The sequence below is a fragment of the Ceratotherium simum genome, chromosome 15 (assembly GCF_057802395.1).
Source record: "Ceratotherium simum simum isolate JZ-2026a chromosome 15, ASM5780239v1, whole genome shotgun sequence".
NCBI lineage: Eukaryota > Metazoa > Chordata > Mammalia > Perissodactyla > Rhinocerotidae > Ceratotherium > Ceratotherium simum.
The window spans coordinates 58,413,417-58,557,595 of NC_141914.1; the positions used below are offsets into that span (position 1 = coordinate 58,413,417).

The following is a 144,179-nucleotide window of genomic DNA, read 5'->3' on the forward strand; positions in this document are numbered from 1 at the left end:
GAGATTTCTTTTGGTGATCAATTCATTTGGAAAGGAAGTACACCATAAGGATGACTTTAGAATCTCTCTAACAATGTTGTATTAAGAGGTGGGTCTCTTGAAACCACTGAGATGTTGATAACTTTTCAAGAATTTCCTGGGCTGGCCCCGTGGCTCAGCGGTTAAGTGCGTGCACTCCACTGCTGGCAGCCGGGTTCGGATCCCAGGTGCACACCAACGCACCTCTTCTCCGGCCATGCTGAGGCTGCGTCCCACATACAGCAACTAGAAGGATGTGCAGCTATGACATACAACTATCTACTGGGGCTTTAGGGGAAAAAATAAATAAATAAATAAAATTATAAAAAAAAGAATTTCCTGCCAACATTTATAACAAAACTAAATATATAAACATACCAGATTTACATTTGTTCATCAGTTAACAATTTTTCTTTTCACACCTGCCAAGGGGCAAGCACTTCACTAAGTACTAAAGACAAATGTTAAACAAGACAGACAAGGTCCCTGCCCTCATGAGAATTATATTCCAGTAGGATAGACAGACAGGAAGCAAGAAAAAAAATACATAGATACAATAATTCCAGATTTTGAAAAATGCTGGAAAGGAGATAAACAGAAAATTACAACAGAGGCAAAGGTTTAGTTAGGTCAGGTTGTCAAGGAGATACTTACTGAAAATAAACTATTTAAAACATCATAATGGATGAAAAGGAGCCAGTTCTGCAAAAAGTTGGGTAAAGAGTGTTCCAAGCAGAGCAAAGAGCCCGAGCAAAGACCTTTAGGCAGGAAAGTTCCAGGATCTGACAAAAGGCCTATGTGACTGCAGCCTAGTTTGTGGGAAGAGATTAGTGTAAAATTTAAATTAAAAAACACCACAATTTCCTTTATTCTAAGAATCCTTTGTTTCCATTTATAAAATACTAACAGAGCTTGCTCATAGTAGCAGGTGAAATTTTGATCTTCCCGAAGATTATAGGAAGACTGTGGTTGTACACGCTCATACTCCTTCTTTTGCAATGCCTCTCACCTCTTCCTCCCCTTCTAAAGCCATACAGGAGTTTGCGCCGCCCCTCTGTCCCTTGAGATGTCATCAGGGTTACCAGAAAATTTGTTGTTAGTGACATCTCCCATAGTCCTCTCCAGACTGCTCCTCCAGCATCATAGGGGCAGTCTGCCACTGCCTGCTGTGGCTTTGGGTGGGTTCTCCCTAGCTCTTGTAATTCCTCACCAACCCCCACAAAACACCAACACAATCCCCTCAAAAGGCTACAGCCGTCTCTCCCCTGGAGGCTGGGAAGGGTTGCAGAGACAGGACTCCCTTCCCCTTTACCACTATTCAGTGGCCCAGGACTAGCTCACCAGACAGTGCAGGCACATCCACACACTTTTCAGAAAGAGATCACAAAATAGGGCTAGGGGAGATGTTACCATCCAGCTGGCATAGACATGTCTTCAAGCTTCTTCATTCCAAATATCTTCTTTCCCACAGGAAGAATTCTCATCTCCTGGGTTCTTCTCCTGTCTCCCCTTACAGTGTCCCAAGTCAGGGTTTCACAGTCTTGAGGACCTTCTACCTCAACCAAGAAGATAGTTATGCATCTTACTTCCCAACATCTTAGAAGAGGATGAGTTTCAGTCCTGCAGATAAATGAGCATCCATCTTCTAATTCAAGGTGTCTTTTTAAGTCTCACCAGTGAGAGTTGTGGTCTTGCTGGTTCCTTTCACAGATGACCTGTAAAATAGCCTGCCCACTAACTTTTGGCAAGACTGATGCATGAGGTGCCCCAGGACTTTGCTCATCCCAAATCTAAACAACCTCTCGGCGCAGCTTCACCTCCAGCACCCCGAGACACTCATGTGCCCTTCAGTGAAAAGTGTGGACTCCCAGGGACAAGTTGGAACCATGGTAAAATACCCTTGTTACAATGCTCTAAGAGGCCATAAATGGGGGGAAAAAAAGAAAAGACATGCTTAATAAAACCTTTCTCAAACTTCTCTTGATAGGTACATAATTCATTTGAATTCAAAAGAATAGACAGCATGCCTGGGGGGAAAACCCATGTGGCTTGGTTATCTGACTTCTTAGAAAAATCACTAAAAATTCTATAAAAGTTAATTCCTAAATATACTCCACTCTTTTGTGGAATAAACTTAGGAATAAATGTGATTAATGATGTGATCAACAGAAAACAAAAATAAGATGACAGATTCTTCTTTGGTAACTCCATGGTGCCTTCTCTCCTGTAAAGACTGAAACTCCTCATTGAAAAGATACTGGACATACCTACTTTGGCCCAGAAGGGTACTTTCCAACTAGTTTACTGAAAAGCTGCGTTCATGTTCAAAGCTGCTGGGCACAGCTTTTATCATCAGCAGTAGGAAATTAAGAAATATTTCATAAAGTTAACTTAATCATTTTAGTCCCAGTTGTTATTTTTACTGGAGTACACAATTCAATAATAGTAACCTACTTTAGCAAAGAAAACTGGAATTTAGGCAATGAATGAAGACCACTTAAAAAGAAAAGGATCTTGATCCTGGTTTCTTTGTGTTTTCAGGCACAGTACAGTTTGGTGGTGTTTCTAAAACACAAGCAAATTGATAGCCCAATGGAATGCCTTTGTTGGAACCAGCAAGTTGAACCATTAGAAAACAGATTTCTTCTACTCTATTTCATGTTTCTCTAAAATGGAGCCCAGTTTGTGGTGGTAAATTGTTTTCAAATGATTGGTTCTCTGAGACCAATAATGCATGAATCCTCTTCTTGAAGATTAATATTGTTTTCCACTCCATCTATCTCACTGTGGAAAACGGTGGTGGCAGTGGAAGTTACAGCAGGCTGGGAAGGCTGATGAAACCCGGCCATCTGCGCCTGGACTGGTTTCAGAGCTATTTTAATGCAAGTGTGGACGAACGGAGGAGGTTTGTTTAAAATGCTTTGTCGTGCTGTAAGGCCAATAACTAATCGGGCAGTGCTGAAGATAGGAACAGAGTTACAGGCCCCTGGGCAGCTCATCAGAGAAGTTGTATTAGTAAATTGGAAATCACACACCTGAAAAAAACAGGACAGTAAATGCTATTGTAAAAGTGATTTAAAGAAACTCTCTACTCCCCAAAGAGAAGGCTTTTAATGGCTTCTCATATTTATTCACATGTACTGTTATGTAATAAAGAAATAAAGAAAAAATAATGCTCTGAAGTCATATCTTTGGGGCAAAAAGACTTTACAAATCTCTCAAACTATATGAGAGAAGATTGTGAGTAAATATACCACTGCTTTGGGGTATTAACATATAACAAATTTGCTAGACCTTAATTTACGTAGAAGTGACAAAATTTTAAATGAAGTATCTATGTGTCTTTTTTTACCTCACTAACTACCCACAAAAAAGAGAAAGGCATAAATAGATTACAAAATGAAATTAGAAAGTGTAACAGAAGATGAAAGCAATTGAGATTTCATTTCATATTTAAAATAAATGTTTTGCATTTAAATGAAATTCTACCTTAAAATACAGCATATGTTAAAAAAAGAAAAGCAAGTTTTCTCTTATCTTGTGGAGAGGGGCAGATGTGTCCAGATGGAGAACTATTTATTCTACTCTTCAAAACATTCACTAAGTATTATAATTTATGTATCATTTTCTCATAGTCAAATGTCATATATGGATTCAATTAAATTATAAATGTTAACATTATGGAAGAATTTTGTAGGAAACTGTAGGATTTCAATTTTTTTTTTTTTAAGATTTTATTTATTTATTTTTCCCCCAAAGCCCCAGTAGATAGTTGTATGTCATAGCTGCACATCCTTCTAGTTGCTGTATGTGGGATGCGGCCTCAGCATGGCGGGAGAAGCGGTGCGTCAGTGCGCGCCCGGGATCTGAACCCGGGCTGCCAGCAGCGGAGCACGAGCACTTAACCGCTAAGCCATGGGGCCGGCCCAGTAGGATTTCAATTTGATTGCTACCATAAAAATTTTAGAAATTTCAAGTAAGCCAAAGACTCTGTACAATAAGTGAAAGAAAAAAAAACTAACATTTCTTACCCAGGAAAGTCCACTTGATCTGGAAAAATTGACTTCAGGTTACAAAATCACCAGATGCCACTGAGGCTGTCCTAGAGTAGAACCTTCCTTTCATCCTTAAAATGATGAAAACTAGATTAAAGAATTTCCACCATACTCTTGATTCTCATGAAAATGTCAGTTTTATTAGGGGCACTTCTCCCTGTTACTACAAGCTCAGATTACTACTATCAACCACCCTCCCATACACACACATGTACACACTCACACACACATGAACACACAAACACACTCACACACAATCAATAGCCCTTTGTTGAGGTTCTAGAGACTGGACCACCATTCAACCCATCCCCAATGCCATCTTTGCCACTCCACATTCTATCTAAATAAAGGGTAAATCCTGCCTACTTAAAAAACGATTGGAATAAGCATCTCAAAATTACAGTTGATGGGGGCCAGCCCAGTGACATAGTGGTTAAGTTCACACATTCTGCTTCGGCAGCCCAGGGTTCGTAAGGTCGGATCCCAGGTGTGGACCTATGCACTGTTTATCAAGCCATGCTGTAGCAGGCATCCCACATATCAAGTAGAAGAAGATGGGCATAGATGTTAGCCCAGGGCCAATGTTTCTCAGCAAAAAGAGGAGGATTGGCAACGGATGTTAGCTCAGGGCTAATCTTCCTCACCAAAAAAAAAAATTACAGTTGATGAACTTACAGTCTAGCAATTCTGAATCTGATCATGTCTGTCAAACGTGGGTCTAAATCTTGAACTCATGACTTACTGCTTATGCCACCTTGGGATCATCACTTATTCCTCTGAGGTTCAGTTTCCTTGTCCGTAAAAAAGAATTATATCAACTTTGTGCATGTTAGGAGAATCATAGATTGTCCAAGTAAAGTGCCCAGCACCAGGCTGGCACACATGGTTGCTGCTCACTCAGTTATATCTGTTAAGTGCTTGATGCTTTGGGAACCAGATTCTCTCATTTCTGCTATTTGCACAGAGTCTTCTTTTAGCATTAAAAAAGTTATAAATTTTAAAAAGGAGGGGATGATTTGGCCACTCTAGAGTGGCTTGCCTTTTCTTTTCCAGGTTTATTTTGCTGCTTGATTTCATTTAGTTTGGAAGGTATATTCGTTTACTAGGGCTGCTCCAACAAAGCACCACAAACTAGTGGCTTAAACATAAACTTATCAGAACTTAAACAGAATCTGTTTCATGCCTCTCCCCCAGCTTCTGGTGTTTTGCTGGCAATATTTGGCATTCTTTGACTTGCAGAACCCCAGTCTCTGCCTTTATCTTCACATGGTGTTATTCCCATGTGCACGTCTGTGTCCAAATTTCCCCTTTTTATAAGGACTCTAGTAATTGTAGGGAAGGAAGACAATTCTTCTACCCTCTAGGTCCTTCTGGCTGGCCTAAGAAATAAATTGATATGAGACAGAATAACTGGAGAAAATCAAACAAAGCTTTATAATGTGTATACATGAGAGAGACCCAGAAAAACTGAGTAACTCACCAGAATGGCTGAGGTCACCACCTTAAATACCATCTTCAGCTAAAGCCAAAGGAGGATATTGGGGGTGCAGGGAGTCAGTTATGGGACATTACCAGAAAAAGCACAGCAAACAAGAGTAAGGTTATTATGCAGATTTAAGTCTTTGCTTTCTGCATTGATAAGAGTTTCTAGAGATAAGGGCTTCCCCCTCTTCCTGGTACAGAGGAGATACCTTTACAAATGGAGATTTCCCTTACAAATGTAAATGTCTCTTACAAAGGGCAACTTCTACTTGGTTTTCAGAGCTTCTCCCAATCTGCAAGTTTCTTGAAAGTAACCAGCCCAAAATAATCCTCATGTCAAAGAGACACATCTTGAGGTGGCCAATTCTGCTCCCCTACATAACATTGGATTAGAGTCCACCCTACTCCAGTATGAACCCATCTTAACTAACTATATCTGCAAGGACCCTTTTTATGAATAAGGTCACATCCTGAGGTACTGGAGGGAAGGGCTTAGGACTTCAACCTATGCATGGGGAGAAAGGGTGGCACAATTCAACTCACGATGGAAGGTTATAAGACTGTCCTCATTTCCATGAACTTTCTGGACTACAAACTCCAGAGGAAACAAGCAGGCTCTCTTTGTAACTCTGGTTGTCACCCTTTTTACGTTGCAAGCCATCCGTGCTGTAGGGGAAGAAGACATATCCTCTACCCTCTCTGGGTCCTTCTGGCTGTGGTACAAATTAAATTGACATGAGACAGAATAACAGGAGAAAATCAAACAAAGCTTTATAAATTGTATACATGGGAGGGAGCCAGGAAAAACTGGGTAACTCACCAAAATGGTGAAGGTTCTCATCTTAAATAGCATCTTCAGGTAAAGACAAAGGAGGATGTTGGGGGTGGGAGGAGTCAGTTATGGGAGATTACCAGAAAAGCATAGTAAACAAGAGTAAGGTTACTAGGCAGATTTAAGTCCTTGCCTTTTGCATTGATAAGAGTTTCTAGAGATAAGGTCATCCCCCCTTCTTCCTGGTGCAGAGAGGGAGATACCTTTACAAATGGAGATTTCTCTTACAAATGCAAATGTCTCTTACAAAAGGTAAATTCTACTTTTCAGAGCTTCTCCCATGTCTGCAGTTTTTAAAAGTAACCAGCCCAAATAATCCTCATGCCAAAGAGACACATTTTGTGGTGGCAAATTCTGATCTCCCACAGTGCCTAAGCACAAGTGTATAACATTATGTACAAGAGAGAAAGAATCCAACCTTCTTACAGAACAGCAGATATTTCTAGGATTTTATCTGATTTTTTAAATGTAGAAACTCCACAATTAATGTCTTAAATTTATTGCTTAATTTCATCTGTTGCAATTAATACTCCAGCTAAAAATGACTTCATTGACAAATAGCATTTCAGAAACCCTGCAGTAGGAAATAAAACACACAGCACAGCTTGACCAAAGGCCCAACAATGAGCTTCAACTACATACATGAACATCTTGATGTTGCTCAAAACAAGGAAGCCAAACTCTAAGGCCGGGAAGTACTTTTGTTATAACAAAAGTTTCTTTGGGTAGTTTTGTGTGTGTGTGTGTGAGGAAGATCAGCTCTGAGCTAACATCCATGCCAATCCTCCTCTTTTTGCTGAGGAAGACCAGCCCTGAGCTAATATCTATTGCCAATCCTCCTCCTTTTTTTTCCCCAAAGCCCCAGTAGATGGTTGTATGTCACAGATGCACATCCTTCTGGTTGCTGTACGTGGGACGCGGCCTCAGCATGGTCGGACAAGCGGTGCATCGGTGCGTGCCTGGGATCCAAAGCCAGGCCGCCAGTAGCAGAGTGTGCACACATAACCACTAAGCCACGGGGCCAGCCCCAGAATTTTTTTATTGCGGTTTTCTGTTTCAGTTATTTGAAGAAGTGATCCATATGCAATTAAGGGGGAGAGCAGGATGCACAAAAGATTTGCAGTAAAAATAAAGGAGGCCTTCCCCTGTGATGCCCAGCCACTCAGCTCCCCTCCCTGGAGGCAACCACTTTGCCAGGGTCTTTAGTCTCCACAATTAACACTGACTCACATAAACTCACACCAAAGACAGTGCTGTGGACTGTCTACACAAAATAACCAATAACCATTCTATAGATAAGAGAAATAAGGTGAGTTTTACTTGAGCCAGAGTGAGGATTATAACCCAGGAAGGCCTTAGAAAGCATTCTGGAGAAGCATGATTTTCAGTAAAGTCTTATATCTTTTTAGAACAAAGAATATACATTAAACACACCCAGGACACATTTTCATCAAAGTTTCAAAGAGGTATAGAGTTGCAAATTAGTAGATCAACATGACCCTGATGTTGGAAACGGACTAATCCAGGCATGACCAATAGGGCGTAGGAGGGGAAGTATGCATTCTTTTTTTTCTTTCTAATCTTTTTTATTGTGAAATTTTTGTTGTACGTTATTATTTGTCAGTCACCATATAAATGCATCCCTTCATCCCTTGTGTCCACTCCCCAAGCCCCTGGCCCCGGTAACCACCAAACTGTTTTCTCTGTCTGTGTGTTAGTTTATCTTCCACATATGTATGAATTCATACAGTGCTTGTCTTTCTCTCTCTGGCTTATTTCGCTTAACATAATACCCTCAAGTTTCATCCATGTTGTTGTGAATGGGATGATTTTGTCTTTTTTTATGGCCAAGTAGTATTCCATTGTATATATATACCACATCATCTTTATCCAATCATCAGTCAGTGGACATTTGAGTTGCTTCCACTTCTTGGCTATAGTGAATAATGCTGCAATGAACATGGGGTTCATAAATCTCACCGGATTGTTGATTTCAGGTTGATTTCAGATACCAAGTAGTGGGATAGCTGAATCATAGGGTATTTCTATTTTTAATTTTTTGAGGAATCTCCATACTGTTTTCCATAGAGGCTGCACCAGTTTGCATTCCCACCAGCAGTGAATTAGGGTTCTTGTTTCTCCACAGCCTCTCCAGCATTTATTGCTTTTTGTCTTGTGATTATAGCCATTCTAACTGATATAAGATGATATCTTAGTGTGGTTTTGATTTGCATTTCCCTGATGATTAATGATGTTGAACATCTTTTCATGTGCCTATTGGCCATCTGTATATCTTCTTCGGATAAGTGTCTGTTCATTCTCTTTGCCCATTTTTGGATCGGGTTGTTTGTTTTTTTGTTGTTCAGTTGTGTGAGTTCTTTATATATTATGGAGATTAATCCCTTGTTCAATATATGGTTTGCAAATATTTTTTCCCAGCTGATGGGTTGCATATTCATTTTGATCCTCGTTACATTTGCCTTGTAGAAGCTCTTTAATCTGATGAAGTCCAACTTGTTTATTTTTTCTTTTGTTTCCCTTGTCTGAGTAGACATGGAATTCAAAAAGATCCCTTTATGGCCAATGACGAATATTTTCGTACCTATACTACCTACATTTTCCTCCAGGAGTTTTATAGTTTCAGGTCTCACCTTCAGGTCTTTGATCCATTTGGAGTTAATTTTTGTGTATGGCGAAAGAAGATGGTCTACTTTCATTCTTTTGTATGTGGCTGTCCAGTTTTCCCAGCACCATTTATTGAAGAGACCATCCTTTCTCCATTGTATGTTCTTAGCTCCTTTGTTGAAGATTAGTTGCCCACAGATGTGAGGTTTTATTTCTGGGCTTTCAATTCTGTTCAATTGATCTGTGTGTCTGTTTTTGTACCAGTACCGTGATGTTTTGATTACTATCACTTTGTAGTATGTCTTGAAGTCAGGGATTGTGATGCCTCCAGCTTTGTTCTTTTTTCTCAGGATTGCTTTAGCTATTCAGCGTCTTTTGTTGCCCCATATGAATTTTAGGATCCTTGTTCTATTTCCGTGAAGAATATCATTGGGATTCTGATTGGGATTGCATTGAATCTGTAGATTGCTTTAGGTACTATGGACATTTTAACTATTTTTAGTCTTCCAATCCAGGTGCACAGAATATTTTTCCATTTCTTTATGTCATCATTGATTTCACTCAATAATGTCTTACAGTTTTCATTGTATAGGTCTTTCACTTCCTTGATTAAATTTATTCCTAGATATTTTATTCTTTTTGTTGCAATTATAAATGGGATTGTCTTCTTGAGCTCTCTTTCTGTTAGTTCATTGTTGGTATATAGAAATGCAACTGATTTCTGTAAGTTGATTTTGTACCCTGCAACTTTGCTGTAGTTGTTGATTATTTCTAATAGTTTTCCAATGGATTCTTTAGGATTTTCTTTATATAAGATCATGTCATCAGCAAATAGCGAGAGTTTCACTTCTTCATTGCCTATTTGGATTCCTTTTATTCCTTTTTCTTGCCTAATTGCTCTGGCCAGAACCTCCAATACTGTGTTGAATAAGAGTGGTGAGAGTGGGCACTCTTTCTTGTTCCTATCCTCAGAGGGATGGCTTTCAGTTTTTCCCCATTGAGTATGATGTTGGCTGTGGGTTTGTCATATACAGCCTTTATTATGTGAAGGTACCTTTCTTCTATACCCATTTTGTTGAGAGTTTTTATCATAAATGGATGTTGGATCTTGTCAAATGCCTTCTCTGCATCTATTGAGATGATCATATGGTTTTTATCCCTCGTTTTGTTAATGTGGTGTATCACATTGATTGATTTGCGGATGTTCAACTATCCCTGTGTCCCTGGTATAAATCCCACTTGATCAAGGTGTATGATCTTTTTAATGTATTACTATATTCACTTTGCCAATATTTTGTTGAGGATTTTTGTGTTTGTGTTCATCAGGGATATTGGTCTGTAGTTTTCCTTCTTAGTATTATCTTTGTCTGGCTTTGGTATTAGGGTGATGTCGGCCTCATAGAGTGTGTTGGGAAGTGTTCCATCTTCTTCTATTTTCTGGAATAGTTTGAGAAGGAAAGGTATTAAATCTTCTTTGAATGTTTGGTAAAATTCTCTAGAGAAGCCATCTGGTCCTGGACTTTTATTTTTGGGGAGGTTTTTGATTACTGTTTCAATCTCTTTACTTGTGATTGGTCTATTCAAGTTCTCTATTTCTTCTCGATTCAGTTTTGGGAGGTTGTATGAGTCTAAGAGTTTGTCTATTTCTTCTAGATTGTCCAATTTGTTGGCATATAACTTTTCATTGTATTCTCTTATAATCCTTTGTATTTCTGTGGTATCCATTGTGATTTCTCCTTTTTCATTTCTAGTTTTATTTATTTGAGCCTTCTCTCTTTTTTTCTTGGTGAGTCTGGCTAAGGGTTTGTCAATTTTGTTTATCTTCTCAAAGAACCAGCTCTTTGTTTCTTTGATCCTTTCTACCATTTTTTTTATTTCAATTTCATTTATTTCTGCTCTGATTTCTATTATTTCCCTCCTTATGCTGACTTTGGGCTTTGTTTGTTCTTCTCTTTCTAATTCTGTTAGGGGTAGTTTGATGTTGCTTATTTGGGCTTTTTCTTGTTTCTTAAGGTGGGCCTCTATTGCTATGAGTTTTCCTCTCAGGACCACTTTTGCTGCATCCCATATGAGTTGCTACAGTGTATTTTTGTTTTCATTTGTCTCCAGATATGATTTGGTTTCTCTTTTAATTTCATCAATGATCCACTGGTTGTTCAGCAGCATGTTGTTGAGTCTCCACAACTTTGTCACTTTCCCAGTTTTTTTCTTGTAGTTGATTTCTAGCTTGATGGTATTATGGTTGGGAAAGATGCTTGTTATGATTTCCATCTTAAATTTATATAAGCATGCCTTGTTTCCCAACATATGCTCTATTCTTGAGAATGTTCCATGCGCACTTGAGACGAACTTGTAATTTGCTGTGTTTGAATGGAGAGCTCTATATATATATCTATTAAGTTTATCTCGTCAAGTTTTTCATTTAAATCCATTATTTCCTTATTGACTTTCTGTCTGGATGACCTAACCATTGATGTAAGTGGGATATTAAGATCCCCTACTATTGGGCCGTCCCGTGGCTTAGCGGTTAAATGTGCGTGCTCCACTACTGGAAGCCCGGGTTTGGATCCTGGGCGCACACCGAAGCACCACTTCTCCAGCCATGCTGAGGCTGCGTCCCACATACAGAAGGATGTGCAACTATGACATACAACTATCTGCTGGGGCTTTGGGGGAAAAAAGGAGGAGGATTGGCAATAGATGTTAGCTCAGAGCTGGTCTTCCTCAGCAAAAAGAGGAGGATTAGCATGGATGTTAGCTCAGGACTGATCTTCCTCACAAAAAAAAAAAATCTCCTACTATTATTGTGTTGTTGTTAATAACTCCTTTTAGGTTTGTTAATAGTTGCTTTAGGTACCTTGGTGCTCCTGTGTTGGGTGCATATATATTTAAAAATGATATGTCTTCTTGGTGGAGCATCCCTCTTATCATTATATATTGCCCCTCTTTGTCTCTCATTATCTGTTTTATCTTGAAGTCATCTTTGTCTGATATAAGTATGGCAACACATGCTTTCTTTTGTTTGCCGTTAGCTTGGAGTATTGTCTTCCATCCTTTCACTCTGAGCCTGTGTTTGTCTTTAGAGCTGAGATGTGTTTCCTGGAGGCAGCATATTGTTGAGTCTTGTTTTTCAATCCATCCTACCACTCTGTGTCTTTGATTGGAGAGTTCAGTCCATTTACATTTAGGGTAATTATTGATAGGGGCAGGCCTGGTGGGGTAGTGGTTAAGTTCACACATTCTGCTTTGAAAGCCCAGGGTTCGCATTTTTGGATCCCAGGCATGAACCTACACACTGCTCATCAAGCCATGCTGTGGCAGGGTCCCGCATACAAAATGGAGGAAGACTGGCACAGATGTTAGCTCAGCAACAATCTTCCTCAAGCAAAACAGAGGAAGATGGCAACAGATGTTAGTTCAGGGCCAATCTTCCTCACCAAAAAAAAAAAAAAAAGGTAATTATTGATATAAGAGGGCTCATTGTTGGTATTTTATCACTCATTTTCTGGTTCTTTTGCATTTCTTTGTTTCTCATCCCATGTGTTTTGGACTACCAATTCAGTTTTGTAGTTCTGTATGGGGGTTCTCTTAGTTTTCGCTTTACTTATTGTGTGTGACTGTTCTGATTATTTGGTTAGCGGTTACCATTAGTTTTGTATAAAACATCTTGTGGATGTGATAGTCCATTTTTTGATTGCCTCTTATTCCCTTAACTAAGTTGATTCGAGCCCTTTCCTCTTCTCCTTCTAAATTATTGTTGTCACATCTTATTACTTCTTGTGTTGTGAGTTTGTGTTTAAAGTGATGAGGTTATATTTATTTTTGGTGTTTTCCATCTCTTGATCTTTGGTTTTATACTTAAGTGCTTGCTAATCTATTTCTGATATAGAGTTGCAATTTTTCTGGTTTTGTCAACCTATTTTCCTCCTTATTCAAAACTTTGAATCCTCTTTCTCTTTTTTTTTCTCAGGCATGAGGGCCTTCTTAAACACTTCTTGTAGTGGGGGAGGTCTTATGGCAATGAACTCCCTTAGCTTTTGTTTATCAGGGATAGTTATTATTTCTCCATCATATCTGAAAGATATTTTTGCTGGATAGAGTATTCTTGGCTGAAAGTTTTGTCCTTCAGAATTTTGAATATATCATTCCACTCTCTCCTAGCCTGTAAAGTTTCTGTTGAGAAATCAGCTGAGACCCTGATTGGAATTCCTTTGTACATTTTTTTTTTTCAGTCTAGCTGCCCTTCATATTTTTTCTCTGTCATTGACTTTTGCCAGCTTTACTACTATATGCCTTGGAGAGGGTCTTTTCGTGTTGATATATTTAGGAGATCTATTGATTTAATTCACTGGTATTTCCAGTTCCTTCCCCCAGTTTGGGAAGTTCTCAGCTATTATTTCTTTGAACAAGTTCTCTGCTCCTTTTTCCCTCTCTTCTCCCTCTAGAATACCTATAATCCTTATGTTGGTTTTCCTAATTGAGTCAGATATTTCTCAGAGTTTCTTCATTTCTTTTTAGTCTTAGTTCTCTTTCATCCTCCATCTGGAGCATTTCTGCATTGCTGTCCTCAATATTGCTAATTCTTTCCTCCATATTGTCAGCCCTGATGCTTAAGGCTTCCAGATTTGTCTTTATCTCCTCTATTGTGTTTTTCATCTCTAAGATTTCTGATTGGTTTTTCTTTAGTTTCAATCTCTTTTGTGAAGAAATTCCCGATTTCATTGAATTGTCTATCTGTGTTATCATGTATTTCATTGATCTTTTTTATGATGGCTACTTTGAATTCTCTGTCATTAAGGTTTATATATTTCTGTGCTTTTAGGGTTGACTTCTGGGTACTTGTCATTTTCCTTTTGGTCTGGATATTTAATATATTTTTGCATAGTGCCTGTCAGTGTTGGCTTATTTTTCCTCATAGTGAACATATCTGGCCCGAGTTTCCTCTTGCCACCACTAGTTGGGGATCAAGGGCTGTGTATTCTGTGCCCACCTTGATCCACCAGTGCTCTGGTTGGCCCCTGGCTGAGCTGAGGCGCAGCTGAGCTGAAGAGTGACTGATCTGAAGCATGGCTGAGCAGAGGCTGTTGGGGGTGAAGTGTGGGAACAGCTGGAGCTGGAGCATGAGAACAGCTGGAACTGGAGCATGGCTAGGCGGAAGCAGCTGGGGCTCGGGTGTGGGTGGGTTGAAGCAGCTGCAGCTGAAGTGCAGCTGGGCTGAAGAAGCAGGAGCTGGAGCGCCACTGGGCCAAAGGAGCTGGAACTGGAGTGGGGTAGGCTGAAGTTGCCGGTGCCAAGTCAGCTGGAGCCTGAGTGCAGCCAAGCCTAAGCAGCTGGAGCCAGGGGGGAGGTAGAGCCAAAGGAGCTGGGAGCAGGGCACAGTTGAGCCAATGCAGCTGTGGCCAGGTCACAGTCAAGCCAAAAGAGCTGGGGCTGTGGCACGGTTGAGCCAGAGAAGCTGGGGCCATGGCATGGTCTAGCTGAAGCAGTTGGGGCTATGGCACTGTGGGGCCTGAGCTGCCACCACCTCTGGTGTGGGACTGTGGGCACACCCTGCCACTGGTGGGGCCAGGGTGCTATGGGGTCACTGCTGCTGGGACCTGGGTGTGGGCATGCTGCCACTGCCTCTGGGGCCTGGGCACAGGTGTGCTGCCACTGCCTCTGGGGCCTGCGCACGGGCGTGCTGCCACCACTGGTGGGGCCCGGGCACTGGGCAGTCACCACCACTGGTGCCTGGGCACCAGCGGGCTGCTGCCTCTGGGAACAGGCACAGGCACACTGCTGCCACTGCTGCTGTCCAGGCGCCCGGGGGCTGCTGCCTCTGGGAGCGGGGCATGGGCATGCTGCCACAGCTGGTGGGGCCTGGGCACCTGGGGGCCACTGCCTCTGAGGGCGGGGCACAGGCACACCACCACCGCTGGTAGGGCCAGGATTCTGGGTGGTCACTACTGCTGGTGCCCGGGGAGCTGAGGGGCCACTGCCTCTGGTGGCAGGGCTCGGGCACACCACCACTGCTGGTGGGGCCTGGGCACCTGGGGGCACTGCCTCTGTGGACGGGGCATGGGCAGGCTGCCACCGCTGGTGGGGCCCTTGCGCCTGGGGGCCACTGCCTCTGGGAGCAGGATGCAGTCACGCTGCCACTGCTGGTGGGGCCCCGGCACTGGGAGGTCACCACCACTGGTGCCTGGGTGCCTGTGGGCCACTGCCTCTGGGGCCAGGGCCGTGCTGAAGCACCGCTTCACCAAAGTTGCAGGGCTGCTGTGCTGAAGCGCCAGGCAGGCAGGCAGGTTGGGGAGGGGAGCTTACTTTCACCTCCCCGATCTCAGAGGTTTCTCGCCTCACTGTTGCTCTCTGCCCTCCTGAGGGGCTAGCTTGTCGAAAGTACCCTTGCAACAGTTCCACTCCCTCTGTAGGGGGATTCTCCATGGGCTGTGAGGGGTTTTGGAGAACACCAGTTTTCCCTAGGAGAGCTGCCCCTCTCACCCCTCTGAGAGCCACGTGGTCTGTCTCAGGGTTGCAGTCCTGGGGGAAGGAAGGGAGCTCCTTTTATCTCCTTCCACTTCCTCTGGGGATTCCAGCACCTCAGTCCTCAGATATACAGCTGCATGGGTGCTTCAGATGTCCTGTGTGTTGTATGAATAGCTTCTGTTGCAATATGAATGTCCTTTTTGTTGTGTCTTAGAGGGGGAAAGATCAATGGGGGAAGGTCACTCTGCCATGATGCTGATGTCACTCTGGGAAGTATGCATTCTTGTCTTAAACGGTTAAGCAGCCGTACCATGTATGTTTGATAGGTCATAAGTCAAGCTTTTTAGTTCAAGCTGAATCAGTTTTGAAGCCGAATAGTTAACATATGCCTCAATATGTGAAAATCTCTCATCAGGACTATCCAGCGACTGGGTTTTTTTCTCTTTACCTTGTATCTTGAAGATCCAACTCTATAAGCAGCTGTTTCATTGGTTGTAACGGTGCATTCATTGTGCTCCAGAGCCACAATTCCTCTTTGGTAGACATTTTGTCTATACAATTTGCAATGTTCTCACAATACTATAATGTGCCCCCTGCCTCTCTGCCCCCACTCTGCTGAGAACCAAGAACACGGGTCCATGCCTAAAACACAATGTCAGATGGAAAGATGGACAGACTTAGTCAAGGCTTACAATGGTGCCATTGTACCGTTTGGTGAAAAATTAGAAATCAGTTTCAGAAATTGTTGTTTCCCCACCCAACCTCCCTTACTAGTTCCTTTGCTAATAAAATTTACAAGTGGAAGAATCATTAATTCTGCAGCACAATTGCTAATAGCCACAGTGACTCCATGCTAGGGCTGGAATGAGACTTACCTGGAACTCCCGTCTTGTTGAGCATTTTGGTGGATGGTAATTGTTAAGCCTCAAAACAATGCTGGAATGCACATACCTGCGACCTTTTTTTGCACAAATTGCCAATTTGCACCCCAGAAATGATTTACACATTTCTCCTTAACATTTGGGAGCATAGGCCCCTTTGATAATTTGACAACTTTCACTTCTCCTCAGAAAAAAAGGCAAAGACATAAAAATTTTCATACAATTTCAGGAAACCCCCCCAAAAGACCCCAGGTTAAGGACCTAGTACCAACTTCTGCTCCCACCAACAATGTAAATGCCTCTTTGCTCACACCTTCATTTCTTTTCAAACTTTTTACTGATTTCATACGAAAAAAGTATACCGCTCTTTTCTTCATTGTATTTTTTTTATGTTATTGAGGTCGCATTGGTTTAAAACATTGTGTAATTTGTGGTATACATTCTTATATATCAGTTTCGGTGTAGACTGCATCGTGCTCACCACCAATAGTCTAGTTTTTATCTATCACCATGCATATGTGCCCCTGTACCCCTTTCACCCTCCTCCTCCCTTCCCCTCTGATAACCACTAATCTGTTCTCTTTTTCCGTGTGTGTGTTTATCATCCACATATGAGTGAGATCACACAGTGTTTGTTTTTCTCTGTCTGGCTTATTTTGCGAACATAATACCCTGAAGGTCCATCCATGTTGGGACGATTTTGTCTTTTTTTTTCTTAATTTGTATGTTTTGACTGCTAATGAAATGTGAACACTTTTTCTAAAAAATTAATTGGTCCTTTTTTTTTGTTCATTGCTTATTCAAGTGTTTTATATGATTCAGATTTTAAATACTAAATAAAAATTTTTAACTCAACACTGTAAAAGCAGATAATCTATTGGACACATCCAATCCCTAGACATTATCTGGATAAAAGCATAGACTTCTCCGAGAGCATCCGATTCCCATAGTGCGTTTCTCACATTGGCCACTAGAGGACAATATTAGCTCATCTATTACATTCTCTCACTTCTGCAGTGCTCAGACTGCTCAATTTATGTTCCATAGAAAGTATTTAACTGAAAAATACTTATAAAGAGTAAAGATTATAAATGCTTCATTATGTATGTAACACATTATTATATAAAAATAACATTATTTAAAATTTTGCATTCAATTTGTTTCAACATAAGTACATGTACAAATGGAATTTCAATAAATTACTAGCATAATCAGTGCTTCCAATGAAAACTATGCCTTTATTGGCATTCATTATTATATAGGTTTACTGAAACTATCATTACTTATAGAATGGTGTTCACAATACAATTTGGAATTAAAACTTAATAAACCATTAGCATAAAATGAAGAAAACCAATTGATTCCTGAAAAGTTTCTTGAAAGGCTGCTAGATTAATTCTTGATTCCAAATATTTTATCCCATTGTCTGATCATGTACTACAAGATAAAGCCTGAATTTTTTTCATTTAGTAAATATTTACTGATCCCCTGCACTTGCAGGATGTTCTTTTGGGGCCTGCAAATACAGTGACGAAGAAAACAGAAATCCCTGACCTCAAGAATTTACATGCCAGAGGGGTGGGGCAGGGAAGATATACAGACACGTACATCTTATATACGCATTAGAAGGTTACAGGTGCTGAGAAGAAAATAAAGCTGGGAAACGGGGCTGCAATTTTACACAGAGTGGCCAGGGGAGGCTTCACACACACGACTTGACATCTGAGCAGACAGCTTATGGAGCTCAGAGTCAGGTGGATCTGAAAAAACATCACTCCAGTCTAAGAGGGAACACCAAGCACAGGGTCTGGAGGGGGAGTGGAGCTGACCAGTGACAAACAGTGAGGAAGCCAGTGTGGCTGGAGAGAAGGAGCGGGAGAGGGGGAGGTGTCCCCTGGGTGGAGCCTTGACAACCAACATGAGGACTCGGACTTTTATTCCAAGATGGAGGAAAGTTGGGGTTTTAAGCACAGGCAGGATATGATCTGCATGTATTAAAAGTATCACTCCAACTACTATTTCAAGAATAGACTGTAGAGAGACAAGGGTAGAAACAGGAAGACTAATTAGAAAGCTACCACACTTATTTGAGAAACAATAGTGATGTGGAACAGGGTGACAGCAGCAAAGACGTGGGGACAGATGATGCTTGAGGTGCCCATGAGCTCTTGTCTAGGTAGCTACACAAAGGACACTGGCTTCTGAGGAAGAGGTATAGGCTGGAAATATAAATGTGGGAGATATAAGTGTAGAGATGCCATGAGATCATAAAGGGAACAAGTGTAGAAAGAGAAGAAAAGGTCTGAAAATGAACACTGGGACATCTAATGTTTAGGAGTCAGAGCAATGAGGAGACACCAACAGAGGCTGAGAAAGAGTGTCAAGCAGAGTAGGAGAAAAATCAAGAATGAGGTGTCGGAAGCCAACTGCCTCCAGGAGCAGAAAGTGATCCACCAGAAGCTGAGGGCAAGGACTCCCCCTTGATGTCAGCGCGGTGGATCGTGGGGGCCTTGACAAGAGCAGCGTCCTAGAGTGGTGGAGCTGGAAGCCTGATGAGAGAGGAGTAGAGAGATAAAGTGTGATGTAGAAGACAGCAAATATAGCAGTTATTTTAAGGAATTTTGGTAGAAAGGGGACCCAGAAATGAAGGCATGGCTGGAGAGTGATATGAGACCAAGAGAGGGTTTTCAAATGATGGGAGAAGTGATAGCATGATTTTATGCTATTAGCAGGAGAGAGACAAAACTGGAGGTTGTGATTAGAAGATGAGACTTTCCAAAGCAATGTCCAAAGGGCATGGGATCTAATGCAAAAGGTGAGGGTTAGCCACCTTTAGTACATGGCCAAGAATAGGGGCCCAGCTGTCCGGAGGTAGGAGCATTTTTGATTAAGAATATAAGGTCACTGTGACCCATGGTCCTTTATTCTGTATTTTATTGGGAAATGTGCCATACAGGAGCTGTTTATATGTGAAAGCTAATGCCGTATCTAACCAATAGAGTTAAACTGTATAGCAGCCTGATTACTTGGCTCTCCATCGTTCAAAAAGCAGTACATCCCGCAGCTGCCTGGGCCTAGGTTTCACGGGGGAGGAACCCAATGGGTTGAGGAAGCCTGCTTCAGAGGACACTGCCTCTCATTAGTTTCCTCAGAAAAAACTGCCCACGAGAACAAACAGGGTTTTGCCCACATTCTCCTGTCGCAGCAGAGAAGCCCCGCCAGCCGGTTCGTTTGTGCCCTCCGCTGATGTGATACAGAAAAGGGCAGTGAAAACATAATTGCCAGGGAGGGGCCAAAATAGAGTACCACTAAAAACCAACAATGTTTAGATCTTTCAAAGTTGTGTTAGATTTCGAGATCATCTGCTGTCCCCTCTGACTGGACAGTTTTGTCCCGGATCTCCACATGACTCACATTTTCACATCATCTGTCCTCAAATCAAATGTCCCCATCACAGAGACGTCTTCCCTGCGTGGAGACTTAACCACACAGTCTCCACTCCTTTTTGAGTCCACCCAACAGTCACCCCCATTCCTTTCTTTTGCACTGTTTTTCTTTGATGCCCTCGACATTCCTGATATTCTGTGAGGTCTTTCCTTATTTCCTTATTTCCCTCCTCCATGAGGGCAGCAAACTTGTTGATTTGGTTGACTCTTCTCCTCAGCACCTAGAACACAACACACAGAGAAGTTGCTCAATAAATATGTGGTGAGTGAATGAAGGGATGTGAATCAATTAAGACAGAAGAGAAAGAATGGAATGCTGTTGGAGCTGGCAGGAAGCATGTAATAATTGAGGCATCCTTACGCAAAAAAAAATGTTGTTGTTTATCTGAAATTCAAATTTAACTGGGCATCCTCTATTTCATTGGGCAGTTCTACCTCTAGATGTTTTAATTGTTGGCAAAACACACCAAACCATGATACATCCAACATAGGTGCTTAATCAGTGTAATCAGGAGGCAGCAAGAGACAGTGGGAAAGAGATACAGGGGAATCAGGGGCAGTTAGGCAGCCCTGGAATCACGTGGCTGTTAAATGTTGGTTTTAGGAAACTTACTTTGTATGTTATAAAGAAATAGGATTCAATTACTTGTTCAATAAATAATATGTGCCAAGCACCAGGCTAGCACATAAAATTATTCCACAATGGGACAAACTCTCCCACATCTCACTTTTTCCTTTTACTTTATTGACAACATCTTGCAAACTACCTTCTCAAAAATTTTATCCAGTCATTCTTGCCCAGAACCATGAAAGAAGTCACTTCTTGCTTTTTTACTGAAGGACAAATGATTCTATGGGCAGGAATTACTTATATATGAAATGAGTCTTTCAGTCTGACTGCACCTGAAGGATTTTTCTCCACCCTCTTCATAAGCCCCCTCACCCTATCGTAAGATCACAGGCTCATGAACTGTTTTGTTTCTATGTATCTATTATCTTCATTAGTAACATACGTTGTTATTAAAAATACATAGATTCCCACTGCCGTCAGTTTCCCTGGCAAACATTACTGATTTTCTCTACCTTGTGTTTTCAAAGAGGCGTTTTTCAACATGGCTGCCTTTTCTTTCTTGTCTAGGTTTTTCTGTATCTGTTCAGTTAGCACCATTTAGTTAACACTGGGTTACTGCGAGCTCCACAAACCACCTACCCCACACTGTGTTTCTCTCTTGGGGGAAACGAAAGGGTGTGACATTTGAGGAGCATAAATTCATTAATCTCCCACAAGATTAACACAATTTGAAGTCTCTCAGTGGAGGTCTGTACTTTTGTTCTCATACTTTACAGTGAAGATGATAGATTAGTAAAATTCACTTAAAAGGAGGGAGAAATGGCAGTTCCCTAAAACCTAGGAATGTTGCTCTCCAGTGCAGCATTGAAGAACAAATTGAAATGAACAAACCAAAATTTCTCAGTCAGACCCTGATTATCCTATTGCTTTGACTCTTGGGACGAAATGTACTCTCCTCCCGGGGAATGACTTTGTGCTTTCTCCAGTGGTGGCTGCAGTTATTTGAGTGTTAGAAAGTTCATCTGAGAGGTCCTTATTCTGGGGTCATCAAGCCCAACCTGTCCATCTGGCAGTTCTGACATGGGACAAAGTGTCCATTGAACACAAAAGAAGAGAGGAAGAGTCAGCTTGGAAGTGAAAAGAGGAAGAGAGACAGCAAGAACATTTCAGAACAAGGAGCCAGCACAGCCCTCTCCAGCTCTTCTTCTCAAGGCTCTATGTAGGAAGCACCAAGCCACAGCACTAGCCCTCTCACCACAGGGAGGCGCACGCCCCAAGGTCACAGAGCAGACTTTCTTACAAAAAGCACAAACATTGCAACAGCACAATTATCAGGGTCTTGTCTACCACTCTAAATTTACTGGATAGTTTTACAACTTAGAAATTCTTTTTTTTTTTTTTTTTTTTTTTAAAGATTTTATTTATTTATTTTTCCCCCAAAGCCCCAGTACATAGTTGTCTGTCATAGCTGCACATCCTTCTAGTTGCTGTATGTGGGATGCGGCCTCAGCATGGCTGGAGGAGTGGTGCCTCGGTGCGCACCCGGGATCCGAACCCGGGCCGCCGGCAGCGGAGAGCACGCACTCAACCGCTAAGCCACGGGGCCGGCCCTCAACTTAGAAATTCTTGAAGCTCTAAAAAAAGTTATGTAAATTACATTCATAGGTCCCGGGGTGTGTGGGCCAGACCTGTATGGCAGCCTTGCAAATTTTATCATCCTGCACACAGTTGTGCACAGAAACCCCTTGGCTTATTTATGTTCTATAATTCTTGATATTCCTTGTGGGTCCCTACACTACCAATAGAGGAAAACACAAATATAATCCAGTTGGTAAACTCCATTAAATACATAGCATCTTTGGGTAACTCAGGCTTTTCGAGGAGAAGGCTGAGCATTTTAAACTTCCTCCACTGCCCTGGCTGTTGTCCAAGATAGCAGCTCAATGAATGATGCTGGGGCCCTGGCTACATACACACCATTGCCTACCTTCCCTCTCCTATTCCTGGTCACTGGAGCCACCACCTGGCATCTACTGTTCAAGTCTGGGCCTGAGGAACAGTCAGGTCTTTCTCAGCTGGGTCTGATGAGGTCTGACCTTCAACTTCCATTCTTTCTCCAGCCCAGGTGGGCCACCTACCCTTGCTTAAAGAGTCACTGTGCCCCAATGATGTTAATATCCCTCCCATTAAGTTCACCCAGTAGTACCTTTAGCTATCCAGATAGTTTGCCATAGCATTCATGGAAACTTCTAGAAAGGGGAGAATCTAGGGAATCAGGCCCTCACTCCACCTGCCTCACCCTGCAGTTGCCCATATTGTTATGGGAAGAATCACTCTCTGAGATTTCCTCCTTTCAAGAAAGAAATAGGGCAAAAGCCTCTCTTCCACCTCTGCCCGCGCTCTACCTAAACGGCTCCATGCTCAGCACTTTGGCCTAGACAGGGTCACTCAGACACCTCGTCTCACCATGTGCTCCTCTGCCTCTGGTACGTCCTTCCTCCCAGGAGGATGGGCTCCCCTCTTTCTCTTCTGTTCTGACCCAGACGTACCTGGCAGGATACGGGTGATGCACTCAGTCCAAAGGGTGCCCAGACGAGACCCACTCTCCCCTTCCCTGAAGGATTTGACTTCATGGTTCAAGCTTGAAGGTGAACGAATAGAAGGAAAAAAAGATGATTGTAGGACAAAACAAAAACACATCTCTTCAGTGCTTTCCAAAGTGTGATTCCTTTATATCTGTTTTCTCAGAAGCAGAATTTTTTAATTTGTTTCAAGTTTCTTCACCAGCTTTTAGCTTCCTAAAGTGCCACTGCACCTTCAGCATTCCAAAGAGGCCTTTTCATTATCTCATTAAAAAATGAAACAAAACAAACCCACCTAACCAGTTCTCCAAGCTTTGATGTCAAGTCAACAGCAGTCAGCAGTCAAGGGGGTGGAGGCTGCAGAAAAGCTATGTGTGAGGATGTAAACACAGTGCTCAGTTCAGAGAGAGAATGACTCACACAATTTGGGGCAAATAAAGAATGATTGGAAAATCCAAAGCCAGCATATTAATGAAGTAGTCTTGTTTAAATGGTGGTGAACACACATCTGTAATTACTTTAATGATCTTCCCCACCACATAGTAAGGACACACCTGCCAGTTTCAAAAGGTGAGCGTTGCCTTATGAAACTTATCACATAAAACCAGTTTTATCCAGCTTCTTTTAAAAATTGATCTTCCAATGTGATTGCCTAATTGAATAAAGCTTTAGTAGGACTCAATTTCATTTGGATTTCTTTAGGAATTCAGTCCAAATAGTGAGTAATTTTTGGCACAAATAGTCATTTGAAAGGTCACGGAATATGAGCAAGAAGACTTTCTCATTACTTGTCATTTTCAGATAGTATATGTCCTTTTGAATATTGATTACAAAACTGGCAAAGAGTTAGCCAGTGATGATTAAACAGCTAGTAACTATGGGGGATCAGAATTGGCCCCCACCCTCACTAACTAACCAAAGGAGTTTGGGATGGAAGCTCTGCCCCCAGAACAGGCCGTGATCACCATAGACATCTCCAGTGTCTGGGTGGGTCCGTGCTAAGCCCATTCTTAGTTCTGGTTGCCCTTTATGAGAGACATTTACATTTGTAAAGAAAATCTCTATCTGTAAAGGTATCTTCTTCCCTGTACCAGGAAGAAGGGGGGGATGGCCTTACCTAGAAACTTATCAGAACAGAAGATGAGGACTTAAATCTGCATGATAAACTTACCCATTGTTAACTGTGCTGTTTGGTAATATGCTATCTGACTCCCACTAGGTTCCTATAGATAACATCCTCCTGGAGTCGGGTCACCATGGTAATGGATGTTTGAGCTATTTTTTCAGGAACCGAACCCCTTGTCTTCTTCAGGCAGGATTGAGACCACCAACCCATCAACTGGGCCCTTTTGACAGCAAGAGGCTGAACTCCACCCTCAGGGCATGCTAATGCCGCCATTCTGTGAACATGTGTCCTACAGAGGCATGAAGTCTGGCTACGCTTGCGCAGATCATCAATTACCTCATCTCTCCTCACCTCCAATCATTTCAGACCACCTTGCCCCCTTCTCCATAAATAACCGAGTCCCTATTTTCGGGGAGGTGGATTTGAGACTTATTCTCCCGTTTTCCTCACTTGGCTGCCTTGTGATTAAACCCTCTCTCTCTGCAATCGCATCGTCTCGGTGATTGGCTTTCTGGGCAATGGGCAAAAATGGACCTGGTGTGGTAACAATTAGATCTCAGGGGAAAGTTGGAAATCATTTCTAGAGCCTTATTATTAAAGTCTCAAATAGACGTCAGGTGAGGAAATTTGCATAGTGACTATTATAGGCATTATTTTAAAAAGTCATTCTTAAGCAAGATAAATTTTATTCAATTAAATTGATAAAATACCCATTACATATTGTTTTTAGCAGGTTCTCTTCAATGTTTATGTAATTGTTTCACTGTTTTCAATGTATGACTTAGATCCACAATCAAAAAGAGTAAGACTCTGCTTTGGGACCACCATAGTTTTAAAGAAAAAAAAGAGCACACCATAGAGAAGTGAGGAGACGTGTTGAAAAATATAGCTATGAGGCAGTTCTTAGGAAAACAGGCATAAATAGAAGTGCTAAACTAAGAACGTCAGGTCTACTTAAGCTCCTTATTTAAACTTCCCTGAAATTTAATGTAATTGTTAACCAAGATGTAAAATGTCACTGAGAAAACCACAGCTTTTTAGGAACTAGAGCCTCATCAGTCCTTTTTTTATTAATTTCAAAATTCACTTTTTTTTTTTTTACTTTTTTTGTGTGTGTGTGAGGAAGATCAGCCCTGAGCTAACATCCGTGCTAATCCTCCTCTTTTTGCTGAGGAAGACCAGCTCTGAGCTAACATCTATTGCCAGTCCTCCTCCTTTTTCTCCCCAAAGCCCCAGTAGATAGTTGTATGTCACAGTTGCACATCCTCCTAGTTGCTGTATGTGGGACGCGGCCTCAGCATGGCCAGAGAAGCAGTGCGTCGGTGCACGCCCGGGATCCGAACCCGGGCCGCCAAGAGCGGAGCGTGCACAGTCAACTGCTAAGCCACAGGGCCAGCCCAAAAATTCACTTTTAAATAAGAAAACATGAGCATTTCTCTATAAACTCCTGCAGCTCCTTGTTGGTACATGTATTAATATACTTACCATAAACAAACTTCTGTATGTGCTTATCTACCTCGCCACACAACACACACACACCCACACACACGCACGCGCACACACACATCAGATTATAAACTAGGGCAAAGATTGTATCTTAATCTTTTTTAATCTTCTACAATGTTTATTCCTGGTCTTGTAAACAGTAGGTGCTTAGTAAATGTTTATCAAGTTGAACCAAAGTTTGCTTTAATGGTTTAAAATTTTAGCTCCTATTTTCTGTAGAGCTAATAGATGGTGAACCTGACACAGTCAAAAGCTTAAAAAGAGAGAGAATTTCTAAATAAGATATCTAAAAGACTCCATACTTTTATGGTACACTGGTATGGTATGCAGACTACATTTTATTTTTTTAATCAGTTCTATTATTATACCTAGGTTCAGCATAAATTTTGCTGATAAGTCAATGTGGTAAATTTCCAGGGTTTTAGATTGCCTATTCAACACGTAAAGCTGTGTTGACAAAAGGTATATCAAGGAAACTGATTGCACTGGCTTCTGATTAAATTAGTACTGGATGAGCTTTATTGCTTTCCTTTTTAATATCTCAATACTGAAGGCTCAGTGCAGGAAGGTTGAATTGAATTGTGTTATATCAGGATTCAGAAAGTATGGCTGTCCTTCCAGATTCTATCCACTTTTCCCTATAGGACAATTTCCTTTAATTAAAGAGATAAGTGTCTGCTTTTTTTTTTTTTTTGGGTATCAAAAGTGGCTCAAAATTAAAGACCTAAAAAAGCAATGCACGCACGTGGGATAAAGACAAATGAATACAGCTATGATAAAGCAGAGCAACTAGAAGAGAAAGAAGGAAGGAAGGAAGGAAGGAAGGAAGGAAGGAAGGAAGGAAGGAAGGAAGGAGGGACAGAGGGAGGGAGGGAGGAAAAGGGAGCAAAGAAGTGAAAGACACTTCAATAAAGATGAAAAACAAAAATAGATGGAGAAATGATTTTTTTTGTGAATTTAAGGACACCACCTAGGCAGGGCCAGGACTATGTCTTGATAAATAAATGAAAAGCAATAGGATATATTAGAGTATATGAAGAAGCCATTTGGTTTAAAATTAATTCTGCCTGACCTTGTGTTTCCAAAAGGGCCTGACATGGCCTGTTAAGACAAATAAAAGTTTAATAACATGTATACCTCCTGTATACATAGAAGAGACCCAGGAAAACTGAGTAATTCACCAAAATGGCTGAAGCCACCACCTTAAATACCATGTTCAGCTAAAGATAAAGGAGGATACTGAGAGTGGGGAGTCAGTTATGAGGGGTTACCAGGAAAAGCACAGTAAACAACAGTAAGATTGTTATGCAGATTTAAGTCGTTGCCTTCTTCATTGATAAGAGTTTCTAGAGATAAAGTCATTCCCCCCTTCCTGGTACAGTGAGGGAGACATCCTTATAAATGGAGATTTCCCTTACAAATGTAAATGTCTTTTACAAAATGTCTTCTACTTGGTTTTCAGAGCTTCACCCATGTCTGCAGTTTCTTAAAAATAATCAGCCTAAAATAATCCTTATGCCAAAGAGCTGCTGGAAGATATTCCACAATAGCATATTAATTATTTTGAATTAAAGTTACTTGAGAAGCAGGCAGTGCAAAAAAAAAGGGGGCATTTTGACCCTTTTCTCTCTGTTCCCTCTGAAAGCAGGAAATAAATCTCCCATGTGAAGAGTGTTCTCCCTGTGCCTGGAGGCTGAGAGAGACATCCTTATCACCAGAGCTAGGGAATTCAAGGCTAAGAAGCCTTTACAAACAAACCCTGTTACTTTTTACTAATTTACTACCTCAAGCCTAAACTCTGTTTAAATTCCTCTCTCATTACATAACTCAAACCTAAGTTTATTTGTCCTGTCCTTCCTCACAAATTTATTGTTTCTTTGTGTAAAAGATATATACTGCCTGCTTTGTTCACTCACCAAGCATCCTTTCTCTATGATCTCCAATACGTACATATTAAATTGGGTTTTTCTCCTGTTAATCTGGTCTTGTATCAATTTTATTATTAGTCCAGCCATAAGAACACAAGAAGGGTAGAGGGGGGAATTCCTCCTCCCTGACAGAGATATATTTTGGGGTGAAAAATTCTGCTCCCCTACAGTCCCATCTTTGAAACTTCAAACAAAAAGTTTCACAGTCCAGAAGCTGAGTTGCTAGATTGCTTCATCTCATTGAACCAGTCACTCAGTCTTGAGAATAAGTCAGTTCAGTTAAACAATTGTGTCTCATTTCAGGAGGTGGTTCCCAAAGTTAGGCCTATATTGTGTGAGAAATTGGGTATTTAATAAGAGGTATTTCTATGGAAACAAAAAACAAAACAAAACAAAGGTTAATCATTGGAGCAGACTAAAAACCAGTTTCTGAGCCCAGGGGGCAGCCAATCAAGATTTCTAGATCCAGCCGATTCAGATGGAGTGAGAGCTGGTGGTAGCAATCGGGCAGATTTTCCTAGTTTGCAGTTTGAATGTCTCTGGTGATCTTGCTGAGTGTGGCCCACACAGAAACGGACACAAAGATTATCTAAATGTGAGCTATTGTGGTTATTTTTCTGAAGTTTCTATCAGGTGATCTATCTCCAGTTTGCAAGGCTTCAGGGAAAAGGGCAGCTTTTGTTCTTAGTGCTTCCAAATAAGAAGGATGGGAGAAAACTGGAAACATTAATTTGGAGATTTGTAGCTAAATATTAGAGGAAACTAGAAGAATTCAGGATCCAGTTGAAAACCTCAAAGACAATGAACAGCACTAGAATCTAACATCCATAAGTGTATTACTGAAACATAATTTTCCTCTTTAAGATCACCCTCATTTTTACCAAAGATAACCAATTTAGGATTAATTTATTTGCAAAATGAGTCTAGTTTTAATAAACTTGGACCAATTATTTACATAAGTACAGCAAGAATAGCAATTGATCATATAAGCTCTCATAAATCTGCTTTGCTGGAACTTTTTATAAGGAATCTCAAATTGAACTTTTAAAGGCCTCTTGAGGCCAGGAAAGCTAAGCCAAGGACTTGCCATCAGACTTTGCCTGCAATACCTATAGATTTGGGTGAATTCCTCTCTTCTCAAGGTCCCCAAATTACCTATAAGTTCTTGCACTTGCCAGGAAGTGATCTTTTTTACTCACCTGGTAAGGTTGCCGGGAACCTGTAAGCAAGGTACCAGGCTGTTTTTCCAAGGGGCTTTTATTGGCCCCATAAAATCAATCTTAGTTCCTTAAAGCTGTCTGGTCACATCTGAGTTTATGCATGCCTCCCTTAAATATGACATTCCAGTCAAAGCCTTGGTAATATAACCAGTGTTTCCAGTTGCATCCTGTTATAAGGAGAACAAAATCTTATTGAACTTATGTTAATAAATGTATTGCCATGAAAATAAGAATACTCACTAAGAGTTTCTGAATTTTGGAGGAATCAGGTAGAGAGAAAAATATAAATGTTTCAATTCTCTCATAAATGTAAAATTTTCCAAATTGCTCTTAAGTCATAGCTGAAGAGAAAAAAAGTTTTCTTAAATCTGGAAAAATGAAACATTAAAAAAATAAGTAATGTTGCAAATTTAAAAAGTCATAAGAATTATAATCATCCTCATCAGTTCATTCAGTCCTGTGTAAGTAATTCTTGATTTTGATCTTTAGCAGTTTTACAAAGCCATCAGTTCCTCTGTTAGAATTCTGCAAATTCTTTTTTTTTTTTTTTTTGTGAGGAAGAGCAGCTCTGAGCTAACATCCATGCCAATCCTCCTCTTTTTGCTGAGGAAGATTGACCCTGAGCTAACATCCATGCCCATCTTCCTCTACTTTATATGGGACACCGCCACAGCACGGCCTGACAAGCGGTGCATCAGTGCGTGCTCGGGATCCGAACCTGGGCCACCAGCAGCAGAGTGCGTGCAGTTAACCACTACGCCACAGGGCCAGTCCCCTAGAATTCTGCAAATTCTTACCCAGTTCAATGGTATGTTCTGAAAGTTTATTAGAAACCTGTATTCTACGGTAAGTGTCAGAGTCCTTTCTATGAATCTCTCTGAAGATTAAAGATGTTTCAAAAACATCAAAGTAAAATAATAACTCCCTATAAATGACAGAGACTTAATAATGGCCATACTTAAAGGTCAGATGAGGGTTCATTATAATGCAATAAGAAAATTTAGTTATCTCTGTGACACACAACAGTTAAGATAACTAGAGTTATGACCAAAACGTTATGTCAGGACATATGAGAATTTTTAGAAATTTTGTACAATTTCTAGAACATTTATATTAATAACTTTCACCCATGCAATAAAACCTTAGAAAGTTTATCATTACTTATTTGACAATACTTCCCATGTAATTTTAACACATCAAATAAGCTTAATTAATTTAATATATCCTTTTTTATAGGAGAAAAAATCCTTTGAAATGTTCCAGGGCCCCTCCAGAAAACTTTGAAGTTAGTTTTATGGTCAAAAGATTTCATTTTTGGACTTTGATTTTTGGAGGTTCATCAAAAAATTTTTTAAAAAATGATTTTAAAACACTTATCTAAGTAGGATCACAGATCATTATGAAATTTAATACTTAATTATCTATTTAACCAAAGTGATAATAAAATATTTCAAAGGCAAATACAGAAATTATTTTCATAAAACACAGAATCTTTGTTTTCTAGGTAGATTTACTTTAAAAGAAAACCTCTTACAGTCTCTTATCAGGAGCAAACCAATAGTCTAAGAAAACTTCATCCTTTTAACAGATAAAAAAAATTAAGGTTTAGTTTTCTATAAGTACACTATTGATATTAAAGCCTATTTCCAAACCCCTTATATCAACAATCCAATTTTTAACCAACTTGACTATGCAAGGTAAAATTCTTTCTTTCTCCTTTCTATTTAATTTTTTCTTCATAACAAAAGTTCTAGTTTAGACAAAATTACTTCTCATTTCCCATTTTAAAAAATTGCATCTCCATACCTCGTATCTTTTCTTAACCAAAAACATATTCTACTTTTCTTGCATATAGAATTGTTTCCCTTATTATTTCTAGTAGTTTTAATAATACATATTAGAATTTTTACCCCTTAGAAATCTTAATTTCAAGTGAAAACTAAGAAGTAAGCAATTGTGAACCATCTTTAACATTCCATAGCTTGGCAACTTTTATAAATATCTTTTATTATCTTTAGACACATGCTTTTCAGTGCAGCAGAAAACATGTTTACTAACAGACCCAAATATCTTTAGTTTCTTGGTAATAAAAAGCCAAGAGTAGGTAGCCCTATGTTCAGTAATTAATGTTTCATTAATTTATCTTATTTGAAAATGATCTAGATATTCAATAAATTTCCATCATTTAACTTAACTTGCAAAACTCTAAGGTTTCAAGTTACCAAAAAGATTTTGGAAACTATTTTTAAGTACACAAAATATAATTGTTACTAAAAAGTTTATCTATAAACTCTTATTTCATTTACATCTATTTAATTCATTTGCTACCAACATTTATGCTTAGATTACCTGCAAAAACTTTATAAGACATTAGGCAAAATCGGCCATTGTTGTAAGTTATTTTTTCTGCTCACAAATTTTGCAACAGAAAATATGAATTTGATTAGTACCCAGGTGGAATAAAAGCTGTTTATCTGCATTATATTCAGTGTTGATAACTCTAAAAACATGTTTGTATTAATTAAATCAACAACCTTAAACTAGCTTGTATTTACTAAGTGTTAATACTAGATCACATGAACTTGAAAAACATTTGGGTTAGTTTCTGTCATATTTCCAAGAACATTAAAATCCCTAATCCTTAGAAGTGCTTGACATTTAACCCAATTAAATAGAGCTCTTTTACAAATTAGCATTGGCAATACCATTCAGAGGTAGAAAAATATCTCACATTTACAGCATATTATTTATATATATATATATATATATATATATAGACACACACAAACACACAGACAGATGCAAACAGAGATCATATAGCTTTTGTCTTAAAAAATTTTAGTAATGAGATGAGCACAATAGTACAAAATTCACCAGTTTATAAAAGAACAGTTGAATCCAAATTTTGTTTTGGCAGTTGGAAAAAATTAAGTTTTATCCATTCAGATGGCTAAAGTTTTTTATTAATATTTATGGAGAAGACACTTAAGATTTTTTGTTTGCCCAATTTCCAAATACCTCCCCTCTTTTTTTTTTCTGATAAGAAACTTCTCTCTAAAATTTGAATTTTGAAGAATAGCTCCTAGTCCTAGAGAAGATGGGGGTAGAAAATTTACATCCCAAATGCACAGAGAAAATTCCTCCAAGAAGGGCTATGGCTTTCTAAGGCCAGAATTTTTCCCATATAAGCTTTTTGAGATAAATAGGGGAAGTTTGAAGATTTTTTAATTGTTTCTGAAGCCATACCTCTGGTCCTGTAAAGACTCAACTTATAAGACAAGGACAGTTATTTCTAATTCCTCAAAGAATTGAGTCGCAGTCTGAATATCAAAGGGCTGACCCACCCACCCAACTAAATTATCTTCAATTTGCCTCTTTATATCAGGGAGAAGACTTCAATTCCAACTAAGATGGAAATCAAAAGATTTCTATGTTCTAGAACTTCAGAGTTCAATGTAGCACATCTTCAAAAAGTCTGCACAAAGCATTCAACAATGGCCCTCTTTCCAGTGCACAATTCAACCCCAGGCCAATTCACTCCGGGGGGAAAAGCTTCCACTATCATTCCTGTCAGCCCCCAAATATCAACCTCTAGCTTCTATCTCACACCGTGTGGGCTCAGGCAACCCCATCGGCCCCCCTTTAGCATGTTTAATTAACATCACCTGAAGTATGGATTCACACGCCCTATTTTACAATACCAGGCAGGGAAAACATTCCCCAGTGAGACACAATGTTCATCTCCACAATACAATCAGGCAAAAGAGACGCAACCACATTACATGAAGTTTGTCCAAATACAGCAAGTCTCCTACAAGCTTTCACCTTAATTCCATCAACTTTTATACCTCTAACCATAGCCTCCACCAGGACCCCATCAACAAGTCTCAGTCTTATAATGTTGGGTGGGGGAAGCATTCCCAGCCAGACATAACATCCATTCCCATAAAACACTCAGGCAAAGCTGACATAACCTCTTCACATAACCCCTGCTCAAACATTCCAAACTTTATAATCCTGTTAACCCTTATACTTTTTCATTTTCTCAATCTAATTGTAGCACAAGTTAGTGTCACACCAGTGGTTTTGGTATCACAGCTTATGGGGTTCCCACATCAAGGAGCCCCAGAAACTTCTCCTCTTTACTCCCCAGCCATTTTATACACTCCTGTGCAAAAGGCCTTGGGTCTCCACTGAGAGGTTGAGCCAAGGGACCCTGGCTATTTTGTCAATCTTTAACTTGATTAATCAGCCTAACTGTTGCCCCAGGTGATTGCTGGTCATTGTAATTCTTTCCTTCAGGCTTTTTAAATTTCTCCAAATTGGGGTAAATAAAGCAAACTTTTTCGGGCCCTTCAATGTTGAGGGACCAGCAGGGAGAGTCCCTTTGGCCTGTCCAACCTTAGGTAGTGCTATATTAAAGCCTTTGTTCTAACCCCTGAATGAATGTTTTTTTCATCCCATTTCTTAATAATCATCTAAAGATTTCCACCCTGCTGGGATGAGTCCCGGGACTCTTCCCTTTCTGATTCCTCTTTGTCCACCTCTTTCATTGTTTGCTTTATCCACCCTATTTCTTAATAACCCTTTAAAAATCTCCACCTTGTTGGGAAGCGTCCTTTGACTCTCCCCTCAGCCTCTTCCCTTTCTCTTGTTAAGTAACCTAATGTTTTTATTAGCATCTCTAAGACCCAGGAGGGGAAGCTGAGAATGCAAATTGGATGAGGCTTCCCAAACCATTTTGTTTTGTTTTGTTTTTTATTAAGGGAGTTTTTAAGGCTAGCCGTTATACTTCTTTGTATCCACCTTTTAATTTGGTCTTTCCATAGGTACCAATAAAACAACTGTTTATGATGAGAGCTCTCTAAACAATTTCCAATTTAGAAGTTTGTGTTTTTTGTTGGGGGGGATCATGAGGAAGATTGGCCCGAGTTAACATCTGTTGCCAATCCTCCTCTTTTTGCTTGAGGAAGATTGTTGCTGAGCTAACACCTGTGCCCATCTTCCTCTATTTTATATGTGGGATGCTGCAGCAGCATGGCTTCATGAGCAGTATGTAGGTCTGCACCCAGGATCCGAACCTGCAAACACTGGGCCACCAAAACGGAGCATGCAAACTTAACCACTACGTCACCAGGCTGGCCGCATAGAAGTTTATTCAATTTAAAAGATCCATCATCTGTCCATTGACAAGTAGGATCTATTAATCTCAATAGTGATTCAAATCAATAAGCCTTTTATGGCTTAACCAAAGACACAAGAGGCATCCCACGAGAGAGTACAAAGGATCACAAGATCCAGAAAATTCACTTCCCAAAATAGTTTAAGAGAGAAAAGGCCTTTTTTGCACAAGTAGTAAGATGGTGTAGTGAAAACAGTGTGTCTGGTCTCCCATAAAAATATGAGACACCTCCAGTCACAAAGCTGCTAATTTGTGACACCAGGCAGGTGCTACTGGAATGGGCTTTTCCAGGACTAACAAAGCAACAAAGGTTGAGATGACAAAGGCCCCTCATGGACTGGGGTCTCCTATGACAAATTCCCCTGAGAGCTGGCACAGCCAGATAAAGACATATCAGTTGCAAGTCCAGGTTGTTACCTGTGCTTCTGACCAACTGGCTTGAAATCTCAGTCTATTCAACTGGTTGCCAAACGCATGCTAGTATGTGCATCCTCCAGTTGGCAGAGACCAGAGAGAATATTCTCAATGGTTGTAAAGCGAAGCTCTCAAGACATAGAACAAGGCAAATGACACAACAGACAGAGACAAAGTAAAAAACAGTGACCATCTCTAGAAGGAAATGGATCAATAAAGCCAAGAGTACTCCAACAAATTTACCAGAATTGCTAAGCCCAAGAAAATAGCTCCACAAATATTGTCTCCTGCTAATCTAAATTTAGAAAGGAAAAACACTCACCACTCTTGCTTCCATTGGACCCTGCCGGCAGAGATCTAGGAGACTAATGAGGTAAGAACTCTTACCTTCTGCCAGCTCTTATCAGAGGTCCGAGATCTCTCAGCTGCAGCAGTCTCGGAGGGAGCAGCATCCTGCCAGTGAAGTCTCCTGGCTGGTCGCCAACTGTTGGGGAGGAAAACTTTCTCCTCTACCCTTACAAGTTCTTCTGGCTGATCTAATAATCTAATTGACATGAGACAAATTAACAGGAGAAAATCAAACAAAATTTTAATAACATGTATACATCCTATATATAGGAGGGACCCAGGAAAACTGAGTAATTCGCCAAAATGGTTGAAGCCACCACCTTAAATACCATCTTCAGCTAAAGACAAAAGACGTTGGGGTGGGGGCAATCAGTTATGAGAGGTTACCAGGAAAAGCACAGTAAATAATGGTAAGGTTGCTATGCATATTTAAGTCCTTGCCTTCTGCACTGATAAGAGTTTCTAGAGATAAGGTCATCCCCCTCTTCCTGGTACAGTGAGGGAGACACTCTTACAAATGGAGATTTCCCTACAAATGTAAGTGCTTTTTACAAAGAGTAACTTCCCCTTGGTTTTTAGAGCTTCTCCCATGTCTGCTGTTTCTTAAAAATAACCAGATTAACATAATCCTTATGGCAAAAAGCCATATTTTGGGGTGACAGATTCTGTTCCCCTACACTGTCCTCTAGACACTAAATGCCAGTAGCAAATCCTCCAGTTATGACAATCAAAAATGTCTCCAGATACTTCTGACTGGAGAAGTATACTCTCCAGTATACTCCAGATACCTCTGGGAGGCAAAACTCACCCCAGCTGAGAACCACTGAAATAGAAGACATGTTGGAGCTGTTATAGGGGAACGCTACTAGATAAAATGCATACATCTTTGTAAAAGCAGCCCGATGCCTTTTAGTTCCATGCCAGCCCTGACCCTTACCCAATCTTGGCCTTCCTTTGGAAATAACAGGGGAGGAAGTGGTGGAAGCCTTCACACCAACACCTCAGATGAAAACATCACAACTTGCCAACTGCAGCCTAGCTTCCCTCCAGGAAAACTGCCATCCAAGAACCACCACCTCCATTTGCTGCAGAGTTGGCACGATCTGCGACTAGTCCTAGCATCGAGAAGGAATAAAATTCTTTGTACTTATTCTTAGGATTTACATAAATGTTAAACTAGTAGAAATTTTTACTATTTCAGATACACACACACAAAAAAAATACAGTTTTAGGGGCCAGCCCCATGGTGTAGCGGTTAAGTGCGCGCGCTCCACTGCTGGCGGCCTGGGTTCGGATCCTGGGCGCGCACTGACGCACTGCTTGTCAGGCCATGCTGTGGCAGCGTCCCACATAAAGTGTAGGAAGATGGGCACAGATGTTAGCTCAGGGCCAGTCCTGCTCAGCAAAAAAAAAAAAAGAGGAGGATTGGCATGGATGTTAGCTCAGGGCTGATCTTCCCCACAAAAAAAAATAGTTTTAATATCTTCTATACTGTGTATCTCAGACATTCATTCTTTCCTTGTATTTAAGGAAGCAAATAGCAAATATTTGTTAGAATATTTCAAAAATATAGTAGAAGTTATCATGGCCTTTAGAGTGAATTTTAGTTTTTTCCTCCTGTCAAAAAGGCCAGTAAAATACTCTCTTTTATTGCAGGATACAAAATCAACATACAAAAATCAGTTGCATTTCTGTACACTAACAACGAAGTAGCAGAAAGAGAAATTAAGAATACCATCCCATTTACAATTGCAACAAAAAGAATTAAATACCTAGGAATAAACTTAACCAAAGAGGTGAAAGATCTGTACACCGAAAACTATAAAACATTTCTGAAACAAATTGAAGAAGACACAAAGAAATGGAAAGATATTCCGTGCTCTTGGATTGGAAGAATTAACATAGTTAAGATGTCCATACTTCCTAAAGCCATCTATAGATTCAATGCAATCCCTATCAAAGTTCCAACAACATTTTTCACAGAAATAGAACAAAGAATTCTAAAATTTATATGGAACAACAAAAGACCCGAATAGCTAAAGGAATCCTGAGAAAAAGAACAAAGCTGGAGGTATCACACTCCTGACTTCAAAATATACTACAAAGCTATAGTAACCAAAACAGCATGGTACTGGCACAAAAACAGACACACAGATCAGTGGAATAGAATCGAAAGCCCAGAAATAAACCCACACATCTATGGACAGCTAATCTTTGACAAAGGAGCCAAGAACATACAATGGGGAAAAGAAAGTCTCTTCAACAAATGGTGTTGGGAAAACTGGATAGCCATATGCAAAAAAATGAAAGTAGATCCTTACCTTACACCATACACAAAAATTAACTCCAAATGGATTAAAGACTTGAATGTAAGACCTGAAACTGTGAAAGTTCTAGAAGAAAACATAGGCAATACGCTCTTCGACATTGGTCTTAGCAACATCTTTTCAAACACCACGTCTGACCGGGCAAGAGAAACAATAGAAAAAATAAACAAATGGGACTACATCAAACTAAAAAGCTTCTGCACAGCAAAGGAAACCATCAACAAAACGAAAAGACAACCTAACAATTGGGAGAAGATATTTGCAAACCATACATCTGATAAGGGCTTAATCTCCAAAATATATAAAGAACTCATGCATCTCAACAACAAAAAACTACCAACCCAATTAAAAAATGGGCAAAAGACCTGAACAGACATTTCTCCAAAGAAGATATACAGATGGCCAACAGACACATGAAAAGATGTTCAAAATCACTAATTATCAGGGAAATTCAAATCAAAACTACAATGAGATATCACCTCACGCCCGTCAGAATGGCTATAATTAACAAGACAGGAAACAACATGTGTTGGAGAGGATGTGGAGAGAAGGGAACTCTCATACACTGCTGGTGGGAGTGCAAACTGGTGCAGCCACTATGGAAAACAGTATGGAGATTCCTCAAAAAATCAGCGATAGAACTACCATATGATCCAGCTATTCCACTGTTGGGTATTTATCCAAAGAACTTGAAAACACCAATTTGCAAAGGTACATGCACCCCTGTGTTCATTGCAGCGTTATTCACAATAGCCAAGACTTGGAAGCAACCTAAGTGCCCATCAAGGGACGAATGGATAAAGAAGCTGTGGTATATATACACAATGGAATACTACTCAGCCATAAGAAACGATTTAAATCCAGCCATTTGTGACAACATGGANGGACATTGAGCGTATAATGCAAAGTGAAATAAGTCAGAGGGAGAAGGTCAAATACCGTATGATTTCCTTCATTAAGTAGTAGATAGTGACAACAATGGACGGATACATAGGGACAGAGATTGGATTGGTGGTTGCCAGAGGGGAGGGGGGAGGGAGGAGGGTGAAAGGGATAATTCGGTGCATGTGTGTGGTGATGGGTTGTAATTAGTATTTTGGTGGTGAACATGATGTGGTCCATGCAGAAATAGAAGTACAATGATGTACACCTGAAATTTTTACAATGTTATAAACCAATGTTACTGCAATAAACAAAAAATTAAAAAAAAAAAAAAAAAATACTCTCTTTTATATTTCAATGTTGTCAATTTCTTTTTCTTCTCCATTTAACTCTCAAATTACTCAGATTTTGTTTCAAAGTATTTTCCTTCACTTTCTTTCTTTATGCTGTGTTATTCAATTATATTGAATAAATTCAATTGAATATTTATTGGGCTCTACTAAATTACAAACTGTGAAGGACAAAAAAATAAGACAGCATCTCTAGCTTCAAAGAAGTTAACCATCTATTTCGTTAAGACTAACACAAATAAAACAACTAGTGAACAATACAAACAGTTCTAAGACTCCCTGACTCGAACTATGACCAGCACATAGAAGACTCCCAACTAATCCTTGTGGACTGAGTGGATAGACCACTAGCGCTCCAGTTTCTGAACGCCATCAAAGTTGACAGATGGAGACCCGTGAGGAGTTATCTTGGTCAGAGAAGGCCTCCTGGTGAGAACTGCAGAACCCCACCCAAACCTCTGCACTAAGTCAACCCCAAACTCTAGCAGACTTTTAGCAGCTTAAGGCTGTGTCCCTAGGAAGACCCCAGCGCCCCCCATAAAAACGTCTGCCTGAGAAAGCTCCCACTGCCAGGAAAATATACTGCTTTTCTGGCCAACACCTGAGGATAGGCCCCAACCTCCTTTTCTCAGAGCACGTACTAAAAAGAGCCTACAATTGTGAATCCTCCCACTATCTCTTTGAGATGTATACATATCTCCTACAACTCAGGAGTGTCTTTCTCAAGGACCTGAGAGCCATTCCTTTGAAATGTGTGGGGGACCAGAATTGGCCACCCCAAAATGTGTCTCTTTACCTTGATTATTTTTAAGAACAAAAGACTCTGAAAGAAATTTTGACCTTCCTCTAACTGCCTAAAAGAATTCAAGATAAAAGTCCTGTCCCCAGGACAGGCCATCATCATAGATAACTTTGGGTATTGGTAGACTGTGAGGGTCCTTGCTAAGCCCATTCTTATCCAAGTTCTGTTTACCAAACTTTTGCTTTTCCTTCTCCATGTGAATTGCCTTCCTCCCCTTGGAAGTCCCAAACCACTACCCCCAGCACCCTCCTTTGTCTTTAGCTGAAGATGATATTTAAGGTGGCAGCGTGGGCCATTCTGGTGAGTTGCTCAGTTTTCCTGGATCTCTCCCATGTATACATGTTATAAAACTTCGTTTGATTTTCTCCTGTTATTCTGTCTTATGTCAACTTAATTCTTAGGCCAGCCTAGAGGGACCTAGAGGGTAGAGGATTTGTCTTCTTCCCCTACAAATGTAACCTTCAGGAAGGATAGGGCCTCTGTGTCCCAGCCTCTGGGAGGATACAATCCCAGCTTGCATAACTGCCAGCTGGCACACACAGCTGGCCTCATCTCATGACAAAGGCCAACCCTGTGTCATTTTCCACTGGAGCGCCTCCACTGCTCTCTCTCCCTCCCTTTACAACACCCAGGCACCGCTAGGCAAATCAGAATGGAGCTCAGCTCTTTCCCCTACTGCGGGTAGTTACTGAATAAAATCTGTTTTCACTGCTTTGACTAATGTCCGGCTGTGTTTATCTTTGACAATGAAGAAGGTGAGACTGGGACGAGGGGCAGAATTTCCTTGTCATCCCGTCAGCGTGCCTTCTTCTAGCCCCTTTCTTAGACATCGATTAGTGCCCCACGTTCTAATCTCCCTGCAACCACTCTCTGCCTACCACCAGCTCCCATTCACCTGAGTCTGTCCCCAACCAGTGATGGCACCTGGGGAGTGTGGTCCTGGGGGCAGACTAGCTGTACACCCAGGAGGGAGTGTAGGATCTGAAGTATCCCTGTTGCATCTAACTCGCTGAAGTACTCAGAAACTGTGGTCCACACCAGGAGCCCCTACCAGCAATTAACTGAAATTCCTGCCCCTCCCAGGTGTGGTGGGGAGGGAAAGCTGGGAGGAGACGACAACACTGCTCTTGGTGCTTACTCCTTCCCCTTTTATCCTGCATCCATTGGATCAGAGATGTAAGACCTTCAGAGGACCTGGGAACTCGTTTAGTACAATCTCCTGATGTAATAACTAGGGAGAGTCAGATCCAGGGGTCACGGCCACAACTGCAACCACCACAACGACTTCTACTATTGCGCGCATACTCTGCACAGGAATTGCTTCAGATGCTTCACAAATGGCACTGTTCTCCCCATTTTACAGAGGAAGACACTGACACTTAAGGAAATTAAGAGTCTTACCTGATGTTATGCAACCAACAAGGGCCAGAGCTGAAATTCAAGGCCATGTTAAAAAAAAAAAAACTTAACCAAATTTCCAAACATTTCACAAATATGAAACTTAAAATAAGCCACTGTCTTACCCCTCAAGTTTAGTAAAACATTGAGACCACTACCCCATTTGGTTAGATACATTAAAAAAAAAAGATGTGTATTAAATGGTTAGTCTTGAGGATATGGGTGAAAGGGCCTGTGACATAACAACATAGAGCTACAAATTTGTACAAAGTAGGCTTACCCATAATCACATTTTCCTTACTTTTGGCAAAATTTCAGTAACAGTTGATTCAATTTATGGATATAATATAATATGTTATCCTGAGAAAAGCTAATGCTTATAAATCTTGTTTTATTTGTCTCAGTTTAATGAAAGACTAATTTGGTAAAGAATTTTGCAAATATGGAAAGATCCATAAGGGGGCAACATGGAGCCATCACATAGGTGAGACATTATTTCCAAAAAACCTGATTCCTCTCTTTAATCTCAAAATTTCCAGAGCCTCAGCTTACTCCAAAAGTAATACTCCAGGAATTGACTTTAAGAATTACTGCCAGGAATTCCAAGCTCTGTGAAACCTTCCCAATGGCACTCTGAGCTCAGTATCATAAGTAAGGGGTATAAGAACTGAGGTCAGACCTCGGGCAAGTCCCTGCCCTCTTCGGGTTTCCATGTTCATATTTGTAAAGTGAAGCTAAAACCGCCTGCACGGCTCACGACAGAGGGCAGGTGCCAGTTGCCAAAGCAACGCTATGTCTGCACATGTAAGATTTGATTAAAAATACAGGTAATTCAAATAGATGTTTGCATCATCTGTTTGGATCCAAGATCCTCAAGACAACACATGCCCAGAAGCATAAAGCAGGAGATAACATCCTACAACCTGGGTCCCCAAAACCCTGATGTGCAGGGAAATCAGGACCTCAGGTAAAACCCTTCCTCAACTGCAGCTTTCCCCTGGCAGGGATTTGGGGTCACAAGGAGAGATTACTCAAAACCAGTGGGCCCTGGGTGGGCAAGCTCCATCTGGGACTCAGGAGTGTCCAGTAGGTCTCAAGAAACTGGTAGCCTGAATACACACCTAGGGCTAATAACTGTAGACGCATCGTAGATTAAAGTTACGCACTTAAAAATGCCTCTTGGTGTAACTGACTTTTTTCAAAGATGATTTTACTGAAATGTTAATGACGTTAATGCTTCAACCATGAGTACTTTGCTTTGCACATCATATTTAAGAACAACTAACTTTATATACTGTCCTACGGTTTATGGTTTTACAGAGGTATACTGCTTTACAGTTTAGTACTTTATGTACATGTTTATCTCCAGAACTAATTCTGAAAGCATTTTGAAATTCCATCATTCAAGGTTCTTTGCTTATATGAGGGCAGTTTTTTCACCAGTCTCAAAATGAGAATACTAAAAATCAAATGAATAAAGCAACTTGGAGATCCCCAACAAATCCCCTAGTGACCTGACATAAGTCATCAGCAAGGGTCACTAAAGAAGTTATGGAGAAAGACCAGGTATTTAGCCTAAACCATAAAATAAATTTTCAAAGGGGGACCCTGAGTAAAAAAAATCTGTTTAGCATTTTCCACAGATGTTATATATTCTGGAGATAGGAGTGGGAAACCATCCATTTCAGAAAATTCATTAGTTGGGGAGGAAGAAAATATACCCTTAGTCAGAATCATAATAGGCCCAACCCTTGAGGAAAAAACAGAGCATGTTCAAACTGGGTTCATCCATCTACTGAGTCAATATTTGCACATTCAAAACTTGCAGGTATCAAATGTACATATTTGCTTTGAAAATAATTTTTAGAGCTGGAAAATATTCTATTCTTGGCAACAACCATTTGACATCTCCTGACTTTTGTTCTACCATATATGAAAATTTCTCAAGAGAAATTTTAATTCTTACCACTTTAAGAGTTCTCACTATTGTGCTGGAAAAAAACATAGCCAGAAACAAAAGAATTTCTCTGCCTCTGGGTCCCACATTCCTCAAGAAAGCTTCACTTTGGATTTGGTTCTGAAGGCTGACCCTCTGGCAAAGTGCCAAAGACAGTGCTCAAGAAGCGCGAGAGAAAGCAAAGTGGAAGAGGGAAAGGAAGAGAAAGCAAAGGGAGAATACTCCATTCGTATTCAAAGAAAATTCCATGACAGTGGTGCTGTAATAGAAAAGACCTAGGTTTTGGGCACTAGAAATAAAAGCATAGAGTGTAATAAATATGAATGCTATCTTGGGAAGAGTTAATAGAATATTTGAAATCAGAACTGTTCTAGACCCAGGTTCTGGCTCTGGAGTTAACAGACCCTTTCACAAGGCTCTTTGCTGTGTGGCTACAGGAAGTCTTAGCATCATTTACAGCCTTCTTCTCTTACGCTCCACCTAAACACACACAGACACACACACACACACATACACGAAAACACACACGTGTGAAACAATGGCGAAATTTCCTCAAACACTGGAGTACTTTAACTTAATGCATACCAAAATTTTCAGATCAGTGTTTGCATACAGACGAGGCCTTAGCCTCTTGCAATTCCTGCCAAGCCAGTCTTTGCCCTAAAAAGGCATCCTAATCCCCAGTCTGGGAAAGCTAGTCATCAGCCCGGTCCGTGCCTCCCAGGTCTCCACCTGTGTGCTGGTTTTCACTGGGGTTTCCACCCAGCTGAGCCCGCTCCTTGACACCAGTTTGAACCCTCCTCAGTGTGTTTCTTTCTCACCACGTGCCAGTCTGTAAGCCTGCTGTTTCACCACCCCACAGAACATCAGGATTGCCACAGTGACCCCCTCTTCAGGAAGTTGAAACAGATAAAAATGTGCTTTCAGCTCAGCTCTCTCAATCTCAGCCATCACTTTCTTTCCCCCCCGCCCCAAGCCCCAGTAGATAGTTGTATGTCATAGTTGCACATCCCTCTAGTTGCTGTATGTGGGATGCAGCCTCAGTATGGCCAGAGAAGCGGTGCGTCGGTGCGCGCCAGGGATCCGAACCCGGGCCGCCAGCAGAGGAGCGTGCACTTAACCGCTAAGCCACGGGGCCGGCCCTCACCCATCACTTTCATTCTTGCACTGGCTCTACCCCATCCCCTGGCCCCATCCCCTCCCCTCACCCCATGCCCCAGCCTCAGGGACAGCCCTCCACGTCCAAGTCCTGCATGCTGTGCTGCTCCTGTCATAGGACCCCTCAGAGAAGCTGAAATTGGCATCTCTGGTAGGCGTCTCCACAGAGGTATGTGCTGTGTTGGAGCACAAATTCAAAGATATAAGACACATCCCCCATCCTCGAGCTGATTTCCATCAAGTGTCAAAGTTAATCTCATAATTTAACAAAATGTTCTCATCCCATTTCCTCATGCTTGAGGAAATGTAAATGTAAAACAACTAGATTGTCAAGAATGTAGGTTTTGTCAGTGGCTTTGTAGATAAGCCCTGGAAGGTAAGTTAGGTGAGAGTGGGAAGGTTTTCAATACCCAGGAAACAAGTTCAACTGGATGTAATGGGTCACAGGCCATTGATAAAGGTTTGGGGCAGGGGTAACACAAATGATGCGTGAGTTAGTAATCCTACCCTATAGACAGCCCACTGGAATATTTGGAGGGGAAGTGTCTGAAAGCAGAAAGACCAGCTGGAAGACTAATATGATTCTTCAGCAGGAAAACCACCGGGGCCTGAATGAGAGAAAGGAGGAGGAAATTAAGAAATATGAAGATCTTGCAAAGCAAGAAGCCACAGGAGCAGGACATAGAAGGGATAAAGGTGGTAATGGTGAGACTTCAACCCCTGGTTCCAGGGAGAGGAGTAGTTCCACAAGCAGAAATCCTCTTCAAGTTAATGTAAACCTGCCCCTAGGGCACTGAGAACCTCTGCTTCCCGCAAACAGAAATCACAGTGGCCTGAGCTGCGACTCCTACTTGCCCCAGTTGTTCATTCAGCAAGCATTTATTTCGTACTTCCCATGTGCTAGACATTAAGAAGTCAGAAGTAATTAAATGAGGTCCAGACACCCTAGGAGTTCATCAACTAGTTCTGTGACTTACAGGTAATTATTTTGGTTTCCTCATCTCTAAAATATAGAACTGCCACTCAGTTTTCGTTCATGATTTCCCCCATAACCAATTATCATGCAACTATCATTATTTAAATGCATGCTCTCTTTGAGCTATCCCTAGCCACTGCTAATGTATGAATAATTATTATGCTCCCCGTTCTAGCTGCATTGTCAAGGAGAACACAGAGCTTAAAGAAATCATTTCAAATGGAATTTCAGATATCACAGAGGATCAGAGGCACTTGGCCTTCACAGCTTTTAGCAAAAAGTATCCGTCTCTTTTATTTCTCAGATGGAATTTTTTGCACCACTAGGAGTGTGGGCAGTACACTACACTGTACTCAGAGCCACGGGAACAAGGCACATTATTCTGGACCGTCTACTTTACTTAAAGATTATGGGTAACTTATTGATTTAAAATATATTAAAACACTACACAAAAACATTATGCAGCTGAATATAAATTTTGCACAAATTTGTCATTTTAAACAGAGGACCAGAAATAAATTTAGTACTGGGCTGTTTGGGAGCATGTGAAAGAGAATGGAGGAGAAAGGAGAGAAGGTAAATATGCTGACTCTTGGATGCATTCCTGGGAAAACCGTGGGAACCCTGACAGATACATGCAGGCCAGCCCAAGGGCTCATATGCCCTAGGATGAAAAACCCAATTCAGGACCACTCAGTGAGACCCAAAACTCAGACTTTCTGGGCATCAGTACATTTTTTTAATTCCCTTCCTTTTTCCCTATATTTACTTTCAGTGGAACTTATATGTGCCTTATAATTCTGACCCTATTGGCTACAAGTTATAAACTTACTCTCTGAAATCAAAGAGTAAGCCATGAACAGAACAACCTCATCAGAACTGACACAGGTATGTACGAGGTTAAAACAATCGTAAAGATGGAAGCTATGAACTGCAGAACGTAGCCAAGCCCCTCACTATCCACGAACCAGTGATGGTTCACTGACATGTCCCAGTCAAATCATCCACAGCTCAAATTCAAGTTTGTGCACATTGTCTGCTTTTGGTCTCCCCCACCTTGCAAGGCCTTAAAGAACTCAGTAGCCCAAATTCTTTGCCCTTCTAGGATGTCTATGTAAATCTTGACACAAAGGTAACCACAGATAAATCTAAATGTAAGAGTGGCTTTGTATCTCTTAAATTAAGATGAAAAAATTTGGTTCAAACTGTATGACTTTTTTTTAATTAACATTGGTTTATAACATTATATAAATTTCAGGTGTATATCATTATATTTCAATTTCTGTGAAGACTACATCACGTTCACCAGCCAAAGACTAATTACTATCCTTCACGGTAGAAATGTGCCCATTACTCCTTTCAGCCTCCCCTTCTCCCCTTCCCCTCTGGTAACAACCAATCTAATCTCTATATTTATGTGTTTGTTTGTTGTTGTTTTTATCTTCCACTTACGAGTGAAATCATACGGTATTTGACTTTCTTCCTCTGACATTTCGCTTAGCATAATACCCTCAAGGTCCATCAATGTTGTCACAAATGGCAAGATTTCATCTTTTTTTATGGTTGAGTAGTATTCCATTGTGTATATATACCCCATCTTCTTTATCCATTCCTCCATTGATGGGCACTTAGGTTGTTTCCAAGTCTTGGCTATTGTGAATAATCCTGCAATGAACACAGTGGTCCATATATCTTTTTGACTTAGTGTTTTCCTGTTCTTTGGATAAATACCCGGAAGTGGAATAGCTATTCCAAACTGTATGACTTTTTGATGCTAAAGATGATGGATTCAAAAGATTAGACATAAAATTATTCATACTTGTCCTCTGTGGCATTTCAGTAAAGTGGGCATATGATTTTCCCCGCGTTTGGCATCTCTTGTGACTGATTTCTGGGACTTGTTGCAGCTGGCCACACTTGAGGGCAACAGCAGTGGTGTCTTCAACAGGCAACAGATAAAGAGGCACATACCTTAGAAAAATCCTCCTAACAAGGTCCAGAGCAGAGCAGGCCTCAGTCGCCCATCTGGAAGCATTCACATGCAGAGTAGGCGCCACTGTAGGATGACTGGGAGGAGCCAGGGAAGAGAGCAACAGCCAGCAGTGCCCACACTGAACAGGAAGAGTGGAGCATTGACAGCAGTGGGGGTCTCAGCAGACTGGTTTCCCCAGACAACTGTGCTCCCTCTCAACCCTCTACTCAGAGGTGTCATTTTGGGAGGTGTTTAAAATGCCTGGAAATCCTGAGTTGGAGAAGTAAGGTGTGGGAAGGGAGACCTGTCCCCTTGGCTCCCTGGGGAGCTTGAACTAGTTGGTCCCCACTGGGAGCAGGTAGATCAAGTTTCAGCCAGGAGTCCCAGGCCCAGTCCCTGACTCCACCCTGCCCTGCCCTAGCAGATCCTGGCAGCCACTCAAGTGCATAGGGGGCAAGGCTGGTCCCCAGGAGCCCGAGGCTCCTTCACCTCCAGGAGGAGAGGGACTGCGGGTGGGAATGGCTGGCTGACTGAGGGCATAGCTCTATCATAACTTTAAACTAGTGAAATATACAGCATATGGCCTGCTTTCATACTACTGAATCTGATCAAGCATTAGAAATCAATGTCCAAGAAACACTAAGTCAGGGAAATATGTTAAACCAAAGCCCAGTGATGGAATCAGCAAAAATCTAGAATTTGGAAACTTTCCAGGACAAATAACAAACAAATCACAAGAGGGAGAAAAAAACGGAGGCGATAGAAACTATAGATTAAAAAGAGACTTCAGAAATGATTCAACCAGCTACACTGTGTAACCCTTGCTTGGAATGGAGTGAGCTGACTGTAACAATCATCCATAAGACAGTTGGGGTGACTTGAATACTGACTGGATACTTGACAAATCTAAGAAATTATTATTAATTTTTTAAACATGAGGTAATGGTATTAAAGTGACATTTTAAAAATAGTCTTTATCTTTTAGAACTATACAATGAAATACTAACAGATGACATTATATGATGTCTGGGATTTACCTCAAAATAATCTAGTGGGGCAAGGGATGGGAAACAAGATTAGATAGAGATGAACAAGATTGGCCAGGAATGGACCTCTGTTGAAGCTGGAACATGAGGTATGTGGGTTCATGGTACTATTCTCTCTAGTTTTACATCAATCTTCCCTCCCTCCTTCCTTCTTTCCTTCCTTTCTTTTAACCATATCTATACACTAGATTAGAAGAAAAATAATTTGTGCAAATATTTGATATTTGAGGAACTTAATTTTTTGAGCCAAATGCTTTTCCCATGTTAAATAGAGATATTACTTACATCAAAACATTTACTATGTCAAGACAGTGTATGAGGGCAAGTAACTCTGAATCCAGAATGAGCTTTAATTTAAATCCTCCTGTACCAGCTGGGCGACCTTGAACAAATCATTAAACACTGCAGAGCCTCACTGGCGGTTTTCTCACTTGTCAAATCGTAATAAATCCCTTTGTTTGCTTTGTTGTGAAGATCAGCAAGAATGTTTGAAAAGTGCCAGGAATATGATAGGTTCTAAGTACACAGAAGTTACAACAATTGATTATAGACATCGTTATTCCTATTATTTCTGCAAAGATTTAAATTATTTGAGCAAAAACAGAAGACAATTCTTGATTTTAAAACTTTCACATTTTACCTGTTTATTAAAGATTGTGTTGCATTTACTTTTTTGGCAAATTCCTTCCTTTAATCTGAGGCAACAGCGATAGAAAACAGCAAGCAGTTTCAAGTTCAATATTAAACGCAGGTCTGATAATGAATCGCCTTGGACTATTTTACCTTCTTCTTACACCAGCTCCTGACTGAATATTTTCTGGGTATACACTTGTCCCTAAGAATAAACTTATATCTGTTGGCATATGCAAAATCCATCGGCTCTTAAACTAATCCATCAGTTTAAGACCATGAGGGAACGGGAGGAATGTTGATCAGCAGCACCACATGCCCTGCACTCCCTCCTGGAACGCGGAAGAAGTGCCCCGCTCCCGCCGAGCCACGCCCGCCACTAGAGCTCTGCTCCCCTCCGGTCTTTGCCTCCAGGACATCACCTCAGCGATTCTCCCATCTCTCCCCTGCATCCTTAGTTTCTCCCTCACTACTAGATCACTCCCTTGAGCATAAAAAAATACCTTAATATCACCTATTAATAAAAAAATCTCTCCCTTGACCCTATGTCCCGTTCAGCTTCTGACCCATCCCTCAGCTCCTCTTTACAGCAAAACTCGGAAGGACTGACTAACCCTCACTTTCCAGTCTCTCTGCAACAGCTCCACCGGTCTTTCATCCCCACATGCCCAGGAAACAACTCGTCTCAGGGACCTCCAGCCACAGCAAACCCAATGGACCGCTCTTTACCCTCCTCCAAGCTGAACTCTCGCTGCGTTTTGACCCAGCCATCCACACCCATCTTCCCAAATCACTTATTTCTCTTAGCATCCAAGGCTTCTCACTCCTAGTTTTCTTATTCCAAGTCGCTTTTTTTCCTTCTATACCCAGCTGTTAATTATAGGAGACCAGGACTGAGTCTTCAGCCCTCTTTTCTTCCACCTGCCTCCGTGCCTACTTCCCCCTACCCCATAGATCTCATCCAGGTCCACGATTTTAAATGTCTATTCACTAATGACACCATAATTTTATCTCCAGCCCTGACTTCTCCCCTAAGCTCTGGCCTCATAAATACAATCATTTAACCAACATCCACATTTGGGTGTCTAACTGGAATCTCAAAGCTAACATTTCCTAAAGGGATTCCAAATTTTCCCTTAATAATCTCCACCTCTTGATTGTGTGCATGGTGGGAAAAAAAAGATCTAAGGATACCAGCAGTTTTGCCAAAGTCCCTTTAAAAATGTTAGGTCTGGGGCCGCCCTGTGGCTTAGCCGTTAAGTGCGCGCGCTCCGCTACTGGTGGCCCGGGTTCGGCCCCGGGCGCGCACCGACACACCGCTTCTCCGGCCATGCTGAGGCCGCGTCCCACATACAGCAACTCGCAGGATGTGCAACTACGACATACAACTATCTACTGGGGCTTTGGGGAGAAAAAGGGGGAAAAAAGGAGGAGGATTGGCAATGAATGTTAGCTCAGGGCTGGTCTTCCTCAGCAAAAAAAGGAGGATTGGCATGGATATTAGCTCAGGGCTGATCTTCCTCACACACACAAAAAAAAATGTTAGGTCTGTAAATCATTCAACAAACACTATATTATAGACACTGAACTGAATGCTGAGGATGCCGAGAGGGATGAGACAGGATCTGCACCGTCAAGAAGCTCACTATGGCAGAGTGCCACAGCTCAATGCTCTGGCTTTGACATCTACCCCTTACCAATTGTCTAAACGTGGCAACCTAACTTTTTGCCGTTTCCTCGTTTGTAACAATAATAAAAAAAATAATAATTATACTTTCCTCATATGATCATTATGAGATTCCAATAAAGTAATATATATATAAGTGATTATTCTAATGCCTGGCACATAAAAAAACACTCAATAAATGTTAACTTTTAAATAAGCTGCCAAAATCCTAGTCTTATTATGTCCTATTGTCACCTGAAATTCAAAGACTCTTTTTCTTTTTGCCTGGGAGACAGATAAATAAATAAATACAGAAATCATACAATACACTTGAAAGTAATACATAAAATAATGTAAATTCTGAAAGAAAATGTTCTCCAACAAAGAGCCCAAACCAAACAAATGGCCAATAAACATCCCATGCACGGGACATCTTTTGCTCCCTTCTACACTTACTCCTTTTAACATACTTCGTCTTTGTCTTATGGTCATCTCTTTTCCCTAAGGTCATCTTCATTAAAAAAGGCACCCCACATTTAGAAGCATATTCATTCTTTCTTCCTCCTACACACAAAGGATCTGTTACATTAAAAAGGTGAGCCAGCAGAATGACTGTGTTTAAATGCCAATTATGGAAAGCCATAAATGAAGCATATCATTAGTCTCCTGCATGAATACTTTGCAAGCAGGCTGACTTCCAGCCTATTAGGGTTGTTTTTCCTCTCCCAGTGCAAGCGTTGAGTCTTCAGAAGTGTGTCCTTTCCTTGGGAATATTGAGGGAAACATTAACGGTAAGTGCTACGAAGCAGGGCTGTTCTGCAGAGCAGCAAATACTCTTTGAATCAGTTGAGATCAGCTATTTTCAATCTTACTTGAAAAAAGCTCAGTAAGGTCATGAACTCAGAAATTTCCTCTAGAAGCTCTTACTAACCAAGCTAATCATCCAACCCTAGAATCTTCTGACTCCTCCCTATTTTTGTTATGACCAGAATTTAATATCTCCTACCATGAAGTCATCCACATATCAGTCTCTCACAGATCGTAAGGTTTTCTTGGACAGCATACTTAACCTCAAATTACATAGTATACACATAAATACCAAATTCTTTTTTTTCTACCAAAATCTTTGCATACACATAGATTGTTGGAAAAGTGAACTCATCAAATGTCACATCAAATCCTGAGGTGTGTGACAAAATGTGCTATTTAAAGGTTACAAGGGGATGGGCCTGCCCCATGGCTTAGCGGTTAAGTGCTCGCGCTCCACTACTGGCAGCCCGGGTTTGGATCCCAGGCGCGCACCAACACACCGCTTCTCCGGCCATGCTGAGGCCGCGTCCCACATACAGCAACTAGAAGGATGTGCAGCTATGACATACAACTATCTAATGGGGCTTTGGGGGAAAAAAATAAATAAATCAAAAAAATTATTTAAGAAAATAAGCTATTAAAGGTTACAGGTGGAGAAACTGAGACCCAGAGACATTAAAAAGACCCAGAGACAGGCAGGAACAGGGTGATGGAAGTCTGATAGTAAACCACTTTCTCCTTCTGTTTTTCCCACAGGCCTTCCTTAACCAGGCAGCCTAGTCAGCATCCTGAACAAGGATACCCTCCTGAAGATGTTTGCATTTTTCTTGAGAAGGGATAAGGAAAGAGTGTCTTCAAAGGACACATTTCGCTGTATTCATTTTCCCAGCTCTCTTAAAGCAAAGGAATCCCTCGGTGCCCCTCCCTTGCTTTTTTTTGAGAGGACTTTACTAACAAGTAAACTTTCTTGTCTCTACTCAGAGTCTATAAATAATGAATTGGTGTCTTCAGAGATCAAGGGGAGAATTCGTTCTTCCATACAACGGAAATCCCACCACAAAGTCAACAGCACATTGCAGTGCCCCTGCACGCCCACGCTCGATGCAGCACAGAAAGGCAGGTTCTGCATCAGGCACTTCCTCACCAGGACCTGGGAGGGAAGCATTAAACCACCTCATTTAAGATGGAGAAACAGATTCAGAGGCGGAGTTGCCCGAGTGCCCACAGCCAGTGCAGGGCAGAGCTGGGATTTAACAGAGGCCTGTCCTACTCCACGTCCATCCTATTTCCCCTGTGCACCATGGAAGACAAAACTCCTCTCCTAGAGCATCTTCAGAACTTCGGAAGATCTGTAATCTAACCCAGCGTCATCCAGGCCCACTGCTCTCGTTCCACCCTTGGGCCAGCCTCGGAAATCCATTCACTCCCACCTGAGAAACTAAGGCTTTGCCAAGGGCTACCCCAGAGTAGGGCTGAATCCCTGAATGTTGCTGTTCTATGTCTTTCTCAATCAAAGACGAGGCGGAGTCAGATGGAATCCCGGGGTCAGACGTGGCAGAACTCCAGCACAGGCCAGAAGCAAACTGGCCTTGGAAAATGGGAGGGAAGCAGAGGCCCTGAAACCAGACCAGATTCTCCTCCAGGATTCATCGTTTGCAGCAGTGGGATTGTACGTTGCCTCACTTCTCTGAGCCCCAGCTTCCTAATCTGGAAAATGGAGATAGTAGAACCTTCTGCCTATCCAACATCATTATATTGACAATCAAAAGAAGTAATGCAAACAGCCCAGGTGTCCCTCAACAGGGAAATGGATAAACAAACTGTGGTAGAACTATACGATAGAATATTACTCAGCAACAAAAAGGAACAAAATACTGATATACGCAACAACACAGATGACTCTCAAAAGCATTATACTAAGGGAAAAAAGAGAGACACAAAAGACTGCATGATTCAATTTATTTATGAAGTTTTCTAGCAAGAAAAGCTAGCCAGTGATGATAGAAATCAGGACAGTGATTACACAGGGCTGGGGTGGGGGAAATTGACTGAGAGGGGACAGGAGGAAACTTTCTGGGGTGATGGAAGTGTCCTGTACCTTGATAGTGTATGCATGTGTCAAGACTGATCAAATGCACATTTAAGATCTACACCTTTCACCAAATGTGAATTGTACCTCAATAAAAATAATGATAAAATTTAAGACCTTTGTAAATAGAAGAGCTTTGTACAAATGTAAAACAGCACAGTTGCTTACCAAAATATTCGTCCTCTTTTTGTCACTGCCTGGTCAGGGAAGCTCATACAAGTGACTTGTGGTGGCTCCAAAAACTGCACTTAATCGAGGTTGCTTTCTTTTGTTATCCAAAGTTTATGATTGGAGCTGAACATAGGGATTTCTGAGAAAACCAAACAGCATACAAATGAAGCAACACTAAGTTTAGAAATAATGAGTCATATTCTAATAGCAAAGTGGCATATGGGCCATTCCACAGCATACACACATTTCCTCTACATCAGACTCCCTAGATTTCCATAGGAAAGGGAAGAAGTTGCTATTTAAAATTTAGTTCAAGAAAAGCAAGCAGCAATAAAAAGAATAATAGTCATTTGTATTGAGTATACCAGCCTCTTCCAAAATGTTGTTTCTTCTCACAACAGCCCTGCAAAGCAGATGGCGTTATCTGATTTCATAGATAAGAAAGTGAAGGCTCAGGAGCAGCTAAGTTACTAATTTAAGATGCCAAACCTGTGTGTCTGTTGTCTGACTCCATAGCTCCTTTACTCTATCTTGACAGATTATACATATTTTCCAGTCTCACTTATCATTCTTCTTAGTTATCTTCACAGTGGTAGGTAATTGTCTCATTACACAACAGTTATAATAGTAATATTTAACATTTAGTGAGCATTTATCAAGTGTCAGTAATTTAACATTATTAACTTATTAAATTTACCTAAAACTTACTAAGAGGTAGACATTATTACTAGCCTGATTTTACAAATGAAGAAACTGACCAAGAGGAGTAAAGGAACTTTCCCAAGGTCACACATGTAGCAAAGAGCAGAGCCAGGACTTGTGTCCAGGCAGCCTGGATTCAAAGGCCATGTGAGCATCCCAACCACTGCACTGTCTTTTCTCAATGCCAGTCAGTGGGTGGCTTAACTTGGAGAAACCCAAAGTGCAAGGCACTATACTATAGGACCGAAACCTTTATCTCAGAAAAGAGTAGAATCATTTTCAAGTTTCCTAGGAAAGATCTGCAACCAGAGGCTAGTCCACGATTGTAAAACAATGTACATCTTTTCCTATTTCTGTCTAACTCATAAGAGCAGGTGGGGCTATCAGTATATCTACAGTAGATGCAAAGACAACAGAACTACACAAATCTTCATTAACAAGTATCCTAAAAAGGTCACAAGGTCAGGACATGACTCTATCATGATTGGCAATCTCTTAGAAAATTTCATTCATCTAGTCTAAATGTTCGCCTGAATGCCTCCAAAGGGTATGTCAGATTCTCAGAGTAATGGCTTAATATGCAGTAATGGGAGTAGAAGGAGGGGTGTAGGAAAGGGAAGAGAGGCTATGAGCTTGAGAAAAGAAGAAACCCAAGTGTTTCTGATACCCTCCTCTTCCTCCTCCTAGAAAATTACTGATTTAAGGCTCATATTCCTATTAGAGGGCTCTCAAACTTTAGCACGGGAGACCACCTGGAGCAGGGGGCCATCCTAACAAGTCCCCAGGTGAGGCTAATGCTGCTGGTCTCAAGACCACACTGTGAGAACCACTGCCCTATAATATTAACCCCTACCAAGCCTCTGCTTAAATACCTCCAACCACAAGGGACACTGTAGTGAAATTAACAGTGCCCACTCAACAAAGCAAGAAGTTACAGTCTTCTTTACTGACAATGAGGAAATGCTACCAAATATTAAGTAGAAAAACACTTTGTAATAATAAATTCTAAACATATTTACTTCTAATATAAAAACCACAAAAGTTGCTACATTTCACTACAAAATAAAAGGGCACACTTTATTTTTTTTTTTTTTATAACTACCAGAAAGCCCAGTTCAAAACTGTGCACATGCAATATTGATGCCCAGTCAGAAGAAAACCCTGCAGACCGGGAAGCTAATGTGCAGGTTCCGCAAAAACGCTAACAGCCCAAGTCTCAGCTGAGCTCGTTTAGCTTCACAAGTCTGGAGCTCCAGTCCCAGTCAGAAGCAGAGGTCAATAAAGGCTCCGTAATGCTTTTCCGTTAGTCTCCAGACTTTCTTTGCACAAAAAGATAAAGGATGAGCAGGGGTCAATAGTGTGGTAGACATACCCCGTGTCTGCCTGCTCACTAGAGCACACTACAGTTACATAGAATCCAGCGGCACTTCTTTAGGGGGTTTCTGTATTTTTCTGGGGTCACTTTGGAGAGATCCTCCCCTCACCCCTTGGTTTGTTACCAATGCACCAAATCCTACATATGAAAGGGGGCTTAGAAATCTTCTGGCTTAACTTCACATCAGCCTATATTGCAAGAATCTTTCCTACAAAATTCTTAAGAGATGTAAATACGACAGTCTTCAAAAAGGTGAAGACAGGTCTTCAAGACTTCTCTCTTTCAGAGTAACTTTACCTGGCTCCCTGACCTATTCTTCACATGATATGATGTTGTTTAAAATAAATCCTTCAAAATTATGGTATCTAAAACAGCCTTGGAAGGGAGTCAAGACTGCTCAACTAATTGGCCATCACAAAAATAAAAACCCCGAGAAGGGACGAAGTCAGCATGTGTTGGTCATCAGTGTAGGAACAGTGAGCACAGCTAGACAGAGGTGCTCCATAAATGCTCACTGGATACATTAACGAATGGAGGAGACCATCATAGGCATTCACAGCTGTAACAACACTTTGTAACTTTCCTGAATACCCCTAAATGACTTGTTCTATTGCTGAGGGTCCCTGAGGCTGCAAAGACACAAGGTTTGGCTTCAGATCAGAAGGAACTGTGTTTTATACCTAAAATACTTGCTACTGATACCAAAAGGACACTTCAAAATAGTCAGAGGAAACTTAAAGTGTATTAAGGCTTAGATGCAAATATGAAACATTATTAAATATTGGTGATGTAAAATCTTTCTTTTTTTTTTTTTTTTTTTGGTGGAGAAGATTCACCCTGAGCTAACATTTGTGCCAATCTTCCTCTGTTTCGTATGTGGGTCACCACCAGAGTATGGCCATTGATGAGTGGTGTAGGTCTGCGCCCAGGCACCCAGGAACAAAACCCAGTCTGCTAAAGCGGAACACGCCAAACTTAACCAATAGGCCACCAGGGCTGGCCCTAAAATCTTTTGAATTTTTAATTTTAGTTGGGTCCTAGCAAGGCTCTGTAGGTATAGGAACATGAAGTCTACCCAGAAAGAAAATTAGACCCTTAGTTAACCCATTTAATCCTAGATTATAATTTTGCCACTTAAAAAAACCTTCCATTATCCACTTCACTGTCGAGGAAGTAAGAAAACCAATAACCACTGAGCACCTGCTCTGTGCAAGGCTCTGGGAAAGACTCCTACAAACACTGTCTTCTTCGTCACATCGATAGGCACTAACCTTAAGAGAGCCAGGTAATCTAGATATCCAGATATCTTCTGAAACCAAAGGTAAGCCAATCAGGCAAATGATTTTTTTTTTTTTTTGGTGAGGGAGATTGGCCCTGAGCTAACATCTGTTGCCAATCTTCCTCTTTTTGCTGAGGAAGATTAGCCCTGAGCTAGCATCTGTGCCCATCTTCCTCCATTTTGTATGTGGGATGCTGCCACAGTATGGCTTGATGAGTGGTGCGTAGGTCCACACCCAGGATCTAAAACCTTGAACCCCAGGCCACTGAAGCAGAGTGCACAAACTTAACCACTACACCACTGGGCCAGTCCCGCAATCAGGCAAGTTTGTGTTAAATTTAAATTCAATGATCCAAAAGCTAAGTTGAAAAGAAAATTTCTAACACCTAACACACACCTTGCACATGTGTTAAATGACTAGAATTGGAGAAAATAAACATTGGCTTTAGCAGATAAGAGTAGGAAAGATATTTTCCAGTCAAGTCAGGAAGTCTATTTGATATTGCTGGAGAAGGCAGGCATTCCAAAGGAATTTGATTATTTCCTCATGAACGACAAGGAAAGTCAATCAAAAGGGCTGCAAATGATGTTTTAAAAGGATACAGGGAGAAAAAGGATGATCATCCCATCCATAAGTATATGAGGGCTCAAATAAAAGTGTATTGTCACTAGGATGGTGAAAAAGCAGAGTGTCACCTGAGCACATTTGCCACTAAGTCCTGCCTCCCGCCTCTCATTCTCTGCCCTGTCTCTCTCCCTCGCTGAGCCGCTTTTCATTGCTCTTTTCATTCTAGGGGTGAAATGTCTTTTCAACATCCCCATCTTCATTTTTCCTCCCTCCCTCTCTCTCCTAGGGGACATGATATAGAATCGAAGCCTTCAATTTTATAGTCCTTGATTGGAAAATTTATAGTTCTCCCCTACAAATGCCTCAGAGTTTTTTAATGAGCTTCAGTCTTGTTTAAAACTTCAAGGTTTTATAATTACTAAAATTGTCTTGAAATCTGCTAAGTTCAGAAAACTTTGTTCTAAGCCTCCATGAAAGATAATTTGAAGATGGATTCGTGAAAAGTATGATTTTTGCAGACCCGGAGAAGGAGTACGCACTGCAAGAGAGTATGTGTCTAGGAACGCTTGACCAGTTGTAAAGCCAATCATTGAATTAAAAAGATAATATTAAAAGGCACGATTGAAAAAAAATCCCAGTATAGAAGATTTGGGGCAAATGAAATGTGCCATCACCAAGATACACTGACTCAAACTATTACATTGCAACAGTGGAAACAATGAACACCCGAAGCAGAAAAGAAAAAAGCAGTGTGTCTTAATATAAGACATTTCCAAAGGGAAAGGGGATTCCAAGTGCTCGTTTTGTTGCAGCTCTTGATCTGCCTCTGAATTGCTCCTTCCTTTGTTGTTATGGATTTCAAAATCAGAAGAAGGGCTTAGCATTTATTCATTTGTTTATCCCCTTGAATGCCTGCAGGGAGGCGGGTGCTGACGCGGAAAGGATAGTATCTTCCTGCCTCTGCAGCTTCTAAAGCTCGAGACAGCCTCAGAGCCAAACGCCTCAATAGGAAGGACACAATGTTGATGTATTGCTCACTGAAGTGACTTGTCCTGCTTATAAACATCAAAGAACACAACTCTGTGCTCCGAGATTCCACACAGCGTCAGAGCCAGCATCAGGTCCTACCGTGGGTCCTAATTCACAGTTCTGTTGTTTGTTCCGCAAAATCCGGTCCTTGATTGCTAAATCCAATGAGCCCACTCTGGCTCTGTTCACCTGGGGCCTGAAATACCTTCAGTCTTCAGAAAAACTTACATTTGAGTTTGCAGTTTCCAAAGACATCTCAAAGAGACTTCTGAGTATGCCTTCCACAAAATTATGTTGCATCCAAACAGCCACTGCAGTAAAAATAGTTTTCACCCTTATAACCTGGAATTGATCAGATATTATTCCCATAACAGTTTGAGGAAAATGCCTAGGTAACCTGTTATTCAAAATTGTATCTCAACTTTGCTTAGCAACAACAATATTCTGATTCTTCTCTTTTTAAGAAACTATGAGCCTACTTGAAACTAAGATGAAAAAATAGTCTTCCAATTTTTATTTAATTTTCTCCTAAATTAAACTTGGATACTCACTATGGAAATGCAGCTTCACAATGAAAGTCATCACCTCCCTACCATTTGCTATCTCTAAGAAACTCCTGAATAGAAATGTGGAACTGCTCTATCTCCTCCAAATAAACTCGCTTATCTATGTTAATGGAAAATAAGGTTAACATGAAATAAAACCCAAGTAATTCAAATATTTTACTGTAAATACTCATGTTACCTCCTACTTATTTTTACCAGAGCTGCTGGCAAATTAAAAACAAAAACAAAATAAAACCAAACAACTTTTTAAAGATTCTCTCTTATTCTCTAGCTAAGTCACTTCCTAACTAAATAACTTCCTCTCCCATTCCAACCTCAAATTCAGAAGTCAAGCTTGTGACTCAGCAAAATTACAAATTCCTTGGACCTCTAGAATGATCTGAATGTAGTGGAATTACAAATGTTACACTCACATATGCCAAGGGTGTATTTCATGGTCTCCAACAAATGTGTACCTTTCCTTTATATTAATTGGTTTGACTCTCAAACAATTGATAAGATAGTAAATATGTGGTTAAGAGCAGTTCAACTCACATCTCCATCTGCAAGTTCTCGTGTATTTCACTCCCATTTCCGAAGCCCCTGTCCCTCTGCTTACATTTTCCTACGGAGAAAACATATTTTATTATTGCAGCTTTTAACCTGGCTTCCTTGGAGAATACTTCCTGGAGTATTAGATCATTTCTTTTTTAACCATTTATAATTGAAAATTTCTTTTATCTTGGATCCAGGCAGCCATCATCATTCATCCAGTTCAGACCTGAAAGGCATCAGTCAATCACAGCAGTTCCTTCTAGGCCACAGTGTCTAATACCCTAGATAACAGGCATTTTCTTAACGTACCTCTTGTTTTCACGGTCAAGAAACAGTCAGCGGGACTTCTTTCCCCTTTTTACTGAGAGTTGTGTAATCAGTAATATTTAGCCAGGGCTAGCACTCTCCTCCTGGTCCATTTGGTTGCTTCCCCTTAACAATGTCTTCCTGGTTGGAAATTGTTCTCAGTAAATGCTCGACACTTTTACCGTGCTCTCCTTTCAATTGCAGTAATTTAACACCTGTTTCATCCCACGAGCTTCCCTATTGGATGCTCAACCAAATGCTTAAGTGGATGCTCAATTCTAAAGCCTGAAGCAGAGACAACATTCTAGGAGATGTCAACTCATAGAAGAGATCCCTACCTTTGAAACACAAGTAGAAAAGAGAGTCTGGAAGGTTTCCTACATCTTTAACTCCATCTCCAGTAGTTAGACCTTAACTTCCATCAAGTCAAGATTCTTGTACCCTCGCATCATTGAGTCACTGAAATGGAGATAACTGTAAGCCTCATTTCCAAACACTCTGCTAATTTAGAAGTCCAAGAAAGAAATACGTCTCCTTAGTGAAACCTTTCTTTTAGCCCTGAAGGAGCTGGATAATATGACAATATACATTTTTAATGTAATTCAGTAAAATCACTTAGTGCCATCCCCCTTTGTCTCCTGATCTTCTCCATGTCCTTCTGGCTCAAATGCTTTCAGAATTAATACAATTCTAGGGGGAAATGTTGAACTGTGCTCTAATTTTATATTTGACATGGACTGAGTGTCTTTGGCCACATCATTAACCTTTTTGGCCTTAATATATTATCCATCAGTTAACTTTCTTATTAAATAGGTTTAATACTTTTCCTGTTTTGTTAATGGGATGCTGTAATAAAAAGGAAATGATATCATAAACTTTCTATAGATATAAAAGATATCTTCTCAATTCACTTCAATAAGCACAGGGATTGCCAACCACAATTCAAGACACTAAGTCAGGTAGGAGAGATTCAGGGTTGACCAAGACATAGTTCCCGGCCATCACTAAGCTTCATTCATATTTGAAGGGGGTTTAGGACAAGAGTTTAACAGAAGAAATGCAAGACTTGTACACTGAAACTACAAAACACTGTTGATAAAAATTAAAGATCTAAAAAAGTGAAAAGACAACCCATGTTCATGGATCAGAAGACTTAATATTGTAAAGATGACATATTCCCCAAATTCATCTACAGATTCAATCTGTAGAAAGGGATAAAACCTGTATCAAAATTTCAGCTGCCTTTTTCACAGAAATTGACAAGCTGATTCCAAAATTCATATGAAAATGCAAGGGATCCAGAATAGTCAAAACAATCTTGAAAGAGAAGGACAAAATTGGAAAACCAACACTTCCCAAGTTCAAAACTAATTACTACAAAATTTATTACTACTGTAAAGCTACAGTAACCGAAACAGTCCAGTATGGCTTATAGCTAGTTATATTGATCAATGGAATAGAACTGAGTGTCCAGAAATAATCCCTTACATTTATGGCTCTCAGCTTTTGCTGCTATAACAAAATACCATAAACTAGATAGCTTATAAGCAACATAAATTTATTTCTCACAGTTCTGAAGGCTGGAATTCCAAGATCAGTGTGCCAGTATGGTCCAGGTCTAGTGAGAGTCCTCTTCTGGGTTGCAGACTGCAGACTTGTTACATCCTCAAATAGGGGAAAGAGAGACAGTGCTCTCTGGCCTCTTCTTATAAGAACACTAATCCCATCCATGAGGGCTCCACCCTCTTGACCTAATTACCTCCCCAAGGGCCCAATTCAAAATACTATCACACTGGAGATTAGATTTCAACATATGAATTTGGGGGGGACATAAACACTCAGTCCAAAACAATGGTCAATTGACTTTGGCAAGGGTGCTAAGACAACTCAATGGGGAAAAAATAATTTTTTCAACAAATGGTGCTGGGACAATTTGATATCCACAAGCAAAAGAATGAATTTGGATACCTACCTCACACCATGCACAAAAATTAACTCAAAATGCATCATACACTAAAACTTCCACAAGAAAATACAAGAGTAAATCTCCATGACCTTGAGTTAGCAATGGTTTCTTACATATGACAACAAAAGCACAAGAGACCAAAGGAAAAAAAGATAAATTGGACTTCATCAAAACTTGCTAAAAAATTTTATGTTTCAAAGAACACCATCAAGAAAGTGAAAAGACAACCAATAGGATTGAGAGAAAATGTTTGTAAATCATATATCTGACATGGGACTTGTATCCAGAATAGACAAAGAACTCTTACAACTCAACAATAAAAAGATGCAATTAAATAACCCAATTAAAAATAAGCAAAGAAGGGGCTGGCCCGGTGGTGCAAGCAGCTGAGTGCACGCGCTCTGCTGCGGCAGCCCGGGGTCCGCAGGTTCGGATCCCAGGCGCGCACCGACGCACCGCTTGTTAAGCCATGCTGTGACGGCGTCCCGTATAAAGTAGAGGAAGATGAGCATGGATGCTAGCTCAGGGCCAGTCTTCTTCAGCCAAAAAGAGGAGGATTGGCATTGGATGGACTGGCATTGGATGTTAGCTCAGGGCTGGTCTTCGTCACAAAAAAAAAAAAAATAGGCAAAGAAATTGAATAGACATTTCTCCAAAGATGTACAAATAAACAATAAAACATGGAAAGATGTTCAATATCATTATTCATTAGGGAAACGCAAATCAAAACCACAGTGAGTTACCACTTCACACCCACCGGAATGGCTAAAATCACAAAGACAAACAATAGCAAGTGTTGGCCAGGACGTGAAGAGATTGGAACACTCATACATTACTGGTGGGAATGTAAAATGGTGCACCCACCTTGAAATATAGTTTGGTAGTACTTCAGAAAGTTAAACATAGAGTTATTATATGACCCAGCCATTCCACACCTATATACATAAACCCAAGAGAAATGAAAACATATGTTCACCCAAAAATATGTACACAAATGTTCATAGCAGCATTATTCATAATAGCCCAAAAGTGGAAACAACCCAAAAGCCCATTAAATGATGAATAGATAAATAAAATGTAGTATAGCCACACAATAGAATATTATTTAGCAATTAAAAGGAATGAATAACTGATACATGCTGCGACATGAATGAACTTTGAAAATGTTATGCTAAATAAAAGAAACCAGTCACAAAGACCACATATTGTATGAGTCCATTTATATGAAATGCCCAGAATAGACAAATCCATAGAAACAGAAAGTTGATTAGTGGTTGCCTAGGGCTGGATGTGGGGGTGAGAGAATGGGAAGTGACTGCTACTGAAAATGCGATTTCTTTCTGGGGTCATGAAAATATTCTGGAATTAGTGCTGATGTGTACACAACCCTGTGGACACACTAAAAACCACTGAACTATACTTTATAAATGAGTGAATCGTATGGTATGTGAATTGTATCTCAATAATGCTTTTTAAAAAAATAATAATAGGTAGAAGGGTATGACAGCCATTTAAAAAATAAAAAGATGGAGATCAATATAAACTTCTAAAGATTCTGTTTCAATTTACACGCAATGGCGTGTTGTGACCTGCCCGATTTTTAAAAGTCTAGTCCTGCTGGGAAGAATTTCTCAGGTGACTATTGTGTGGTTTGTAGATGCTTCACCAAATTCCCCTAATGCCTCCCACAAAGCTGTCATATAAATTTCAAATACAGGTCGCTAGATCAGATATTGAAGACTGGGACGGATTACCCAAAAAGGACCATGGCTTCATTTCCAGTTGCCATTGTGTTTCCATGAGCTTCTTTTCCTGTTGTTGTTTACTCTTGATGTCTGTATTTTCTTATTACTTTATTTTCTTGTTTCTTATTTTCACTATGGATTTGTTCTTTTTATCCCTAGTAGCAACCATGACCCAAAAATTTACATTGACAGTAATTAAAATAATATCTTTAAAACGAATGCCAAAGTCTCCACAGAAACATGTCATGACAGCAGAGCAGCTAGGAATCTTCATAGCACATGGGAGTCAGAAAGAGACGTTTTGTTGAAGATGAGCGACAACTCACGCACTGGGAAATGGGCAGGGAGGGGCAGGGGTCCTCCCTCTTTCATTTCACAGATATTCATTACAGCCAAGAGTCTTACTCCAACTAGTCAAGGATAAGAGACTAAGTCGGAGAAGATTGTTGCTAAATCAAAAGCCTTAAAAGAACCAATAAATCCCTCAGCAAAGGACGGGCAAAAGTAAGTTTCTTCTGGGCAGAGATGCAGTTACATGTCAAAATCCAAAGTAAAATCGTTGGATCATTCAAAATTTTGGGCCACTGTGATGATCAATTTTATGTGTCTATTTGACTGAGCCATCGGTTGCCCATAAATTTGTTCAAACATTATTATAAGTGTGTGTGGGGGGGTGTTTCTGGATGAGATTAATATTGGAATCTGCAGACTGAGTAAAGCAGATTGCTCTCCCTAATGTGGGTGGGCCTCATCCAATCAGTTGAAGACCTAAACATAACAAAAAGGGTGAATAAGAGGTAACTCCTCCTGTCTGACTGCTTGAGCTAGATGTTGGTCTTTTCCTGCCTTCAGACTTGAAAGAAAAAGCAAATCTTTTTGAGCCTTGAGCCTGCCAGCTTTTAGACTGGAATTTATTCCATGAGCTCTCCTGGGTCTCCAGCTTGCCAACTGCAGATCTTGGGACTTCTCAGCCTCGTAATTGAGTGAGCCAATTCCTTATAATAAATCTCCCCCCACTTCTCTTTCTCTATATGTATAATTGGTTCAGTTTCTCCAGAGAATCCTGACTAATACTACCGCTTTAGACCAATCTGTATTTTAGATATTGATAGTTCTGTCATTATTGTCCTTAATTGATTAATCAATCTCTCTCTCTCATAAAATAGAAACTTTTTATCGTTAAGCTATTTTCTACTTTCAAAATCTGACTATTCTTTTTTTTTTTTAATCAACTATTGCTTTAGTAAAAGTCTTTTAAAGAGATGAGGGAAGTGAAGAGTTCTGTCTCTGAATACGTGATACTGAATTAAAGTATGTTTTATGTTGGTCTGGAACATTAGGGTAAACAATAGGTCTCCCTGAAAACATGGCTCATAGAAAACACAGGTGAGTAAGTCATGGTTACTCGGCACAAAAAGGGAGAAGAGAGAGAAGACAGGGAGGGAGAGAGAGGGGAAGGGACGGGTGGAGGGAAGGAGGGACAAAGGAAGGGAGGAACGAGACACTAATCATATTCCTGAAAGCCTAGTTTAAAATTATATATGTTTTAAAAATAAAACATTTTAAAAAGTAAAATAGATGTTTTGAGCATTTCTAAGGGCCAGATACTGAGCTAATTGCTTTCCATGCCTGATAATCTCATTGAATTCTCAAAACAATAGTAGTGAACACTTATGGGACATTTACTCAGAGCCAGGCACTCATCTACATGCTTTTTCTTTTTTTTTTTATAATTTTATTTATTTATTTATTTTTCCCCCCAAAGCCCCAGTAGATAGTTGTATGTCATAGTTGCACATCCTTGTAGTTGCTGTATGTGGGATGCGGCCTCAGCATGGCCGGAGAAGCGGTACATCGGTGTGCGCCTGGGATCCGAACCCTGGCCACCAGTAGCGAGGCGCGCGCACTTAACCACTAAGCCACGGGGCCGGCCCTACATGCTTTTTGTATATTAACTTAAATAATTCAATATGTTTATTATCCTTGATGGCAGATGAGAAAATTGAGGCTTTAGAGAGGTTTAAGTAAGCCATCCTCATTAACAACTTAAGTTCACAAGTTAAGTGGTCAAGTTGGGATTTAAATACGAGAGGTCTGGCTTCAACATCCATTCTCCTAACCAGCATAACACAGCCACCTTCTTTGAGAAAAAGGATATATGAGAAGTCATGGAGAAATTGTTTAAAGTGAGACAACAAAGTACAGGGTAAAAAGACAGGTTTTGGTATCCAACTCTTAGAGTTGTGTCAGCTTAGAAAGAGTTACGACCTCTCTGATTCTTGGTTTACTGTCTGTAAAATAAGATAAAAGCTCCTAGCTTGCAAACTTGTAGCGAGAAAATTAGATGATGTATGGAAACCTTGGTGGGAGTAGTTCAATAAATGATAGTCATTATCATCATCATTCTCTTTATCACTATTATTATTGCTCTTTTGAAGCTTGACAGAGTTCAGACGCCACCATACAACTTTCCTGGTTTGTTTGTGTGTTTGTTTTTAACCTCACAAGTCGAATTAATTAAGAAAATAAAATTCTATGCTGATAGAGGGAAACCGAAACAAAAGAACTGATAGCAATGGAGGATATCAGGTGCATCTTTATAACAACAGAACTGGGAGGGGAAACATTTTCCATTTTACAGAAAAATAGAATTACACACTTATTTTGAGAAAACAAGGATAAATTTAAGATTATGAATGGGGCTTTCCTTATATTAGGTAGAAGGAAATTGAGATTGGTTCCTTTAATTGATTAATGTATTCCAGTAATTTATCCAAGTACCTGGTTTAACCATGGTATGGTTCTGGAGAAGTTAGCTGGTTTAGCCAAAGGTGCACAGCTAGTTGGTGACTCAGCGAAGACTAGCATATGTAAGCTTCATTAATGTAGGCCGATCCCTTCAAATACCTTTAGAATTCTACTGAGTGTTATCAAGGGTTCTAATCTGAGAGATTAATAGTATTTTACGCCACCATAAAAATAAGTAGTGCTAATCTAACAAGGTTTAAAGAAATAAGCAAGAGTTAATCTGCACATTGTGAAAGCAAACCAGAAAGAATAAATAAAATTTCCCTCCAATTTCTGTTTTTGCTTTTAAATACTCACATCTATTACCGGTTTCTTTCGTTTTCCCTTCCTGATAATAAGGTCAACAAAACAGAGTAAGAGTTGATACATAAAGGAGATGTTGCTGATATAGTTGGTTGGAGCCTTATTCTTTTCTCTTGATTCAGTTGACTTTCCATTGTCTTCTTTGTCTTGTCCAAATAGATGTAGATACACACTGGACACTGTATTTAAAGATAGTGTTTGAGGCTCTTTTAGAACAGATGCTGCAGAAAATCTTTTGTTAAACTGGTCTTACTGCTGCTCTGGGGATTTCTGTATTGTCCTCCTGGGGTCTCTTTATCACTAAGAGGAGGGAGCCATTTAAGGGCAAGAATTGTGCCTATTATGATACATCTCATATGTTTTTGTTAATGATTAATGGGACAGCCACATTAGTGCCTTAATGAAATACTGCTTTTCCAATTTTTAGAACAAACTACTGACTCTTGTTATTAATATCATCTTTATTCTAATATTAAAATTGAGCATGTTTAAGGGTTAGGGTCTTTCCACAATGAAAGACTTCAGCCTTAAGCATATGCATATCTGTTAAATTAGAATCGGTGAGTTGGAGCAATGTCACGCATGCTGTTAGAGCATAGCCCCACAGGAACTCAAAAAATATATTAAATAAAGAAGGAAGGAGGGAGGAAGGTAGGGAGAGAGGGAAGGGAGGAAGGAGGGAAAAGAGGGAGGGAGCGAGGGAGGAAGGAAGGGCAATCCTGCCTGTGCCATCCACCTTATAAGAGAGGGGCTGAGTTACTTTTAGATTCAGAGGGATCTCTCCAAAGCATTCCAAAGGTGCTCAGGCATGACGCTTGGATTTCTGAATGCTGAAGAGTCTTGGAGGAGGTGGCTGGATCACTGGAAGGAAGAGAAGGAAGCTACAGTTCCACTGACAAAATAGGAGAAACGTCAATGGACAAAGGGAAGCTTCTGAAAGATGGTATTTAGAGAAGGCAGAATGGAGAGAGGAAGAAGAGGGGAGGAGGGAGGCAGGAGGGGGAGATAGAGAATTATGTAAGGACTTTGTAAATAGAGGTTCATTTAATTCTTTAGAAGAACCCTATGAGGTCAATATTATTCCTACTTCATAGAGGAGAAAACTAAGGTATAGAGATACTAGATAATTTGTCTCAGACTACAGAGTTTGTTAGTAGAAAAGCTGGGATTTGAACCCGGGGCTATTTTGTCCCAAAGTCCATACTCTTTCCACCATGCCACCCCAGTCAGGTGTGGAGGCTTGAGAAAACTCACATTTCAGGCTGCTAATTTTGGTCCCCTAAGAGTAAGACCATCCCCAGCAGATGCATACAAGATTGGGTACCTGACAGCTGGTCATTTTAAGTGGATTCTCACATCAGGTCCTTTCTCCTTCCTGGTATTCTGGACTCCAGAGATATTCCAAACAGCCTTTCTGGGTTATAAATACAACTTTTACAAAGTGATCCCATTCCCTTTCCTGTAATATCTGTCCCCAAACCTCCCCAGTTACCTAAGGGAATATACTTTTATTACTTTTACAAGTTTTCTACTCCAGCAAGTAAGTGTTCTTTAGTTATTCGACAGCTGCTTTATAATAATGATGAGGAAAGGCCTGGTTCAAAATGTCCGGTTGATACAATTATCATTACTTTATATTCTTATACTATTATAGTCTAAACAATTCTGCCTGGTTCTTCAAATCTTACGCCCCTTTCCATAAGCTGCGGTGTGTTTTAACCATTTGTTATCTCACAATTCCTAGTTTATCAGCACAAAGGGAGGATATGCTTTACGGGCAAAAAACATCATTTGAGTTTTCTTTTCTTTTTTTTTTTAAATATTTTCCTTATCTGTGGTTATATACTATCTTTCTTTCCTAATGTTACTTGTGTCTTTGTTTCTTGACTTTTTCCTGATCTTTTCATAAATAAGTTATTTCTTTTATTGATCAATTCTCCTGGGTTTTTACTTTTCTATTTCATTAATTTCTGCCTTTATCTTTATTAATTTTGCAATTTTTTCCAAGTTTCTTGGTTTATACATTGTTTTGCAGTAAATACATTTAACATTGTATGAGTTTGACTTTTCTATACTCTCCCTATTTTGTGTAGAATTTTGGTTTTCTTCTGTTCCAAACGAGTTTGTGGTTTCCCATTTGTGCTTCTCTTTAATCTAGATTTAAAGCATCTTAAAATCTCAATTGCTGCCTTTTAAAATGTGTCCATCTTTATTTTGTGATCTAGTTAAGTTTTGAGAATGTTCTATATTCTCCATTTGGGGGTGCAAAGATATACATAAAGTTGTATCTGTGTGGTTATATTACATATATGTCACTTAAGATTATTTTTAATGGTCTGGCTGCTTCTCCCAGCTGTACCAGTTTCTCCTACTCTCCATTTGGAGTAATTGCAAGGTCTCACATCCAGTTCACAAACCTTCGGCAAGGAGAATTGAGACCTGTTTCTATACTTCCACAAATGTTCAGTCACTTGTGGGGGGGGGGGTCACGATCTAGCGAGAAAACCAGATAATAAATAATGAGACCTAAAAACTAGTGTAAATAGTATTGGCCCTATCACAAAACGGGCAGCAGTGACCCTGGACAAGTCACTTGTCAGGGTTTCTATTTCCTCATCCCTCCAATGGGGGTGGTCATACTTGCTCTGCCAACATTACAAGGTTTGTCAAAAGCCAGGAGATAAGGAATGTGAACAACATGAAGTAATAAAGAAATAAAAAACAGTAGCAGTGGTTGGTAATATTTAGATACAAGAGAAGGAAAAGATAACGATGTAAAACCGCCAACACAGGCTCCAAGGTGCTCCGTTTCTATTGGTTCCCTTCCCCGGCCCCAGCCACCTTCAGCTTCTTTTGGAGACACCCTCCCTCCTGCATGGAGAAATCCCAGCCCAATAACGTGAGTCTTCCTCTTCGTAGCACCGGCAGCTTGGAACCTGCTGGAAGAGTGTTGTGAAAATGAGCGGAAACCTGCCAGAAGCTAAAATTTGCGCCTCAACACAATCAGCCCCGGCCCAGCATGTGCGGTGCCTCCTTCTTAGGCAGCGGGGGCTGACTGGCAGATATTGCCCAAATGCGCATTAATCAAAAGAGGCTTTGGCCCGGACGCCCCTGGGTCTTGGGCAGAAAGAGCCTCGGCTACGCAGATGTCGGGGCTGGGAGCCTCGAGGCCCTCCGCGCTCTCAGCAAGCAGCCGCGGCGTGAAAACTAAGCGCTCTGCCCGCGGTAGAGAAGGGATCGAGGGTGTTCTGGATGCGGGTTTCCAGGGAGGGTGCTGCTCGCGGTCCCGCGCCTGCTCCGGGAGGCAATCGCGCAGACAGTCGCGCGCGGCGCCCGAGCGCTGGGCACGCCGAGCCGCGCGCGTCTGCGCCGCCGAGCCGCCTCCCAGCCCTTTTTACCCAGTTTGCCTTCCTGCCGCAGTCCGGGCCCAAATGAACTCTCTTCATTTGTGAGTGAGCACACACAAGTTCCCCGGCCACGATCCTTCCATCTGTTCTCCCGGGGGAGTCCAGTTTTTCAACGATTAACCTCCCAGCCACGGAGCGGAGGGAAGGTGGCGGGATGAAGGGAGTGGGGAGGGGAGAGGCATTTTGCACGTTCAAAGGCACCGAAATTAGCTGCCAACGCTAAAAAGGTTTGCTTTCTTCGGTTTTTGGCAAACAAACGCAGTGGGACCCCTGCTTGGCCGACTGCTACCCCGGCCCGGAGCCCCGGGCTCATATCGCAGCCTGCTGCTGAGTGTCAGATCGCAGTCCTGCTTAGTGTCCGCCGGGCTTCGCCCCTAGCCCAAGTCTGCAGATGGATGGATGCTGGGCCAGGCTTTTCCTGGGCGGGTTCACGTTGGCTTAGACTAAAGCCTCAAAGCTTCCACCTTGCCACCCCCCGCCACCACCACCACCAAAGGACGTGCCCCTTTGGTAGCGTTGGGGCTCCAGCCCCAGCGAGGGGGGGGGCGCCTCCCTATCCCCTCCTCCCCATCCTCGCCGCGGCTCGGGGTTTTACTGCAGCAGCAGGAGGTGACAGCGACGCCTTAGCCTCCTCCGTTGCTCTCGGAGCCCCGGCTTTCCCTGCATCCGGAAAGCGCCCCCTCCTGAGAGGCTGGTCCCCGAAGAAGTGCTAACGAGCTGCAGAAAACCAAATTTAAAAATGTAGAAGTCGCTGGGCTGCATTCCTCCGAGGACGAGCCTGATCGCCCAGGACTGAGAGTGGCAGCGTGCGGGAAGTTGGGACCGTAGAGCAAGGGGGGAGGGGAGTGGTGCAGCCGGCATTCTCTTCTGCAAGCAGTCGCTGGGAGCAGTGCGCTTGGACACAAGTTGGAGTGGGAGTGTTTTCCTTTTGTCAATAATTAATCACCGGAATCAGTCTGGCAGAATTGGAGTTTTAGCACTAGTGCGGAGGGCGGGGCCGAACACCTAACTCGGGAGGCTCCCGGGTGCCCAGCGCAGTGGGAAGCTCGCAGCAGCTGGGGAGGAGCCAAAGCGCCGGTGCTCACCTAAGCCGCAGGAAGATACACCCAGCCGAGAGGTAAGCATCTTCCAAAATACCTGCTTGAACCGTAAAGTAGCTTTGGTAAGATAGAGTTCCTGTCTTTATAAGGGAAAAAAATAATACTAAGATTTAAAACAATTTATCAGTTTATTATTTAACTGCATTAACATTTTAAGAATTGAATGGGTTTTTCCATTTGCCTTTAACTATGTTAGGAAGTAAGATGTGTGACTCAACAGAAGCCAAACTTTATTTTTGAGACTTTCCCAGCCTAAAGAAGAGAAAATTACTTTAATTGCTTTCATTATTTATCATTGTGTAGTAACTATTGTGTAATAACTTTGTGTAACAACTATTGAGGGAAATATCATTGGGAGGTGCTTGGTTTCATTCTTAAATATTCATCTTTATCTAGTTTCATGCTCTTATACAATACTTTTTGCCCATAAGCTACTTCAGGCAATAATACACACAAGTCAACTGCCCAAAGAGTGAAGAATTTCCAACAAGGAATACATTTTTACATTTTCTCGTGATTATTAAGCAGTACATATTTTCTCAGAGATGCTTAAGTGATCATTTATAAGTAACCAGACTTCTAAACCCAAGGACAAAGGTATAGTTAATTTTGCTGTGGGGGTGGGGACGTGGAAGAATGGTTAGAGAAGGGTTTTAGATATGAGCAGAGATTCTAGATCTGTTTCAACTAAGGCGACATTCAACTGGTTGGCAATTAACATATGAGCCCAGCCCATGATCAAATAAAGAATTTGAAGAATTGTTAAATGTAAATTTTAGCCCTAAAACTACGAATAAATGCATCAGGGAAGTAGGAAAAGTTGTTTTTCTTTTTTGTGAGGAAGATCGGCCCTGAGCTAACATCTGCCAATCCTCCTCTTTTTTTTGCTGAGGAAGACTGGCCCTGGACTAACATCCATGCCCATCTTCCTCTACTTTGTATGGGACACCGCCACAGCATGGATCGACAAGCGGCGCACCGGTGCGTCCCTGGGATCCCAACCCGCAAACCCCAGGCTGCCGCAGCGGAGCGCGCGCGCTTAACGGCTTGTGCTACCTGGGCAGGTCTTTTGTTTTTCTAAAAGACGTTGTGGTGTGGTAATTCTTTTGAATTGAAAATTGAGATACGTAGTCATTTTTGCTCATGAACTTTTTAGATTAATGCATAAAAACTTAATGAGGTTTTAATAACTTGATTTTCACCTCTGGATTATTCCTGTGCTTTTAAAATAAGCATCATGTGACTGTTTCAATGGCTGTGATCGCTTTGTACATAGATTACTGGAGCAACAATAAACTCTCATATGAAATGCCATGTCACCCTCATTATTCAAATATTTCTATACAACTATTTATTTAATAACAATAAATTAAGAATGGTTTGACTGGATATGAAGTTGGAAGTCAACCAGTAGTCAACTTCAATTGGTTTTCTTTATCCACTGTTTGTAAATTTCCAAATACTTTTGTAAAAACTATCCTTTGTAATTCTATATCTACTATGTGGGCATAAACTATTTTACCACGGAGTATACAAGATACGAAATCTTCATTAAAAATCATCCAAATGGGGAGAGGGGGCTGGGCCAGTGGTGTAGTGGTTAAGTTTGCGTGCTCCGCTTTGGCGGCTGGGGGTTTGCAGGTTCGGACCCTGGGCATGGACCTATGCACGGCTTATCAAGCCATGCTGTGGTGGCGTCCCATGTACAGTACAGGAAGATGGGCACAGATGTTAGCCCAGGGCCAATCTTTCTCACCAAAAAAGAAAAAAAGTCATCCAAATGGACTCAGCTTCCAGAATGGTGGTGTGAGGAGCTCTGTGAACCTACTCCTTAGCAAAACAACAATAGCTGGTGAAAATTAGAGATAAACAACTATTTAGTCTCTGGAAATTGTCCTGAGGAAATACAACAATGAAGAAAATTTTATTCAAGACAATCTACTAAATTTCAGTAAGAACAGCAAGAGTTGGTAGCATTTGAGCCACAGCACACATTCCCATCCCCTCCAGCTGGGTGTGATGGTGCTCCATTCTAGGTGGGTGCAGCCAAGGACACAGAGCTCCCTCTCAACCCAGAGCCCAGTCGACGGCTGTGGTATATCCCTGGGAAAGCAGGCCATCAGCATTTCACCCACCCCAGCTTTGTGTTGCAGAAGCCCTCTTCTAGGCAAGAGCAGGTGAGAGGTCTGAGGCTCTCTTCCCCCATTCTTAAGGCAAAAGAAGAACTCAACAACTAAAAGACAAATAACCCATTTAAAAATGGGCAAGGGGTTTGAATAGACATTTCTCCAGAGAAGATGCACAAACGGCCAATCAACACATGAAAAGGTGCTTACACAGTCATTAGTCATTAGTCATTATGAAGAGCAAAACCACAAGATACCACTTCACACCAACCAAAATGGCTATAATCAAAAAGACAGATAGTAACAACTGTTGGAGAGGAGGTGGAGAAATTGGAACCATCATATATTGCTGGTGGGAATGTAAAATGGTGAGTTGCTGTGGAAGATAGTTTGGTAGCTCCTCAAAAAGTTGAATGTAGAGTTACCATATAACCTAGCCATTCCACTCCTAGGAATATATCCAAGAGAATTGAGAACGTATGTCCATGTAAGCACTTGCACAGACATGTTCACAGCAGCATTATTCGCAATAGCCAAAAAGTGAAAACAACCCAAGTGTTCATTGGCTGATGAATGGATGGATAAAATGTGATATGGACTGGAACAATGGAATATTATTCAGCAATAAAAAGGAATGAAGTACTGATATGTGCTACGACATGGATGAACATTGAAAAGATTATGCTAAGTGAAAGAAGACCACATAGTGCATGATTCCATTTAGACAACATATCCACAATAGGCACAACTAGAGAGACAGAAAGTAGATTAGTGGTTGCATATGGCTGGGGTCGCAGGGTGGAGTTGGGGAGGAATGGGGAATGCCTGCTAACAGGTACAAGGTGTCTTTTTGGGGTGATGAAAATGGTCTAAAATTGACTGGTAATGGTTGCATAACTGTGAGTATACTAAAAACCATTGACTTGTGTACTTTAAATGGGTGAATTATATGGTGTGTGAATTATATCCCAATAAAACTGTTTTTTATAAATTATCCAAGTTATTAAAAGAACAGATGGGTTTAGAACTTGGAGTTCATGAATCCCCGTGTACCTCTAGACCAAGACTTTACATGAGGCTTTTTCCCAAGGCCATATTGAAATACATGAAATAATTAAGAGTGGCACAGGTGTTATACAGCTATGTGATGTGCATATGTTTACACACCTGCTCAAGCTTTCCTCTGTTAAGAAACAAGTCAAATGTCATTAATGCAGTCCTATAGAGAATTAGCTTGCAATGCTTTATCTTCTTGGACTCACCCACTCATTATATTAATCCAAGCCCAGTGAGGTCATTTGTTCCTCCTGCTTCTAGATAAATCAGTTCTTTATCAGTTCTTCAGGCCAATTGTTGAGAGAGGCCACACTGGTGAGAGAGGGAGGTTACCTGAATCTCAGCCAAAAGTGTACTTGTCTGCCACTCAGATTAGCCAGGCTTCACTCACACGAGATTGGCCCCGGCAGTAGGAGTCTTGGGGGAAGGAACAGCTGGCGCAGCCACTGTGGTCCTTAGAGCACGCTGAGATGTCTTTGCTGAGAAGTATCTCCTGTGATTATAACAATCTCAAACACAGGAGAAGCTCCCAAATAATTAGTAACATCTATTCATCTTTGATGTTTTGAGTTCCTATAAACTGCCTGATCTTGTACTAGGAACCCTGGAATAATGCTTTGTCCAGAAATGGGAATATGAAATTAGTGAGTCTCCGAGTTTCATGGGAGTGGTAAGCAGCACCTGAGCTTGTTGCCAGGGACAGTTATGAGTACACTGAGCCAAACCATACCCTCAGCTTTAGGGATTCAAGTAAGTCTACCAGTGTCAGGAAACCCCAAGATTGTCCATTCTTACCAGCACAAAGCATACCGTGCTGATGAAAATGGGTTCCATGTGGTTTTTGACCATCAAAGCTTTTGTAGGGGTCCTATTATCATATTTTGTCCAATTATAATATTTCTATAAAATAATTTTAAATGTCCAACTAGTTGTCTACAAATTAAATACATGTAGGAAAAACTTGATTGTAGTTATTATTTATTAATATTGCTTTGATGGAGATCAATAATTCATTTATTCAACAGATACTTATTGTGCATCTACCCTGTACCAGGACAATTGTAGGCTCTGGATGAGTAATAAACAAAACAGACAAAAATTCCTGCCCTTGAGGAGCTTAAATTCTGGAGGGGACATCAGACATTAAAAAAATAATAATGGGTGAATTATATAGTGTATGAAAAATTCAGGTCTCTGGAGAAAAATTAAGCAGGGAAAGGAGGAATGATGTACAATTTTGAACTGTGGCATAAGGCTAGGAAATAAAATTATGTGATTAGATAATGTAAAGGTCATGCACAGACCTGGCCGCGGTGACTCTGGGATCGGCCAGAAGGATGACCAGCTCCAAGATCCCCTCTCCTCCCCTTTACTTTGGTTTCCCCTTCCCATCAGCATTACTTTGCTACCTTGGATTTGCTGCTGTTTCACTGTGAAAAATATTCTATTAGCCCCAACACATTCCAAGCAGGCACAAGGAAGATGTAACCTATACCTGCTCTAAGAACGACAACCTAAATAGAACACCGCCTTATGATAACAGAAGCTCTTGTTGAGAGAAATCATTCGCCCAGGCGTTCGGTTTTCTTTTGGCCTTGCTCTCTCTCACTTTGGCCTGGATTCTTACAGTCTGCCAGAGGATTCTGTGATAAATAATTAAGAGCTGCTTCCCCAAAGTTAACACATTTTGAAAAGTGAGAGGGTGAGAGAGAGGTTGAGGGGAAGACAATTTTCCAGGTGAAGGGGGAACAGATCTTTCAAACTGCAGAACAGAGCATGGAATCTCACAGATCAACTGGAAAAAAGGGGGCACCTGGTTTAAAAGACACCTGAGGATACATTGTTCTAGTAAAATATAATGGGTGTGACAGCTGTCCTGGAATAGAGCTTTTAGAAAATGGCTTAAAAGGGAGCAGCAACTTGATTTTTTAAAGTCAAAAGGGAACATTTATCTTTAAGAATGTTCAGAGTCAAGTTAGAAACAAGTCAAAAGACTCCCTGTCACAAGGGAGTTACTATGGAGCATTAGAATTCCCATTCATTTGGTCAACAGATTTTAACTGAGTAGCCACTATATGCCAAGCACTGGGGGAACAACACAGAGGAAGACCTTGCTTCAAAGACCTTTCTTTCTACAGGTTACATTATATGCTTTTTGCAACAAAATAGTTGAAGCACACAGTGATGACGACAAGAACTTTTGACCTGCTTATCCTGACACCCCCATCTAGACTGGGTTAGAGCCTCCTTCTATGCCCCAGAGTAGTCTACACTTCCCTGTTATTGCACTTATCACAGGGATGGGGATGCTTGCAGAACTGTCCCTCCTCCTCTCTAGAAAGTGGCCTAAGGAGAGTGACCATGTCTGTCTTACTCATAGTTTATATCCCTAGTACATGCTTGCTGAGTATTTAATTGGATGGATGGATGGGTGGACGGATGGGTGGATGGACGGATGGATGGATGATTTGTCAGGTTATGATCAGAGCTCTTTGCATGGCCAGGCAGTCTGGCAGAGTGGTTAAGAGCATGTGCTCTACCTTGGCTCTGAGACTTTGGGTCAGTTTGTAAATTTCCCAATAACTCAGTTTCCTCATTTGTAAAATGGGTATAGAAATAGTGTCTCCATTATAGTGGTGTTAAGTGAACTGCATAAGGTTATACATATAAAGTGGTTAGCAAAGTTCTGGGACATAAGTTTCTCCATAAATATCTGCTATTATTACCAATACAGAATGGCAGTTTTCTGGGTGACAGTTTGCTGTTTCGAATATTACATCCCTGCCCTTTCAGCTCCATTATAAGATCAAAGGATGTCAGTTAGGAATTCCAAGCTAAAGTTATCACTTTGTGTTCAAGATCTTTGAAAAGACTAAGAAGAGAATTTGGGAATGAATATAAGTAGGATATTGTACAAGAAAATTAAAAGGACTAGAAAAAGAAAGAAGGAAAAAAAGCTCAAGATGGCGTATCCAAAGCAACTTTTCTGGGCCAATAATACCTCTACTGCTCTCACACCCACATCCCCCCACAGATAGCCAAAGTACAGTTCATCTCTGTTCTGGAACATACTTGTGCCTCATAGAATGTCATGCCCAATAAGCATCAGTAAATGTTCACTGATGCAGAAAAAGAAAGAAAAGTGAAAAAAAAAATTTATTTAAAGTCAAGTCTTATCTAAACCTGTTATATTATCTTTCTTTTGAAAATCAAATAATCCTCTCTTTAAGACCTTTAGTCAGAATTGTCATAGTGCCTCCTCATATGCAGTTATCTATTTCCTTCTAAGTGAGATGAAATTCCAACCTGTGACCAGCCTATGGAAAGCTAACTTTAATGTTTCCCTCTGCTTCTATCAGCAAGAATTCACTTGGCCTCTTCCCTAGCCATGGGGGAATCTCATGTTTTTTTATCTTTTAAGAATAGTAAACTGTTTCTCCTTTATTAACTCATCCGTTAAAGAGTATTTTTTAAGTAAAATTAGCTTAGAGTCACTTTATTGATAGAAAAAATTAGGCATAGAAAGAATATGTAGGGCCAGCCCCGTGGCTTAGCGGTTAAGTGTGCGCGCTCCGCTACTGGCGGCCCGGGTTCGGATCCTGGGCGCGCACCGACGCACCACTTCTCCGGCCATGCTGAGGCCGCGTCCCACATACAGCAACCAGAAGGATGTGCAACTATGACATACAACTATCTACTGGGACTTCAGGGGGGGAAAAAAGAAGGAGGATTGGCAATAGATGTTAGCTCAGAGCCGGTCTTCCTCAGCAAAAAGAGGAGGTTTGGCACGGATGTTAGCTCAGGGCTGATCTTCCTCACAAAAAAAAAAGAAAAAAAAAGAAAGACTATGTAACTGGCCCCAATACTTCAGTTAGCAACTCTTTTTATTCCTCGAGTCTGCAGATACTTTATCTACTCCACAGGGAGAGCTCAGTCCTTAAATTTTTAATAGGATGTTTTATTGCCTAAAACTTTAAACAAAGAAAAAAATCAATCAGGTTGGCCTAGTTCTGGTTTTGATGGACTGGAAAATCAGGTTATAATTTAGGACAAAAATGTTGTTCCACAGGTTTCCTCCATTTAGGAGGAAACAAACACTGATGCAAATACAAAATAGGTGATATGGTACCCCCATGAACTTTGGGATGAATTCTTTCTCCTGGACTCATGGGGTTACAACATACGTCTCTGAAAGATTCAACAGAGTCACTTGAAAGGAAGCTCTTAGGAGAGGAAATAAAAATGCATGTAGAAAATAAGAGGAACACATAATAATTGTGATAAAAGTTACCATCTTTGAGGTCTTACTAAGACCAGCCACCATTAAGCATCCTTTACCGGTGTTGTGTTGTGTAATCTTCACAACAATGCAGAAATAATTACTCATCTCCATGTTAGTGGTGACACAACTGATGTTCACAAGGTTAAACAACATCCTGAATATCACACAATGGCATACTCCAGGTTACCAATTTCAAAACCGATACTCTTTTATTACTGGGAAAAAAAAAATTAATGAAGCAAATCATTCTCCAGTGGGATATTGAATTCTATTGTAGAAATAGGATCTTAGATTTGATGAATCTTAGTAATCTCTTCTTAAAACCTTCCTCCTGATTGATAACAACCCTGAGAAGGTGTTGTCCAGCCTCTGCGTGAAGTTTCCCCAATGAAATTCTCACTACTTCAACCAGGCAACCCCTTCCCCTTTAGATAGCTCCATTGTTTGAAGTTTTTCCTGAGAGTCACCTCTGAGAACAATAAAACAATTCCAAACCTTCCCCTCATGACAACCTGTAACACCATTTAAAACCTTTTAGATCTTTCAAGAGCTCCATGACTCATTCTTCCCCCAAAATCTTCTCACAACGTTTCCCACTGGAAACCTGCCAGACTTTCTCTATCTAGCTTCCTATGGATGTGCTCAACTTGCTGGAGTGACCATTTTTAACAGCTAGAAGAAGGATGCTAATCAAAGCACAGAGCTATGGCCCCCTTTTCTCATCTGTGGCACAGTACTTCTATAAATACATAAGAATATTGATGTTACATGTCTCCCCAAAATTCATATGTTGAATCCTAACCCCCCAAGGAGGTGGTCTTAGGAGGTGGGGCCTCTGGGAGATCATTAGGTCATGACGATGGAGACTTCATGCTGGCTCCTTGATCTTGGACTTCCAGTCTCCAGAACTGCGAGAAACAAATTTCTGTTGTTTATAAGCTACCCAGTCTGTGGTATTTTGTTATAACAGCCCAAATGGACTAAGATGATTGGATCACTTATTTATTTATTTGCCAACCATTTCACAAGACTGTTGGCTCATAATGAACTTGAAGTAAAATTCCTTGGTCTTTTTTACTTGAACTGATCGTAGGCCACATTTTCCCCATCTTACCCTTGGACAATTGACTTTTTGAACTGAAGATAAGACTTTATGTTTCCTCTGAAGTTTTATCATCAGTTGTTCTTGGAACTCTGTAATCTGCTAAATCTTTTATAACTCTACCCTACAACTTGGGTACATCTGCAGATTTGGTCACCCATACTTTCTATGACTTAATTCAGATGGACAAAGATGCTACAATGGTCAGGACAAAAGGCAGAGCGCTGGGGCTCAGCACACAAGACCCACTGACCATCTTTATGATGCTTCACCAATTACAGAACACTTTCCCAAACATTATTTCATTTAATTCTTACAACTACCCTGTGAATAAGATACTATCATCATTCTATATGTGAGGACAAAGATTCAGAAAGACTATCTGACTTGCCTGATGTGACACAGCTAATAAATGACACAATAGGAAACAAGCCTTAGGGCTTCTGACTTTGTTTCCAGTGCTTTTTCAAAGACAGATTTTTAAATACAGTGATTAACTTAATCTCTTTTTCCCTTTTTTTTAATCCCCCATGCATATCAACAGAGACTAATTAAAACCAAGAAATATTTTCTACAAACAGACTCCTCTGAGAAGCAAGGTGGAGGGCTCTTAGCCTCTGTCCCTTTGTCCCAGCTGGGGCCTCCCCTCAACCTTCCATTGATGGTAATGTGGCACTTATAGTCCTCAGAGTAGATTGGGAAGTCACTAGTCAATGGCATGTCCTCAAACTGTAGCCATCTCTAAAAATTTTTAAAATAAGGCTAGCTTGTCATGCTGTGTTTTTATAATACATTCTAGAATTTTGTGGGAGATCTTCCATCTAAGAGGTTTAATAATCTTTTACGTGTAACAGAATTGTTTTAAAGTTTGAGGGAATCTTTGGGTTTATTTAATTCAGATCTTTATTTCACAGATGAAACAGCCCCCTAGTGATAAGTAATTCACATAGGATCATTCCGTGGAGGATCAAGGACGAAAACTCAGACCTGGACCCTCGTAGGCAGGTAAATTCTTCTGATTATATCATGGAGTCACGCTTTTAGAAATCTGACTCTTTTGATTAGAAGATGACATCTTTAACAAGATGAAGCTTCTGGTTCTCACTTAAGCAACCAACAAACATTTATTATGTACTTGGTATTATAATGGCATTTAAGATGTTACAAAGGAGTAAAATGTAGCAATTAGCTTTAGTAATAAGGCCTTGAAACAGTGGTGCTTAGCTTACACACATTACAGGATCCTTTAAAGTCTATGCAGAAAAATGTTTATGTAAAATTTGCAAACGTTTCAACGGGTTCATTGATGCCCCACACCCCCACCCAGTTCCAGGGTAAGAAGCTCTGGCCAATCCCAGTGCCTGTGCCACGTCAGGACTGCGGGGCATCAGCTGCTACCTTATGTATGGTCTGCTGGTTAAAGGCTGCTTCTGTTTCGGCAGCCTTCATACTTTATTTAAACGGAGCAGCATCTTATCCTGGAAGACCTTTGATACAAGAGAGAAGTAAATGTTTTAATAAGAATTTAATTAACCAGATAGGACAAATTAAGAGAGAAATGTGATAAAATGAAAACATTTTCTTTCAAAAATGTTAACAATGAAAATGAGGATGGTCAGTGTTCATCACAGGACATTCATTTTCTTTGTTTCTTTTTTTTTTTCCCCAAGAAAGAAAGAAAAGGAAATAGCAAAATGAAAGAAACGTAGATGACCACTAGCTGCCTGCCCACTTTTATTAAATCTATAGTAAGTGGAAAAAAGAGTCGGAGGTGTGAACCAAAAGAAATAGATTTATCTTCTGAATGATTGTTTCTTTATCCTTCCCTTTTGCTACAACGTTTTAAGAGATTTATGGTTCTGAAACAGTTGGCAACAATGTCTTCATTTCAAAATAGTTGGGGAGGCTCCAATATTACTTTCAAGTTACTGATAACGAGGCTTGATTTAATTACTAATTCAAAGATACTCGTTGGACCCTTAGCACCCTGGAGCAGTGTTCTAGGAGGCAGTCCGGGGTGAGAGGGAGAGCCCACTCGAGTGAGGGAGTCCTAGGACTCACCCCAGCATTGTTTCCTCCTTGGCTCCTGACAATAAGCAAAGTACAAAAACTTAACAGCCTCGGTTTCCTCCTCTTTGAAATGAGGTGATATATATTTTATCTCCTTTATGACAGCCACACCAGAACTGGATAAACATTCTGAAGAATAAGCTCTCTAAAAGTGGCTTCTAATTTAATAACTGATAAAGTTCACATCTTCTGCCTTAAAAATGGTCTCATTCTCTTGTATTCTTTGCCTGGTATTCATAGCCTCAGCAATGGTGTATTAGTCTATTAGCATAGTGTGTAGTAATCATGACAGTGAACATTCATTTAGACCTTCCTATGTATTATTCTAAATACTTGACACTTTTTAATCTTTCTAGAATCAAATGAATGAAGTTCTATTATCATTCCTATTTTCCAGTTGAGGAAATTGAGTCACTGGTTGAGTAGCTTAGCCAGGAGCAAACCCAGACGGGATCCAGAGCCAGGGCTCATAATCACTCACCATGCCACCTCTCAGCAGGATTCTCACCCAGCTCCCCACATGGTCACCTCCATAGGGCCTCGGTTTCTTCATCTTTAAAATAAGAATCATTCAAGTTAAGCATCTAGCAAGTGCCTGCCACAGTGGTACTTAAATGCTGTTTCTGTTACCTGAAGAGACTTCTACATTTTAACATTCTAGTGTTTTCAAGGAAGAAATCTGAATTTGTTTCCTAGGGCTGCTATACCAAAGTACCACAACATTGGTGGCTTCAAACAAGAGAAATTTATTCTTAGATAGTTCTGGAGGCTAGAAATCTGAAATCAAAGTGTCAGCAGGGCTGTGCTCCCTCCAACGGCTCTAGGGGAAAATCCTCCCTTGCCTCTTCCAGCTTCTGGTGGCTGCAGGTGTTTTTTGGTTTATGGCTACATACCTCCAGCCTCTGCCTCTTCCTTTGCACGGCCTTCCTCTCTGTGTCTCTCCTGAGGTCACTTGTCATTGGATTTAGGACAGACATGGGTAATCCAGGATGATCTCTTACCAAGATCTGTAACTTAATTACATCTACAGACACCCTTTTCCCCAATAAGGTCACATTCACAGGTTCCAGGATGTGGACGTATCTTTTGGGGGGCCGCCATTCAACCCACCACAATATCTTAATCCGAATATTTTTATGTCTTGGGAGATTCTCTCTGGTATTCTTGACAAACAAGCCCACATTTATTCAAAGAGAGAAAAGAATATTTCATCTCACCCAGTTTAGGCCTATAGGTAAATTGTTCACAAAATCTGTTGGTTAAAAATATTTTTCTTAATATGCCCAGTTGCCATTAGTCTTCTCCACATTTATGTGAGAATCAACAAAGTTCTTATGAAACAAACAATTGTTACCCATTTAAAAGAACAAACTTGGAGCTCAGCATTTCTCCACTTTTCGCTAGAAGCATGCAGGCAGCCACGCACTTTGAAGGAGGTGAAAGAGAATGAAGCCAGCAGTAATATGTCCACACTGTTCTTCCCAAGAGAGTGAGAAATCCACTTGGCTAAAATGTCAGTGAGACCTTTTTCTTTTAGTATATCATTTAAGTAACTCACTTCTAAGTACAAAATTACAAAATCTACTTAGAGTAATTTAATTGCCTAAAAGCAACAACATGTTTTGACATAACTCTCCAAACTCCTGCCTTTCCCTTCTCACGTCCTCCTTCTCCCTCTACTTCCCACCCCAGAAACTAGCTGACCTAGAATGCTAACCAGCCCAGTAGGGAAATGTTGCTTGATCTGGGGATTGGCAGAGAGCACCTCAACAACGCTGTGTGTATCTCCATGCCCCCTGGAGTCAACCTAGCTCTCCACTCATTTCCCTAAAAGCAGTAATCACTGAGATACAGAAGCAGGTCAGTTGAGGGCAATGAAAAAGCAACAGCCTATATTACTGTTGTCACAAAAATCACACCTATGAAAGTTCAGTGTTGCTGGTCACCAAAATAAGAAAGACCCTGACCTCATTATCAGAAGGTTTCTAGACAGTGTCATAAGAAATAAAGAATAAGCCGGAAGAATAAGAAGGAGGAAGAAGAGGAGGAAGAAGGACAGAAAAATAAACAAAAAGTTTTATGAGCAAATCTATTCAGTGTTACCAAAAAAATTGGCAAAGAAAACAGAAAATTAGTATTAGAAAATACTATTGAAAGAGCTTTGGTTGACCAGCTGCCTTTGCAACCAGATTTTCTTTGGCAGAACTCTGGGAACAAATGTTCAGCAGGTATGCTTTTGACAAATCAGTATTGCAGTAACTCAGCTTCCTTGACTTCAAATTGTCCCTTGGAAAAATGTCTTCTGTTTCTGAAGACACATCAAATATAATGACGACAGGTAAGAATGAAATAAAGGCTTAATTTTTCATGGTCAGGCTTCCAGCTCCTAAGAAAACCGAGTCCTTAGAAACAAGCAGTAAGCAGGTAGTTCCTTTACCAAATTGTGGGTTTGATGGCCAAGAGCTTGGAAAGAAAAGAGAAAGGCAGAAGTGTAATGATGTGCATGGAATACCATTGCCAGGAAATGGATTTGTAATGATAGTAGAAAAGTAGTTTCAGGGCCGGCCCCATGGCTTAGCGGTTAAGTGCGCACGCTCCGCTGCTGGCGGCCCGGGTTCGGACCCCGGGCGCGCACCGACGCACTGCTTCTCCGGCCATGCTGAGGATGCGTCCCACATACAGCGACTAGAAGGATGTGCAGCTATGACACACAGCTATCTACTGGGGCTTTGGGGGGAAAAATAAATAAATAAATAAAATTATTTAAAAAAAAAAGAAAAGTAGTTTCAGCAACTTTCCACTCTTATTCTCCTTTAAGTGCTCTGGGTATTGGGATCTTATGAACCCCTTATTTCACATCTTTGTCAAAAACAGGTACATATATCATAGAATTTATAATTCCCACAAGTACTGTAGGAGATTAAGCTACTAGAATTTCACTGATGCCAAGAATAAACCTAAACAGGTCAATCCTCCTCTCAGAAGGTTCTTTGTAGGTTGGCAGTCTCTAATTTTCCTCTTATATCCTGAAACCAAGAAGGGAACCCCAACTGGAATGCCATAATTATTATTTGAAGACCTTTGGGGTTATTTCTTTAGTCAGCTTTGGATGGTACATCTATGTGATTTTGCTAGACTAGTAATGCCCCTCTACAAATTGAGAATCTCAATGACTTTTTAAAAATATTATTCAGGCCATTTTAAAGTATATTTTTAAATTTCAGTCCTTCAGAATTTTTAGAGTTAATCATTGATATTTAAAAAATTTTAATTGCAGTAAAATATACCTAACATAAAAATTTACCATCTTAACCATTTTTAAATGTACAGTTCAGTAGTGTTAAGTATATTCACATTGTTGTGCAACCAGTCTCCAGAATGTTTACATCTTGCAAAACTGAAACTCTATACCCATTGAACAACTCCCAATTTCCCCCTTCCTCCAGCCCCTGATCACCACCATTCTGCCTTGCCTCTGCATTTGACTACTTTAGATATCTCATATAAGTGGAATCACACAGTATTTGTCTTTCTGTGACTAGCTTATTTCACTTAGCATAATGTCCTCAAGATTCATCCATGTTGTAGCACGTGTCAGAATTTCCTTATTTTTAAGGATGAATAGTATTCCGTTGTGTGTATGTACTACATTTTGTATATCCAATCATCAGTCGATGGACATTTGGGTTGCTTCCGTCTTTTGGCTATTGTGAATAATGCTGCTTTAACATGTGTGTATATTTAATGACTTTTTAAAAAGGATTTTATTAATGACTTTAAGGCCACTGTTAGTGTTGCTCTCTGGTTACTTTTTACTTCTAAAAACAACTTGGCAGGCCCTGGGAACAATATCTTTAGAAGGAAAAAGCTACCCAGAAGCTATATTATTTTCTCTTTCCTTCATATAGGATAACAGGGTTTCCTTTTTTAAATAAAATAGTAATCAAGAGGCTCATCCTAAGAAATGACATTGTAGTTAGAAACCTGGCCCAGAAGCCCTACTCTCCACTCCGATATTGGCAGAAACAAACAGGGGTACTTGCCCTGTTTCCCTGTGAGTAAATGAAAGACACCAGGCAGAAGACAAGGTATATTATCCCCGTTACAAATTTCTCTTCCTATTCATAAGATCTACTCAACATTAACGTACTTGCTGCTCTTTTTTAGTTTTAAAATATATATCTTCTTTTTGATAGACATATAACATTGAGATTGATCTAATCTGAACTTAGTGTTTCCTAAATTTTTATGAAATTTTCTGTTAAAGTCAAATTCCAAATTTTCTTTCCCAGCCAGAAGTCTTTCATTCATAAATCCCTCTGGAGTCTGTCAGAAAATGCCAAAAAACAAGGACTGCTTTAAAATTACAGTTACTCCACACACGCCGTGTTGCCCAGTGGCCTCAGTTGATAGTTGGGCTGGAAATACATGATCTCTGTTTTTCTGCCTTTGTTAGCGTTGGTGAAACTTGGAGGCAATAAGGTTGGTTCAGATAGCCACAAAAACACTGCTCTTGTGTATAACTCAAACTGACACTGTACCAACAACTTGGCTAAATTGTCAGTCAGAATTTTTTCCTTTTAGGACATTATTTCAGTAATTCATTTCTAAGTACAAGATTATAAAAGTTAGAGTAACTTAGTTGCCTAAAAGCATGCTTTGACTTACAACTGTTTGTTTCTTCCTGTCTGCAGAGTCTGTCGAATTGTCCAATAATTCATGAAAGTGTAAAGAAAATTCCTTAATTGCCCTGTGGTTGTTTGGTTTTCTTCTCTGGCTTTGATTCATCACAAACTTTTAAGTTGATTTTTTTAGCTCCCTCTAAAGACTTGGACTCCAAATCCATCACTTCTGGTCTGACTTCTAATATTCACCCTGGTACGAGCATGAGGAATTGCTTGCCAAAGGATGGCTGGAGAGTATTCTAAGATGGAAAGGAAATTCCCAGGAAAATATTAAGCAAGGATGGAACTTTCTGTGGGGCACAGAAAACACTGGAGTCACTCACAGAAAACCTAGTGCAAGATATCTGGAAACTGGGAAGCCAAGAAACTACTGTCGTGCCCGATTCTTACATGGACACAGTATGAGGTTTTGCCATTAATCATACGAACTTTGTATCTTTGGGAATCAAATGGTGTTCACATAAAGAAGCAGCTTGTGATTAGGTCCCCAAGACAAGAACCATCACATAAGGTTGTGCAGTGCACAGCCCACACAATGGTACGTGGTGGCCATGTCCAAGACACATTTGAAAATTTGTTTAGAGATTGCAATGCCTTTCAAGTAGCGGTTTGTGCTAACGGCTGTATACATGCATTGTTTTATTATTATTTTTTAATGTACTAGGCAATTCAACCAGCAAACATAAATAAGGGCTGAGGTTTTTTTCCTACAAAATATACAAAACACCCCATTGTTGAGGTAATCATTATAAAATATTCCACAAAGACTCTTTGACTCTATAATTTAGTAAAATCCTGCAAATAGTTGAAAGTTGTGCCAATCCACAAGGAACAATAATAAACACTACTATTACTATGACTATTACAATTACTTCTAAAGAGCTCACAACCTATACCTCCACTCCTTACCACATCCATGAGACAGACTTAGAGGCAATTATCAATTATCTTCATTTTACACAGAGAAGCTGTGACACACCTTTGGAACTTGCCCAAGGACACCAAGTGAAATGAATGAATGAGTGAATGAATTTAAAAAAAGAAAAGAGTAAAGAGAAGAGAAAAGCAAAGCAAAGAAAAGCAAAGAAAAGAAAAAAGTTGCAATAGAATTCAGGTCTCCAGATGTTCCCATCCTGGAATTTTTTCCATTAGAACCACTTTTCTACCTATCAATCTTAAATTATTATTTACCTAGAGTAAGCATTGTAAAAGCCATTTTAATGAGATTTAAAACCACTTCACAAGTGTTTTTTATTCCCCACAGAGTCCATGAACTTTTAACAGTATGAGAAAATTAAAAAGCATTTATTATATTAAAAAAAATTTTAGTACTAGTTCCCTTCCATCCTACAAAAAGACGGATTGTACTGAATTTGCAGAAAACAATCTGTCTAAAACTCATTGCCTGAAAGCAGACAATGAGAATTCATAAGTACCTTTTATGTGCCACACATTGTGCTATGGAATTATTAAATAAATACAAGTGTGCTCCCTGCCCTCAACAACCTTACAATCCAGTCAGTTAGCCAGCCAGCCAACCAGCTCACCAGCCAGCATACAAGTATCCCACATTCCAGGCACTGGGGATAAAGAGATGACTGCAGCATATTCCCAGTATTCAAAGACCTCATAGTCTAGTAAGGAAAGAGATTGTACATGGCTAATTATAATACAACGTAAGTGCTGAAACGTTGCTGCAGTGGTATCACATAAAAGAAAGCAATTTCTTTTCCTTGGAAGGGATGGTCTCTTGAGAACGTTTCATAGAAGAAAGAATATAGGACCTAGGTCTTGAAAGTAAATAGGATTTTATCTAGAAGAGAAGGGGCACAAGGACATTTCTAGAAAAGAAAAGAAGATGAACAAAAACGTGGAAATTTAAGAGTGAATGGCATTTAGGAGGAGAGTTCAGAGATGATGCTGGAGAGGTCGAGAAATCACACCGTGAAGGGCCTTAAATGAATGTTTCATTTCACAGGAAATGGAGAGCCATTGAAGGTTTCAAGCAGTGAAATGAATCTGTAATTTTAGAAAGTTAATTCCAGCAGCAGCATGGAAGATTGTAAGGTGAAAGGAAACAAGTTGGTGGGCTATTTCATTAGTCCAAGCAAGAAATGGAGAGAGTACACAGCACTGCCCAATAAAATTTTCTGCATTGATGGAAATATTCTATATCCATTCTGTCCAGTATGGTAGCCATGAGCCACGTGTGACTAGTGGCCTCCATATTGAACAGTGCAGAGACATCATAGAGAAGCTGGCACTTAAGCCTTAAAGTAGGGTTTTTCCAACTGCAGGTTGCAATTTGCGAGTTAAGAAATCAAGGTGGTAGCTCACAATTGTGGTGTTTTTTAATGAGAGAAGAGAATAACAAAGAATACAGTAGAATTTAATTGAATCAAATAGAACAGAAAAGAAAAGAAAATATCAACATGTACCACCACAGAGTATGATTTTGAGAGATGTTTGTTTCAGTTATATGGCTGGATCACAATGTAAAATGTACTTGTCCTCTCTATTGTGTTTTAAAATGTTTGAAAGCCAAGCTTTTATGGATGGGTATTATTTAACTGTGTTCAGAGTTATGTGCAAGAGTTTTCCTGAAGGGCAGAACAGCATAAGCTAAGTTCACTGGAGTTTGGAATAGGGATAACTCAGGGCCTTTCAAGACTTTCCTAATTATTTTGTTGCCTTCCAAAATTTTTAATAGATGTTATTGTTTAGAACAGTTTTAAACATACAGAAAAATTGAGAGGATAGTATAGAGAGTTCCCACATACCCTGCACCCAGTTTCCCCCGTTAACATTACACTAGTATGACACGTGTGTTAAAATTAATGAGCCAATATTGATACACTATTATTAATTAAAGCTAAAACTTCACTCAGATTTCCTTAGTTTTTACCTAATACCCTTTTTCTGTGCCAGGATTCCACCAGGATAAGTCATTACATTTAGCTGTCATGTTTCCTTAGGCTCCTCTGGGCTGTGACAGTTTTTCACTTTGCTTTTTTCTGATGACCTTGAGAGTTTTAAGGCGTACTGGTCAGGTATTTTGTAGAATGCACCTCTGTTGGAATTTGTCTGATGTTTTTTCTCATGATTAGCCTATGGTTACTGGTTATTGGGAGAAAGACCACAGAGGTGAAGTGTCATTTTCATGCCGTGATATCGTGGATTCATACTATCAACATGATTTATCACTGTTGATGTTGGCCTTGATCAGCTGGCTGAGGTAGTGCTTATCAGTCTTCTCCACTGTAAATTTACTCTTTTTTATCCCCCTTTCAATACCATCCTCTTTGGAAGGTAATCACTCTGCTCCTGTTTTGAATGAAGGCAGGCTTGAACTTGAGTAAGTCATATTGAGTTCTTTCCAAAGAAAGCTAATTCTGAACACAGACACAGTCTCTTTTTAGATACAGCATCTCTCTCTGCAGCAGGCAGGACACTTTTTTCACTTCTCAGCTTTTCAGGTTCCAAACGTGAAGCACAAAAAAAAGCTGAGTGATTGATGTAGAATTCCAAAATAAGTTGAGAAAGAGTTAACCCAAAATCAATTGCAGGTCCTTCTGACTTTTCTCTTCAGGCCCAGATTCTGATGTTTTAAAGTAAATTTAAACCAAAATGTGTTAGGGTTTTTTTCCCCAGGAAGGAAGATTCATTTTTAGCTAAGGTTTAGAAAGGGAAATCCCTTACTGAGAAATCCAGTAATTTGCAGTACTTTCTTTAGGCAGAGGAGGGCTGCAGGATCAAATTTTATGCAGTTTTCCTGAGGTAAATTCCACCCCACCAAATCACCTACCACTCATCTTTCATTGTAGTTGCCTAACTTTCCACCGCTCCTGTTGCCGTGGACAGAAACAGCAGCACAGAGCTTCCTGAACCAGCCCAACCTCTACTTGTGTGACTTCCCTGCAAGGTTCCCCTCAGCGCTCTGGTTTCGTGACTCATACATGTGGGTTCATGTGAACACGTGGTCTATTTATTCTAACTTTCTTCTCTGTTCAGGCCAGAACTAAGTCCTGCACCTGAGTCATGTGGATCATAAGTCCCAAGTCTTCTCCCTCTCATTCTGGGAGAGGAGATGAAACTTTATCTCCTTCCCTGCTGTACACAAATCTAGTGAGAGAAGAAATCATTACCTGTTGATAAAAGGGCAATGACATTCTGAAATAAAAAAATAGTCACTTATCCTCCAATCAATTATGAGATAACTTCTGAGGAGACTTCCAAGTCCTTACTATTTTCCAGTCTCCCCACTCGTGAGTCCCTACTCATTCACTGGATTCCCTTTAGGATTCAGTCTCTCCCTCTGGTTCCCAAGACTCTCATAATCCTTCTCCTTCTTCCTCCCCTCAACCTGGAAAAACACTGCTTTTGGTCTTTTATCCATGCTAAGATGTACATTACTGACAGGAACGTTAGCTTTTGCCAGTTCCCAGTAATATCTGCAATAAACAGGCATTCAGACCTGTTTAGAGAAGAATCTGAACTGTGGGGTTTCAGGAAAGAGTCTTGAGTGAGGGAAGAGTAGAGTCTGGGGAAACAGAGAGGGTGGGGCTGAGACCTTCCAGATATCCTACACACCTGATTCCATTGTCCTTGCTCAACTTTGAGTCTTTGAAGACGATAGAAAACCTCCATTGGAATTTCTACTTCTTTCATTCATTGTCCATTCGTAAAACACAAGGTATTCCCCACCTGGTCCAGTCACTTCAATTCGGTTTAACAAACCAATTTAATGTCAACCAATTTAATATCAATTCAATGTTAGCCCCATAGGCTTGGTCTTTTTCTTTAAAATGAGTGATTTGGTCTGGGAGATCTCTACAGTCTATCCAGCCACTAACATTCTAAGATTCTGCTTTAGCTACCTAATACATATGGTAAATATTATCTAAAATGTATATTGGTAGAATACACTCAGTTGAATTATAATCCTTGAGGGCAATGGCCATGACTGTCTTAGTCACCATGGAATCTCCAGTTCCTAGTGCAATTACCAGCATGTCAATACTTATTTTCAATAAATAAAAAGAAGAGAGAGAGGTTAGATTCTATCTTCCTATCTATGTACTTCCTCCATATGCAAATCTCTTGAATTGATTCTTTGCTTGCTAATCTTCAAGCAATTTCTGCTAATCCTCACAGCAACCCTAAACAGTAGGGATTATTATCTCCACTTTACAGGTGACGAAATTGAGGCCCAGAACAAGTAAGTAACTGGGCCAAGGTCACACAGCCGGTAAGTAGAGGAATCAGAACTTGAACCAATGTCTATCTTTAGTCCCAAAACCATGCTCTGCATTATGTAAATGCAATAAAAGCACTTTCTAAACTACAAATAATCCTATGAAAACATAAATTGTTTTGTTATTATTACTAGAGAACTCTGAAAAATCAAATCAATTAGGCATCTTAGAATGTCCTACACTGGTCCTCCTAAAGAAAGAGACTTTATCAGTTTTTAAAACAATGGCCCAGAGAAAGCCTTTCCTCAGGCTTCACAATCCATTCCTCCAGGTAACAGTGCTGATCTCTGCCCACCCCCCCTCCACTTCTTACAGGGGGCTTCAAATCTTTGTGTTCCACAGGGGCTCCAGGCTCTGCCCGTTCACCTGACGGAATCACCACACAGCTTCAGCTGTTAGAGTCATACCCATCCAGGCCACTGTGCCCCTGAAGACATACCACTATCAGCCTAGGCAATGCCACCTTTGAATGCACAACCTCATTAAAGATCTAAGAGGGTTTTCAAAATCATCAAGTTTAGAGGGAAAATTTTTTAAAAAAGAAACAAGTAAACTACTCCCTTCATATACACGAAATCATGTTTTAAAAACACATAACTTAAAACAAAGAGATTAATGGTGTGCTTAAATAAAGTAAACATTTTAAGTTCTCTGTTTAGCTGTGCTGGGGTATGGCATTTTAGCTGTGCTGGGGTATGGTCTTTAAGGAAGTAGGCAAATTAATTTCAAATTTCACTGTGAAAAATTAAGACCTTAATATGTTTGCTGTCTTCTAGTTCTAGGTTACCTATAGATAATTAATGTCATGGCATTTCTGTCATCTTATTTCCCCAAATTCAGCCTCTTCTGCTAGCTTCCGTCTTAGCATCTTTCCACATCCTTTCCTCCCCTTTAGTGCTCATTCCTGGCCCCTCACTACGTGTTTGTTACATGGTCCAGTTTGCTGCTGCTTAGAAGAGCATCTCCTCTCTGCAGTGCTGTTTGGGGACAGATTCCTTCTGAAGCCATTACTATTCAGAAGAAACCACAGAGTAGTACTCAAAATGTATTTGTTGAATGAGTGAATGAATTCTCCTACCCACATTACTCATCTTAAATTGTCTAGAGTGGTTTTTTAAAAGTAATCCTGCATGTAGTCCCCTAGGAGATTAAAAAATGAACTCAAACGGAAGTAGAAATATATTACCTAAGCACATCCAGAACCTAAACATAGTGCATATTCTAACAATAGGTTGTAGCAGATGGTTTACCAGTAATAACCAACTCTCTCTCTTCTCACCTTTTCATAATAAGAAACAATGAATAAACAATCCTTAAAATTGCTTTTCATCAGTAAGGGAAAAGAGAATCAAAGAAAGGAGAGAAATCAATGTTTTTTATTGACTGATTCTTAGACTTCTTGAGACTGAAGTGAGGGGTGAGAATAAGAGCACTTTTTATGTGTCAGAACTAGCTAGCTGGGAAGTGATTCAGGGGACTGTAGAAACTGGCAAGAAAACAATTTTTTAATCTTAATTCTTCAAATCATTAGCAGTCTGTGACCAAGGTCTTACCAGGTGTCCACCTTCGTGTAAAGCATGTTGTATGCTTTAGATCTGTCGTTTCCTTGACTGATTGACTTACTCACTTTTCCAGCTTAAAACAGTGAACATTGACTATCTCAGTTTCTATGGCTCAGGAATCTGGGCACAACTTTGTTGAGTGCCTTTGGCTCAGGGTCTCTCACAAGGCTGCAATCAAGGTGTCCACTGGGGGTGCTCAAGCAGGAAATTTAATTTCAGAACAGAAAGCAATGTCCAGGCAATTATTTAGTGCATTTTTAAAAGTCAATGATATTTCTAAGTGAGTAATTTATCTTATTTATAAAAGTGAAATGAGTGTTTAGAATATTTTAAACAGATTTTCAGGTTGATTCTGATTGAGTGACACTCATGGGAGAGCAGAGGCCTAGATTTTCTGAAAAAATTGGTATTCAAAACCATTTCAACTGGGCTTTGGAAGGCAGGGAAGGCAGCGTGTCCCTATGAGCTTAGAGCCTCATCCTTTCAAACCCACCGCAGCATTCCCCTGTTAAAAACCCTTGGAGCCCCATCACTCACAAGATAAAGACAAAATACCTGGCCTAGCCTATCCAGCTAGGCCCTGAGTGCTTGGCCTCACTCTGGCCATTCCCTCCTCCTCAGTTTTCTCATACTCCCAGCCTCCCTCCCCAGATCTCTGTGCTCCTTTCCCTGCCTCCTTGGGCCACCTATGAGGCTCCTTCCCACCTCTAACTTCTGCATACACAGTTGACCCCTCTGTCATGGCCATTCTCCCCACCTGACAACACATCTTATCTGTTTGACTTGGATCATCCCTTGGATCCCATCTCAAATATCTCTTCCTCAGAGGCATGCTCAGACTGGATCAGGTTTCCTACAGCCCCTTATGTACTGCTTTTTCCTTTAGGGCATAATGTACTTGATAGTTAAACATTTGTATATGTTATTTGATTGCTACCTGTTTCCCCAACTGGACCACCCTTCCTAAGGGGAGAGTCTGTGTCTGTCTGAGCCATCTTTCTCCCTCCTTCACCCAGGACAGCCTGGAACTTAATACCTGATGAAAGGACCCTCACGCTTCTGATCAGTTACCTGGCCCTGCCCCAAATTCTGTCTAGGTAATTAAGAGGAAGCAAGGGTGGGTAGCAGTTTTAAATTTAAAAATGAGATTTTTAAAATTAAGTTTAGTTTGAAATATACAGTTGTCTAGTGGGACAGCCTAAAAGCTCAAATAGTGATAACTTCTAATTTACTCTGTTTCGGCCTATCAGTGGAAAATCTTGGTTTCCTGGATAATATCACTCACTGAAACTATTTCTCCTTCTGTCATCATTTCCTCCAAGACCTTACCCTATTGGCCTTTGCTCTTTCTCTACAACCAGAGCTAGGAATGAAAAAAGAATGTTGGAGATAACTTCTCACCGAGGTCCACCTACCAGGAAAGGCATGTAAATCCAATTACTTAGTTCCCACTCTAGCTTCTAGGAAAGAAGGGAGGCTGACTTTTCTTTTCATAGGAAAGTAAAACAACTTCAGTTTGTGTTATCTATTTATTTGGATTATCTTGGCCATTATTACAGAAAATCAAGACGTGGTAACACAAAGACTTTCCATTTTAAGTTTTTGTGGAAATTATCCTTATCAGAAAGAGTTACTTATTAACAAAGCCACGCTGTTGAAAGTCAACAATAGTTAACCACATCCTACTTAGGTTGGGACTCTGTTGATCAGTATATAATTATTTAAGTTGGTTACTTGTCATTCATTCATTGACTCATTCATTCAGCAAGTATTTACTGATGACCATCTTTGTGCAAGGCGTTAGGATCATGGATCTCCCCATAGCCTGAGGAGTCCACAGTCTTATGGAGCAAAAACATCTTGCTTTTACTCAAAAGAGAATAAAAGAAAAGAGAGACATTTTCAGGTCAGAAGAGATAAATGATCTTCAAAAAAACTTAACTGTGATTTGAACAGAAAAAGTTATCAAAGTGGACTTAGATGATGTGGCACCATTATGTTCTTAGGAGTAAGCAGAACAGGCACAGGTCAGTTTATATCCTCATAGACACCCATCATGTCTATGAAAGTCTGCAAAATCTTCCCAAGAATCTTTAAGAATTGACAGATGCTCTTCTTTCTAGGAAGTTTTACATGTGGTTATAACTATGGTCCTATCTGAGGCCAACAAAACATTTGTATGGTTTTCAAAACAAAACTTTTTTGTCTGGTTTTCATAAGTTCTCTACCCAAAAACCAAATGACCATCCAAAGGAACACTTTGGGCTTCTCATTTGTTTTGGAGGTCCCCAAGATCACCCACATGTTCAGTGACTCACTAGAAAGACTCACGGGACTCAACATATATTTGTGCTCACAGCTTAGGTTTATTACAGCAAAAGGATATACATATAACAGGATCATCAAGGAAGAAAGACAGAGGTGGAGTCTGAGGAAATCCATTTACAGGCTTCCGATGCTCTCTCCCTCCCATGAGTAGATACATCAAGCATGCTCCTTTCTCTACCAGCAAAAAGTGCAGTGATGCATGTGCAATGTTTCTGCCCAGGGAAGCCCATGGCAGCAGGCTTTTTATTAGGGCTGGTCACCCTTTGCCTGGCAATTACCAAAATTCCAGACTCCTAGAAAAAAGCAGGTGTTCACGATAAATTATAGTGTTTGCATAGTCTAGGCATAGTAACTCATTCTTATCCATTAGGGAATGGAGAGAACATTCCAAAAGCCAAGTTTCCAGATGCCAGCCAAGGGCCAAACTTGCAGGCAGGCCCTTATAAAGAAAGTAGCCTCAGGCTTACTATATTAACACTTTTCTGTACATCACGCTTTAAATCTTCCAGAATATATGTTGTAGGAAATAGAAAATTCACTTTTATCTCAGTGTATACGTGGATAAAGAAAATGTGGTCAGCCTCAATTTTTAGATATTATCACTAGAGTTATTACTAGCAATTATCATTTTTAGATAAATGTTACTGTTATTAATAATGTTGCTATTAATTCTAGTAATAAATTAGTAGTAGTGGTGGAAATATTATTAATTCCTATGATTAATATATTATTTATTAATTCTATATAATATTCACATTAATAGTCCATTCAAGGATCGTTAACATTCTTTGAAAGGTTTTAACATGCTGAGATCATGAAAATCTAAGAAGAGTCTGTGTTCACTTCCTTATTTGATTTTTCTTCTAATCTATTACCTTCTTTAACAGGACAAACTTTCTGCAGCTTGAAGGAGCCAACCATGGATTTCAGGCGTGTGAAGGACTATTTCTCCTGGCTCTACTATCAATACCAAATCATTAGCTGCTGTGCTGTCTTGGAGCCCTGGGAGCAATCCATGTTCAATACCATCTTACTAACCATTTTTGCTATGGTGGTGTACACCGCCTACGTTTTTATCCCAATCCACATTCGCCTGGCTTGGGAATTTTTCTCCAAAATGTGTGGCTATCACAGTACAATTTCTAATTGATCTTGTTTGCATTCTGTGGATTGGCATTGCATATGTATATGTTGCTTACAACTTACCGATTTAGGTGAATACTGTGTCTTCTTTAACTATCTGATCTGAAAAGCTCTCTCTTCTCTATGCACTCTTATATCTTGCCTGAAATTTGAGATAGATGTCTCTTTAGGTTCTTTTGTACATGCTACATTGTGCATCAGACCATAGATATTACCATGACCTTACCTCACATACCATATTCTCTCAACTTAAATCTATGACTTTAGTTTTTTTTTAATCAGGAAATTTCATATAAAGTTTTTCTGGAAAGTAGGCTCATAAGAGACCTACCAGAATCGTAATTAAAATGCTCCCTTGGTACCTATTCTATTGTAAGGGATATATTTTTTAAAATTTGTTCATAGGCTACTGTCAAAAGTATCCTATCCTTGTTTACAATATGTAAAAAGATGTGAATAAATTATATGGGCCCCCTAAAGTCTTATTTTCTAGTAAATTACTGATACCTAAACTTCTTTTACTTCAAGTACTAAAGAATAGGCTGGAGGCAATTATCTCCTTTCAGACATGGTTAAGGAATTGTTTTAAATGCCTCTAAAAGTCTGGCTTTATAATAGTTTAAAATCAACAATGTTGATTTTAGATAACCCAGTAAGTATTATAATACAAAATAATTTTTAAGTGTAAGAAACAAAATATAATCAAAGTAAATTCAGATATTGTGACTTGTGATGCTGTCTTGCCTTGCATGATGCTGGGGGAAAAAGAGAAAAGAAACTGCTTTCTTTCTGTGCTTTCACTCAGTGGAGGGGGAAAAAAAAAAGCATGTATTGGGCTACAGGAAGAAAAGCTAATAAATAGGCTGGAAGTAATATTCTACCAGCAGGAACTCGATAGCTCCAGTTAAATGCTTTGATCTAGTGGCTCCTTTGCAGAGCAAAAACAAAATTTATTAAATTTCCTTCAAAATGTTTATCTTAAAAACAAATACAAGTTTTTAATTATATTGCTGAATCAAATGTGAACGTCAAAGACCAAATTTTGTGGTTTTTCTTTGCTCTCAATAAATATTAATGTTAGTAATTCTGGAGGGTAAAAGTGTAAACAGTTTTTGGACAATGTTTGCACCCTTGTTTGTGTTATGAAAAAAATTTTCCAAGGAGAGCTAGAGAGACAGATGTTTGGCATGCCAAATTAACTTGCATGTTTGTTAAAAAACAAAAATACGTGTTTTGAAGATAAACCAGACATGAACATGTATTCATTGATTTTTGCAAAATAAAGTTAGGTTTAATTTTATAAATAAAATATCCACCTCCAGATTTGCTTTTTCTTCATATTGCACTGAATATCTAGGTGCTTACATATGTATTTTTCCCCAAACTTATCATTTCTTACAAATATAATGTGGCAACTGATCTTAAAATGGTAGGGTAAAACTAACATTTATCAAGGGTCTTCTCCATGGTGGATGCATTTTACATGTTGAAGTAGGTACTAAGGTCCCCCAGTTACAGGTAAGGAACCTGAAACTTGCAAAAGGTCCCTTTCTTGTTCAAGGTCCTTTAGCTACTAACGGCAAAGCAAGGAAGCAAATCCGGGTCAGGACCACACTGGCCAACAGAAGCCCATGGGAGGACAATGTGAGCAAATGAAAGCTGATGGGATAGAGATCTCCCATATGTTAGAAAGCAGAACCCCATCAAATAAAAGGGGTGAGGTATGAGGAGACAGCAGAGGTCAGAGGAACCACAAGCCCAGGTCCCAGATTCACCTTTGCTGCTTGCCTGGGTGCTATGTTCACCCATTTCTATGCTGTCCAGGCCCATATGCCTATTTTGAAAGATTGCTTTCACTTTTAAATATTTAACAGAGGATTCTCAGTTAAGCATGAACTTGGATGCACTCCTGGTTCACAGTGATTCCACACCCTATATACATGGACCCCTGCTAAATACTCTGGGAATTCGATCACAAAGAGACTGTGTTGACCTTAAAATCCTCATTCTAAAAATAAAAATTAAAATAAATGTGAATAGACACAGTAGAGCTTAATAACAGATATTGCAAAACACCGCCCCAGGATGTCACTTCAAAGGTAAACATTTCTCCGAGCAATCAAAATAATAAATACAGGGTCCAAAAAATATAATTTGGAAAAAAACCTATCCATGTGCAGAAGGGTAGAACCCTCTACCTGCCTGGCCTGCCCTGTCAATTTTCTAGCCTCAGCAGAGATGCTCTTTACCTTGACCATAGTTAGCCTAGATTAGAAACACTTTTCAAATGCTTTTCCTTTGCTTCTATTATTTGTATATTTCAATGGTGTGTACAGAACTTTTAAAAAAAGAAAAGCCAATGGGCTGGCCCAGTGGTTCAAGTGGTTAAGTGCATGCACTCCACTGCGGCGGCCCGGGGTTTGCCAGTTCAGATCCCGGACGCGCACCAATGCACTGCTTGGCAAGCCATGCTGTGGCGGCATCCCATATAAAGTGGAGGAAGATGGGCATGGATGTTAGCCCAGGGCCAGTCTTCCTCAGCCAAAAAAGAGGAGGATTGGCAGATGTTAGCACAGGGCTGATCTCCTCACAAAAAAAAAAAAAAAAAGAAAAGCCAAAAGTGTCATGGTTCAAATGGGCTTGCATTTGTCACTCACTAAACTAAGAATCATAAAATGTTCTTTCACTGGTATTGGTCAGGTCAACAATTGCTTTTATCTACTTGTGCAACCAAAAAACACAAAATGCCAAGAAATCAGGCCGTTTTAACATCAAGATAACATTGGGCAGTCTTTATTAATAAGTTGTGTGTGTAAAAAAAAAAATCACTAGTCCACATTTTCTACTTCTTTCTTCCTCCATCACTAACATATTCAGGCCCTCTCACTAGTAGAGCATGTGCCCCTGGAAGGTAGGAAATTTGTCCTTATTTCTGAATCCCCAGTATCTAGCCCAATGCCTGGTACAGAGTTTAGCAGATACACATCCTAGGGAACATTACATAGTTCCCCACACCCTGTGTCCACATGGAAACAAGGAAGCTCAGCATTTGTACTGGGCCAACCTATTCGGACAGCTTCCCGCTATTGACCAAAAGAATAACATTCATTCATTTATTCATTCCTCCAACAAATGTATTAAAAGTCAACCATGTATTGATGGATAGATAGAGGAATGGAGAGATGGCTAGATATGTGATGAATAAAAAACAGTAGAAACTAGGTGGTAGGTATTCAGGTATTCATTGTAAAATTCTCTTAACTTTACTATATGTTTGAAATTTTTTATTAAAAAAATGTTGGAGAAAAGGTCCACCATGTGCTAGTTGTTGAGCTTGCCACTAGGAAACAAACATGAGTGAGACAGAAACATCCCTGAATTTATGAATCACACAATTTGGTAAGCAAGATGACACAAGAAAAAAATAAGCAAACAAAATATTTACAAATCATAATAAGGTCTTATGAAAGAAACAGCAGAGTGCTGGAGAGAAAGCAGCAGAGGGTTGGGGATGGGGGAGCCCTTAGCGGACTGTGTTAGAGTGAAACCCAAACTTCTCTCATCGCAGGACCTGAAGCAGGGGGTGGTGTGGGGGAAGGGGGTGTCCTTCACACTGTAAGATGACAACCTGGCTGTTGTGTGAGAGCAGGTGGAACAGGACAGGGAGAGCCAATGTAGACGAGAGCTGGACCAAGGTGGTGGCATCAGAGACAGAGAGAGACACTCAGTCTGATTTGACATATATTTTGGAACTAGAAAGTCAACACATCTTTCTTATAGGTTGGATCAAAGGAGTAATTCCATTAAATACTCAAAATCTTTTTCTTTAAATATCTAACCTATCCAAAGGAAACTTCCTCCTCATTTAGGTAAAGTTATTTCCAGAGCCTGTAAGAGAGGACAGAACCTTTTGAGAAGTTGAAGGAAAGAATCTCTATATATTTCTACCATTTTTTCCAGCTTTTAAAGCTTCACTGTATCTCATCAAGAGTGTTTATACTTCTGATTGGAAGAAAGGACTCGAATTTTCCATCATGAAACAGAATGTTATCCTCTAGGTACTTTGCATCATCGAAACAGATGAGCCAAAATGTCAGTAGCATGGTTGTTCCTAGAGATTAAGTTATCCCAATGCTCATTCTAGAGCCTGAAAAGGCTTGGAGAGCAAACGTCAGGGTTTGGGTTCTCCTTGATTTATTCCTGAATTATTATGCTGACAATAAGGAAAGTAATAATATTGAGAAGATATAAGGTGGAGTTAGGAGGAAGCTGACCAATTTTTTATTTTACTTATTTGCTTAGAAATTATATGGAAATAGGAGGCAGAAGGAGTGCCAAAATAAAATTACAGTTGCCTTTACTATAATGGCAAAGCCTATTTCTGTAGGTTTTTTGTGAGCTTTTGTGAACAATGATGACATTTTCCATTGACAGTATTCACACTTCTAATCATTTCCATATGAAATTCAAAATTCAAATTGCTCCTTTTTTATTGTCGTATTTTTGTGTCTCTCTAACAGAGGCAGCACTTAACCCAGATGTCTGATTGTGGGGGAGAGGGAGACTGCAAAATAGGGGAGAGAGCTCCCTGTGTCCCACTCTCCCAGCATCTGCCCAGCACAGCCACACCCACACACAGCAGGTAAATTCCCTGATGGCACCATCCTGATCACTAGGCACACAGCAATGGAGGAGAGTGGGAATCCAAGTTGTCACTCAGACTGGAGAAAGGGACAAGGAGGAAGAGGAGAGAGAGATCAAGGGAGGTCAGGGAAGAGAGAAGAAGGAAGAAGCACTATCCTTTTGTTTTCTAAGTTTATACTGGGAAGGCCCCACTTCCAAATAAATTGCAATGCTTCTTCTCTGTCCTTATCCCTTAAAGAACTTCCCTTATTTCATGTATTTTTTTTCCCTAACATAAGTCATATCTAAATGTTTTACATCTTGTTCATATTAATATTTCAGGTTCTTTTGTTAAAATAATTCACTTTTGCCCAAGGTTAAAATAAATCTGAATAATCATGCAACTGATGTCTCCATCCTTCAGTGGGTCTTATGTCTTCCCTCCTCTATGGCCTGGCTTATGAGGTTCCCTCTGCCTCACCCCATCCCCAACCCCACTCCATCACTATTTCTTTAGGCTCAATAACCTCATTACAAAATTAGGAGGTAGAGTTAAATCTCTCCAGAGATTCTTCCAATTAAAAAGTCTATAGTCCGTGAAATTCTAGTGACACCCAGCATTTCAGCTTCCTAAAGATTTCCCTGGTTATTGATAGGAACCTGACTTTTCTCTGAAATTCTATGACCTTTGTAACCCTAGCACTAACCATCACTGTTGTTGGAGAAAGGTAATATAGTCCATCATTAAAAACAAGCAAACAAACAAATACACAAAATCCCAAAGAGCAATCAATCAGTCCTTTACCTGAGATGCGGGTGAGAATATCTAATTCATTCAATGGGTAGTGGGTTTGTGGGAGATGCCTCCATGGGGGATTCAGCTTGCATTTCAGTAAGGACCCCTACTCTGCACCCCCTCCTCCCCTTCCCCCACCGTCCCTCAGTCTGTTTAACCCCTTCACAGCCCTCACCCTGCCTCCTCTTACATGCAGCCCTGGGAAGGGTTTACTGTCAGTCTCTGCAACCTCAATTTTTACCACTGAATGGGAGGAACATGAGGCATTGAGGGTGAGGAGAGCTGGCTCTGAGTAGAACCAAAAAGAGGGCAGCAGTTCATGTCCTGGTCTATCCAATAGGCAAAGTATTCAAAAAATAAGCTGTCAAATGTAACCTTCTGGTAGCTTATCTCTTGCACCTTATTGTGCAAAGGCAGTACCATCCTCCCAGCCCTGAGTTACATTTTCCTGAACCAGAGAAAGTACCTGGCTCCAAAGAAGGAGAGGGAAAAAGAAAAGTCATGGCCCACGTATGCATATTCAGTGCCTCTCTCGTGTCAATGCCCACAGAGTTACGCAGGTGTCGCTTCTGGAGAGAACAGGCCATATTTTTCTGCCTCATGTATTCTTGTAAAAGCTCATTAAATGAGCAGATTGATGAATACATCAATTCATTTTTACAATTCCAGGTGAGAAGGCACAGAGTCATATTCCAGACATGCTTTGTCATTAGAATCTGTATTGTGTGATTCACCCAAAAGAAGAGTAGGTGAAGATTTTCAGAAATTACTGACTGGCCCTTGTATTCTCCCACCTGTTGCCCCCTTCTCTCCACTCCTACTTTGACTCTCAAAGCAATCCCCGCATGGGCGTTGTTAAAAAGGAGGAGGATCCAACAAGGCTAATTGACATATTCGCTCCTCAGGTACCACACCATAGGTTCTCATCTGTGGCTATACCTTAGAATCATCTGAGAGCTTTAAAAACTACTAATATCTGGCCCTACCCAGAAAAATTAAATCAAAATCCCTGAAGGGGGCCCCAAGCATGGTCGTTTGAAAAGCTCCCCAGGTGATTCTAACATTCAGCCAAGATCGAGAACCACTTTACCAGGGTCTCAGTGAATGCTAATTAAGTCATTAAATTCCAGCTTAGAGCTGGACACCCCACTCACTCTCTCCCATTAGCCGGGTTCCGTGAACATGTCTATGTTAGGGTCAAAGCTCCACTGTTTCTCTAGATCTAGTCTTCGTTGTAACAAACACCACTTCTCTACAGTTCTTCAGTAAAAGTACTTAACACTCCCATAAGAGCTTGAAGTGCTCAACAGTTAAGAACATCACACTCCCCACTGGATCTCGTTCCACTTAATGATGTCTTCAATCACTTCATCATGCATCATTTAAAAGCAGTAAAATATCACAATTTATGCCTATAGGCATGAAGCTCTGAGTACACTCGGTCTGCTGCTGCTGAGCCTGGTGGAGATTTTTCATTTGCAACCTGAACACAAGATAATGTCACACTAATTTGGTTAAGCCAGATAGATGGTGCCATCAGCACTGCTGCAGAGCGTGCAAGGCTTGCACAGTTCACTAGAATGTTGCCGGGCATCTCGTGGATGAATGACTATACCCAGCTTCCTTTTGTTTTTAATTACTTTCAGCTCTATGTCCTTAATGTAATATATAGATGTATATGATATTGTTAAAATCAAAAACAGAGACCAGCCTCAAAAATTCCCTAAGCAGACAAAACCAGTTTAGTCATACGAGCAAAGCTTAATTTAGCTTATTTTGCAAGACTAACTGGACCTAGGTAATTTCTTGCTGATGCTCCTAGAAATCATAAGCAAAACTTAAAATGTTTTCCAAAATTGATATGAGATAACCACTAACCAGTTCTCTACCATTTAAGAAAATTTTAATATTAGAACCAATCACTGTGAAGAATAAACAGTCACTGCCTTCCCACTGTATAAATTGCTTTACAACAATCTACCCCTGAGCCTCATCCCACGTTTTGGTTTGAGTGCTCCCAGTTCTTGAACTGTCTTTTTGGTGTGTGCACAATGAACTTTTACTAATTACTACTTCAGTGATTCATTGGTTTTACTTCTGCTATTTATTAACTTTTGATAATATATATACACACATACCTGTGCACACACTCATATATATAAATATGTATATTTTTTAACCATCTAAAGCTACACCAATGTAATTGGTGGCAGAAGCCATTCTAATTAGAAACTAAGCTAACCAACTGATTTGCATGATAGAAAAATAAATACCAGTCATGTATGATGGAAAGATAAATACCAACCAGAGAGTAGAAAAACTCAAGTTCTAGTTCTTGCTTTGGCTAGATGTGTGTCACCTTAAGCAAGTCACCTAGAGCTTCTCTAGGCTCCAGGTTTCTCTGCTGTGCATGACGGACTCACCTGGGAACGGCATATGTGTTTTTATCTTCTAGTTCCTCCAATCACTGGCAGGGCCTCCCTGGAGGGCCGTGTTGAGAAGCATTTTGAGGCTGCATCTGCTCACTGGAAAGAATACCATTATCAACATATCAGTGTCTGTCACAAGGCTAGCAGAAGGGAAGCGGAGTTTAAGTTCTACCAGGCCAGATACCAGAGAATTACCTTCCCAACCCAGTGCAATAGACGAAGACCAGTAGAAATAAAATGAAAACAACTATTTACACCACCTTAACTGCTCATCTTTATAGCCAAATAAAAATGTGTACACACATACTGGCATATAGCTGTCTTTACCAGTCATGCTTACCCTTCAGCTCCAGTTCAAATTCTACCTCTTCTGCTGGGCCAACCACATGCCGTAATAACGAATGGTAATATGTATGTAGCACATACTATGTGTCAGGCACTGCTGTAAGCCTTTGCGTATGTAATCGTATATGTAAAATCCTCACAGCAACCCTGTTACGTAGATACTATTATCCTCATTCTACACATGGGGAAAGCCGAGGCACAGATTTTTCAAGTGACCTGCTCAAGGTTACACAGTCAGTGAGAGAGCTGGAATTTGAACTGAGGCAGTCTGCTCCAGAGGAAATGTGTTTAACCATTGGATGAAACGGTACCCACTTCTGAACACCCATATCAACCATCCCCTACACCATGCTTATTATTTTTTTTTTTGTATTCTATCATTTACTAATTCTGTGTGATTACAGGATACCAGTCAATGTGGTAAGCACTTTGAGATTTAGACAGAACTTTATACAGGGTGACCATACATTCTGTTTTGCCCACTCAGTGCCTTTGGGTGGAGGTGGGGAAATTAAGAGAAGGCTTCCTACATGAAGTGATGCCTGAGTTACATACTAAAGGATAAACAGCAACTAGCCACATTAAAATCAGTTTGTTCTCTAATATAAACTTCTCCCTTGCCAATTGGTTATATTCTCGGACCCCAAAATCCATCCTTCTGTAAATGGAGTTGACCATCCCTCCCCAAAACTTAAAGAAAATGTTAAATTACCTGCAAGAATAAAGTTCGGTCCTGTCATAATTGTGGTAACTTGCTTCACATATGAAAGGCTTCAAATGTCACTTCCAGGTGGTGTTCTTGTATTGTTAGAAAGGGAGGGAAAGATTTTAATAAAACTCTTGATTAGGAAAGGAGACAATATTTCAGAGCACCAGTTCTCTCTTACAGTCAAGAGCTTTAGACTCTCCAATAAATCAAAGGCAGTGAGCTGGTAACTCCATGAGGATGTGAGGGAAAAGATGCCACATTTTGGTGAGTTCCAGACAAGTAAAGATTGATTCCACGTATATACTCTGAGACCTAGTTTAGGGATAGTTGGGCCAATAGGAAAGCACATTGATCAGACAGAGGATAAAAAGGGACTACATTGAAATCCTATTTTTATTTGTTTCTGGTTTGGTGATCATGTTTTTTATTTAATAGTCATATTTTTCAAAGTTTATAATAATGAATAATTTTCACCCTGACCATGATGGTAACTTTGTTCCACAGACATGCAAAGATACAAATCTTGTAAGACAGATTTACCTGTCAGACCTGAAAGCATTGAGAAGCTCAGAGAAGAAATGTCAGGGAGGACATGATGGCCTCTCACTTCTTCAAAGTCATGCCAAGATGACTCTGGGTTAACTACCATAATAAGACACTCAAACCAAGCTCAAAAGTAGATCTGCTTTAAACATGATCGTATGTCCTAGAAACTTGAAGTTACCTGCCTCCCAGACCAACGACAGGGGAAAAATGATGAAACCTATCAGGATGGTGGGAGCCTGACTCTTCCAGAGACAGATACCAACTTAGAAACAACAAAAAAGCAGTCAAAGTCCATTTCAGTTTATCAGGCAGGTCTTAAAAACCAAGATCAGGATCTGGGAAAAAAGGAAAATAATCAGAAGCTAGGAGAACAGAAATATGGTGTCAAGACGAAGTGAGAAACTCCAGAGGCTGGAGTGGAAATGCTGCCTGGAAACCATGGTTCCCACTCCTGGTAAGGACTGTCTGGGGGCTCTAAATTCCAGGCTGCCCCTGGGAGTTTGGGGTGGATGGAACATTTGGTCAATCTGATCCAGCTTCCCAGGTTCGGTGCTCAACACCAGCTCCACCCCTTTCGGAGCACACTCTTGGCACCACTCTTGACTTTGAAAAGGTGCCTTGATGAGTCAAAAGATTCAGGAGGGCAGCAGAACAAGTTCCCTCCTGAAGTCATCTAACGTTAGTGCCCACAGTCAGAGTGACCCTAAAAGTCACAGCAAACCCAGTGTGGCCATTTACACACTCCTCTGCAAATTGGAACCTTTTTCATAAAGATGTTATAGCCTTTATTAAGTTGTTTAGCAAAACTTTTGTTCACAGGACAAAGGTGAACTGGAGCACAACCCTATTTGAATAAGCGCCATAAGAGTATACTTTCTTTTTTTGCCATTTTTTCATCATGTGTGACATAATTTACTTAATGTCAATTCTCCCTTCAGACAACAAGTGTCTAGAGGGCAGGAACTGTGTCTATTTTTGTCCACTATTTTGTCCTCATCACCCGAAACACTATCTAGTACCAACTAGCCCTCAGTAAATGTTTGCTGAAGAGATAATACCCACTTTAAAAGTTGTGAGGACTAAAAGAGAAAATATATAGGAAGTACCCCTCACGGTGTCTGGCAACTGAATCAACATTTTTTGAGTGGAGTGAATGAGTGGAGACGATTTTACTTCACTCGCTCTTGGTTCCAGCCTCTGGTTACCTTCCGATTTCTTAGCTTTCTTTTAGTACCATACTTTTCAAATGAGTGCTCAATGCTTTCATTTCCTCTCTAGTTACTCTACAACTACTGTCCTTTCCACTCCACTGAAACGATCCCCTCAAAGGTGTTTCTAAATCCAAAAAATTGGCAAACTCTCTCCCCCTTGAAACTCTCTTCAGTGTCTGTGACACTACTGCAGATTCTCTTGCAACTTTTCCAGTACTTTCTCCGTTTCTGTCACTGACTCTCGACTTCTGTTCTCTCAGTGTGAGTCTCAGCAGGACGCACACCCTGACCTTCCGCCTTTTTTCTTTCATTAAAACTAGACTTAGCCAATCTAGGCTTCCACTTACCACTTCTTGCTGCTTACTCCAAATTTTCAGATCTTCCACATTTTGCCTGACCTGTAATTCCATATTATCAACACCTTGGGAAAACTCTCCCTCTTTTGTGCTCCTAGAGCCTTTTCATCCTTCCTACAATCATAACCTATATGTCTGTCTCCACCAGGCCTCCTCAGAATAAGACCCACGTCATCGGTTTTTGTATCTCCAGTACCTAGCATAAGTATTGGCACAAATCAGGTGAAAGTTTGTTGAATGAATGAATGAATTTATAAAACTATTACTAAAATGTTTTCACTTGATTCTCTTGCAATACTTCAAACTTTATACCAAAATGATGTGCTTCTTCCCTAAATTCCTTTGCCTCTTGAATTTACTGCTGTCAATGGTACTAGTATCCACCTACCTGAGCCTAAAATCTTCAAGTCATCTGTGACTCCTCTCCATTTCCCTTGTATTCATCAAATCTTGAGTGTTTCCTATGATATTCTATGTCACATCCATTCTCCATCCCCACTATCAACATGCAAACCTAGCAAGGCCTCAGGGACCATCTGGATTATTACAACAGCCTCCCTATTCCCAAACATAGAAAGACTCTCTATTATCTGCTGCAGGCTTATAATCTAATATCCCTGACCTGGTTTTCAAGAATCTCCATAATCCAGTCTCCCCTCTTCCTCTACTACTGGCAACTGATCCAACCTCAGGTCAACATCCGCTGCCCACTCCAGGCAGGCCGCTTCTGTCATTGACCACTCAAGTGTTGGCTTGTCCTCTCCCTATTTGGAATCCTTTCCTTTACAACTATCTATAGAATTCTGCCCACAATTCAAGACTGAGATCAAATAATTTCTCTTTTAGTAGCTTTATTGAGATATCTTTAACATATAAAAATTGTATATATGGAAGGTGTACAACTTGACGTTTTGATATTCAAATAATTTCTTATGCAGGAAACTTACTGTGACCCTTCCAGTCCGCTAACTCCCTCTCCTCCCATAGTGCTTAAATTCTGCACCACGACCTCATTTAGGGCTTCATTTAGGGTTTTGCACTGATTTCTCTCTGTTCACTTTGTTTCTCCAAAGAGATTGTGAGCTTATTGAGGAGTGAAGCTTGTTCTGAGTTCTCAGCAAGTAGTAAGTAGACACTTGCTGATTGACTAATTTTATCAGATTTAGTTCTCAGCAAGTAGTAAGTAGAAACTTGCTGATTGACTAATTTTATCAGATTTAGATACAACTGTGACTCATTTAAAAGATGAGATACAGTCCCTAAAAACAGACTACCATAGATAACTGGGGGAGTCAAAACTCATTTAATCTCCCTGTAAAGTTGGAAATGAGTTCTCACAGGAAAAATTGTGTGTTCAGAATTTTATAATGATAACATTTAAAATACAACACAATTTTCAAATCGCATTTGTCAAGGACAAGCAAGATATTTTGGTGGAGGACGGGAAAGGGAGGACAAAATAAAATCAATAAAATTCCTCACACAAACTACAATATACAAATGTTGTCAAAGATCTTTATCCTGTCAACTTGCCTGACCCTTTAAAGATGTCCTAAAGATTTTAAACTTCTCTTTGCTTCTCAAGAGGAGTTTCTGTCCTGAGTATTTTTTTTTCACTTTTTTTTTTTTTTTTTTTAAAGATTTTATTTATTTTATTTTTCCCCCCAAAGCCCCAGTGGATAGTTGTGTGTTGTAGCTGCACATCCTTCTAGTTGCTGTATGTGGGACTCGGCCTCAGGATGAACGGAGAAGTGGTGCCTCGATGCGCACCCGGGATCCGAACCCGGGCCACCAGCATCGCAGCGCGTGCACTTAACCACCAAGCCACAGGGCCGGCCTTCACTTTTTATTTTGAAATAATTTTAGTCTTGCCAGAAAGTTGCATAAATAGTACAGAGAGTTTCCATATACCCCTCACTCAGCTTCTTCTAAGGTTAACATGTTGTATAGCACAATTATCAAAACCAGGAAATTAATATTGGTACAATATTATTGACTGAACTACAGATCTTATTTAAATTTCTCTAGTTTTTCCCTTAATGTTCTTTTGCTGTTCCAGGACCAATTCGGGAACCCACATTGCATTTGGTTGTCTCCTTAGTCTCCTCTGGTCTGTGATAGTTTCTCAGTCTTTCCTTGTCTTCCATGACCTTGACACTTTTCATGAGTATTGGACAAATATTTTGTGGAATTTCCCTCGATTTGGGTTTATCTGAGTTTTCTCATGATTAAACATAGGTTTTATGCCTTTTTGGCAAGATTACGGCAAAAGTGATGCTGTGTCCTTCTCAGTGCATCATATCAAGAGGTACATAATATTGATATGTCTCAATGCCAGTGACATTAACCTTGACCACTTGGTTACTGTGGCATGTGTTGGGTTTCTCCATTGCAAGTTACTATTTTTCCCTTTATAATTGATAAATTCCTTGGGGGAGATACTTTGAGATTTTGCTAATATCCTATTTCTACTCCAACTTTCACCCACTGCTTTTATCCATCAGTGGATCTTGCCTGCAATAGTTATTACTGTGGTATTTGCCTAATGGTGGTTTTATATTTCCCTCATTCTTTCTACATTTATTAATTGGAATTCTGTAAGGCTGTTTCTTAATATATTATTGATTTACGCTCCTCAGCAGATGTCTAGTATGGAATGCATAGTCCTGGGAGTCCTGAAGATCCTTGTCCAGTAACAGCTCTGCCCCTAATGAGATTTATCAACTCAGGAATATGTCTGTTTATACATCTGAGTCAAAGGAGGTAGCCTAAAGGAAATCGTTCAGAAAAAAGAGGAAGATGAGGAGGAGAGGAGAGGGGGAAAGAAGGAAAGGAGAGAGGGAGAGAGGGAGCGAGCAAGAGATGGAGAAAAATTAAAAAATTAACCTTTTGTGCCTTTTTCTTAGCTCTCAGTTACTTTGAAAACAAGTAGTATTTTAAGGGGACACTTTCCTTTCAACAGGATATACCCATAGTTAATCCCAAGGAACGGTCTAGAAACAAAACACATTTCTGGCACTCATGCCACCTGGGTGAGTTACACAGCAGGGAAATACATTTATAAGGCCATTACATACCACACAACCACCATTATGGCTTTGCCTCTTTTATAGTGAGTGAGTATACCTTGGAAAAGGAAAAAAGAGCCTCATGCCACAGTGCAAACTAGCAGATTGGTAACTTGGAATGTCGACATCAATCTAGCAGGGCCTAGACAGCCTCAGAAAGAATTTAGTCTAAGCCTGTCTGCAGAAGAAATATCTCCTTGGCCTGGGGATTAGGGAGTTAGAAACCCACACAAGCCACAGTATCCCATTCTTAACACCAACTTCCTTCGCAGCAGCAAACAGAAACTCTGTAAGAGTTTGATAGAGTCTGTTTTCTCTCTACTCTAGCAATTCTCTCCTCCCTGCCCCCAATCCTGATGGCCTTTGTACCCCATGAGGGAAAGTAGAACACAGTGATTCTCAAACTGGGAATGTTCACTTACACAGAGTTGGGGGGAGGGGGGATATCCACAAATACCTTGAGATTATTTTAATTCGTTATTCTCACATGATTGATACTCTTGAAAAAATAACATAGGCATATTCTGGGTCAATACGGATGACCCCCTAACACCCACAAACAGCCACTAATTCTAGTGCTTGCATTTTTGCACTGCTGTGTAATCACGTTATTATCAATTGATCATTGGAAGGGATAGCATTTAACTTTTATGTATGAATAGGCATAACTGAATGCATTGGAGCTGGCAAGTCCTGAATATCCAAATGACAACATATCTGCTATTGTATTTAGGTGATTTATTTTAACCAATTATAAAGATAAATCTTGAGATTTGCAATGATACTCTAAATTGAAAGACATTTTCTTGGGCTAAAACTTTAGTTTCTTAAGTTACTTAATAAAGTGGGTTTGTGATATAACATCATGAAAATGACAGTGTGCCATATTATACTCTAACGGAGCAGGCTAATGAGGAAAGAATGAGGCAGACCTAGAATGGAGACAAGGCACCAAGGTCAACTGGAGGCCAAATTGCCTTATTTCGTGCTATGTAAAAGCTTAACAATAATATGAAGAGGGAAAAGTTTGTTCAAGAATTGAGTCATACTATACACAGTAATTCAGATACAGTGGTATAATCGTTAGTACCATTCAAGAAGCAAGTGGATTCCTTGTACGTATCTCCCTCCGTACTGATCAGCTTGCAAAAGATCATTACCAGAACAGATAGCTGTAGAGATACATGGAAAATATTTTTGTTAAACGGTCCTTTTAAAATGTTTCATGCACTATTACACTGATTGGTCACAGGATCAAGAGAGAATGTATTTTTTATTGTTTAAAAGGAAAACTAGGGGCTGGCCCGGTGGCGCAAGCAGTTAAGTGCACGCACTCCGCTGCGGCAGCCTGGGGTTCACCGGTTCAGATCCCGGGCGCCCAGTGACACATCGCTTGTCAGGCCATGCTGTGGCGGCGTCCCATATAAAGTGGAGGAAGATGGCATGGATGTTAGCCCAGGGCCAGTCTTCCTCAGCAAAAAGAGGAGGATTGGCAGATGTTAGCTCAGGGCCAATCTTCCTTACAAAAAATAAATAAATAAAAATAATAAAATAAAAGGAAAAATAGAGCCAGCCCCAATGGCCTAAGTGGTTGATGTCCAGCACGCTCCACTTAGGTGCCCGGGTTCATTTCCCGATTGTGGAACTACACCACTCCTCTGTCAGTAGCCATGCTGCGGCGGCAGCTCACATAGAAGAACTAGAAGGACTTATAACTAGAATATACAACTATGCACTGAGGCTTCGGGGAGGGAAAAAAACAAAAGGAAAAATAATAATAATGATAATGATGGTGACATAAATGATGGTCCATTATGCTCAAAATCAAAAGGATCAAGTCAACAAGTAAAAAATAAAGCATCTTCCTATTATTAAATGCAATCACGGACAATTTTATTTCAATTATGTTAAACTGCATTACATTAACATTGATAATTTAATTTTTATTTTGAAGTTTTGTTGGTCCTTAATTTGTAGCACCTAGAAGCACAGGGAAGTTTTATACCTAATTATATATCTGTATGTATTTAAGCCACAGAATAATAAAATAATTCAAGTCACTATGGAAAGGAGGGATCCAAAGTGGAAAAAAAAAAAAAAGGCCAGAGTAAAAAGAAGTTGAAGAAAATTATAAACAAATGACCCTACTTATGTAAAATAGAATAGCTATATATGTGCTTATGTACACATAAATTTGTAAATGCATAGGAAGAAAGGGCCTAGAAGGAGACATACTCCACCATTAATAGTGATAACTTCTGAGGAGGGAAGTATTTTGACGGACAGAGACGGGAAGGACTAAATTGAACTTTTGACCATAATTTCTGTATTATTTCCATTTTTATGGAAATATTTTTATCTAACTGAGTAGAAAATACTTTAAGTGAACGCATAAATAAAAAAGATCAGGCATGCTACAACATGGATGAATCATGAAAACGTTATGCTAAGTGAAATAAGCCAGACACAAAAGGACAAATATTATGTGATTCAACTTATATGAAATATCTGGAATAGGCAAATTCATGGAGACAGAAAGTAGATTAGAGGTTACCAGGGGTTAGGGGGAGTGGAAATGGAGAGTTGGGGTTTAATGAGTCCAGAGTTTCTATATGAAAGGATGAATAAGTTTTGGACATAGATAGTGTTGATGGTTGCACAAGATTGTGAATGTAATTAATACCACTGAATGGTACACTTAAAAATGGTTAAAATGGAAAATTTTATGTTATATGTATATTTTACTATAATTTTTTTAAAGTTTTAAAAAATAGTAGTAGAAGAGAATGCATTTGTGACATATAGAGCAAGATTTCTCAAATCAAACATAAAAAGCATCACAATAAATAAATACAAAATAAATCCAACTACATTAAAAGAAAAAAAAGGATCAGTAGATTACTCAAGTGGTAAAAAGGGCATGGTCTTCAGCTTCAGAAAACATGGGACTAAACTTGGGATTCTGGTGCTTCTTATGAGCTATGGGACTTCGGGCAAGTCACTTAACTTCTCTAAGCCCCAGTTTCCCTAACCCGTACAATAGCCTTGTTACCCACCATGGGAATATTGTGAGGATTAAATGAAATAAAGGAGGCAATGTGCTGAGCACAATGCCTGGCCCATATGGAATGCCCAATAGATAAAAGCCACATTTTCACTATACCAATTATTACTATTAATATTAATTACAGCCTTTTTATGAAATTAAGTTGACTCTGGAAGTAGCCAAATGGACTGCCTGCTCCATACCATGGTTCTCTGTTTCTGCTGGACATCTGTTATTTTCCCCTTCAGGTCCTGCCTCTACCTTCTGCACCTGCACTGTGGCTTGGGAAGGCTGACCCCAATGAACTGCATCAATGGACTCCTGCACCTTCCAGCTTCCAGACAGGTTCAGCCAATGGACACACTGGCAGAGAGTGGAGGGTGGGATGAGAGGAAAGTCCGGTATTCATTCTCACAGCTCCCTCCTTACCAGGGAGCCATTGGTTAGAGGCCTCCTCTACAAAACCCACTGCTTCTGCCCTCAGCCTTCTCTGGGTGCTGGTAAGCTCTCCTTCCCATTGCCCCTCAGGCCTAGGGTGGTCTGGTCTTCCTGGTTGCTAGTGTTGGATTTCTGCATTATCCTTTGTTGTTTTTCCTAACACTGAAAATGGTTCTTTTCTTAAACTCTTTTCAAATTATGCAGTTGGAGTGCAGCATCTGTTTCTTCCCAGACTCCTACATAGTCTCTGTCCCATGGTTTGGCTCCAGTGGGACGACCTAGCACAACACAGACAACTGTACTACAGGAAACTTCCAGTGTAAATTCCTGCAAACCTCAACAGACCAGCCTTATGTGTAGGCAACAGAAGGAGATTCTTACATTGTGTCATTTTAGTGGGATGGGAAAAAATTCTTCTCCTGCTGGTCCGAAATTCCACCACTGTGATAACTACAGTTTGTACACTAACCAATGGTTATAAAAGATGAACATTTTCTAATTACAGGTTATAAGTCCAACTAGCCATTCACAACTTGTCTGCGGAGGCAAAGGATGAAATCTTGGAAACATAATTTTTTCATCCCCATTTTCAAGTTTTTTTTTTCCATGTGAGTTGCTTACCAGTGTCTTTTGTACAGGCAGTGCACCTTGGGTTAGTAAGAATCACACACCTGACAAAAACAGTAGCTGTACCCGGACCACTGGTCCTGCCTTTATTACAGCCTCTCACTCTCGCTCCAAAAATGCCTCTTCCCAGTTCAAAAACATACAGTGGACCCTCATTTTATTTAACAATTACTGCTGTAGAACATACTGTGTGCTGGGTACTGATCTAAGCAGTTTATAGATATTAACTCATTTAATTTTCACAATATCCCTATGATACCCACTTTTTTTTAGATAAGGAAACTGAGGCACAGAAATATTAAGGTAAGTTGCCCCAGGTTACACAGCTAGTAAGTGGTGGTAAGTAGAACTGGCCGTCAAACCCAAATAGTCTGGCTCCATAGTCCATGCTCTTAACCTTTCCTCCCTGAAGCTTCTTTGCTTAAGAAATTAGTGCCCATTCCCCCCAGACTTTTACATTTCTCCGCAATATGGCCCCCACTAGCTTTTCCTGTATTATCTGACATCACTGACTCAGTATCCATTCATCCAACAAAAATCTATTGAACCTTGCATGGAGATGCAGCCTAGTGGAATGACAGACGTTAAAAAAGAATCTGTCAACAGTAAAATGGATAAATAAATTGTGGCAGGTTCACACAATAGAATGCTATACAGCAATAAAAATGAACAACTACAACCACAGGCAACAGTATGGCCTAGTTAAGACTGAGGCTGCCAATGCTGGTGCAGGAGCAGCAGTTTCAACTAAAGGTAAAGGTACTCCAGAGAGGTACTAGGGAATGTGGCCTGAGTAGGGAAGGTGCTGCTTCCAGTGTATCCTAAGCCATCCCAGCCCTGGGAGCACAGTGTCAGAATGGCTTTCTTCACCGCCATGCCTTGGTTATGGCTGTCCTGGTAGGCAATTGCACTACTTAGCTATCTTGCAGCTCATCCATTCCTCCTGAAGAAAAAAACACCAGAAGGATGGCATGATCCATCTCAGAAGAAAAGAAGGAAAAGCCTCGTAAATGAAACCAATATTGAAGTCCCGTGTCTTACTAAAGCAGCCTGTGGCAGATGTTGGCATTCAAGACCTAGCCTGCAGGGCCGGCCCTGTGGCTTAGCGGTTAAGTGCGTGCGCTGTGCTGCTGGCGGCCCGGGTTCAGATCCCAGGCACACACCGACGCACCGCTTGTCTGGCCATGCTGAGGCCGCGTCCCACATACAGCAACTAGAAGGATGTGCAGCTGTGACATACAACTATCTACTGGGGCTTTGGGGGAAAAAATAAATAAATAAAATTAAAACAAACAAAAAAAAGACCTAGCCTGCACACATGCCCACATATATGGTTCATGTAATCAACCTAATGAATTGACAGGAGATAATGTAGTTCCATAGGAACTAAAGAAAGGAGTATTAATGATGATTAATTAGGATCAAATGCTTTTATATGCTGCAAAATCTTATGACAATATTTTCCTATCCTTTGTGGATCGAAAATCCATGAAAAAGTAGTCTGGATTATTGATACCGGTTAAATAACTTTTTTCTTTTTTTACCCAGTTTTATTGAGATATAATTGACATACATCACTGTATATGTTTAAGGTGTACAGTATAATGTTTTGACTTACATATGTTGTAAAATGAATACCACAATAAGTTTACTTAGCATCCATCATTTCATATAGATAAAATAAAAATAAAAAGCAAAAAAAATTTTCTTTCCTTGTGATGAGAACTCAGGATTTACTCTCTTAACAACTTTCCTATATATCACACAGCAGTGTTAACCATAGTCATCATGTTGTACATTATATCCCTAGTACTTAATTATCCTATACCTGGAAGTTTGTACCTTTTGACCACCTTCCTCCAGTTCCCCCTCCCCCCAACCCCCACCTCTGGTAACCACAAATTTGATCTCTTTTTCTATGAGTTTTGTTTTTTTGTTTTTGTAGATTTCACATATAAGTGAGGTCATACAGTATTAGTCTTGCTCTGTCTCTGGTTTTGATTTGCATTTCCCTAATGACTAGTGATGTTGAGCATCTTTTCATGCACCTGTTGGCCATTTGTATATCTTCTCTGGAAAATACGTCTACTCAGATCTTTTGTCCTTTTGTTTTTTAGTTGGATTATTTGTTTTCTTGCTATTGAGTTGTGTGAATTCTTTATATATTTTGGATATTAATCCCTTATCAGATATATGGTTTGCAAATATTTTTTCCCATTCTGTAAGTTGTCTTTTCACTTTGTTGATTATTTCTTTTGCTGTGTAAATAATTTTATGCCTTTTTATTTTCTTGCTACACTACTCTACTCTTTATATTTGATACTGTGTACAGCAAACAATCATTTATGTAGAAATTAAGTCTCAGTTAAGACTTATAAGAATTCATATTTCTTCTAACAAAAAAATCAAAACATGATTTTAATTAATTGGTAAAATCTAAATTTTTAGAATAGATCCAAAACTACTTCTTTAAATACCAATATTTTCAACAGAATCTACACATTTAAAAAAATTCCCACACTGTTAAATACGTCATTTTTCAGGAGGAAAAAAAAAAAACCCAAGCACAAAGGAGTACATACCTTATGATTTCATTTATATAATGTTCAAAAAGCAGACAAAATCACTCTATGTCGTTAGAGGTCAAAATAACAATTACCTTTCAGCTCGAGAAGTGACTAGAAGGAAGCATAATGAGGCTTTGAAGGTCCTAGTCATATTCTGTTTCTTGATCTGAGGCTGGTTACATGTGTGAGTTTCATTTATAAAAATTCACCAAGCTGGGGCCGGCCCGTGGCTTAGCTGTTAAGTGCGCGCTCCGCTACTGGCAGCCTGGGCTCAGATCCTGGGCGCACACGGTCGCACAACTTCTCTGGCCATGCTGAGGCTGCGTCCTACATACAGCAACTAGAAGGATGTGCAACTATGACATGCAACTATCTGCTGGGGCTTTGGGGGAAAAAGCAAAAGGAGGAGGATTGGCAATAGATGTTAGCCTGGAGCTGGTCTTCCTCAGCGAAAAGAGGAGGATTGGCATGGTTGTTAGCTCAGGGCTCATCTTCATCACAAAAAAAAAAAAAACTCAACTGAATAAAACAAATCTTTAAAAAAAAAAAAAATTCACCAAGCTGTATACTTCTGATTTGTGCTCTTTCCTGAAAATGTATTTCAATAAACAGTTTACTTAGAAACACACACAAATTTAAAATTACTAATTTTAGTGCTATGTGCTGGTCACTCTATTTAGCTCTTTTTTTTTTTTCTTGTGAGGAAGATCAGCCCTGAGCTAACATCTGACAATCCTCTTCTTTCTTTGTTGCTGAGGAAGACTGGCCCTGGGCTAACATCCATGCCCATCTTCATCCACTTTATATGGGACGCCGCCACAGCACGGCTTGACAAGTGGTGCGTCGGCGCCAGGATCCAAACCTGCGTACCCTGGGCCACCCCAGCGGAGCGTGTGCACGTAACCGCTTGCGCCACCAGGCCGGCCCCTATTTACCTCTTTATGTATATTATCTTTATTATCATCACAGAATCCTCTGAGGTAGGCGCTATTATTAACAGAGTTTATCCCCGCCTTCTAGCCCCCAGGTTTCTCCCAATAAGATTACCCTTATTTCCTTCCTAACGCTTAACATAATGGGTAATAATTTTATGTTTTTTTGTTTATTGTCTGTCCCACTACCTGAAGGTACGGGCATGGGGCTTGACTTTTTTATTCACTAATATGTCTTTGTCTACAAGGCAAGCCCAGTGTCTGGAAGACAACAGGTCTTCAATACATCTTAACAGGAGACAAGAGAAGAGGGCAGACCCACAAGCAGGAGGAGAAGCGCACATAAGGGCACAGAGCTGGGACGGGTCTGGAAGAACGACAGAGCTGGAAGAACGAGAGAGGCCAGCGGGCCTGGAGCATAGGAGCAGGAGCTGCAGAACTCATGCTCTCCAAGATGTTCTACATGTTTCTGCCTCCACACCTGTCCTCCTGGCAGTCCCTCTTCCTAGAAGGCAATCCTCTAAAATTTTATCCAACATTCAAGACTCATTTCTAGTTCCACCTTCTCCAAGAAATCTCTTCTGACGACTCCAGCCAGGAACTAGGTGCAATAGCACTATGTCACCCCACCTTTGAACGCTCCATAACAACTGCATGTCTTCCATGATGCTGTCCTTATTCTACTTTGTGTTGCAACTATGTGTGTATGTATCTAATTCTCCCTTCTAGATAACAAGCTACTTAAAGACAAAGAATTTGTCTTACTCATCTTTGTAGGACCCCATTCCAAGTGGGCATGCCTTGCAAATATTGTCCATTAGGAACTGAATAGGGGTGTTGGCATAAAATGGCAGATGTGGGGAGCACAGAAATAGTGGAAAGCAATGTGCACAGACGAGTGGAGGGGAGGGAAGAGGACTGTATCAACTAGCAATGCCTTTGTCTGCAAGTAACAGAAAAGCTGAACAACCACGACTTAAATAATGAAGGATTTATTTTTCTCATATAACCAAACCTAGGCAGTCACTGGCAATTGGTTTAGCTACTCAGCTGCACCCAAGGGCCCAGACTCTTGTTTTATTTCTGCTCAAGGTCCTTCACAAATTGGCTTTAGCCCCATGGTTGTCTCCCTGTGGGTACAAGATGGCTTTTGCATCTCTGGAGAATTTGTCGTTTAAAGAAGGAGGAAAGAGGGAATGCACAAGGGCCAAACCAACTGCACCTGTCCCCTTTTACAGGGAAATAAAAAATTCCCCAGTTTGTCAGCATGTTCTGCCTACATCTCATTAGTCAGAACTGGGTTACGTGGCTAGCAACAAGGGAAGCTGAGAAATAAGGGAATGTGATTAAAATTTTTGGCATAGACCCAGTTGTGGGAACTTTGCCACCATAAAAAAACTCAGAGTTTCACTGAAAAGAAGGAAAAGGGGACTGTCTTGGGATAAGAAACATACTTCAGCCTTAGAGGTGATCTGTGCCCAAAGATGCAATCCCAGGTACAAAAGTTAAACCAAGCATCCGAAACCCAAATTCTACAAGCGAGTAAATGAGTAAAACAGGCAGGTGATTTCTGTATAGATCTATCTTACATGCACATTAATCCCTAGGATGCTCTGCACTTCCACAAGGACACTTTCCCCCATTGTTCTTGAATCATGTGGCATGTTGGTCTATATCATACTTTTGATACAGACAAGGGTATAGGACATATTCTAATATCCTACTAATTCGACCATACGACAAACAACTGTGCAATCACATGGATGGGCGGCAACTGACACTCAGCCTCCACGTCTGAAGGAAGTAGAGGGGTGGGAAGGGGATGCCAGCTCTGTCACAAGTGAGCAGCCACTATTCAGTCCTACTCAGCAATAGTTGCTGTGGTGGAATGCTATCAGACTTTTCAAGATAAATCAGAAATATGGACTTTCATGTTAAATCTCTTGACTAATCTCATGTTAATAATGAATGCACGAAGTTTCACATGTTATGGGCTAAATGTTTTGTGCCCTCTGAGAGCAACTGTCAAGGATGAGAGCTCTCACTCACTACAAGCCAAGCCCAGCCAACGCTCTCAGAGCTTCCTGTCCACTACAGACCCTAGGACTTTCCATAGGTATGTTCTTTTCCCATCTTTCTATATCTAGATATTCCCATCAACTTTGACAACCAAAAACATTTTAAATGAGGACACTCTTCATTCTAACTAGAATTCATTTATAAAAGATAACCTCTTCTACTGTTAGGAAGTTCTATCCAATTTTTTACTGTAGGCGGAACTACCTTTATTTACTCTTTAGTAAAAGTTTATAAAATTTTATACCATCAGAATTAAAAATCCAAACCAGATATTTCTGGTCACCATGAAGAGCAAATACTGACTCACTTTGTGGCGAGGTGACTGCTTCTTTGTTGATTCTTTCATTTATTTGTTTTCACTTAGAAAGTACTGTTTGCTTTATAAATAAGACCAATGGCCTGGTTTTGGCTCAAGAAAATGATGAACTTATTTACTTTCTCCAGTTTTCCAAAGTAAAGTTTTAATAAATAGCTCTGCCTTGTCATCAAGCGTTGAGTTTTCTTTTCTCTTCTGTTCCCTGTTTTCCCATTTCACTCTGGCCCTAGGCCTTTCAGTAAGCTTGTAACAAAACCAAGAGTAATGTGACAAAGAATGTCCTCCTCACTTCACAAAATAATCTTCTTGTTGATTTACGTCACTGTAACTAGCCAAGGCAACCTTCCCCAATCTCAGATCTGACGCTGTTTTCTTTCCTTGTGATTGAGGGCCACCTTCAGACTCTGCCATCTGACCTTGGGACGTGTATCTTACCTTTCTCATAATTGGACCACTGTGCAGCTTTCCCACCAGGTTTATCATATTCCTTTTCCTGTGAGAAATCTTTGGATCTTCTATGTCCTTTTCTCTTTCTCCTAGATATCAAAAAAAAAAAAAAAAAAAAAAAAAACGTTAAATAACTAAAGGTTAAATGAATTTTTTCAACACATGGTTCTTCTAACTACATAATATCCATCTGTGCCAAGTGAACCTCAGCAAATTTCCCCAAATAAATGCACCTGTTTGTAGTTTATACATCATAGTCAATTCTTTGAATGATTCCTATTTGTCGTTCCTATTCATAAGCATAATACATACCACCTCCCCACATTTATCTAATAGTTATTGCTCCTTGATTTTTCTTAATGTTACCATCATGGTGATAAGGTTAACTACAGTGAAAGGCATTTATCTTTCTTAAACATAAATCAGAGTTGAACCAAAATTTGCCAAATATGTTTATTTATAATTCATGTTCTTTGCAGTTCTGAAAAGCATTTGACATCACTTACAATAAAAATATGTAGTCAAGTTAATTTAAAGAAAAATAAAAACAGAAGTCAAAAATATTTTAGAATTAGGATTAAATAGTTATTGTTACAGAGCATACAATCTGGCTTGAAGTTTCTGGCATGCAAAGGAAAAAAACAGAAAATGATGCAAAGCTCTCATCATGTCATCAAATAACATGAGTTCTTCCTTCAATAAATGAATCCATTTAACAAGTATTTGTGGAGGACTTACAATGCCTCAGATGCCATGCTCACTTTGTGGACACAAAGCCAGAAGATATAAAAATGACCTGAAAAGCCCAGCATCCAGTGAGGTAGACAGACACATAATGATGATAACGAAATGAATTTAGCAACTGAAATATGTACAGGCTGTTATAGGAGCACTTGCTGGAGTCAGGAGTAGTCTCTCTCTTGAAGGAGAAGCAGGTGACTGGCAAGGGCTGAATTCACAGACAGGGTTTCCATGCATTAGATGTCCAAGCCAGAGCACAAGCACAGAGAACACTTGGGGCTTCATGGGAGAAAGTCAGTGTGGTTTGTATTCGGTAAACACAGTGAATTTGTGCAAAATTTTAATTGTTTCCACTTTGGGGAGAGACATTTTATTTGAAGTATCTCAAGTTCAAAATTGATTAAATTTGAAATGGCTGGATATGTACCTAGAAAAATAAAAACATATCCTGGGCTATACAAAATATAACACACGGGCCATGCTGCATTATTCAAGAACACTCCACACAACCTGCAGTTTTAAGACTGTGCATCACTGATTGACATTTGGGTCAATCTGACCAAGAAGCAATTTGATCAATAAGAACTCAGCAATGCCCAGTAGGGGCCCTTCATGATGAATGGTGACAAACCCGTGCAGGCACAGCCTCTCCCTCAGTGTGATGGTTAATATTACGTGTCATTTGACTGGCCACGGGGTGCCCAGATTAAACAATATTTCTCTGTGTGTCTGTGAGAGTGTTTCCAGATGAGATTAGCATTTGAATCAGTGGACTCAATAAAGTCAACTGCTCTCCCCAATATGGGTAGGCATCATCCAATCCAGTGAGAGTCTGAACAGAAGAAAAGGTTGGAAGGAGGAATCTGCCCCTTTTTTCCCTGCCTCACTGCGAGCTGGGACACTTAATCTCATCTTCTCCAGCCCTCGGATGGAGATTTATACCATCAGCCCCCCTGGTTCTCAGGCCTTCAGACTTGGACTGAATTACACCACTGGCTTTCCTTGGTCTCCAGTTTGCAGACAACAGATCGTGGGACTTCTCAGTCTCCATAATTGTGTGAGCCAATTCTTCATGATAAATCTTAGATAGATAGATAGATAGATAGATAGATAGATAGATAGATAGATAGATAGATAGATAGATAGATAGATAGATCTCCTACTGGTTATATCTGTATCTATATCTGTAGATATCCTCCTGCTCTTTTTCTCCAGTGACCCCTGACTCATGCACTTGGGAAGGGTGAATGGGCGAATGTGAACACACAGAGAAAGCAGCAATGGGGAGCAGCATTGCTGGATTTTGAAGGGAAGATAACCAGGTACATCAAGCTGTTATTGCATCTTAGAGGGCACCGGAGCTGCTGGGGGTTCCTGAACAATACTGAGCAATGTTCTCATTGAGGGAGGCCTGCTGAACATCCCAGCCTTGGATATGCCAGGAGCTGAAGAGATCCCGGGTTTGCCAAGTTCACTGTTGATCTTTGTGGTATGCTGAATAATGGTCCCCCAAATATATCCATACGGTAATCCCCAGAACCTGTGAATATGTTACCTTACAAGGCAGAAGTGACTTTGCAGCCGTGATTAAATTAAAGATCATGAGATGAGGAAATTATCCTGGATTACCCAGGTTGGCCCAATATAATCAGAATGGTTCTTATAAGAGGGAGGCAGGAGGAGTCAGAGTCAGAGAGAAGGCAATGGGATGTTAGAAAAAGAGATTGGGGTGATGAACTTTAAAAACAAGGAAGGGGCCACAAGCCAAGGAATAAGGCCATAGAGGCTGCAAGAGGCAAGGAAATGGATTCTCCCTGCAGAGCTGCCAGAAGGAACCAGCCTTGCCAACACCTTGACTTTAGTCCAGTGAAGCTGATTTGGGACTTCTGACCTCCAGAACTACAAAAGATAAAGTTAAGTTGTTTCAAGGCACTAAATTTGGGATAATTTGTTACAACAGCAATAGGAAACTAATACAAACATCTTTGTCTCTCTCCCTGTCTGACGCCGTGGGACACCTTATGCCTTAGGCTCATTTAGTAACAGTCAAGACGGTGTGATGTGAGTTTCTGCATGGACACACGTGAGGAAGAGCAAGACATCCTCTCAGCACCTGTGATAAGAGCTGAACTAGAAATATGGAAAATGGAAACTCACTGGTTCCCTGACTGGAGTGAGCACTGAGAGCAGAAAGCCTGGTTTCAGGGGCTGATTCACGAGCAGGGAATGAGGAAATCAGACAGCGAGAGAGTGTGGACCACGAGTTCATACTGCTAGTCGTCAAAGGAAACCAATTTGTCTGTCCGTAAATTCTAGAAGGAATGAAGCATTGGATTCCTATATAAAGAGAAATTTGTAACATAACAGATGTCTTCAAGCAGCAGTTTTATAGAGATGTTCTTAAAACCTCAAGAAAACAAGAGCATACTCTTCAATTACAGCCCAGGGAAAGCAAGTTTTATAGGAGCAAGATAAACTGAGTCAGAATGTATTATTTGTGGTAATCGACTTGATAAAAAAATCTAGAGTTTAGAGCACCTGGATGAATTACCAAAAGTGATTCGAAGGAAATGGCCTCAAACCTCAAGAAAAGTTAGCTTTAAATACCAATGTATCAGCAGTGACTTCTAATTTTTTTTTAACAGAGAGGAACTGAACAGGCTTCCTGTGTGGAAAGGACCTGCATCTATTTATGCAACTACTCAGTCTCTGGATCATAACAAGTGGGGTAGATTTGAAAATCTTTACCCACTGTGGGTAGCTGAGGGCACCAGCTCCAGGGAGTTCAATTCTAAACTGCATATTCCAGGATTTACACTCTACTGAACATCCTGGTTTGTGTTTCATCAGGGAACCAAATAATCTGATATATTTGTACTGATTAGAAAGTAATTATATTGTATATTGTGCATTTATTTTTTTTTAATTTTTTTGCAGGGGAAGATTTGCCCTAAGCTAACATCTGTTGCCAATCTTCCTCCTTTTTTCTTCCTTTTTCCCCCCCGAAGTCCCAGTACCTAGTTGTGTATAGTTGTAAGTTCTTCTGGTTCTTCTATGTAGGCCACTGCCACAGCATGGCTGCTGACAGACGAGTGGTGTGGTTCCACACCCAGGAACCGAACCCAGGCTGCCAAAGCAGGGCACATGGAACTTTAACTGCCAGGCCATCAAGGCTGGCTCTTGTGCATTTATTTTTATTGGAATGTTGATAGGCACACAGAGTACACCACATCCATGTAGAATTCTAACAACTCATTTATCTGAAAAAAATGAGTGAATATTCTGGCATGATTAGCTTTCCATCTTTAGCAATCATGAAATCTTAGGTCCTCCTTTTACAGTGCCCCAGTACTGAGGAGGAAATGTGGGATAGAGGTTTGGATTTTCAACTCTTCCCACTGGCAGCACATAGCTCTCTCTAATTCCACACTTCCCAGAATATGCACCTGGGTCTTAGCCCACAAACTCAAGATTTCAAAAAATATTTATTCTCTTTCTCGTATTATTTTTTGTCATTCTTTCTATTTTTTTATCTTTATTCTTTTAACTGAGTTTAATTTCTGTTTTGGGCTTCCATCTTGCTGGGCAGGGAGGAAACACAACCTCAGGCCAGGGCTCCTCTGCTCTGGTCATGCTGGACTCCCAGAATCTTAAGCAGTGGAAGGCAGTCAGGGAAAAACTGAATCACAGACAACCATCATTGCAGGCGGTTGCCCTAGAATTTCATAGTCTTTCCACTGCTGCCCTAAACTACCTGGGGCATGGGAGTCTCTGTGAAGCTGCCCTAAGCAGCTTTCTCAACTCTAATGTCTCGCCACCCTCCCAAAGCCCTACCTGGAAATTAAGCAAGCAGTTAAGGGAAATGAAGCCAGCTTATCCGGGTTCGATTTTCAGCACTGATACTTATTAGTGATGAGATCAGCAAATTATGTAACCTCTCTCTGTCTCAATTTCTTCATTTGTCAGCTGAGAATATAGTATGTAACTCAATGGGTTGTGAGAAGTAAATATATGCCATGCACTTAGAATAGCGTCTGGCATATCAGAATCCCATACATTTTGATATTCACTAACATGTAAGCTTCGTGAGGCAAAGATTTTTACGCATTTATTCCCTGCTCTTAGAAGAGTGCATGGGATGTACAGAAGTTGAATGAGTTAATCAATCAATCAATGTTGAAAAATTCAGGGCATGTTTCTTCTCTATCCCAGGACTTCTCTTCATGCTCCCTCTTCCAGCCCTGGGAAATCTTTCTCTAGTCTCAGAGCAATCTTTTTGGGGGATTTCTTTCCAACCTGTTGTTTCTGTGCTTTCTGACCACACCCTCCCCGCCTCTGCTCCCAAAGCCGGGAAGACGCGCAGACTATGTTCACTGTTCTCCAGACCATATCCCTCCATGGAAGCAAAGAACAGACTTAACCACCTCTTCTATGGAAGGAACAGAAAGAAGAAAATACAGAAGAAAAGCAAAGGGTAAAAATATCAAAATAGTGTCCCATCCCAAGAGCTCTAACTCATTTTTTTAAACTTTCAGTTTCACGTGAATGAGTCCTAGGGTTGTGCAAAATTATAGGGCTTTTTCTTGTAATAATTATATGAAACGCAAGTCACACCTGCTCACATGTCAGCTGAATCTAACCTGTGTGTGACTCACGGCCTCCTCACCATGTTCCCTTACTGGTCAGAGCTTCCTCCTGGCTCCCTTGGACAGGATGAGGCTGGCTCTGGGGTGGCCATGTCATTGGAGTCATATCAGTAATCAATTTGCCCTCTTTGATGAAACTCTGTTCTAGCTGTTAGGTACACATACAGCCTAGACCCAAGCATACCAGAGAGGTGGAGCAGGCACCATAATGGCAGAGTTTCCTGCCAAGTCAAACCTCAGAGGAACGCTCTCCTTCTCCACCCTCCCTCCCACCTAGTCCATCATCTTCGGCTCTAGGCAGCACAGATAGTTACCAGCCTCCTATTTATTAGCCAAAGCAGTGTGGGTGTTTTTGCCAAAAGACACACCCAAGAAGCCTCATTTGCCCATATCCAGTTACACCAGCTCTGTTGCCAGCTGGAAGCCTCCTCATCCTTCACTTTCATGAAGAGTCCTGATATCTGGATCCAAAGCTAACTGAGCTTCTTCCAGAGGGCAGTGGACAACTGGTGTGTGGACTCAAGGCCTCTCTTTTCCTTGCAAAGGCAATGGAGTCATCTGAAAGCGATGAATACACCACAAATTTGCAGGTGTTTTCATTGCTTCTTTCAGTCTCAACTCCTATGCAGGGTGGCAGCTATGAGGAAAATCAGGTAGTTATAAAGGGAGAAAAAGCAACATTTCTTTTTGCACGTCTAAGTTATAGTGTTAAACTTGTCCCTGAGCAATATGAAAAATAGAAACCACTCTTTACTACCTCACTCCCTGTCCTGCAGCCATAATGGCTCCTTTCACTTACCTCTGACTCGCCAAGCCATTTTCTCCCTTGGCCTTTGCACCTGCGGTTCCTGCTATCTGGAACGTTCTCTGCTGGCTCTTCACACCTTTTAGATCTCACCTTATATGTCAACTTCTGAGTGAGGCCTTTATTTACTGCTCTACCAAAATGGATCTACTCCTGTTTTTCCTGATCTCAATACTTTTTTTTCTAATAAGTGATTCCTCACCCAACCTGCTCCTCTTCAGACTTCCCTATCTCAGGAAATGGTCCTACCCAATTGCTTAAGCCAAAAACCTCAGTCCTTCTGATTACTCTCATTTGGCCTTATATCCACACCCAATCCAACTGTAGTCTTCACAATTCTGTCTCCAAAATACACCCTAAATCCATTCACTTCTCCCACTCACCTCCACCACCACACTCTTCCAGGCCATATCCTTCTTGCTGGCCTGACTGCAGTGTTAGTCTCCCTGCTTGTGCTCTCACCTCTTCACCATTCCACATCACACTCAATATAGATGAGATCCTGCAACTCCTCTATTTAAACCTTCAGTGGCCTCAACAGTCTTCCCCTAGGCCCACAAGGACTGCAGGGTCCCAGCCCTGAAGCTCTCCACCTAACAGCACATCTCTCTCCCTATGCACTGGTCTGCTTCCTACTCTTTGAACCTGCCAGTCACCTTCCTGCCTCAGGGCCATGGCTCTTCCTCTTCCTGTGACAATCTCCCCCAATGTCTTAACACAGATGGCTCCTTCTCATCATTCAGGCCTCAGCTTAAATGTCATCTCCTTGACAAGGCCGTCCGTGAGCTCCTCCCACCCCCATCAGAGAGTTCCTTTCCTTGGATTTCTTTTCTTTACAGCACTTAACACTGTGATGAAATTGGCAGTTCATTTGCTTACTTTTTAATTATCTAGTCCCTCCTTCACAAACACACTTACGGAAGCTCCACGGGAGCAGGTCCCTACATCCCCAAGACCCGGAACAATATCTGGCTCATAGGTGCTCGGAAGGTATTGAACAAACAAATAAATGAATGAATGAACAGCTTGAAAATCACTTATTCTCTGAAGAAGGAGCATTTTCTTCTGGTCTCGGTTTCCTCACCTGTGAAAAGAGCCTGTTGAATAAGGTGATCTCCAGGGCTCCTTTCAGCCGGGTGTCCAGGGTTCCTTCTGTAATGGCACATGCCCTCTAACGGTTGGCTCTGCAAGGGCATCTTTTCTCTACAAATAGTTTAAAGGGCTGTTTCAATATTGTCCTAAAATATGAATTCATACCTGCCAAAATAGAGTAAAACTTTACTAGGTAAATAATACAGTTAACACTTGCCAATAAGGTAAGGTAAGGCCTGGTAAAATGTAAGTCCCTCATTACAACAAATGATGGAATACACTGCCTGTGCCCCGAGTCTACTTATAGCTGGCACTTAGCTTTCCTTTGGAATTTGGCTCCTCTGGGTTAGAGCCCAAATTTAAGTAAATGCAAGAAAATACAGAATGGAGACTCTATTAACGGCAAATGGTTTGTTGTGTCGTGTCCCTACCTGGGGCAATATTCTTCATTGTCAGCAGTACTTGGTTTTCAATTTCAATTCACTTTTCAAGTTCTTCCCGAGAAAAACTCTGAGGGTGGAAGAAATACTGTTTTATTTGGGGCGGGTTCCCAGCCACGTGACTGCAGCTTAGTACCTATGGGCAAATGGCAATAGGTCCCAGGACTTCAAGTTCTCTCTCATACTACTTCTCTTTGAAGAACTATTAAGTGACTAAACACTCTTGGAGCTGCAAGACAAGCACATTTTCAAGCCAGTCCCCACAGCGCATTTTTACCATATATAAACACATCTAGCTTCATAGGCTAAAGACATGAAATATTAAGTTTGGGGGAAAAGTAGAAGTTTAATTAAGAAAATACTAACCAAAAAAAATCTAAGATATACATGAAAAACTTCCTTACTCTCTCTGTTCCTTATTGTCTTCTGTACCCATCCTTCAAGGTTCACTTCAGAAATCACCTCCTTCAAGAAATTTTTTCCCAGCCTCTCTGGCCACTTTTTTTTTTTCTTTTTGAGGAAGATTTAGCCCTGAGCTAAAATCTGTTGCCAATCTTCCTCTTTTTTGCCGAGGAAGACTGGCCCTGGGCTAACATCTGCGACCATCTTCCTCTACTTTATAAGGGACATCGCCACAGCACAGCTTGATAAGCGATGTGTAGGTCCACGCCTGGGATCCCAACCTGCGAGCCCTGGGCCGCCAAAGCGGAGTGTGCGAACTTAACTGCTAAGCCACCAGGCCGGCCCCTCTGGCCACTTTAAAATATTCTTCTTCTTTTTTTTTTTTTTTAATAACTTTATTTATTTATTTTTTTCTCCCCAAAGCCCCAGTAGATAGCTGTATGTCATAGCTGCATATCCTTCTAGTTGCTGTACGTGGGACGCGGCCTCAGCATGGCCAGAGAAGCGGTGGGTCGGTGTGCGCCCGGGATCCGAACCTGGGCCGCCAGCAGCAGAGTGTGCGCACTTAACCACTAAGCCACGGGGCCGGCCCTAAAATCTTCTTCTTCTTAATTCCTGCCGCACTTCACTTGGAATTACTCAATTTGTTTGACTCAGAGATTATAGGTGGTTGTTTACATGCTCACTTCCCAGTAGACAACGTGCCATTCACTGAACTATCGTTCCCACTGCCCATAAGCATCTAGAGGACAAGGACTCCCTCTAACTTGCCTAGAATGTTCAGCAAAGCCTAAAATCACACTTTTGTTTTTATGTTCAAAAATTATTGCCTTTATTCAAATTACCAATAAAATACAGATATTTTTAAGTTTTTTATAAGCCCTTTTACTCACTACTTAGTTTTTTACTTTTTATTTTGAAATAATTATAGTACCTTTCATCCAGCTTCCCCCAATAGTGACAACTTATATACAATATCAAAACAGGAAACTGACACTGGTACAATACTGTTAACTAGACAACAGACTGTGTTCAATTTTCACCAATTCTTATATGCACTCGTTTGGGTGTGTTTCTACGCAATATATGCATATGCAATCTCATGTATATATATAGATGTAGCCACCACCATCAAGATACAGAACTGTTCTATAATCACAAACGGACTCTCACACTCTCCGTTTATATTCACATCCCTCCCAACACCTGTCCCTGCCCCATCATCACTAATCTGTGCTCCATCTCCATAGTTTTGTCATTTTGAGAATCTTATATAAATGTAATTATAAAGCATGTAACCTTTTGAGATTGACTTTTTTCACTAAGCATAATGCCCTGTAGATTCATCCAGGTTGCTGCGTATCAATAGTTTGTTACTTTTTATTGCTCAGTAGTATTCCATGGTATGAATGCACCAGGGTTTGGCTGTTTCCAGTTTGGAGCTATTACAAATAAAACTGCTATAAACATTCACACACAGAGGTTTGTGTGAACATAAGTTTTAATTTCTCTGGGATAAATGCCCAAGAGAGCAACTGCTGGGTCATTATGGTAAGTGCATGTTTAATTTTATAAGAAACTGCCAAACTCTTTCCAGAGTGGCTATGCCATTCCTGCCAGCAACATACAAGAAATCCGGTTTCTCTGCATTCTCTCCAGCATTTGGTATTATCATTATTATTTATTTTAGCTCATCTGATAGGTGGATAGTGATATCTTGTTGTGGTTTTAATTTGTATTTTCCTAATGGCTAACAATGTTGAACATACTTCATGTACTTATTTGCCACCTGTATCTCCTTTTTGGAGAAATATCTCTTGCAGTCTTTTGCCCAATTCTAATTGAATTGTTTGGTTTTTTACTGTTGAGCATGAGGATTTTTTGTATACTCTAGATACAAGACCTTTGTCACTCGTGGTTTACAAATGTTTTCTCTCAGCCTATAGCTTGTCTTTTCATGCCCTTAACAGTCTCTTTTGCAGCACAAATTTTTAAATTTTGATGCAGTCCAATTTATCAACTTTCCCTTTTATGGGTGTGCTTTTGGTGTCATGTCTAAGAACTCTTCACTTAACTCTAGGTCTAAAAGATCTTCTCTCATGTTTTCTTTTAAAAGTTTTTATAGTTTTACGTTTAAATCTATGAGTCATTTTGGATTAATTTTTGTATAGGTATGGGGGTAGGTCATGGTTTATTTTTTTGCCTGTGGATGCCCAGTTGCTCCAGCACCATTTGTTGAAAAGACTATCTTTCCTCCATTGAATTGCTTTGCCTCTTTGCCAGAAATCAGTTGGAGGTATATACCGAAAAGAATTGACAACAGGTAGTCAAATAACTACATGTACACATATGTTCATAGCAGCATTATTCACAATAGCCCAAAGGTGGAAACTGCCCAAATGTCCATCAATTGATGAATGGATAAACAAAATATGGTATATACATAAAATGGAACATTATTCAGCCATAAAAAAGAATGAAATGCAAATACATGCTACAAGGTAGATGAACCCCAAAACATTACGCTAAGTGAAAGAAGCCAGACACAGAAGGCCATATATTGTGTCATTCCATTTATATGAAATATCCTGAATAGGCAAGTTCATAGAGATGGAATGCAGATTGGTGATTACCAGGGGCAGGGGTGAGTGGCAAATGGGGAGCAACTGCTTAACAGGCATGGGGTTTCCTTTTGGGGTGATAAAAATGTTTTGGAACTAGATAGAGGCGGTGGTTGTACAACATTGTGAATGCACTAAATGCCACTGAATGTCACTTTAAAATGGTTAATTTTACACACGGACAGAGAAAACAGTTTGGTGGTTACCAGGGGGAAGGGGGATGGGGGGGTGGGCACAAGGGGTGAAGGGGTGCATTTATATGGTGACTGACAAATAATAGTGTACAACTGAAATCTCACAATATTATAAACTATTATTACATCAATTAAAAAAATTTTTTAAAAATTTTAAAAAGGTAAATTTTATGTTATGTGAACTTGATCTCAATTTTAAAAAATCAGACGTATATGTGTGGGTCTGATTAATATCACACAGCCTTGAATACTGTAGGTGTATAGTTAACATCACACTTTCCACATGTAGGCCAACTACAGGTGCGCTGAATGAACGGACACTAGCTCCTCACCACGTTTTTTCTCTCTCTGTGCTGGGTGTTTTCCCCTAGAGGCGCAGATCCCTCTGCCCCAGCATACATTCACAGGCCCCCTATTCTCTCTCCCTATTACACGCAGGTGGAGGCTGGCTTTGCTGACACAGATTGGCATAAGGTCTCAATAAACTGGAGATTTGCTCAAAGTTGATTCATATTATCACTCTTATTTTCTGTTACCCACCTTACTGTTTAAAAAAAACTCCAAGTATTAAATGTAGTACTTGTATGTATTATTTAAAATCATATGCATGATTGAAGTGGGTAGAGTTTTTAATCTTCCTACTACTCTCTAGAGTTATTTAGAGTGTGAATTACTAGCTTATCAAGATATTTAGACTTTTATAGCTTTACCTAATTCCAAGTTTCACACTAGTGAGAAAGCTCCTGGCAGGCATTTCAAAGACGCCCATAAACCGTCACCAATAGCTGTGCTGGCGTTCGGACATCTCCACAGAGACATGGGACATTCCAGCCTCCCACTTACAGAAGGCTAGTCCTGTAATTGGGTTTCTTCACCAGCCAGGCCAGAGGCTAATCGGGTTGTACAGTCCCATCTCACGCCTGTGCTTGACAAACTGAAGAGCTCAGTTGTTGCGTCAAACCTACAGTTTGCTGACTTTGTGGGTCTGATATGAGGATTGATTCTTGCTGCCTTGTCCTTCCTCTCAGACACTTACAGTGAGATGATACAGAGAATCTGCTTGTGTCAAATCCCTAACCTCAGAATAAAGTCCAACATCCTGGCATGTCACATAAGCTCCTCGGCTCTCCCACTTCCTCTGGCCCCTTCTCCTCCTACCATGAGTCCTAGTCTCGTATCAAAATATCTGCACTTACAACACTTTGCCATGTTCTTGCCTGGCCCAGTTCCCTTGCATATACTGTCACCCTTCAAGCCTGGCTCAGGATAATCCCACATGGAAGGTTCTCTGTGACCCCACACAGTCAGGCTAGGGGTCTCTCCATGTTTCCTCCTTCCATAGTAAGTCTTACCTGTGTGGCAATTCCCTGTTGACTTGTTTTTCTGCCTTACGAGACTGAAGACAGATTGTACCAGGCATACAGTAGGTGCTTAACAAATGTTTCTTAAGTGAATACACTTACTAATTCATTATAAGAGATATTTCTTGAACACCAGTTAGGTGCCAGACACTGTTTCTATGTGGGGATATAGCACTTTACAAGGCAGGCAAGGTTCCTGCCTTCTTGGAGTTTATATTATATAAGGGAAGGAGAGAGATAATAAGTAAGTAAATGAACAAATATATTAAAAAGTTTCAGGCAAAGATAAGGTATGTGAAGAAAAGCAGAGCAGAGCGAATGAGTGAATGAATGAAGAACTCAGAGCTAGAAATCATGCCCCTAGACTACTGCCATAGAAGCCAATTCTACCACTATAAATTCAAACTGAAATTACACAGATTTATTTGTTTCTATTGTGTGTGTGTGTGTGTGTGTGTGTGTGTGTGTAAGGAAGATCAGCCCTGAGCTAACATCTGCCAATCCTCCTCTTTTTGTTGAGGAAGACTGGCCATGGGCTAACATCTGTGCCCATCTTCCTCCACTTTATATGGGACGCCACCACAGCATGGCTTGCCAAGCAGTGCCTCAGTGTGCGCCCAGACTCTGAACCGGTGAACCCCAGGCCGCCAGCAGCAGAGCGTGTGCACTTAACCGCTTGCGCCACTGGGCCGGCCCCAACGGATTTATTTCTTAATTTGTACAAATGCTACAAATATTTATTGTCTTATAGATGCCAGTCATTGCTCTAGGTCTAGGATACAGCAGGGAACAGAACAATTTTTATTAGAAATTTTTATTCTTGTCCTTGTGGAGCTTACGTGCAAGTGTTAACAAGTAAATATATATTAGAGGCTAAGTGCTTTGAGGAAAATAAAGCAAAGAAAAAGGCAAAGAAATTCTTGAGTGTGTGTGGGAGGTGGGGGTAATTGGTATTTTAAATAACCAGGGAAGAACTCACAAAGAAAGGCATCAGAGCGGAGAACTGAAAGAGGTGAGGGAGCAAGCCACATGGATATCTGTGAAATGAACTGTCTAGACGCAGAGAACGGAAAGTGCAAAGACCCTGAGGTAGGGTGAGGCCTCTATACCTGAAACCTGCTCCTATCATGCAGTAGAAGTGCAAGTTACAGCTGAGAACGAACTAGACTGAGAGCCAGACAGGCCTGGGTGTGAGACTCAGGGACCTCACTTACTGTTTGTATGGCTGTGACCAAGTTTTTCATCTCCTTGGGTCTCCAGTTCCCCATCTGTACAATTAATGCCTAGCTGAAAGTGTGGTCATGTTACCCCAGCGGATGATGGACGCTATCAACTGTGCTCTATAAAGTGTTACAAACGTCAGTTTTGACTACCTTCTTGTATAACATGTCTTCTAAGATTGCTGGGAATGTTAACTACATCACCCAATGATGTAGTTATGAGGATCTAGTTATGGTGAAGAAGCACTCACTATATCTAAATACAACCTAAAATTATAGAATTTTCAGCTTCTTGTGGCATGTTTTCATTATGTAGCTACTTATTATTTATATAATGTGTCTTATTTAACATGTTTTCAATCTCAGTATTTCTTGCAAGAGCTATCATTTCTGATCACTAACGGTATCTAGACTTCCTATATCATTCAGGTTAAATATTTAAGACTGATATTTAGGTTTCTTGTTGCAGTATATATATATCCTTTGTCAAATTGACTTTGATTCCTGATTCTAGACATTGATCAGATTATTCTTATCACAATTTTATGATTTAGAGTTGAATCTAGCTATTCCTTAAGTGCTATGTGGAAAAGAGTCCCTATCATTTTTAATTTAGATAAGCACGGTACAAAGGAGGTTTAAGTTCAAGGAGGCTGGGGTCTCCTGGATGTCTGGGACAGGTCTGATAGGGATACCTGTGTTTTGTTGGTGACTGGAACAATGGGGAGGGATTGATGTAGTGAGAGTTACTCAAAAGGGGTTTAAGTTTTCACTACGATCCCTCACTGGAGTTTTATACTATACATTATTATATGTATTACAATCTAGTTACACATGCAAAGCTACATTTGTATATGTTATGGGTAATATAAGGGATTTTTAAGGGTAATTTTGTACACTACGAGTCCTTCAGGAAACCATGCAGGCACACATAAAAAGACAATTCACAAGATAAGATAGCATGTGACGAGTGACAAATGAGTGGCACAGACAATAGAGGGTGGAGGGACTTCAGAGGAGGGATCGTAGTTTACTAAATTGGACAATCAGGAAAGGCTTTGCAGATGGGTTGGGACTTGAATTAAGGACATGTAATTCAGAGATGAAGAAAGCAGAGGAAGACAGTTCCAGAAAGGCATTGCAAAGACCCAGAGATGGTACCCACGGAAGATGTTTGAGAGACACTGACCAAAACAATGTAGCTGGAACTGAGGGCAGATCTGAAGTAGACGCTTTATACAGGAATATATTTGGAATAAAGGGTGGAAAGAAAACTTGATTAGGAGAAAATGTGGAAGGCCTTAAATGATTTGATCACTGATACTTACATACACTGTTGGTGGGAGCAGTAAATTGAAAGAACTTTCTAGGGGACAGTTCAGCAATATTTCTCAAAATGCATATACCCTTTGACTTAGCAATCCCACTTCTAGGAATTTAAGGATACAATCAGAGAAGATCTCAAAGATTTTTGTGTAAAAGAATGTTTACTGTAGCATTATCTAGAAGAGGAAAATAAAACCAACTGTCCTACCTACCAAATTAGTAATAAATAGTAGCATCTCCACATATGGAATCCAATGCAACCATGAAAGTAGGTTTTTCAGGATTACTAAAGAGATGGAGAGATAACGTAAATATGAAGTGAGGAAAGTAAATCACAAAAAGTCTTTATATAACATGATTCTGTAGGAGCAGAAAACTTTTCCCTTCTTCTCTTCTAGGTTCTTTGGCTGGCTAATAATTAAGTTGAAATAAGACAGATTAACAGGAGAAAAACAAATTTAATTTCATTCATATAGGCACCCCGCAAAAAAATATGAGACTCAAAGAAGTGACCAAAGCAAGCAGCTTTTATACCTTTTAGACAAGGAAACAAAAAATTGTGTGAAGAATTGACAAGACAAAGGGGTTTGGGCTTGAGGTAGTAAATTAGGGAAGTAACAAGGTTTGTTTATATAGACAAACCTTCTCAGCCCTAAATTCCCTACCTCTAGTGATAAGGATGCCTTCTACCATCCTGGTACAGGGAAGGTACCTTTCACATGGAAGATTTATTTCCTGCTTTCAGGGGTACAAAGGAGGGTCAGAATGTCCTTCTTGCATCAGCTGTTTCTTAAATAACTTTAATTCAAAATAATCAATATGCCAAAGTGGCATATTTGGGGGTGGAATATTCTGGTGTCCTTCAATTACAATTTTTTAAATATTAAATAAGACAGGCAAGGAATATAGCAAAATGTTAACAGTGGTTAATGGGTGATTTTTTTTCTTTTCAAAACAATCAATACTTACCTGTCTTGTGCTCCATCCTCTCAGGGCCAATCTGATAAACTGTGATACTGTGGTAGAGGTCAGACAGGGCAGTGTGGTGTGGATGGCTGTCTCTCCCATGGAAGATGGTTCTCTTACAACAGAGCCCTCCTGAAACCAATGCCTGAAGTCCAAGGCACAGTGGAAGGCCAGCAGTGCAGACATTTTGAAGGCAGGTAAGCTTTCAGTTTCTCAGATCACACCAAGTAGGAACAGGGGCTTTAGTGTTTACTTGGGTGCCAGGTGTTGTGCTAGTGCTTTTCACAGATGGTCTCATTTAAAACCCCAACAGTCCTACGAGTTAGGTACCAATATTATTCTCATTTTATAGATGGAGAAACTGAGGCATAGAGACATTAAGCAACTTCCTCAACAGCACAAAACTAACAAGAGATGGAGCCAGGATCCAAATGCAGACAATGACTCCAGAGTCCACATTGACTATTACACTCTCCTACCCATTTTAACGCAAGACAGAAAAAAAAATGCATGCTATACATCTCCTCATCTTAGGACCACCTGCTGCAATGTTCTTGGTGGAGAGTTATGCAGCGTATGATTCAATAGGAAAATTCGGGTTGGGGCCTATAGGAGCCATATGGTACTGGGTCTGGCACCTATTAGCCTCGTAACTTTGGGCAAGTCATAATCCCTCCAAGCCTTGACTTTCTCATGTGTAAAAGGGAAATAATATTACCCGACCTGGGGACCTCCCAGGATGGCTGTGAAGATTAAAGGAGACACAACACATGAAAGTCCTGTGAAAACTGTCAAGTGCCATACAAATAAAATGTATTATTAGTCATAATGCTAGCACGGAACTCTCAGAGTGTTAAGATGGACACCAGGTTGCTCTGAGAAGCTCCCCAGAGGTCCTTCTCAAGGAGTATATCATACAATCCCACAGACATTTGCTCCAGCTGTGGTCTGACAATAGTGATGTGCTATTTGGAACAAAGCCCCTGATTTGCACCACAGTGCAACACACTGTGTGGAAACACCTACCTATGAGTAATGGACACGGAGGTGGGCTGAATAATGCATTCACACAACCCAAATCCTGGCCTGGAAAGCTATTCAGAGAACTTACTCTGATATTCTGTCAGTAAGGTCTTTCTTGATTCACAAAGCAGAACGTATAGGTGAATAATGATGGTACCCACCACGTACCAGGCCCTGTTCGTGCTAGGCCCCTCATAAACATCTTCTCTAAGCCTCACAGCATACTTGCATGTTGTCCTCATTTTATAGTTAAGAAAACTGAGGCTCAGAGAGATTAAGGGGCTTGCCCACTGGACAGCTAAGGGATAAAGAGAAAATCAAGGGATGATGACACAATTTTGTTCTTCCATTTCTGTTCCGGTAAAGGTATCTAAACTCTTTTTTGGTTCAGTCCCTCTGAAATGAAGATAATCAATAAATCATATTATTTCCTGGGTTTCTGTTGACATGCTAGATGAGTAAAATTGACATTGATTCAAAATATTTTATTATAATATATATCATTATTTTGAGATCAATGTATGGTTGCCAGACTCTTAAGAAAATAGTGTGAATTTAGTAGGAAATAGTTTTGTCTAATTTTCTTCTCAGTTAAGAAGGTTTTTGATTTTTAATTAAGAGAAATGAAAGGAATATTTATAACAAATATGACACATTCTTAACGTCGATTATAAACAACTCATGTAATTCTATGAGTTTGTTTAACACATAAACAAATTGCCCAAAAAATGAGCAGACAATTCACAAAGGAAGAAATATAAATTTTTATCAAACATATGGAAGCTCACTAATAATCAAGTAAATTCAAAGTAAAACATTGAGATCTCACATTTTACATGTAAGTAGATATTTTTAAAATTTTAATATTTAATGTTGGTATGATGATGGGTGTTCTCATGCACTGCTGGCAGAATTGTGTATCAGCACAACCTTTCTGGAAAGTGACTTGGTGATGTTTATAAAGATCCTTCAACAATATGCTCTTTGACTATGATAGATTAAATATGGCCACAAATTCTTTGTCACTTCCCCCAGAAAGAGATGTGGCCTATTTACTACCCTCTGGAATCTGTCCTGTGACTGCTTTGACCAAGAGAGTATGCTAGAGGAGACTGTGCCAGTTTCAGGCCTAGCCCTTAAGAGGAGTGGCAGCTTCCACCTCTTCCCTCTTGGAATCCAGTAGAGAAGCCCACCTGGAGAACCAAGGCCCCAGCCAATAGCCAGCACCAACTTGTCAGTCATGTGAGAGAGTCACCTAGAAAGTGGATCCTCCAGCCCCAGTCAAGCCACCCCAGCCAGCTAATATCACATACAGCAGAGACAAATTGTCCCCAAATTGCAAAATGGTGAGTAAATAAGTAATTGCTGCCATTTTAAGTGACTAAGTTTTAAGTTTTAAGGACATGTTACACAGCAGTATTACTTGAGATTGACCCAATAATTTTACTTCTAGGAAGTTATCCTCAAGCACTAATCAGAAATGCAGACAAAGGCTTACATTTCAAAACGTTTCTTGTGGAGAAGCTTAGAAGAACCTTAATGTTTAAATTAGGAAAATGATTATGTAGATCCTAGTACATCCATTATGAAAGTAATTTAAAAGTTAGCAATGTGAGAGAATACTTATACTTTTAGGTGGAAAAAGAAATACAAAGAACTGTACATATAAAAAGGGAAAAAATGAAAAGCTAATAGCAGTTATTTCTGGGCAATAGGATTATGAGTGATTTTATTCTGATCTTCACATTTTTGTGATAATTGCATAATCAGAAAAAAATCAACCTTAAAATGAGAAAACTATTAACTTGTAAAATTTATCTGTAGATAAACTTTCAAATAAAGCTCCATTTTAGGGCTGGCCCTGTGGCTTAGCGGTTAAGTGCACACGCTCCACTACTGGCGGCCCAGGTTCAGATCCCGGGCGCGCACTGACGCACCGCTTCTCTGGCCATGCTGAGGCCGCGTCCCACATACAGCAACTAGAAGGATGTGCAACTATGACATGCAACTACCTACTGGGGCTTTGGGGAAAAAAAAAAAAGGAGCAGGATTGGCAATAGATGTTAGCTCAGAGCCAGTCTTCCTCAGCAAAAAGAGGAGGATTAGCACAGCTGTTAGCTCAGGGCTGATCTTCCTCACAAAAAAAAAAAAAAAAGAACCTCTCCATTTAAAAAAACAAAAAGAGCTCCATTTTAACTATAGTTTCAAATTCTTTTTCATAAAACCATTTTACTAAGGCATTCAGCAATACTGATGTTGAATCATCTGCTATTTCTCATAATTGACAGACTGATAGGCAGTTATACTACAATTTTAAAAGTCAGCAGGAAACAGACTTATCAGAAAAGGGCTTTGATAATCCATAAACTGGTTGTAAAAATCCTGAATAATTAAGCACTTCTAATGATGTGGCAAAAGTGAAGTAATTGAAGACAAGGCTTCAAAAAATCAGACCAATATCATTGAAAGTCTATTATCTGCGAGGAGCTTTCCCACCTCTCTGCCACTTAATCATCTCAACAGCCTTGTGAGGTGGGTGTTACTCCCATTTTACAGATGCAGACCTTGGAACCTTGGCCACACTCTACAACCTGCAACTGCACAGCCAAGAATCATGCCCAACACGCACACTCTGCCCACAGCACCACATCACTCAACAAAGGTCAGAGTTCGGGGCCAGCCTGGTGGCGCAAGCGGTTAAGTGTGCGCTCCGCTGCGGCGGCCCAGGGTTCACCGGTTCAGATCCCACACATGCACTGACACACTGCTTGGCAAGCCATGCTGTGGCAGCGTCCCATATAAAGTGGAGGAAGATGGGCACGGATGTTAGCCCTGGGCCAGTCTTCCTCAGAAAAAAAGAGGAGGATTGGCAGGTGTTAGCACAGGGCTGATCTCCTCACAAAAAAAAAAAAGGTCAGAGTTCAACATTCTCATAGGATGACAAGAAATTATCAAACATGTAGCCCATTTGAAACAAGTCTTTCTTTTATTCTAACATGATTAATTAACATACATATATTGCTATATTTATTAATATACATATATTACTATACTATATATATAGTAATATATATAATATATATATTTTTTGGTGAGGAAGATTAGCCCTGGGCTAACATCTGTGCCCATCTTCCTCTGTTTTATATGTGGAACGCCACAGCATGGCTTGATAAGCAGTGCGTAGGTCCGCGCCAGGGATCCAAACCTGCGAACCCCGGGAACAAAGGCAGAGAACACAAATTTAACCACTACGCCACTGGGATGGCCCCAAAATATATTTAATTGAACTTTTTAAGACTCTTTAACTGGATCATTTTCTTCTTGCAGGACTTGAAATAATCCTAAAAAAGTCAATGCCAATTTCCTGAGGAGCCTTGAGCAATTGAAAAGGATTGGGAGGAAGGAGACCAGCTTACAAAGCAAACGTACTTCCTGATATAGCTCCTCTCTCCCAAGTCGTCTCTGTGAAGCCCTATCTTTAGCATTACTGAGGCTTTTAGTCAGTTGGAACCTGGCTGTGTATGTCGGTATTATTCACTACAGGCATACCTTGTTTTATTGTGCTTTGCTTTATTGCACTTTGTAGATATCGCGTTTTTTACATATTGAAGTTTTGTGGCAGCCCTGCATCCAGCAAGTCTATTAGTGCCATGTTTCTGACAGCATTTGCTCACTTCATGTCTCTGTCACATTTTGGTAATTCTCGCAATATTTCAGACATTTTCATTATTATTATATTTGTTATGGTTATCTGTGATCAGTGATCTTTGATGTTATTATTGTAATAATTTTGGGCACCACAAACTGTGCCCATATAAGACAGCAAACTTAATCGATAAATGTGTGCATTCTGACTGCTCCACAGACTGGCTCTTCCCCTATCTCGCCCTCTACTTGGGCCTCCCTATTCCCTGAGACACAACAATATTGAAATTAGGCCAATTAATAACCCTACAATGGCTTCTAAGTGTTCAAGTAAAAGGAAGAATTGCACTTCAAATTAAAAGTTACAAATGCTTAAACTTAGCGAGGAAGGCATGTGGAAAGCTAAGACAGGCCAAAAGCTAGGCTTCTTGTGCCAAACAGTTAGCCAAGTTGTGAATGCAAAGGAAAAGTTCTTGAAGGAAATTGTGTGCTCCTCCGGTGAACCCACAAATGATAAGAAAATGAAACAGCCTTATTGCTGATATGGAGAAAATTTTAGTGGTCTAGATAAAAGATTAAACCAGCCACAACATTCCCTCAAGCCAAAGCCTAATCCAGAGGAAGTCCCTAACTCTCTTCAACTCTGTGAAGGCTGAAAGAGATAAGGAAGCTGCAGAAGAAAAGAGTGAAGCTAGCAGAGGTTAGTTCATGAGGCATAAGGAAAAAAGCCATCTCCACAACATGGAAGTGCAAGGTGAAGCAGCAAGTTCTCCAGAAGATCCAGCTAAGATTGTTAATGAAGGTGGCTACACTAAACAACAGCTTTTCAATGTAGATGAAACAGCCTTCTGTTGGAAGAAGATGCCGTCTAGGAATTTCATAGCCAGAGAGAAGTCAATGTCTGGCCTCAAAGCTTCAAAGGCTCTTTTGTTAGGGGCTAATGCAGCTGGTGACTTTAAGTTGAAGCCAATGCTCATTGACCATTCTGAAAATCCTAGGGCCCTTAAGAATTATGCTAAATCTACTCTGCCTGTGCTCTATAAATGGAGCAACAAAGCCTGGATGACAGCACATCTGTTTACAACATGTTTTACTGAATACTTTAAGGCCACTGTTGAGACCTGCTGCTCAGAAGAAAAGATTCGTTTCAAAATATTACTGGTCATTGACAATGCACCTGGTCACCCAAGAGATCTGATGGATATACAAGGAGATGAATGTTGTTTTCACACCTGTTAACACAATATCCATTCTGTAGCCCATGCATAAAGGAGTAATTTCAACTTTCAAGTCTTTTTATTTCAGAAATACATTTTGTAAGGCTATAGCTGTCATACTTCGTGATTCCTCTGATGGATCTGGGCAAAGTACATTGAAAATCTTCTGGAAATGATTCACCATTCTAGATGCCATGAAGAATATTTGTGATTCATGGGAAGAGGTCAAAATATCAACATTAACAGGAGTTTGGAAGAAGTGGATTCCAACCCTCATGGATGACTTTGAGGGGTTCAAGACAGCAAGAGAACTAGAATTAGAAGTGGAGCCTGAAGATATGCCTGAATTGCTGCAATCTCATGAAAAACTTTAACAGATGAGGAGCTGCTTCTTATGGATGAGCAAAGAAAGTGATTTCTTGAGATGGAATCTACTCCTGGTGAAGATGCTATGAAGATTGTTGAAATGACAAGAAAGGATTTAGAATACCACATAAACTTATTTGATAAAGCAGCAGCAGGATTTGAGAGGTCTGACTCCAATTTTGAAAGAAGGTCTATGTGGGTAAAATGCTATCAAACAGCATGGCATGCTAGAGAAATCTTTCATGAAAGGAAGAATCAATTGATGTGGCAAACTCTGTCTTATTTTATGAAATTGCCACAGCCACCCCAACCTTCAGCAACCACCACCCTGTTCAGTCAGCAGCCATCAACATTGAAGCAAGACCTCCCCCAGCAAAAAGATTAGTACTCGCTGAAGGCTCAGATGATGGTTAGCATTTTTTAGCAATAAAGTATTTTTTAATTAAGATATGTACATTGTTCTTTTAGACATAATCCTATTGTACACTACTGTAGTAAACATATAGTGTAAACATAACTTTTATATGCACTGGGAAACCAAAAAATTCATGTGACTCACTTTATTGCAATATTCACTTTATTGCAGTGGTCTGGAACCAAATCTGCAGTATCTCCAGGGTATGCCTTATTCATATTTGTTTTATTTTGTTTCCAATAGGCCACATCTGTTTGGGGAGCCAAGGTGTGAAGGATCAGTATCACAGAGAGGCCCTACAGGGCATTTGACTGGATAAGATGGAGAGCTAAATCTCAACCAAGCCCAGTGGTTTCTTGTTTGTTTTAATTAAAGAAGAGTAAATAATAACAATAACAGCTAAGATTTCCATAGTGTTTATATGCATCATTTCTGTGCTATGTAATTCATGTATGAGCATTATCATACTTAATCCTCACGACTCTAAGAGGTAGGTACCAATTTTGATCTTAATTTTACAGATGAAGATGCTGAGGACCCAACCTCAGATAGGTGGTGGTCAGGGGATGAACTGTTTGATCCCAGTCCATGCTAATTGCCACATGGACAGCAGTGGTCACAGCTGGGGTTTCAGGGAGAAGCCTGCTTCTTTCCTCTTCCCTCAGGTCCAGAGGGAGAAAGGGGAGAAGGGCTGTGGCTGGAAGAATGAAGAAATGAGAATCCTAGTTGTGCAAGGCCAAGCTGGAGGGCAGCTTTTCCCAGATCCAGGGCTGCTTACTTCCCAGTTCTAAACTGCTCAGTACCCTGAGCCTTCTTTTAAAATGCATTTCTATTCATTCATCATTCTCTATATCTAAAAGGATATAAGGTAGATTATAATGATAAACAAAATACAACAGGAGAGAAGTTAAGATGGTGGCGTAGGCAGACTCTGAACTCACCTCCTCCCGTG

The 144,179-nt window shown here is 40.4% G+C and overlaps 1 protein-coding gene, 1 long non-coding RNA gene and 1 pseudogene across 9 annotated transcripts; 1 reads left to right on the top strand and 2 right to left on the bottom strand.

The window, feature by feature from the left end:
• Positions 1-17,576: 17,576 nt before the first annotated feature.
• On the bottom strand, positions 17,577-59,415 carry LOC147915219 (uncharacterized). Of its 6 annotated transcripts, XR_015554519.1 has the most exons (8): positions 59,278-59,415; positions 58,969-59,038; positions 58,097-58,210; positions 52,913-53,054; positions 34,721-34,877; positions 28,717-28,904; positions 22,925-23,016; positions 17,577-20,025 (listed from the first exon to the last, which is right to left on the bottom strand). It is a non-coding gene; the product is annotated as an uncharacterized LOC147915219 (long non-coding RNA). The 6 variants fall into 6 exon arrangements; XR_015554518.1 differs by lacking the exon at positions 34,721-34,877 and having other exon boundaries at positions 58,097-58,179; XR_015554516.1 differs by lacking the exon at positions 34,721-34,877.
• Positions 59,416-69,049: 9,634 nt separating this feature from the next.
• Positions 69,050-69,816, bottom strand: LOC147915220 (uncharacterized; annotated as a pseudogene).
• SPTSSB (serine palmitoyltransferase small subunit B) lies at positions 69,759-96,943 on the top strand. 3 transcript variants are annotated; one of them, XM_014783224.2, is made up of 3 exons: positions 69,762-70,620; positions 80,084-80,174; positions 95,957-96,943. In XM_014783224.2, the coding sequence occupies exon 3, from the start codon at positions 95,989-95,991 to the stop codon at positions 96,217-96,219; it is 231 nt and encodes a 76-aa protein (XP_014638710.1). In that variant the 5' UTR covers positions 69,762-70,620; positions 80,084-80,174; positions 95,957-95,988; the 3' UTR covers positions 96,220-96,943. The 3 variants fall into 3 exon arrangements, with proteins under 3 accessions (XP_087296213.1, XP_014638710.1, XP_087296214.1); XM_087440087.1 differs by lacking the exon at positions 80,084-80,174 and having other exon boundaries at positions 69,759-70,620; XM_087440088.1 differs by lacking the exons at positions 69,762-70,620; positions 80,084-80,174 and adding an exon at positions 85,850-86,462.
• Positions 96,944-144,179: the final 47,236 nt, after the last annotated feature.

Coding starts and splice junctions, on each gene's coding strand:
- SPTSSB (XM_087440087.1), top strand. CDS start 95,989: ATGGATTTCAGGCGTGTGAAGGACTATTTCTCCTGGCTCTACTATCAA.